Source organism: Mobula birostris, chromosome 9 (genome assembly GCF_030028105.1).
Source record: "Mobula birostris isolate sMobBir1 chromosome 9, sMobBir1.hap1, whole genome shotgun sequence".
NCBI lineage: Eukaryota > Metazoa > Chordata > Chondrichthyes > Myliobatiformes > Myliobatidae > Mobula > Mobula birostris.
The window spans coordinates 51,090,535-51,212,842 of NC_092378.1; the positions used below are offsets into that span (position 1 = coordinate 51,090,535).

Consider the following 122,308-nt stretch of genomic DNA (forward strand, 5'->3'; position numbering starts at 1 on the left):
AAGACCATTTAGAAGTTTGTGCATAGACATCGCAGATGTGATTTATTCTGGACAAATGTGAGACTTAACACTTTGGGAAGGCACACGTATGTCATAAATCAGAGGCCTCTGCTCTGTTCCCTGGGGGATATCACTGGTCACAAGTACCCATCACAGTAACTCCCTTCTGCCTTCTATGGTTTAATCTTCTGATCCGCCTACCATGAGGGACATTGTTGAAAGCTTTACTAAAGACCATGTATACAACCTACACTGCTCTGCACGTTTCAATCATCTTCATCACTTGCTCAAAAAACTAAAGTCTGTAGTATGTAACCTCTCCCCAGACACAACCCTGCCGACTATTCCCAATAAGTCTGGACAAGTGTGAGACTTTTCACTTTGGGAAGGCAAATACAGTAAATACGGGACTCTTAAGAGCATTGATGTACAGAGGGATTTTGAGATGAAAGGCTACAGTTACCTGAAAGTAGAAACACTAGTATACAGGGTGGGAAGGAAGGCATTCAGCATACTTACCTTCATCAGTTGGGGTGTTGACCATAACAGCTGGGAAGTCATGTTGCAGTTGTACATAGTTCTAGTTGCTGCATTGTAGAAAAGATGTGAAAGCGTTTCATAGGGCTAAGAAGTTCACTAAAATGTTGCCTGGATTAGAGAGGACTGGCTACAAGGAGAGGCTGAAAAAAACATGGATTGTTTTCTCTGGAATGCTGGAGGCTGAGAGGTGACCTGGCAGAAGTATATAAAATCGGGTAGTACAATAGTGCAGTGGTTAGCGTAATTCCATTGTAGCACCAGTATTCACCTATTGGGGTTCCATTCCTACTGCTGACTGTAAAGGGATTATAGGTTCTCCCCATAACCACATGGGCTTTCTCCAAGTGCTCCAGTTTCCTCCCTCATTCCACGGATATATGGTGTGTAGGCATGTTATGTTGGTGCTGGAAGCATGGCAATACTTGCCCAGCACAATCCTCGTTGATCTGATTTGATGCAAATGGCACATTTCACTGTATATATCGATGTACATGTAACAAAATAAAGCTAATCTTTACTCTTTAAAACTACAAGGCAGGAATAGAGCCTTAATCTCAGGGCAGAAATGTTAAATAAAGAGCATAGTTCTATGGTAATGGGGGTAATTTTCAAGGCAATTTTTTTTTTCACAGAGAGAGTGATAGGTACCTGTAGCATGCTGCCAGATGAAGTGGGGAAGCAGCTACAGCAACATTTAAGAGGAATTTGTACATACACAAGAATAGGCAGGAAATGGAGGTACATAGACCATGTGCAGCAGATGGGATAAATTTGGATTGGAATTATGTTCAACAGTCATTGAGATCCAAAAGGCTTGTTCCTGTGCTGTACTGTTCTATGTAGTTATACAGCTCCAAACAAAGACAGTGAATTAAAATGAATTGCAGTGAGAGGGATATCAGATTGGTTTTAGTGAGTAAAATTAATCAATTTTTAAAACAACTGTATTAATTTGAATTCTTTTTCAGTTTTGATTGATTCCTTGAACATAAAACAGGAGCACAACAAAGCAGAGATAATATTAAAGGATCAGACTACTGCATTGCCCTCAGGTGAAGAATAACAGGATCTGCTAGTAGAATTATAGTGTGATCTGCTGCTCAATGCAATCAGGAAGAGTATTATTAACAAGCTAATAAATCAAAGGTCATTATCAAATTGACTGGTGACAGAACTCTGTAAAATCATATCATATCATTTCTGTTCAGAACCAATGGTGGATTACCATTATTGTGAGGCAAATAAGGATTTGCTTTACTCTAATGTCCTCAAATATCCTTTTTAATTTAAGTTATATTTTAATCAAACTTATCCTACTCTTATGAAGTGATTGTCAATTGATTGGTACTGAAATTCTGGGAAGAAAATGGAAAAAGGCAAGTGGGATAGAAGATTAAGACATGGTTTGAAAGCTGAAATCTAGATACACAAATTGGAACAATTTATGTGAGACCATTTAACTATTGAAATGATTCTATGATACCAAGGCAATGTCATTTTAATTAGGATGAATTGAATTGTATTAAAAATTATTATTCATGGGGAAAATGAGCTCTAAAAATGACCTTGAAATAAACAGTATGGGTTTACCTTAAGGCTATAAGACCATAAGACATAGGAGCAGAATTAGGTCTTTCGGCCCATCAAGTCTGTTCCGCCATTCCATCCTGACTTATTTATTATCCCTCTCAACCCCAGTGTGAGAAGTAATCTGTTTATAAACATAACTTTTTCACTCTTCACAGGGTTATTTCAGGATTATTACTAACTACACAATTCCTGAAATTATGGTCAATCTAACCACTGTAGAAGCAAGTACAAAAAATATTGGCCAGCTAGCATCTGTGGAGGAAGGAACTTTAAAGTCATCAGTCTTTCATAAGAAGTGGAAAAGTTAGGGATAAACAAATTTTAAATACAGGGAAATGTCATGGAAAAGGAAAAAAAGAAAGAGAAATGCCTGGCACAGGGTGGAAAGCAGGAAGTTTAATAATAAAGAGGTGATTATGCAAGGGAAGATAGGGTGGCAATGAGAACAACTAAAGTTATAAGGAATGCCCAAATATAATGGTAAGTTCACATAGAAGAAACAGAATCATTCTCTGAAATTACAGTGAATGCAGGAAATTTGACATAAGAGCAAAATTTATTGAATGCTTATCTAAATTTGGGCTCAATGTTGAGTCAGGAAACACTACACCTTGTCAGTAGGTGGGATACTATTCCTGAAACTTACGTTAAACTTCACTGGAAGAGGACTAAAAGAATGACTGAAATGGGATGGAGAATTGAAGCACCAAGCTCAGGGTTACCCTTGTAGAATGTATCATGCTAGCAGTTGCTCAATCTCCATCACATATAGGAATGTGCTTTAGGAAGAGTGATCACAGAATACTAATGTTATACAAATAAGTTACTGGTTAGGGATGACATAGTGGCATAGCTGTTAGTGCAGTCACATTACAGAGCCAACGATCACCAGCCAGGGTTTGATTCCTGCCGCTGTCTGTAAAGAGCTTGTACATTCTCCCTGTGACCTTCGGGCGCTCTGGTTCCTCTAACATCTTCTAAAGATGTACGGTTTGGGTTAGTGATTTGTGGGCATACACTGTTGGTGCCAGAAGTGTAGCAATACTTGCAGGCTGCCCTTCTGATTTGATTTGATGCAAATGATGCAATTCACTGTATGTTTCAATGTATGTATGACAAATAAAGTGAACCTTTAATCTAGATAGGAGTTTAGATTGTCATAAGAACCTCTGCCCTTCAAGACTACTTTGCAATTCAATATGATGAAGGCTGATCTTGGACTCAGTTGCACTTTTTGGCCATTCATTATTACCTTTCGCTTCACTACAGCCCAAAGAATTGTCAGCTTCAATCTAGAATACATTCAGTGATTTTGCCTCCACAGTCTGGGGCAGAGAATTCAAAAGATTCATGACTCTCTGGAAAAAGAAATTTCTCCTCATCGTCTCTATCTTAATATACGTGCCCACTTATTCTGAAACCATGGTCTGTGGCTTTAGATTTCCCCCCAAGGAGAAAAATATTCCCTCAGCATTTAACCTGTAAAAAAGCCCTTCAAAATCTTGTGCTTCAACAATATCACATCTTATTCTTCTAAACGCCAAAGAGTATTTGCCCAAATCGTTCAATTAATCCTCTTAGAATAATCCTTTCACCCCAGGAATCCATGCAATGTACTTCCTTGAAATTGCTTCCAAGGTAATTACATATATTCCTCCTTAAATAAGAAAACTGAAACTATATGCAGTTCAAAATATTCACTGCAATTACAGCAAAACTCCTTTGGTTTAAACTCTACACCTTTGCAATAACTTTCTTTGGGGAAAATCTAAAGCCACAGGCCGAGGTTTCAGAATAAGCGGTCACTTATATTAAGATAGGGACAATGAGAAGAAATTTCTTTTTACTTTATACTTTATTGTCACCAAACAATTGATGCTAGAGCATACAATCATCACAGCAATATTTGATTCTGCTCTTCGTGCTCCCTGGAGTACAAATCGATAGTAAATATTGAAAATTTAAATTATAAATCATAAATAGAAAATAGAAAAGGGAAAGTAAGGTAGTGCAAAAAAACCGAGAGGCAGGTCCAGATATTTGGAGGGTACGGCCCAGATCCAAGTCAGGATCCGTTCAGCAGTCTTATCACAGTTGGAAAGAAGCCGTTCCCAAATCTGGCCGTACGGGTCTTCAAGCTCCTGAGCCTTCTCTCGGAGGGAAGAGGGACGAAAAGAGTGTTGGCTGGGTGGGTCATGTCCTTGATTATCCTGGCAGCACTGCTCCGACAGCGTCTGGTGTAAAGTGAATCCAAGGATGGAAGATTCGTTTGTGTGATGTGCTTCACGATCTTCTGCAGCTTCTTCTGGTCTTGGACAGGACAACTTCCATACCAGGTTGTGATGCACCCCAGAAGAATGCTTTCTATGGTATATCTATAAAAATTAGTGAGGGTTTTAGGGGACAGGCCAAATTTCCTCAGCTTCCTCAGGAAGTAAAGGTGCTGGTGGGCCTTCTTGGCAGTGGACTCTGCTTGGTTGGTCCAAGTCAGGTCATTTGTGATATTGACCCCAAGGAACTTAAAGCTTTTGACCTGTTCCACTTGCGCATCACCGATGTAAATGGGGTTGTGCGGTCCGCTACTCCTTCTGAAGTCAACAACCAATTCCTTCATCTTGCTGACATTGAGGGATAGGTTATTGTCTTCGCACCATGCCGCCAGGTTCTTAATTTCCTGTCTGTACTCAAACTCATCATTACCCGAGATACAGCCTACAATTGTTGTGTCATCAGCAAACTTATATGTTGAGTTTGATGGAAACTTGGCTGCACAATCATGGGTGTACAGTGAGTACAGCAGGGGGCTGAGTACACAGCCTTGTGGGGCACCGGTGCTCAGAGTGACTGTGGAGGAGAGCTTGTCCCTTATTTTTACAGCCTGGGTCCTGTCTGTGAGGAAGTTGAAAATCCAGCTGCAGATCTGAGTGCTAAGGCCCAAGTTCCGGAGCTTAGGAATCAGTTTATTTGGAATGATGGTATTAAAGGCAGAGCTGCAGTCAATGAAAATGAGCCTTACGTATGTGTCTTTATTCTACAGGTGTTCTAAGGAGGAATGTAGGATGAGAGAGTCATGAATCTTTTGAATTCTCTACCCTAGATTCTAGGGAGGCAAAATTCACTGAATGTATTCCAGACTTAAGGGGCAGAGTGGCCCACTGCTCAAAATCTTCCTAATGCACTCTCTTATATGTAAGGAAAATTGGGCAACTGCTGGTGTAATACATTCTACAAGGGTAACCCTAAGCTTGATGCTTCAATTCCTTGTCCCATTTCCAGTCACTCTTTTAGTCCTGTTCCACTGAAGTTCAACACATGTTTCAGGAATAGTATCCCACTTACTAACGAGTAGTAGTGTTTCCTGTCTTAACATTGAGCCCAAGTTCAGATGAGCATTCAATAAATTTTGCTCTTATTTCAAATTTCCTGCATTCACTATAATTTCAGAGAATGTAAACATACTGTAAACTTAATTTAATCCACTTTTTATAACGCTACGTGCGTTATAAATGCATGCTGGTATTTATGTATTTATGCACATTTTATTCCACATCTGTAGTTTAACCTCTAACTTTATTTTCTATCATTGTTGAATGTTGTTTCTTGTTGCATGTCACACCAACAAAGTACTGCATATTCCTAAAACATGTAAACTACATAGTTAATAAAATTGATCCTTGATAAAGGCCAAAATTGAATTTGCCTTCCTTAGTGTGCAGCATAAAATGAGCCACTGCCTTTGTTTCATCAGAAAGGAATGCATGCAAATGTTGATTGTACACTGTCCTTCCTGAAATGGTATTTAGTCCATTTCTGTTTTGCCCTGCTTTCTGCAGCAGCCTGAAAAGCTGCAGTGCAGAAAGAGAGTGGGTGCTTATGATCATCGCTCATTTCATTCCTGAAAAAGACGACACACAAACCTCTGCAGAATTCCTAGTATCAATAATGTTATCTACTTGTCTCAGGAAATATGTTTGTAGGTTCAAGGAAGGTATTTGCTTTCTGCATTAAAGAAATGGGTTTACCGCTTCTGTTCTTCTCCAAAATATTGTTCATGATTTAAGAGATGATTTTAAATGCTGTCATCTATCCAGATGTTTTGAAGAAAGCTGAGAGGCCAATGACCAGGAGGACCCTCCACAGTTGCCAGTTACCCTATATATCATGAGGCACAAATACCTATTTCCTTTAATGCAGATTAGTAACCATCCTGCTGTCTAACTATGTCATCTGGAATTAGGAGAGTTGCAGTTTCTATCCAGCACTCTTATTCTTGTAATTTCATTTTCAATATGCATCTATGATATCGGTATTCTTCCATTTGGTGTTCCCTGGCACAATACTGCCACCAGCTGAGCAACTTTCTCCAAACCTGACTAAAGATTTCAGATTGCTGCTGTGCAAGCCATCGTGTCCTTCTGCTTTGCATGTACAGTTACAACATACTGTAACCGCACATACACAACAATAGGTGTTGCTATCCTAGAAAAATGGAAGCCTGGTGATTTTTTTTCCCCAGTACCAATTGATTTGAGAACTGGTGGTGGACCAAATAGAAAGGAGAGGCAGCATTGTGTTACAGACTTTCACCTCTGTAATTGCTATGTTGTGTTAGAGACTTTTACCTCTGTCATTGCTAAGTTAAGTTTGGGCTGTTGCCAATTCAACAGATTCTGCATGGATTTAAATACAAGAGAAATATTGAAGATTTTCTTGGAAGAATTAGCAAATTGGTAAATTGGCTTATTATCGTCAAATGTACTGAGGTAAAATAAAAACCTCATTTTCCATACCATCCATACAGTTCATTGCATTACAACAGTGCGTATTGGCAGTACAAGGGAAATGAATAATAGAATGGAGCCTTATAGAAATTAAGAAATAGAGTGCAAGGCCAGAGCAAGGTAGATTGTGAGGTCAAGAGTCCATCTATCGTAATAGGGGTCAGTGCAATAGCCTCATAATAGCAGTCTAGAAGCTGTCCTTGAGCACGGTAGTAAGTGCTTTCAGCCTTTTGTATGTTTGCCTGATGGAAGGGGGAAGAAGATAAAATGTCTGGTTTGAGAGGGGTCTGGTTATGCTGACTTTGGTTAGACTGAGTCAATGAGAAGTGTAGACAGAGTCCATGGAGGGAAGGGCAGCTTTTGCGATGTGCTGAGCTTGTTCCATACTCTGCTGCAGTTTCTTATGGACTTGAGCAGAATAATTGAAATACCAAGCTATACTGCCAGCAGATAGAATGATTTCCATGGTACATCGATAGAAAAAGATTGGTGATGGTCAAAGAGATTGTGCAAAATTACTTTAAGTCTCCCGAAGAAGTAAAAGCACTGGTAAGCTTTCTTGGTCATGGTGTTTATGTAGTTGAACCGGGACAGGCTATTGGTAATATTAACTCCCGGGAACTTGAAGCTTTCAACCCTCTCCACTTCAGCACTGTTGTTGTAAGCAGGAGTATGTATACTGTTTTGTTGATGCTGAGTAAAAGGTAGTTGTCATGACTCCATCTCTATCTCTATCTCCTTTCTGTACTCCAACATCATTATATGAGATTCAGCCCACTAAGGTGGTATAACATGCAAACAAGCAGATGAAGTTAGAGCAGAACCTGGCCATGCAGTCATGTGTATAAGGATTAGAGTAGGGGGCTGTAAGGAAAAATTTAAATGTGATTCCTCCTTAGTAAAGGCTAAAATGAAATGGAAGTCTATAATGAAAAAGTGCTGTTAGCTTGGAGAGGAATTGTTGAGAAAGTATAAGAGAATGAGTCCACAGCAATGTTTTGAGAAAGTTAAGGGAGTACAAGTGTACTGCCATAATAGTGGAAGATGGTGAAAAACATGTTTTTCACAAGAAGGTGAGGTCATTGTGGAACTACAGGCACCAAATGTATGGGAAAGTACCAGTGTAAGGAGTTTAGAAGGGTATAAAAGGGGCACCTTCTTGGTGCAAGGAGAGAATTTCGTCCTAGGCTGGTCACGGCTGGTGATGAGTGCTAAGGTAGGGAACAGTATGTTGAAGAGAGTCAGAATATGTCGAATCAGAATTAAACAGAGACAGAGTGAGAGAGGAGAGGGGAGAGGCATTCTGTAGGTCAGCTCAATTACAGGATGATAGGTATTTTTTTGATTTCTATACTGCTACTAACTGCTACAGAGATTTGTTTTTTCTTTTGTATTGCATTTGTGCTAGCTCTAATAAAGAGTTTTCTTATGGCCTTGAACATGTGTGTCATCTCTTTTGTTTGTGAATACCCTAAGCTGAATCAGGAAAGAACACATAACAAATTTTAAAATATTTTTTTGTTTACAGGGGCTGAGGACAGAGCCTTGTGGAGGTGTTGAGGATAAGCAAGACAGAGTTGTTAATGTCTATCCTTACTGAGTGCAGTGTGTTGTCAGGAAGTCAAAAACCTATTGCAAAGGGCAGGTGTGGAGTCCTGAGTCTAGGAGTTTGGAAAATAGTTTGCTTAGAATTATATTATTGAAGCCAGAGATGAACTCAATAAACAATAAAGTAGAGTCAGTGATAAGAGAGAGTCAGTGGATATGGTGTATTTAGATCTTCAAACAAGATCCCATTCAGGAGGTTAATCAACCAAGTTAGAGCACCTGGAATTAGCTAGAACTGAGAATTAGTTGATAGAGAAAGAAAAGAGTGGGGGTACACACTGGGGTGCCATTAAGATTGGGGTTTGAGCCTTTACTGTTTATGATCTATATCTACATATTGACTGAGGGTACCAAATTCTATTTCTGGATATCAAGGGAATAGTCCAGGAAAATGAAACTAAGACAAAGTTTCTAAATATACTTCTTCTGAATTGCTATTGCTGCAATCTACAACCTATAATTTCCCTTTAAGTAACATACTTTTGAGCCATCTCAATAAACTAGTGATCTCACAATCTCCTGAAGGACTTGGCAGACTTACCGCAACTCTAAAGCAAGCAGGTATGACACCTTTAAGCAGATGAAGGTACATCACCATGGCCAGAAGAGAGAGAAGGGGGAGGTCTCCAAGGTAGGCTGAGATGCAGAAGAATGAAACTCCCTCCACCCAACATCTTGATAGCAAATGTACAGTTGCTGGAGTGCAATTCTGAGGAGTTAAGGGCAAGATTGCTGTATCAGAGGGAAATGAGGAATTGTTGAGCTCTGTGGCTCACACTGGACATACCAGAGTGTAAGACCTGGAGGCTTTGCAATACACAGGATGGACTTAACTGTTGATTCAGAGAAGGCAAAAGGTGGAGGTCTGTGTTTCATGATTAAGTCTGTGGTGCTCAGATGTGGCAGTTTTATCACAGACTTGCTCCCCCAACCTAGAACATCTAACGATTAAAAGCCGACTGTTCTACTTACCAAGGGAGTTCTCCTCAGTGATCATGACCACAGTTTACATACCACCGAAGGTCGATATCAATCAGGCACTCAAGATATTGAATGCAACCATCACCAAACAAACTGCCCACCCCGACGCATTTTAAATCATAGTCATGGACTTCAATCAGGCTTGTTTGAAGAAATCTCTGCCCAATTATTATCAGCATATAACCTGTAGCACCAGGGTCACAACACACTCCACCACTGCTATACTACAAAAGGAATGCCTACCATTCCATGTCTAGAGTGCATTTCCGGAAATCTGATCACTTGGCCGTTCTTCTCCTACCTGCATATGGGCAGAGGCTAAAGAACAAGGCTCCAGAGCTAAGGATAACAGAGAGGTGGTCACAGGCGGCTACGAGATTGCTTCAAGTCAGTGGACTGGGCCATGTTCAAGGACTCATCAGAGGACCTGAATGAATACACCACACTTGTCACGGATGTTATAAGATCAACCGTAGATGCGTGTGTCCCCACAAGATCATTCAAAGTCTTCCCCAACCAGAATCCTTGAATGAAACATGAGATCCACAATCTGCTGAGGGCCAGATCAGTAACATTTGGGTCTGGCAACCAGGTAAGATACAAGGGGTCCAGGTACAATCTCCGAAAAGCCACTTCTTCCAGATTCCAGATCAAACTTAAATCACTGAAGTATGCTCAACAGTTGTGACAGGGCTTGAATGCTATTACCTCTTACAAAGTGAAACCAAGCTACATAGGTGACAACACACACACACACACACACAAAATGCTGGTGGAACTCAGTAGGCCAGATAGCATCTATGGAAAAAAGCAGTCAACGTTTTGGGTCGAAACCTTTCTACAGGACTGGAGAAAAAAAGATGCTCACAAGAAAAGAAATCTCAGGATTGTATATGGTGACATATATGTACTTTGATAATAAATTTACTTTGAACAGAAGACCAGAAAGGATTTTGACTAACAGCAAAGTAGACTGCAATATCCAGGTGAACAAGCCTAACTCCATATTCTTATATCTTTAATGAAACGTTAAATTTTGCTAAGAGCTATCAGAAGCGCCATCAAACAGAAAGCATAATTTTCATAGAGGTACAGGGACAGTGAGTTATGGAGATAAGATTGCATAAAGCACTGAAGCTGCCAGGACATTGAAAAGGCAGTTATAAATGCACACATGATAGTGGATTTCATAAGCAGGGGCAATATGTACAAAACATAGAAACATAGAAAACATACAGCACAATACAGGCCCTTGAGCCCACAAAGCTGTGTCGAACATGTCCCTACCTTAGAACTACCTAGGCTTTACCCGTAGCCCTCTATTTGTCTAAGCTCCATGTAGCCATCCAGGAGCCTCTTAAAAGACCCTATCATTTCCGCCTCTACCACCACCACCGGCAGCCCATTCCACGCACTCACCACTCTCTGCATAAAAAACTTACCCCTGACATCTTCTCTGTACCTACTTCCAAGGGCCTTAAAACCATGCCCTCTCGTGCTAGCCAATTCAGCCCTGGGGAAAAGCCTCTGGCTATCCACATGATCAATGTCTCTCATTATCTTGTACACCTCTATGAAGTCACCTCTCATCCTCCATCGCTCCAAGGAGAAAAGGCCGAGTTCACTCAATCTATTCACGTAAGGCATGCTCCCCAATCCAGGCAACATCCTTGTAAATCTCCTCTGCACCCTTTCTATGGTTTCCACGTCCTTCCTATAGTGAGGCAACCGGAACTGAGCACAGTACTCCAAGTGGGGTCTGACCAGGGTCCTATATAGCTGCGACATTACCTCTCTGCTCTAAAACTCAATCCCAGGATTGATGAAACCCATAGCACCGTATGCTTTCTTAACCACAGAGTCAACCTGCGTAGCAGCTTGTGTGTCCTAAGGACTCATACGCCAAGATCCCTCTGATCCTGCACACTGCCAAGAGTCTTACCATTAATACTATATTCTGCCATCATATCTGACCTACCAAAATGAACCACCTCACACTTATCTGGGTTGAACTCCATCTGCCACTTCTCAGCCCAGTTTTGCATCCTATCAATGTCCCGTTGTAACCTCTGACAGCTCTCCACACTATCCACAACACACCCAATCTTTGTGGCATCAGCAAATTTACTAAACCAACTCTCCACTTCCTCATACAGGTCATTTATAAAAATCACAAAGAGTAGAGGTCCCAGAACAGATCCCTGAGGCACACCACTGGTTACTGGCCTCCATGCAGAATATGACCCGTCCACAACCATTCTTTGCCTTCTGTGGGCAAGCCAGTTCTGGATCCACAAAGCAATGTCCCCTTGGATCCCATGCCTCCTTACTTTCTCAATAAGCCTTGCATGAGGTACCTTATCAAGTGCCTTGTTAAAATCCGTACACACTACATCTACTGCTCTTCCTTCATCAATGTGTTCAGTCATATCCTCAAAAAATTCAATCAGGCTCGTAAGGCATGACCTGCCTTTGACAAAGCCATGCTGACTATTCCCAATCATATTATGCCATTCCAGATGTTCATAAATCCTACCTCTCAGGATCTTCTCCATCAACTTACCAACCACTGAAGTAAGACTCAGTGGCCTACAATTTCCTGGGATATCTCTACTCCCTTTCTTAGATAAGGGAACAATATCCGCAACCCTCCAATCCTCCGGAACCTCTCCTGTCCTCATTGATGATGCAAAGATCATTACCAGAGGCTCAGCAATCTCCTCCCCCACTTCCTACAGTAGCCTGGGGTACATCCTATCCAGTTCCAGTGACTCACCCAACTTGATGTTTTCCAAAACCTCCAGCACATCTTCTTCCTTAATATCTACATTCTCAAGCTTTTCAGTCCACTGCAAGTCATCCCTACATTCACCAAGATCCTTTTCTGTAGTGAATACTGAAGCAAAGTATTCATTAAGTATCTCCGCTATTTCCTCTGGTTCCATTCACACTTTTCCATTGTCACATTTGATTGGTCATATTCTCTCATGTCTTATCCTCTTGCTCTTCACATACTTGTAGAATGCCTTGGGGTTTTCCTTAATCCTGTCCGCCAAGGCCTTCTCATGGCCTCTTCTGGCTCTCCTAATTTCATTCTTAAGCTCCTTCCTATAATCTTCTTGATTCATATCATCACCTAGTTTTTTGAACCTTTCATAAGCTCTTCTTTTCTTCTTGACTAGATTTACAACAGCCTTTGTGCACCACGGTTCTTGTACCGTATCCCCTGAACATTTGCTACATTTCTTCAGTACGTTTCCCTGAGTACATCTGTTTCCAATTTATGCTTCCAAGTTCCTGCTTGATACCCTCATAGTTTCCCTTACTACAATTAAACGTTTCCCTAACTTATCTGTTCCTATCCCTCTCCAATGTTATGGTAAAGGATATAGAATTCTGATCACTATCTCCAAAATGCTCTCCCACTGAGAGACCTGACACCTGACCAGGTTCATTTCCCAATACCAGATCAAGTACAGCCTCTCCTCTTGTAGGCTTATCTACATATTGTGTCAAGAAACTTTCCTGAACACACCCAACAAACTCTACCCCATCTAAACCGCTCACTCTAGAGAGATGCCAATCAATATTTGGGAAATTAAAATCTCCCACCACAACAACCCTGTTATTATTACTCCTTTCCAGAATCTGTCTCCCTATCTGCTCCTTGATGTCCCTGTTACTATTGGGTGGTCTATAAAAAACAAGAACAGGAAGTCATGATGGATCTTCATAGGATATTAATCAGCCACAACTGGAAGACTGAGTTCAATTCTAGGTACAACATTTAGCAAAGGCAAAGGCCTTAGAGAGGGTGAATAAACAATTTAGTTTGAATTTTATGCAGATACGTATTTGTTAACATGAGGATGAGCCAAGGAATAATGGTCTTTTAAATTATTCAGTTAGATCACATCTGATCTGTAACTTAACTTCATTTACTTGCTTTCATTCCACAACTTTTAAATACTTGCTTACTGCCTGTTACACTGCTGGCGTTTAGGGCAGCAATGAAGATCCTCTATCTCTGTCTGAACTTTTAACATCCTTGTTTACAAATCTAACAGGGTCAGTTTTGAATTATTTAAATTGATCTTGGTAAAGAGTGGAGGGAGTTTCAGATGTCCACTAGCTTTATTATGAGATACTGAAGCATCATTTTGTGGCAACACAATCATGCTTTAATTTCAAGGTCATGCTCACTTGTTCTGGATTTTCCCCAACGAGGCCAGATGGTAGCGTAGCAGCTGGCACAGCCACTTTAGAGCACCAGCAATTCACCAACTAGGGCTTGATTCTCCTCCCTGGCAGCACTGGTTTCCTTTGGGTTCTCCGGTTTCCTCCCACATTCCTAAGATGTACAACTAGGATTAGTATGCTGTGGGCATGTTATGTTGGTGCTGTAAGTGTGGCAACACTTACAGGCTTCTCCCAGCACAATTCTCACTGAAAATTATGTCCTTCACTGTATGTTTAGATGTACATGTGACAAGTAAAGCTAATCTTTTAATCTTCCAAAGAAAACAGGATGAATTAAGGATATCTACCTTTTATACATTTGCACAATTTTAACTACCAATTAGATCATCCATAAATCATTAAAAGATTGGAATACAATTCTATTAATGCAACTCTAGCATAATTTAACTCTCAAGATCTGGGAGATCATGTTGCTACAGTAAATAGCATGGAGTTTTGCAATCAGGAAAACCTTGTAAAATGAATGATCAATGCAGTTCATATATGCTGCAACAATGAAACTTTTCATGCAGTTTAAATTAAAAGTATTATGGTTTTGAGTCAATTATTATTGGGTCAAGCTTCAGTGCAAGACAAATACACATTAAGGCTATGGATACAAGTGTATAGTCTAAGCTTCCCACATTGTAGTGAACAAACTTCCTCTACTCCTTCACACACATTGCCACCACCTGCCAGCTGATCATCCCCCCCACTCCCTTCCCAAGGACATGCAACTTTGTAGGGTTATAGTGCAAGTCCATGGTTCCTTCTGTGGAGGTTTACCACATCCTTCCAGGGTAGCTGGTATTGCCGCTAGCTCTCAGTGCTAGGCCTAGGCACAAGAGTTTGATGGTGGTGAGTTTGGCCATCACAGTGTCTGAATCTCAAAAAGTCCATACAGATCTAACTGGACTAGTAGGATTGATAAAAGTGGATCTCCCAGCCCCACCCACTTACTCTTGCATTTGGACAATTCACAGCTGACCCATGAGTCTGAATGATAAACAGTCACTGGATCAGACATTGGTCAAGAACCCTGCAGCAGCCCTGCAGGACCATTCTTCTAGATAATCACTCTTTATGAGGCAGTGACATGGAATCACTTCCACCTCAGATGTTATAGAATGAGGTGACTGTGTTTCTTCCTGCTTGCCACATTCTTTTGTCTTTTGACTGCCACTTCCTATGGTCTGGCAAGGCTGATCCTGGATACCATTATTGCTAACCTATGGCTCTTAATGTGTGTAGGTCATCAGCCTTCCCTCAACAACCTCACCAAAACAATATCAACATTTCACTATAGTTTATGGGATATTTCTGAATAGTTTTGAGCACTTAATAATAAAACTTAAAACAATTCACAGAATTGGGTATATAACTCATCAGAAAAACAAGCATAACTATGCACTCACTTATTAAAAGAATTCAAACTGTAAAATAGCATATTACAGAAATGTTGAGCCCTTAGATACATTCTGTAAATTTGTAGTCAGCCCTTGTGGAAAAGTAAGAATATTGTAATTCTATAAAAATGTTAACAAGATTGGGACATAAAATTAGGTTGACTGCGCATGACAATTTGATATAATTTTAACATGTGACTCTCTGTTATGGATTAAACTTTTTCCTCCAACAACTTTGTTCTTGATAGTTTGGAAATAGCAGTTTCTAGCATTATTCTGAATACTCATAGCCTGAACTATGCACCTTTCCAAGAGTTAATCATAACTTTCCTAGTTATGATTAACTTAACTAGATTTACTAACTAATCTGTAACAATGGAATAACACCCTCTGATAAATGCATGGAATGCTAAGAACATTTTTGTTTCACCTGAGAAGGTACAGAAGACTGGACTACTAGAAAAATGCATAAACAGTACATTTCCTTACTTAAATTGTGCAGTTAAAAAAAAATCTAACATCTAAAATCTTTGCAGTTCTTTTCAGTAAGTTATCTTTTGACAATGTCAGATGATGGTCATGTGAAATGTACTGGATTACCTTCTTGCAACATACAAAACTATACACCTAAAACAGTTAGGGTTGTACGACTTCTTTTGATGATCATGTAAATTCGGCTCATGATTAAAGTAATCAAAATATTACTTTTAAAAGAAAGATAAGGCAGCAATTCAGATACTGATATAATTTCATAGTCTACTTACTTTGAAATGCTTTACAACCACAAAAACCTAATCTATATCTGCGTGTCTGGAATCAAGTTAATACAGAAGTCTTGTAAAGAAAATACAATTGAGTTAAGTGGACTTCAAGGACATAATTTGATTTTAGCTTACAACTTAAATAACTTATCCTCCAAAAATAATGGGTGGAATATGGTAATACTAAAAATGCAGAAACATGAAACGTAATAAAATATTTCAGGGTTAATATTCAATTGGAAAAGTAATCAAGTTATATCTTCTCTAAACTATATTATAACCCAACAGCTACGCAAGTTTCTCTATGGCAATTGCTACTAATTTGTAATTTACAGCAAAATAAGTTTGTATCAGCATTTATTTTCCTATAATCACAGAGAAAGTAATGTATTATGTAAAACTGTCATATTGTATGATCTGAACTGTGGAAATGAATTATGCCTGGTCCAACTGTCTGACCCAAACTGACCCTCTCAGATCTATTTGCTGCCCAATTTACATTGCCTCTTTGTTGATAGATGATTTTTTTACTTAAAGAAGAAAAATCTATCCAGACCAGTTTTGCTAATACCATTGGGCAGGAGGTACAGTAGGAGCCTTCGGTCCCACACCACCAGGTTCGGGCTCCTGAACCAGAATGGATAACTCCACTCACCACAACTCTGAACTGATCCACAACCTATACTCACTTTCAAGGAATTTACAACACATGTTCTCAGTATGTTTTTAATTTGCACAATTTGTCTTCTTTTGCACATTGATTGTTTGTCAGTCTTTGTTTATGTATAACTTCTCATAAATTCTATTGAATCTCAAGGTAGTATATAGTAACATACAGTACGCGCACTTTGATAATAAATTTACTTTGTCTTTGAATTGAGAATTGGATGCTAGTTGAGAGATGACCTCAAGATGAAGAAAAATAGATTTCCACCTCCAATTGATATAGACTTTCTTGCAACAAAGCCACTTTTATCATTTGCTGTGATGGCAGTTAGATGGAAGGAAGGTACTGTAAAATAGCTCAATGACAGTGCTTCTCCTAGGATACAGTATGACATTGATGGGATATTGGTGGGTAGGGATTGGTTCAATATAGGATTCAATGACATAGACATTGATCAACCAGTCTATCCTGAACTGCTCAATCTTTCTGACAGTGGTTTTGGCCTTACACACTTAAACAAATAATATACATTCATACTACATGCACTTAAAGTATTATAGATGGTGGAGGGGCTCCTAAGGATCTAGGAGATAAGCCACTTGACTTCTAATAGTATGACAGAAGAAAATCAGCCAGTGATGAAAGCTTGTGCATCTTAACTGTCAGTCACCAGTCAGGCACTACATATTACAAAACAAAAATCCATACATTCAAATTAATTGCCAGTAACTAATCTAGGTGGATTCAGGAGGGACGGGGAGAGAGGCAGCAGAGGAAGGGTAGAGAGGGAATGACGTAAGAAGCTGGAAAGTGACCAGTAGAATTGACAATGGGCTGTAGAAGAATGAATCTGATAGGAGAGGACAGTGGACAATGGTATAAAGAGGAGGTGACAAGGGAAACCAGAGGGAGGAATGTGTAGGTAATGGACAGATTGAGAAACTGGGGAAAGCAAAAAGATGATAGGGACAGTGGGATAAAGGGGACAGAGGGGAGAAGTTACCAGAAATTAGAGAGACTGGTGCTGATACCATCAGGTTGGAAGCTACCAAGACAGAATATGAGGAGCTGTTCCTCCAATCTGCATCTTGTCTCAACTTTTCAATAGATGAAGCTGGGAACAGACAAGTCAGTGTAGTAATGGGGAGTGGAATTAAAATGGCTGACAACAAAGATATCACTGGACAACAACTTTTTTCGAAAGTGTTGCTTCCTCAGAATTTTTTTTTTGTTTATAATAGAGTGCTTGAAGATGAACACAAATATAATTTCAGACTACTTGTATCACGTAGGAATTTGGAGAAACAACAAATTAACTTTTATTGAATATAATGTGTTTAATTGCATAATGGTGCTGATGCTTTGCAATAGTTCAACTAAGTTCAAAATATTTTGTTAATGATTTTCATTTGTACTCAGTGTCTGAGGCTTCTTGCTTAAGTGTCCAACAATAATTCACCAGCATTGATGGATTCCAGTTGCCCTGGTATTTTTTCTCCATGACCACAATGTCCTGGTGAAACCTTTCACCATCATCCTCACTAGCAGCACCAAGACTTGCAGGGAAGAAGTCTAAATGGGAATGCAGAAAATGAATCTTTAGTGACATGTTGCATTTCATGGTTCTATATGCTTGAAGCATGCTTTCAACCAGCTGCATGTAGATTAGTGCTCTGTAGATGCTGAGAAAAATTTCAACAACTTCCTTGAATGTCTTCCATGTGATTTTCTCTGGTCCCACTAGAAATTCTTCAGATTGCCTGTCATTAATGACCTGTTTGATTTGTGGACCAACAAAAATGCTTTCCTTAATCTTGCCATCAGTTATTCTGGGAAGCATCTGTCTCAAATATCAAAATCCTTCATAGAAATCTTTGTGCCTGGTGATAGCAAATTCCATCCTTACAGTCCTGAACCAAATAATTATTACTAAAACCTGTCCTGCCATGCAGCAGCCGCACCGCCTAAACATGCCTGGACAAGATAGGAAACTTTCCAGCTTACATTGTAGGCAACATTTTAATTGACTTGAATTATGAATTGAAATAATAATCATAAGTTTATTTTAAAAAATGGTGCGTGATAGGGAAATTTCATAGTGATTTTCATGATCAGTAGCCCAAAATTCATTAGGTACACCTAAAGGTATTCAGGAAGCAAAATCTTTGTTGTCCAGTGTATCCTGCATACAGAGCAAAGGTGCTTGATGACGTGATTCCCCTGATCTGTATTATGTTTCACCGATGTTGAGGAGGCCACATTCGTAGCAAAAGATACAATAAGTGAGACTGATGGAACCCTTCCATCACCAACTGCATGCAAGTGAAAAGTAAAATTTATTCCTCAAAAGTGGCAAGCAATAACCACCTTCCACAAGAGCAAGTCTAACCAGATACTTTTGACACTCAATGACCTTACCATTGCCAGGTTGCCTACCATCAACATCTTCAAGATCATAAATAATAATGTCAACTGGTTTTGCCTCATAAATAGAGTAACTAGAAGACCTGGTCAGAGGCTGGATAGTCAGAGATGAATGACTGAACTCCAGTTGCCCAGAGCCATTACACCACCTACAAGATATGATTGCCAATGTCATATTCCCCGTTTATCTGGATGAGTAAAGCTTAAACATCAATCATGTAACTCAACACCATCTATGACAAAGCAATCCACTTTGATTAGTGCCCCACCAACGAACCGAAATGTTCATTCCATCCACCTCTGGTACAGCAACCAATGTAATTAATCTACAAGATATACTACAATTACCAGCCCAAAGTACTCTAACGAGACCTCTCAAAATCACATCTTCCATCAAGTTATGATATTGTACTTTATCATTTACATACTCTGCACTTTTTTGGTATCTTTTAAGCTTTATTCTGCATTGGCATCGTTTTACCTTATTCTAGATCAATACACTGTGTAATGATTTGATTTGTATGAACAGTATAAAACATAGAAACACAGAATAGTACAGCACAGTACAGGCTCTTCAGCCCACAATGTGATGCCAATGCTTTAACCAGATTAATCTAACCCTTCTCTGCCACATGGCCCTCCATTTTTCCTTCATCTAGATGCCTTTCTAAGAGTATGTTAAATACCACTAATGTATCTGTTTTTACCACCATCCCTAAAGGGCTTTCTAAAAACCAACCACTCTCTGTGTAAATCACTTATCTCTAACATCCCCCTATACTTCTCCCATCCACCTTAAAAATATGCCCCTTGTATTAGCCATTTCCACCCTAGGAAAAAGTCTCCAAATAACCTCTTGATCTACAGTGTGCCTCTTATCGTCTGGTACACCTCTATCAATTCACCTCTTATCTTCCTTTGCTCCAAAGAAAAAAGCCCTAGCTCACGCAACCTATCCTCATAAGGTATGCTTTCTAATCCAAGCAGCATCCTGGTAAATCTCCTCTGCATCTTCTCTAAAGCCTCCACATCCTTCCTATAATGTGGCAACCAGAAATGAACACAATATCCCATGTGTGGTCTAACCCGAGTTTTACAGAGCTGCAACATCACCTCGTGCCTCTTGAAGTTAACAAGCTTTTCACTTTATTGGTTTATTATTGTCACAGGTACCAAAATACAATACCAATGATAAGGGCAGTATATCTATAGGAATACTACCACTTGCAGATTCCTTCCAAGTATTTTAACCTTTCTCTACTCCGATCGGATGTTCCCACCTACTTTAAGAAGCCCACCACCACCATCGAGAAGCCGGTCATAGTATGCACTAACTCCAGCCTTCCAGCCAACCTTGATCCCTTGCTATTTGCCTGACCCTGAAACATGTCCATGGCAGATGCTATCTCCCTAACACTACACATCTCTGGAGCATCTGAATAACAAAGACACTTTGTCAGACTCTTAATTTTCTACAGATCAACCTTCAATATAATAATTACAAACAAACTCATCTCCAAATTCCTAGACCTAGGATCATCAACTCCTTTTGCAACTGGATCCTTGACTTCCTGGCCAACAAACCACTCTATAAGGACAGGCAGAAACACCTCTGCCATGATCATCTTCAATGCTGGTATCCTGCAAGACTGTGGTCCTCAGCCCTCTACTTTACTCCCTATACACTCACAAGTGTGTAATCAGATTCCACAGCTCACAGGTAACACCACCATACTGGGGCAGATCTCAAATAACAAGACAGAATACAGGAAAGAAATAGAGTAGGGTGGCATGGTGTCACTACAAAAGCCTTTCTGTTATTGTCAGTAAAACAAAAGAGCTGTTTATTGATTTCAGGAAGCAGATTGGAACATATGACCTCTATAAGTATCAATGATGCTAAGATGGAGATGGTTGATGTTTCAAGTTCCTGGGTATCAATATCACTAATAGCTTAGCCTCGTTTAAATTATGGCCATGCAAGCACAGCACCTCTACTTCACAGAAGGTTCAAAGGTACAATTAATGTCAGAGAAATGTATACAATATACATCCTGAAATGCTTTTTCTTCACAACCATCCACGAAAACAGAGTTTCCCAAAGAATGAACAACAGTTAAACGTTAGAACCCCAAAGTCCCCCCCAGCTCCCCCTACCCGCACGTAAGCGGAAGTGAGCAACAATTCCCCCCTCCCCCCACCAGCAAAAAAAAGCATTGGCACTGCCAACAAGCACTCAAGCGTGAGCAAAGACACAGACTTGCAGTTACCCCAAAGACTTTGCCTTTCACCCAGTATTCAACATACCGCAGGTTCTCTCTCTCCCTAATAAGGGAGAAAGAGGTGTCTCCATTTTCCCAGTGAGCAGAGAAAATGGAGTTACCTCTTTTGCCCTTATTAGGACCTTTGAACTTTCTATACCACTGTATGAGACTCTTAAGGGAACTCTTGAACTCACAGTCTACTTTATCATGGCCTTTGCAGAGTACAGTCTACCTGTGCTACATTTTTATGTACAATGCTGTAAGCCAATATGCAAAATCTTTTTCTTAGGATTGGCAAATCTAGAACTAAAGGACATAGGTTTAGAGTGATAGGGGAGAGATTTAACAGGAACCTGAGGAACAACTTTTCCACCAGAGAGTGGCCAGTATAAGGAATAAACTGGCAGAGGAAGTAGTTGACATGGGTACATAATCAACATTTAAAAGATATCTGGATAGGTATAAGAATAGGAAAGGTTTAAAGAAATGTAGACCAAATGCAGACAAATGGGACTAGCTTAGATGGGAATCTTGGCCAACATGGACCAGTTGGACCCAAAGGCCTGCCTACATGCTGTATAGCTCAATGACTCTGTGTGACAATAAGAAACCAATAATACCAAGTTAAACACCATCCTGTTTGTAAATACATTACCAATCCTTTCTTGGCCCTGTTGCTAAACCCTCGAACTCCTTCTCAACCAACCAGAATGACCATAGCCAATCATTGTGGTCTGAAGGGATTGCTCTGTACTGTTCCATGTCCTAAAGCAGCTCCTCACCACTTTCCCATGGATAATCCAGCCACAGAAAATGACCCAAAACTTAATTACCAAAATAATCTATAAAATGCAGATAATACCAATAATACACACGTTCCTTTTAAAATGAATTATGTAAAAATTGAAGATACTATAAATATGAAAAAAAACAGACAATGCTGGAAATAGAATCGGAATCAGGTTTATTATCAAACTATGTCATGAAATTTGTTGTGTTGCAGCAGCAGTACAGTGCAATACTGAAAAATACTAAATTCCAATAAGAAATATTCTGACAGGCTGCATCAGTGCCTGGTATGGGAAAGACACTACTGCACAGGATCAAAGGAAGCTGCAGAAGGTTGTTAAATTAGTCACCTCCATCATGAGTACTTGGCTTCGTAGTATCCAAGACATCTTCAAGAAGCGGTGCCTCAGAAAGGTGGTATCTATCATGAAGGAGCCCCATCACCAAGGACATGGCCTCTTCTCATTGTTACTATCAGGAAGGAGGTACAGAAGCCTGAAGGCACACACTCAGCAATTCAGAAGCAGCTTCTTCCCCTCTGCTATCTGATTCCTAAATGGACATTGAACCCATGGACACTTTTTTATACCCTGCAGCAGATAGTGAGGTCAGCTGAGAAGATCATCAAGGTCTCTCTTCCCGCCATTAGAGACATTTACACCACACGCTGCATCCGTAAAGCAAACAGCATTATGAAGGATCCCACGCACCCCTCATACGAACTCTTCTCCCTCCTGCTATCTGGCAAAAGGCCCCGAAGTATTCGGGCTCTCATGACCAGACTATATAACAGTTTCTTCTCCCAAGTCATCAGACTCCTCAATACCCAGAGCATGGACTGACACCAACCTACTGCCCTCTACTTTGCATATTGTCTTATTATTTATTGTAATGCCTGCACTGTTTTGTGCACTTTATGCAGTCCTGGGTAGGTCTGTAGTCTAGTGTAGTTTTGTGTTGTTTTTTACGTAGTTCAGTGTAGTTTTTGTATTGTTCAAGTAGCACCATGGTCCTGAAAAACGTTGTCTCGTTTTTACTGTGTACTGTACCAGCAATTACGGTCAAAATGACAATAAAAAGTGACCACCTGATCTCTATTTTTGCACTATTTTTCATTAAATTATTTAATACACACACACACACACACACACACACACACACACACACACACACGGTGATTGATAACTTTGTGGCCTACAGTAGAAGGAGTAAATTTTTAAAAACCTAGCACATTTATTTTTCAACATAGTTCCCTCCTACATTTACACACTTAGTCCAGCGGTTGTGGAGCATACGGATCCCTTCTTTGTAGAAGTGGTCCACGGCAGGGGTGATTGATAAGTTCATGGCCTAAGGTAGAAGGAGATGAGTTATTAACTTCAAACTTTCTGCATTATCACTCAAAGAGTTGAACGACACATGCATGCAACAACAGCACCTTGGACCTCCAGGTGGTCCACAGCAGGGGTGATTGATAAGTTCGTGTCCTAAGGTAGAAGGCGATGAGTTATACAGCTCTCGTTACATGCACATGCAGTTCAACTCTGAGTGATTATGCAGAAAGTTTGAGGTTAATAACTCATCAGGGGTGATTGATAAGTTTGTGGCCTAAGGTAGAAGGAGATGAGTTATTAACTTCAAACTTTCTGCATTATCACTCAAAGAGTTGAACTGCATGTGCATGAAACAAGAGCTATATAACTCATCTCCTTCTACCTTAGGCCACGAACTTGTCAATCACCCATGCTGTGGACTTTCTGGAGGTTCAAGATCCGTATGCTCCACGACTGCTGGACTAAGTGTGTAAATGTAGGAGGGGACTATGTTGAAAAATAAATGTGCTAGGTTTTCTAAAATTGACTCCTTCTACCTTAGGCCACAAACTTATCAATCAGCCCTCCTATATGCACACTAATGTAACTGATATACTTATTTATTTTTTCTATATTATCATGTATTGCATTGTACTGCTACCACTAAGTTAACAAAATTTCACAACATATGCCAGTGCTATTAAACCTGATTCTAATGTTTAACTGAAAGATATTAAATTAAATAAGTAGTGCAAAAAGAAAGCAAAAATACTGAGGTAGTGTTCATGGGTTAACTCCTTATCCATTCTTTAATCTGATAGCAGAGGGTAAGAAGCTATCTCTAAAATGTTGAATGTGTCACTTCTTGCTCGTGCACCTCTTCCCTGACAGCAGAAATGTGAAAAGTAATGTCCTGGGTAATGGGGATCCTTAATGATGGATGCTGCCTTTTTGAGGCATCACCTTTTGAAGATGTCAATGCTGAGGAGGCTAGTAGGCATGATGGAGCTGGGTGAGTTTGCAATCCTCTGCAGCTTTTTCTGATCCCCTGCAGTGGCGCCTCCAGAACATATGCCAATGCAACCCATTGTTCTCCATAATGCATCTGTAAAAATATGCTAGATTCCTTGGTGACATACCAAATCTCCTCAAACTCCTAATGAAATATAGGTGCCTTCTTCATAACTGCATCAATATGTTGGGCCCAGGATAGATGTTCAAAGATGTTGACATGCAGGATCTTGAAGCCGCTCACCCTTTTCACTGCTGACTCCTTGGTGAGGACAGGTGAGTTTTCCCTCAACTTTCCCTTCCTGAAGTCCACAATCAGTTCTTTGGTCTTACTGACAATGAGTACATGATTGTTGTTGCAACATCAGTCAACCAGCAGATCTCTCTCACTCCTGTATACCTCCTCAGCACCATCTGAGATTCTGCCACCAAGTTGTGTCATCAGCAAATTTATAGATGGCATTTGAGCTGTGCCGAGCCACATGATCACATGTGTAAAGAGTGTAGAGCAGTGGGCTAAGCATGCATCTCTGAGGTGCGCCAGAGCTGATTGCTAACCAGGTGTATTTTCCAATTCGCACTGCTGATGATCTCCTGATGACAAAGTAAAGGATCCAGTTGCAGAGAGAGATGGTTTTAAAGCTTGTTGATTAGTACTGAGGGTATGATGGTGTTTAACACTGAGCTGTAATCAATAAACAGCAGCCTCACATAAGCTGTTGTCCAGGTGATCCAAGGCCGAGCGGAGAGCCAGTGAGACTGCATCCACTGCAGTAGGCCTTTTGTGGTGGTAGGCAAATTGCAGCAGGTCCAGGTCCTTTTTTAGGCAGGAGTTGATTCTGGCCATGACAAACCTCTCAAAGCACTTCATCACAGTAGATGAGAGTGCAACTGGGTGGCCATTGAGGCAGTTCATTCTGCTCTTTTTGGGCACTGGAATGATTGACGCCCTCTTGAAGTAGGTGGGAACCTCCGGCTGCACCAGAGATGAACGTGTGCTTGAACACTCCCACTAACTGCTGGCACAAGTTTTCAGTACACCATCGGAGCTTCATACCTCAGCAGATCAGGCAGCATTAGTGGATGCTCAATGTTTTAGCAACAACTTCTTGACTTCTGCTATCAGATTTTACAAGTGTCTCTATTCCTCTTTTGCAATAGTTAGCTATGTGTTTATTTATTTAGTCAGTTTTATGAATTGCACTACACTACTGCCACAAAAAGAACAAATTTTACGGCATATGTCAGTTATAATAAACCTGATTGTGATTCTGGAGAGAGAAATAGAGTTAACATTCCAGGTCAGTGACTCTTCATCTACTTGGTCTACTGTGCCCTGCAATTTCATTTTTTGTTTAAAAATATGTATATCTATGTATGACTTTAAGTCATTCAGCTTCCAACCAAGTAATTAGTTGGGTAAAAACAACCTGCTGGAGGAACTCAAGATTCAAGATTCAAGTACATTTATTATCAAATTATACAACCTTGAGATTTGCTTGCTCACAGGTAACGAAGAAGCAAAAAACCCAAAAGAGTCCAATTTAAAGAAAAAAAAATAAAAGACCACCACTCAATGCACAAGAAAAAAATAGAAGTCATGTGAACAATTGAAGCAAACAACAGCATTCAAAACCAAAAATGAGTCCTCAGATTTGAACCATGGAGTAGGCCCAGAGCCTTGCTTATCAGTTCATCATATTAGCAGGTACAGAGCACAGCAGCCAGGGCAGTCTTCACGGCCTCGGCGCCATGGAAATGACCATCGTGGAAAACAAGTGAAATTGGGTCTCGTCCCGACCATCATGTTTTTTCAGTTTATCTGCACTGGCATTTAAATTGACCCAACAACGGAACAGTAAAAGGTCTAGCGCCCTGGAGTGAGGAACGAAGATTGCAGAGAGCAAGTGAAATTGGCTCTCACCTCAGATATGGGCCAGCATTTAAATTGTCTAAACAGCATAAGGTAACTCACACTAAGACCCAGGCACTGCTGCTGCAAAGGGCCCCAAGCCTAGACCACCCAGCGGCTCCCTCTGGGACCAGATTTTGTTGCCCAGCCTGAAGACACTTTCAAGCTCTTCAGATCAGCTCAGCGCCCAGAGCAATCCAGCCTCACATGCAGGCCAGTTGAACGAGCATTGTAATTGAATCTTCTCTGCCTGGGCCCTGTCTTCTCTTTATTGTGCTCAGATCAATCCAACCTCACAGCTGCGCCAGCTGTACGGGCATCCTAACTCCATCTGCAACATTTCATCCCCCGAACTCCCCTCACCATTGCTCACCCCTTCACTGTTTGCAGCAATAATTAACATAATTTACCTCAGAAAAGCTATTTTTGGCAATGTTTTAGTGATGTTGGATTTCTTAGATTTTTTTGACTACCAGGAAGCTGTTGCACAGGTTCAGTAGCACCATTGAATTAACTCAGTGAACCCAGTGGAGCGAAATGGATAGATTCACCGTCTGAAGACCTTTAATCTGGGGCATAAGGTTACTTAACAACCATCTTTCACTGGAGATAGTGAAAGTTCAACTGACAACAATGTTGATACACAAGATTCATCTGCTAAGTAGTGGCACAGTTTTAGCTGTTAGAAAGTAAGTCACCCCATATCCAGCTCTTCTAGTTGTCCTCTTTATTTGGCTAGTTACTTTAATTAGTTGGTTATTCAATTTATTGTCCCCAGGAAAGTGTTTGGTCTTCACTCGAGTTACTCAGCTCCAATCTCCATGAAGCACTGCAATTCCCTATGGAGAGATTCAGCTCGCTGAGCTTGGTCCAACCTCAAACTCTTTGCCCATTGAAGTTCTGCCTTTCCAACTTCTCCTTCACCTTCCTCAGTTCTCATTTGCACCACATAGCACTTCAAAGTTCAAAATAAATTTATTATCAAAGTATATATGTGTTACCATGTACTACCTTGAGATCCATTTTCTTGCAAGCCTTTCAAGAATATATAAAAAATACAAAAGAATTTTACAAACAAAAATCATGAAAGACTGACAAACAACCAATGTGCAAATGGAAACACTGCACAAATAAAAATAATACTTAGATTGTAAAAGTTATAAGGAGTCCTTCGAAAGTGAGACTGTGGGTAATAGAATCAGTTCAGGGTAGTGGTGAATGAAGTTATCAATGCTGGTTCAGGAGCCTGATGGTTGTAGGATAATAACTGTTCCTGAAGGTGTGCGGAGGGAACTAAGACTCCTGAACCGCCTGCCCAATGGCTGTACCGAGACGAGCACATGGACTGGATGGTGACAGTCTTTGAAGATAAGAGGCTGCTTTCTTGTGGCTGAACTCCATCTAAATATACTCACTGGTAGGAAGAGCTTTCCCTATGATGGACTGGAATGTGTCCACCAGTTTCTGTAATCTTTTCCGTAAATGGACATTGGCATTGCCATACCAGACCGCGTTGCTATAAATGTGCAGCTATAGAAGTTTGTCAAATTATTTGGTGTCATGACGAATCAACGCAAATCTGGTAGTCACCGTCGTGCCTTCTTTGCGCTTTGCTTTCATCCTGTGCAATCAATTTATGAAGGAATCACCCTCAAGCTTTCTCTAAACTGCTGATCAGATTCACTGGAAAACGCTTCTGAGGGTGTAAGCCCTGTCGTCGATCGCGCGTTCACCTGCCCCCCGTCCAGCGAGCGCCATTGCGGACAGGCGGGGGGACGCGGTGGCGGGAACCGAGCCAAGATGTGAGCAACCGATAGAAGGCGGGCCAAAGCTGAAGGCGAAGTGTCTCAATGCCATTGGTAGAACCATTTGCCAATAGCAAAGGGGGACTTCGGCGGCTTGCTGTCGACCCATTGGTCGAGGCGGCCGTCTGTCAGAGTTAGCTGCGTGCTTCCGGCCGAGGTGGGTGAAAACACAGGGCGAAGTGACAGGCCGAGCGGCGCGATGGAAGCGTTAGACAGTGAGAACATGGACCCCCTTCAGTGGGACACCAAGCTCAGCGAGCTGAATCTCTCCACGGGGAATTGCGATGCTTTCTGCGCGACGGTAGGAGCTCTCGACTGTTGCCTTTGTGTTGAGATACAGCAGAATTTCCAGTCCCCGTGTATGGTTTGGCTCGGCTCGGAGAGCGACTCCTACTGCTGTCTGCAGCCATTTAAAAATATGTCAATCAGATCCAAAGTTAGTTTCTCAGCCCCTGTCTGGTTCTCGGGGGCTTGTGTTGAGAACAGTTCTGGGTAAAGAAGCAACAGACAAAGTGCTGGGGAAACTGAGCGAGTCAGGCAGCATCTGTGGACAATCGACGTTTCCCTTTAACTCGGCTGTCAACTCTCCATAGATGCTGCCTGACCTGTTGAGCTCATCCTGCGCTTTGTGTGTTGCTCCAGATTCCAGCATCCGCAGTCTGTTGTATGATAGAGGCGACTGACTTAGCCCTTGGCATGAATTGGCACCGACAACACCTGGAACTAAAACTTGCTGTCTAAGAGTCCAGGCTGAAGAAATATATTGTTCAGTCCCAAGTTAAAAATTCCCTTGTTAACACCATCCTTCCTTAATTCTGTATTTCAGCTCCATTGATATACTGCTTGTGTTTATCATTGCCTGCTGATTATTTTGTTTGCCTTGATGAAATAGTTTTTTTTAATGTAACTGATGCAAAATAATTGCATTGTTTCATGCTAAAAATTGTTGCTTGGAATTTGAATATTTTTGTTGCTTGGAATTTGAATATTTTTGAACATACTTGTGTGATGGAGGTAGACTAACTGCATATTTCAAAATCCTAAAAGGTGAGGCTGGAATTTGCTATTACCTGTAATTGAAGTAAATACTATAATTGCATTTAAAAGATCTTACAGATCAGCTTTATTTGTCACATGTACATCAAGACATACAGTGAAATTCATTGTATGTGTCAACGACTAACTCAAGCCAAGGCAGTCCACAAGTGTCACCATGCTTCCGGCACCAACAAAGCATGCCTACAACTTACTAACTCTAACCTGTACATCTTTGGAATGTGGAAGGAAACCAGAGCACCTGGGAGGGAAACCCACACAGTCTCAGACAGGCGTAGGAATTAAATCTCTGTCTTCTGATCACCGGCACTGTAAAGTGTTACACCTACCGCTAACCTGCTGTGCTTCTTGTTAGATGGATAGAAAGGTATGCAGAAGTAAACTCTCCTCTTGAGTTGTGATTGTAGTTTCAAGTATCTTTCAGGGAGTCTTGAGCACAAAATCCAGACTGATACTAAACCCTCGTGAATCTAGACCATTGCACTCAGTCACCCTTCATAGGTTAACCCACTTCATCCCAGGATTCAATATAATAAATCTAAATTATTCTTACAACACAGGAGTAAGGAGTAGATGATTTGGCCCATCAAGTCTGCTCATCTATGGTAAGATTATGGCTGATCAGACTGTAATTTCAGCTATTTTCACCTATTTCCGGAAAGCTTTTATCCCCTTGATAATCGAGAACCTATCCACGTTTTTGCTTTTAAACATATTCAAAGCTTCCCTTATTCAAAAGGAGATGGATTCTGAGCTCCAAAGATTCATGACCACTTAAGAGAAAAAGCTTTGTATCTTGTTTGTCTTAAATGGGCGATCTCTTACTTTTTAAATTAGATTCTTGATTCTCTCACACGAAGTAATGGCATTTCCACATCTATCCTCTCAAGACCTCTTGAGATCTTTTATATTTCTACCATGTCCTGTTTCCTTTTGAACTCCAGTGGATAAAAACCTAGTCTGTCAAACCATTCCTCATTGAACACCCATCCCAATCCAGGTTTCAGGAGGTTACATAGACTGTACAGAGTATTCCAGATGTGGTTCTGCCAATGCCATATATAACTAAAGCCTAACTTCCCTTTATGTGTATTCAATTTCCTTTATGATAACTGAGAACATTTTAGTTTCAGAAAAATCAAATTTTTGCATTAATGAACAAAAATACTCTGTACAGAAATATCCATGATGCATTTTATCCAGTCTTTATGATTTACAAAACTTTGCTTAACAAGATGCTTTCCAGGCATGCATCTTTATGTAATTTCAAAATAACCATGCAGAATATCCACTAGTTCCCCTTCATCTGCAGCATGTTACTGTATTCCTCAGTTCATCTAACTTTGTTTTGAATGCTTGGAGCATTTATGGAGCCATCAGTCTTGTCTATTTATAACTCTTATCCATTCATTGTGTGGCCAAGTGGTTAAGGCATTGGACTAGCGACCTGAAGATCGTGAGTTCGAGCCCCTGCCGAGGCAACGTGTTGTGTCCTTGAGCAAGGCACTTAATCACACATTGCTCTGCAACGACACTGGTGCCAAGCTGTATGGGTCCTAATGCCCTTCCCTTGGACAACATTGGTGTCGTGGAGAGGGGAGACTTGCAACATGGGCAACTACTGGTCTTCCATACAACCTTGCCCAGGCCTGTGCCTTGGAGAGTGAAGACTTTCTAGGCGCAGATCCATGGTCTTGCAAGACTAATGGATGCCTTTATTTATTCTTGCCACAGTATGTTTATCATTTCACACATTAACACATTTCTCTCTATCCTCATCTTAGATCATCTTTCAAACTTTGAAAACCTGCTCCTAACATTCTCTCTACTTGCTTCTCTAGTTCTTTAAATCCTTGGTTTACAGCAGTCCAGCTTCCATTTACTCCAGTACTAGTGCATTGGAATCCACTTCTATTACACCAGCTTTTGACTGTACATTAATCACATATCTTATTTGTATGTGCTTGGTAAGGCTCCTGTACCATACTGATGGAATACTGCACTATTGGAGATGCTGACTTTTGAGAAGAGATTTTAAAGTGAGGTTTGTATGTTTTCTCAGTGGAAGTAGAGGGTTCCATGGCACTTTTTAAGAGCATTGAGTTCTTTATGGTGTCCTAGAAAGCAGTTATCACTCAATCACTGTGCAGATTGTCTCATCTTTATCACATTACCAGTTGCATTTGGTTGCAACATACACACACAAAATGCTGGTTAGGGAGCATCCATGGAAAAAAAAAAGTGTCAATGTTTCAGGCTGAGACCCTTCGGCATTTTGTGACTGTTGCTTTGGATTTCCAGCATGTGCAGAATTTCTCGTGTTTGTAATTGGATTTGGTTGCTAGGTTTCCACCATTATAACAGTAGCAATAATTGTCCAACCTGATGGCATGAATATCAATTTTTTTTGTGGTTTAAAAAAAAATCCTTCCCCCTCCCCTCTTCTTCTGTTCCCCACTCTGGCTCCTTACCTCTTCTCACCTGTCTATCATCTCCCCCTGGGTCCCTCCTCCTTTCTTCTCTCCTCTTGTCTCCTATCAGATTCCTCTCTCTCCAGCCCTTTACCTTTCTTGCCCACCTGGCTTCACCTATCACCTTCTAGCTATCCTCCTTCTCCTTCCCCTCCCCCACCTTTTATTCTGGTGTCTTCCTCTTTCCTTTCCACTCCTGAGGAAGGGTCTCGGCCAGAAGCATCGTCTGCTTATTCATTTCTATAGGTGCTGCCTGACCTGCTAAGTTCCTCCGGTATTTTGTGGATGTAACTTTGGATTTCCAGCATCTGCAGAATTTCTTATGTTTAATATCTCTAGTGTGCTTCATTAGGGTTTACAAACTACTTTGAGGCAATTATGTCTGCCACATAAGCTGGGAGATGAGAACAGAGAGGAGTGCATCATTTCTGTGTTGTAAATTCAGTTTAGTTCAGCTTTTGAAGTTGTGAAAATGCCATTGAATTCAGTGGCTCAGAAGAAGCAATAACATTAATGGGGGCAACTTGTAGTTGATTACTTGATGGAGTTGTATATCTTCCCCTTACAAAGGTTACTGGATGTATGTACAGCAAAATAACTTCTGTATTTACATTGGGATGTTATTACTGAGAACCTCTAAACACTGGAATTGCTTTATGTCAAGATTGAAGGAAATTATATTATTGGATGCTGCAATAAGAAGAGACACAATTTGTAGTAAAACGCAGGTTTAGTGTTGTTAGTTATCGTGGAGGATTCAGCCAAATGTGCATGTACAAAGTTATCCAGAGATTATTAGTGACTCTCTGTTGCTCCTCACAGTACCTATTTTACAGACTTCTCCACTAATCAGCAGAAATCTGTGAAGTGCTAACAAACTAATTTCCCTGTTAAAAAAAAAAGTAATTTTTATTGTTCCATAAGAAATTTTTAAAGATGTACTAATCTATAATTACAATTTAAGCATTTCTCTGGCACAGATATAAATGTGATAAATTGTGTTTGCCAGAATTGCTGTTAGAAGTCTGGATGCAGAGGTCATTTCTGCCCCTTGAATTCAGGAGTGAGGTCCAGTTGATGAGTACTCAGTACTGGAATTTCAAGCTAGCCTTTTATGCTTAAATTGCAGTTGAGGGTTTTTTTTGATCCTGGAATCTTTTGCCAAGTTTGTTGTCTATTCATTCCCTGTTAAAGAGAATCATACTTTTGTTTTCGGGGGGAAAAAATGGAATTGGTTCATGTGAACCCTAAAGTCAGTGTGCCCTATGATAAGTCAAATTATAATTGTGTAATTGCTAACCCGCAAATTGTTATATGTTTATTGTGCTTAAACTTTGGCCTTACTCGTTTAATGAATTGGAATTTGGATTTGTTGCTTGTATTTTTATTTGATGACTAATTTGCCTGCAAAGTTATTCCATGTAAATAAGCAGGGCTTTAAAGAACTAATCACAGTTCAGCTTGTATGTATGTGCTCACATGTGTGGAATATGTGTGTATATATACTACTTAACTCCTCGCACTAAAGATATCAAGGGACTGTACAGGTCAGAAGTCAAAGTATTACTGATAATCAGAGCTGCTACCAAATATTGATCGAGTTAGTCTATCACCGGTTGTCATTAAAATCTGATGAAAGGTCAATTTTGATGACAAGTCACCCACTTGAAATGTCAACTCTTTTTCTCATTAGCCCATAATCTTTTTGGTTATTTTTAGCATTTTTGATTTACTTCTGATGTCCAACATGTAAAACATTATACTTAAATTTCATTGTGTAAAATTCTTTAAGTTTCATGGATATTTTGGTCAGAAAATCTGTGGAAACATTTTTATATGTTTTAAATAAACCTAAAAAATACTAAAAATATTCATATTGTCTCAGCTAAAACATACTGTAAATTATTTCTCCATTTTAGTCAGCTGTTCTTCTGTATTCAAATTAATGGCAACCTTTTCCTGTGTCAGGTCCTACATGGCGTAGGAACAGCAAGCTGGCCAATTTCCTAGCATGAACGCTGAGATGCTGTGAAAATCACAAGCAGTCCAAAGTTAGTGTGAATTGGGCTGTGTTCCAATGCATGGAAGTACTTCAGTCTTTTTCAAAATGTGTTCCAACATCTGCATGATCACAAGACTAAATGTACAGGACTGCTAGCATTTCTGCAGAAGATTCAAGGCTTCTTTTTCAGATTTACAACGGAATAGGCTTAGATCATTCTTCCACATCATAATACTTAAATATTTATACTGCCACAAGAAAGCGGCATCCATCATCAAGGGCCCCCACCATCTTGCTGCTGCAATCAGGAAGGAGGCCTTGCGTCTAAAAACACTGGATTAGGGAACAGTTCCTTCAACAATCAGGCTCCTGAACCAGCGTGGATAACTTCACTCGCCTTGGCACTGAACAGATTCCACAACCTATGGACTCACTTTCAAGGAGTCTGCAACTCGTGTTCTCAGTATCAGTTATTTACTATTTATTTATTAGTTATTTTTTATTTACACGATTTTGTCTTTTGCACATTGGTTGCTGTTTTTGTGTGTAGTTTTTTCGTTGCTTTTATTGTTGTTCTTCTGCTGTGCATGCTCACATGAAAAAAAAATCTCAGAATGGTGAATGGTAACATATATGTACTTTGATAATAAATTTACTTTGAACTTTGAATTTATATAACATGACTTTAAAGTGAAATAATAATCCATGCCTGGTTTGTTTCACTTCTTAAGATGACTTTAAGACAAGACATAAAATCACCGATCCATGAACTGCTAACTTCTGTAACAAAGCAAACTTTTGTTCTAGACCTCCAATGATGGTATATAGCTTCTAATATGTGCTGACCATGGTAATTCACTGAGGGGTGGTGATATTTTTGTTTTCATCACAGGTCACAGATTTTGCTTCCCCCCCTCCCCCCCCCACCCCCAATCCCACTCCTTACTTTTCATCATGTATTAAAATTATTCCCTCAGCATAGGAATTGTATCAAACTCTTATTTTTCTATGTCTTATAATATTTTGCCTTCTGCCCTCTTCTATCATTGTAAGTGTACAAAAAGTATTTAATTGCGTTGAGCTCCCGTTGTAAAATGCATTTTTAAAAACATACAGAATGGGATAGTTTTCAATGTTCTTTTGCACGAATGATCGTGGAAAGATTCATTGCAAGTATGAATCCTGACAACCTCATTTGTACAGTTGCAGATTCTTTGTTACTTGAACAAGGTGAATTCATGTTTGTGTTCATAAATGCATTAGAGATACATATGCTTAAGCTGTAACTTTGAGTGATGGAGAAACAAAATTGAACTAATTTTCATTGGAACAATAAATGGGCATTTTTTATAATTAATGGCTGATCAGTAACTCTTAATTTTCTACAGTTGCTGCTCTGGTGAGCTTTGAGTGTCATTAATGGTCAAGCAGCTGAATGAAAGTGGGATGAAAGAGGTTTCAAGTAATGATGTTCTTCAAGTTGGAATAATCCATGAATTCATGGGGCAATACCATGTCTGAACAATGAAAGATAAATCAAATAACTGGTTAGAAGTATTGAATGCATCTTTGTTATGGACTTAACTGTTTAGTTAAGCTCAGCAGTTTATAGGTTTTTCCAATATTTGGTGAAGTGTTTGCACTGTAGATATAAAATGTGTTATTCTGCCAGAAGTATTTTAGGTGGTACACAGGGATCATTCATCACCAGGGTGTAGAAGGCTTCAAATTGCACACACAGACTCCCTTTTGTTCATAATAAGTTACAATGAGCCCGATTGTGCCACTCTTCAGCCGATGGTACTGTGACGTGAGTACAACAGATCGTATCAAGCACAATCTTGCCCCATGGCAGCCCATATTCTGCACTTTAAATGTGATCTGGAATCATTGTATTTAAATGATGGAGATATTGTGGATGAACAGTATTAATAACATACTGGATTCCATAGCAGACATTAAAAGCTTCCAATACTAGCAGAAAATCACTGAAAGAAAGATGAGGAGCAAAGACTGCTACAGGACTGCTTTGTCCCAAAACGTTGACTGTTTATTCTTTTCCATAGATGCTGCCTGGCCTGCTGAGTTCCTCCAGCATTTTGTATGTGTTACTTTGATTTTCAGCATCTGCAAATTTTCTGTTCTTTATGAGCAAAGATCCCTATCAGTGGGGTCCATCATCAAGGACCCCCACCATTCAGGCTATGCTCTGTTTTCACTGCTGCCCCAAGGAAGGAGGTACAGGAACATTGTACATCAACGATTTGGATTATGGAATAGATGGCTTTGTGGCTAAGTTTGCTGATGATACGAAGATAGGTGGAGGGGCCAGTAGTGCTGAGGAAACAGAGTGTCTGCAGAGAGACTTGGATAGATTGGAAGAATGGGCAAAGAAGTGGCAAAGGAAATACAATGTTGGAAAGTGTATGGTTATACACTTTGGCAGAAGAAATAAACGGGCAGACTATTATTTAAATGGGGAGAATATTCAAAGTTCTGAGATGCAACGGGACTTGGGAGTCCTCGTACAGGATATCCTTAAGGTTAACCTCCAGGTTGAGTCGGTGGTGAAGAAGGCAAATGTAATGTTGGCATTCATTTCTAGAGGAATAGAGTATAGGAGCAGGGATGTGATGTTGAGGCTCTATGAGGCACTGGTGAGACCTCACTTGGAGTACTGTGGGTAGTTTTGGTCTCCTTATTTAAGAAAGGATGTGCTGACGTTGGAGAAGGTACAGAGAAGATTCACTAGAATGATTCCAGGAATGAGAGGGTTAACATATGAGGAACCTTTGTCTGCTCTTAGACTGTATTCCTTGGAGTTTAGAAGAATGAGGGGAGACCTCATAGAAACATTTCGAATGTTGAAAGGCATGGACAGAGTGGATGTGGCAAAGTTGTTTCCCATGATGGGGGGAGTCTAGTACGAGAGGGCATGACTTAAGGATTGAAGGGCGCCCATTCAGAACAGAGATGCAAAGAATTTTTTTTAGCCAGGGACTGGTGAATCTATGGAACTTGTTGCCACGGGCGGCAGTGGAGGCCAAGTCATTGGGTGTATTTAAGGCAGAGATTGATAGGTATCTGAGTAGCCAGGGCATCAAAGGTTATGGTGAGAAGATGGGGGAGTGGGACTAAATGGGAGAATGGATCAGCTCATGATGAAATGGCGGAGCAGACTCGATGGGCCGAATGGCCGACTTCTGCTCCTTTGTCTTATGGTCTTATGGTCCCACACTACCAGGTCCAGGAATAGTTATTAACCTTCAGCCATCAGGCTCCTGAACTAAGTGAATAACTTCACTCACCCCAACACTGAACTGATTCCACACCCCACAGACTCCCATTCAAGGACTCTCCAACTCACGTTCCCAATATCTACTACTTAATATTGTTACTTTTATTATTTATTTTGTTTTATTCATTTTTATATTTGCACTGTTGTTTTCTGCACATTGGTTGTTTGTCCATCTTTGTCTTACATTTTATTGATTCTATTGTGTTTCTTTGTATATACTGTGAATGCCTACAAGAAAATGAAATTATATAAATGTACTTTGAACCGTTATCACCTAGAAGAAATGAACAAAGTCAACTAATGAGATTTAAGGCTAGTAAGTCCCTGTACCTAATTTTGAAAATTCCCTAGTTTCTTGATTGATTGACTAAAAGTGGACCACACAAAAGCTGCAACTGGGGAAACATAAAAGTCTTTCTTCACACAGCAACTCTCCAGGAGAGACTCCAGGAGGATCTAAGAGAACCTCACTCTCCTGACAATGTTTTGTACATCTTCACCACAAAGGTAACAATAAAAAATTAACTACAGTTTCAATTGCTATAAACACCTACTTAATTTTAACATTTGGAAAATAGGTAAATTTACAGAAAATTACAGAGCAACGTGCAGAAAATACTGGAGGAACTCAGCAAGTCAGGCACCATCTATGGAAATGAGTAAGCAGTTGATGTTTTGGGCCAAGACCCTTCATCAGGACAGACCTGCATATTGCATTGGCAGCACATCCCAAATAGCAAAACCTCTTTAAAAATTCAATACCAGTGTCTGTTCCAAAAGCCTCTGAATACAAACTACAGACACCCAAAATATCAAAGTTTAAAGTAAATTTATTATACAAGTACATATCTCCATATACAACCCTGAGATTCATTTTCTTGGGGACATACTCAATACATCCAATGACCATAATAGAATCAATGAAAGACTGCACTGGCAGGGCAGACAATTAGTGTGCAAAAAGCAACAAAATGCAAATCCAAAAAGAAAGAAAAAATAATAAATAAATGATAAATATTGAGAACTTGAGATGGAAGAGATATATCCCTTTTGTTACAATGTTGAACAATGGCTGTGAATATACGACTAAGCAGAAGGTTAAGTGATAAAACAGACCTGTCCTGAACTGTGCATTAAGTAGCTGTGATTCACCGTTAGCTGATGGAAGGAACATTCATTTATTGACTTCCATTATGTAGTTTCAAAATCAGATCGTCTCACACCCATGATTGGATTCACTAACCACAAAGTATCAGTTGAAAATTAAATTCTAAAGAGGTTTTTATTTCTGGAGACTGAGTTAATCCATAATTGTGCTGTGCATAATTTCAAAGCCCCAAAATGATCTCTAACAGCTTCTGCGAAGGACTCATTTAGAAAATGGCAAATTTATTATCCATATTCAAGAGACAGTAAAGAGCAAATAGCTTAACATCAGTTGGTGAGGGGTGTGGGAAATTTTGGGATCCGTTATTAAGGAAATATAGCAGCAAGATATCTACTGTAGAAGCTCATAATTTGAAAGAGTTGGCATGTTTTATGAAGGAGAACTCGTCTTTTAACATACGTTCTGGAATTTCAGAGTATGTACATAATGAGAAGCTGTAGATGTAGTACATTTGGATTTCTTAAAGCTCCTTGATAATGTTCCATGTAAAAGATTTCTGTTCTGAGTAGCATAAGAGTTTACAGAGAGAGTGTAGCACCTGGTGCCATTGTACATGAAAGACAAAGTGTTATTATGCAGTCGCAGCATGTGGTTGTGAACCAGAGAATGTTGGCCTTTATTGTAAGGAGGTTTTGGTACAAAGGTAGGGAAGTCTTTCTGCAACTGTGAGTGAGTCCACACCTGAAGGACAGCACACAGCTTCAGCATCCTCATTTAGAAAGGAATATTTGTGTATTAGATGCAGTTAATAGAAGATTCATTTGGTTTACTCCTGAGATGAAAAGTTATCTTCTGAGGAAAGACTGAGCTCATTAGAGTTGAGAAGAATGACAGGTTGTTTCCCTTTGAGGTATCTGGAACATGGGTAAGTTTTCAGCTTTTGGAAATGTCCATTTAAGACTGTGATATAAAAGGTTATTCTCTCTAGGGATGTTGATGGTGGCAAAACTATTGGATACATTAAAGAAAAATTTTAGAGTAGAGGGAAGTCTAGAATTATAGGGATCTGGCAGAAATGTGGAGTTGAAGCAGAAATAAAATCAATTGTGCTCATTCTGTTGTCAGTGAGAACTCCAGGTCGGTGTTTCTGGGTTTGGAGTTCCGTCTGGGCAGGAACCCCCCTAGGTAAGTGACCCCCTAGGTATGCAAGTCGCCTGGCATTCAAGGCCTAGTGTTCGAGATCTCATTGTCAGTGTGTCTGGAATTTGAGACCTGAAGTTCAGGGTCCTCATTCGTCATAATCGGAATTCGATGGCCGAAGCCCTGGGTCTATGAGTGTACAAGCCTACTTGGGAAGTCAGAGGCCCAATATCTGAGTCTACAAATCCACTTGAAGCTGCAGGTCCAGAGGTGGACTGTCCTGGGGTTAGAGGGTCGTATACATGTTGGGAGGAAAGGTATTTTTGTTGTTCTGTTGAATATTGTGGGCATGCTGTGTTGGCACCAGAATGTGTGGGCAAAACCCAGCATATCCTTGGATTGTGTTGGTTGTTAACGTAAACGACGCATTGCATTGTATGTTTCGATGTAAGTGTGATGAGTAAATAAATCTGAACCTTGTGTCTGTTCGGAAAGCATTTCAGGTAGCTTGTTCTAAATCATAACTATCTATGGCTGTGAAGCTCTGCACTGTGAAGCAACCACCATTTCCCACCCACCCCCCACATCGATGCACATACACCAATGCATCTTCTAGTCCCATACTCTCAGTATATCATTGTATTTATATATTAAATGTTTTTTAAAAAAAAACAGATGAGATATCATGATGGATGTCTGAAAAACTGTGTGAAAGAGGAAGGCTTTTAAGAGTATTGTAAAAGAAATTTAACAAGGGGGAGGTTTGGGCTGGGAAATCCAGAGCATATAGTCAAAACAGTTCAAGTTGCCATCACCAATGGTGAAGCAATTACATTTGCAAGTTCCCAAGAGCCCAGAAATGGAGGAGCATAAGTGAGGCTGGAGGAGATTATGTTGAAAGATATTACACTGGAGGGAATTACTTACTACAAAGCGAAACCCAATAGCATGAATGGCAGCAATGCTTCACTACCAGATGAACTCAATGCCTTCTATGCCTGCTTTGAAAAGAAGAATATAACTACAGCTGTGAAGATCCCTGCAGCATCATTCCCACAATCCTGATTGAGAAGTTACAGGAGAGTGTGAGCCGTTTCAAGTTCTTGGGTGTCAAGATCTCTGAGGATCTAACCTGGTCCCAACATATTGATGCAGTTATAAAGGAGGCAAGACAGGGACTACTTCATTAGGAGTTTGAAGAGATTTTGGTATGTCAACAAATACTCACAAAAACTTCTATAGATGTACTGTGGGGAGGATTCTGACAGGCTGCATCACTGTCTGGTATGGGGGGTGGGGGGCTACTGCACAGGACCGAAAGAAGCTGCAGGGGGTTGTAAATTTAGTCGGCTCCATCTTGGGTACTAGCCTACAAAGTACCCAGGATGTCTTCAAGGAGCGGTGTCTCAGAACGGCAGTGTTCATTATTAAGGACCTCCAGCACCCAGGGCATGCCCTTTTCTCACTGTTACCATCAGGTAGGAGGTACAGAAGCCTGAAGGCACACATTCAGTGATTCAGGAACAGCTTCTTCCTCTCTGCCATCTGATTCCTAAATGGACATTGAACCATTGAACTCTACCTCACTTTTTTAATATATATTTCTGTTTTTTGCATGATTTTAATGTTTAATATACATATACTGTAATGATTTACTTTTTTTTCTATATTATGTATTGCATTGAACTGCTGCTGCTAAGTTAACAGATATCCACAACACATGCTGGTGATAATAAACGGATTCTGATTCTGAATTGAGGTCAAAGATGAGAAATATTAAGTATAAGCATTGCTTATTCAGTAGCCACTGTTACTTGCCAAGCTCCATGGGTAATGGGTGAAAGGAACTTGGTACATGTTCTGCTAGTCAGCAGTGTTTTGAAGGATCCTTGATTTACAGAGGGTGGAGTGACAAATGCTGGCCAGAAGTGTCTTAGAAAATTTCAAGGCTAGAAATGACAAAGGTATGGATGAGGATTTTAGTTACAGATGAACTGACACACTGGTGGAGTATCTCTATACTGGAAATAGGCAATATTAGCAATGTAACAGATATACAGTGTGATTGGAAGTGCATCTGGGATTATATGACATCAAGACTGAAAATATTTTGGTTCCATTTTAAACAATTTCCTATGAGAAGACTAAAGTCTATGGTATAAAGTGTGCCTTAGACTGACCCAAATGACTCTGGGCTTCCTAATATGTTGCTACAGGATATTGTAAATCATTCATTGCTGGATATTGGTCTGTCACCTTCCACTTTTGGAGTTCCTGAGTTACAAAACATTCCAATTATCTGTGTTCAAGTCACAGAATTTTGCACAAGTTCAGTTAATTCAGGACTTAATAGTTTTCTGCAATAAAGTTGGAGTTCATCCTTTTTCGATGTCACAGATATGCTGCATATAGTATTATTAACCACATCGATATCCCAGAATGCGATAAGAGTAATTTGTGTCTGTCACCCTGTTGTGGGAATTTGCTCAACTGAAGAGCTGATGATTGACCACAGAGGGAGGAAACCAGAGGTCCTTGAGCCAGGATTCGTTAGAGGTGGAGAGGGGCCATTACTTTAAATTCCTCAGTGTTATTAATTCCAAGGACCTGTCCTTTGACCAGCACATAAGTGCCACTATAAAGAAGGCACAGCAGCACCAGAACTTCCTTAAAAGTCTATGAAGATTCAGCATATCGTCTAAAACTTCTGTTAGATGCACAGTGGAAAGTACATTGGTTGCACCAATGTTCTTGAACAGAAAAGCTACAAAAGGTAGTAGATACGGCCCAGTCCATCACACATAAAGCTCCCTACACCATTGAGCATGTCTACAAGAAGCAATGTTGCAGGAAAGCAACATCCATCATTAGTGACTCACACCAGACAGGCCATGCTCTATTCTCACGCTGCCATTAGGAAGGAGGTACAGGGCCCTTAGCAGCCACACCACAAGGTTTAAGAACGGTTATTACCCTCAACCATCAGGCTCCTGTAGCAGAGTGGTTAACTTCACTCACCCCAACAATGAACTGATTCCACAACCTATGGACTCACTTTCAAGGACTCTATAGCTCCTGTTGTCAATATCATTTACTACTTTTTTATCTTTTATTGTTGTTTTGTTTTTCTTTTCATAATTGCACAATTTTTTTTGTCTTTTTCACATTTGTTGTTTGTCTTTGTACGTAGTTTTTCATTGATTCTATTGTGTTCCTATGTATATGTTGTGAATGCCCATATGAAAATACATCTCAGGGTAGTATATGGTGACATATATGTACTTTGGTAATACATTTACTTTGAACTTAGATTTAGTCATAGTCATACTTATTGATCCTGAGGGAAATTGGCTTTCGTTACAGTTGCACCATAAATAAATAGTAATAAAACCATAAATAATTAAATAGTAATATGTAAATTATGCCAGGAAATAAGTCCAGGACCAGCCTATTGGCTCAGGGTGTCTGACCCTCCAAGGGAGGAGTTGTAAAGTTTGATGGCCACAGGCAGGAATGACATCCTGTGACGCTCAGTGTTGCACCTCGGTGGAATGAGTCTCTGGCTGAATGTACTCCTGTGCCCAACCAGTCCATTATGTAGTGGATGGGAGACATTGTCCAAGATGGTATGCAACTTGGACAGTTTCTACTAAACTGCAATTTCTACTAAAACTGGGCTTGTGTGGTTGCTTTTGAGAGCTTTTTGAAATGCTTGCAGTTGATATCAGTTGTGCTAAGGTGAATCCTGCATGGCAGCGGCCAGGTCAAATTCCCAATAGATCCTACCAAACCATAGTGGATCACTAATGCATTTTAACCCTGGAACAACTATTTAATCCCTGAATTGAATATTGAACAATGAGTATAAATGAGTATGGTTTCTAGGATAAGATCTTTTAGTCGATGGAGTATCTCCGAATATTTGGACATTCCTGTTTCTCATGGCCAATTGAGGATATAGAAATGATTGGGATTTGTTTCTTTACCAGTGTATTTGGTTTACCACAACTTCCCATTCTATTTTAATCTTGGCTCTCCATATATCAAACTGATTTTAAAATAAATAATTTATTCAGTTACTATTTTGCATGCAGCATTTTTATTCTTAAGTTGCAGGGATCCTATGCCACTTCAATTTCAGTGAATTGCTTCCTTGGTTCTACTGATCCTAACAGTAGATGCACTGATCGTGGTTAGATCAAAAATTTGGAGAAGTGGAAGAGTAATTGGCTTATTAATGGAAAATAGCTGCTTTTATCTACATCTAGGTGTTTTCCTTGTGAACTTTGTGAAATTCCTATGCATGGATATTTGGGAGATTAGGTTGGCACAGTTGTGATGTACCAGTTGGATTGGCACTAGTTTGAGATACCTAGAACACTTCAAGAAATAGGATGAGTTTGACTGTAGTAAATTCAGAAGGTCATCATAAGAGTCCTTTTCAACTGTGGCTGAATTACAGCCCCCTGAATTGCATTTTGGATCTGCATGAGGACCTAGTGCACACGATCTTCCATTATGACATCACTAAAAGAGATAAAGGGAGCAGTCATAGCCATCATGCACATCCTTTTTCCAAGCAGAATCACAGTTGAAAAGACCTTAGAAATGCCCCTCTCTGCCCTTTGGTTTGGGAGGACAGGTTGGGGAAGCAACTCTCCATAGATAACTGAGGGCAGAAGTCCAGCAAGAAACCTGAGACCAAAACAATAAATAGTGGGTGCAAAGAGTGCAGGCAAGTTAGCAACTCCATAACAGGCATGCTTTAAAAGCTGTTGTGGCCCAAATACCCATAGCCACAAGTGACTCATTTCCAAGGATGACAGTGAACTGGCACTTATTGCCCTATCTGTAGCTGATTCCAAGATCCCAAATTGACTTCATTAGTCATCTTGGAACCCACATAACAGGAGTAGAAACGGGTCTTTGATTCCATGGAACTCCCGAAGAAGAAGAAGACGACTATATTTTAAGGCCAATAGTTGTTTCCTTTAGTGGGAGAGTCTAGGAACGTAAGGGTGCAGCTTCAGAATACAAGGACGTCCCTTTGGGACAGAGATGAGGAGGGATTTCTTTAGCCAGAGAGTGAATCTGGGGAATTCATTGCCACAAATGGCTTGGAGGCCAAGTCATTGCATATATTTAAAGCAGAGGTTGATAGGTTCTTGATTAGTAAGGGCATCAAAGGTTACAGGAAGAAGGCATAAGAATTGGGTTGAAAGAAATAATAAATGATGAAATGGTGGAGCAGACTCACTGGGCCAAATGGCCTAATTCTGCTTCTAAGTCTTACGGTCTAGTGGTTTTATGGAATGAGTGTCTTTGGTATCTGTCATTCTCCACAGTATTGCAGCCATAATGAACCATTGTTTTCAAGAAGGGATGCTAGGCTGTTTGCTGTGAATGAAGATGGAAAGACTGTATAAAACCTGATACTTTGTGTTTCTGTTAGTAGATTTTATTTTACATTAGAGTGTGATTAAATTGCTAAAGTAAACCTGCGTAAAATGGGAGCTTCGATTGGTTTACAAATTTTCCAACAATTGTATATGTGAATTCTGATAACATTCAGAGCTAGCTGATTGTAATACATGCTGTACTGAAAGTGATTGCAGCATAAGTCTAGTGCACACGATCTCCTTTATTAAATTGTATGAAGGAAAACCATTCTACATTTGATGATATGGCAATCATTTCTGCTTCAGATTGCACCAGAATACATCTAATATCTTCTGAGAGCAGTATCATATTTGTTTTGCCCTATTTTAAATTGCACTAGCAGTGTTGGGCTCTTGCAGAGACGCTGCAGAATACACACATCAGATTTGTTAAAGCTGGATCAGTGATGTTATTGGCTAATGGCCCAGATATATCTGGCAAGCTTACTTTGACATAGATTTATAGTTTTGAGACAAGTGTGCAGGAACTGATGCTGCTGGTCCTTATGAGTGATAAATCTTTGTATCTAGAGCTTGCATTATTTTTACTCACTGATTGCTTTTTTTCATACTGAATCCGGTACTGTAATTCATTTACTCCAATAATATTCAGAAGTCTGAGTGAATTACAGAATAGTACATTTGAGGTATAGAAAGGCACAGAAAATAATGCTGAACAACACACACATAATGCTGGAGGAGCTCAGCAAGTCAGGTAGCATCTATGGAGGGAATACATAGTCGCTGTTTCAAACTGAGACCCTTCATCAAGACAGAGAAGGAAGGAGGCTGAAGCTAGAATAAAAAGGTGGGGGGAAGGGGAGGAGTACAAGCTGGCAGGTAATGAGTGAAACCAGGTGAGGAGAAGGTGTGTAGGTGGGGAATAATGCTTGAGGTTCTGGTGAATAATTGTCTCAAGGTAGTTCCTGATAAATCCTCAGTTTTAAATTGCTAGTTAACTACATCCTTTTGATGGACATCTTGCTATTATATGATAGCGATGTGAGTTTATACAAAAAGTTGTGATCTTAATCACAAGGATGACCATCACATGGTGTATTGTAGAAAATCTACAACCACAAATCTAATAGTATGCAGTGTGTCCTGATAGACTTCCTGTCTGAAATAAAAGCAGAAACTACTAGAGATACTTAACAAGTCAGGTAGCATCTCTGGAGAGAAGAAAACCATGTTGCAGGCTAGATGACCTTTCATCAGAATGGGAAAAAGTGAAAAATCTAGCACAGCTTACATTGCAGAAAGAGAGAGAGCTGGATAGAACAAAGGGAATATCTGTCATGGTGTGGACACCAAGATTTACTAATAGAAAGTGCTGTCAAATCCACCTAAGGGAGGGTGATTGATACTGATTTTTCTAGTGTTTCGATAGGGGGCAATTGTGAACAGTAGAGCAAAAGGGAGAAAATTAAAATGCTGGCTCAAGTAAATGGAAATCATAGTAGTTGCTGGATTCTGAAATGTACGCAGCAGTTAAGCAGCATCTGTAGTGAGGGATGGGGAAAGTGAATTAATGTTACAAGAGGACAAGGTTCCATCTGAGTTGTAGTTTTTCTTTTTGAATGGTTCACACAAACAGATTTTCTTCCTTCAATCAGTGGGGATGAGTAAATAACACAGCTGCTTTCTAGTGATTTGTATGATGAGAGTGGTTATTAGCAAAGTCTGACTGCGTGCCATAATTCCTGCAGATGTGAAGTTAACATCTGACAGTAGTTACACTTGCCTATTCATGTTTGGGTTTTTGAATTTTGTTTTATGGCAAGTTGTTGAATATCTTAAGCTGCTGCTTTTGCCTCAAGCAAACTGCACCTGGGATTTGAGTGATTGGGATAAGAGTTTCTGTAATCATTCTAATTGAAGGATTGTAAAATAACAGGCTGAGGAGGAAGTATAAATTGGTATATATATTTACTGATATGGAGAAAAGAAAAAGATCAGATTAAAAAAAACAAAGCTCTACAATTTAAAATATATATATAATATAAAGTGAAAGAGTAAGATTTCAGGTTGGTAATTCAGTACCAGTGAAGTTAATGAGCAAGAGTTAGCTTTCATCACATCTGAAGGATATAGATGAAAAGAGAAAAAATGTTGAGTTTCTTTGAGCTTATTTGATATCCACTGGATATATTCAGCAACTTGATTAAGTGTGTGCTGAACATTGTAACCTATCTCAGGCATAAGCTTTCCAGTTTTCTTGGGTAACACCCCATCTTTCGTCACCTGAATTTCCTGTGATGTATGTAACCAAGAATGCTGTTAGCCATGTTGTTTTGTAGATAAGTAAATGACCTCTTTTTTTCTCCCCCGCTACCTCAAATGCTCGCCCTACATCTTTTCACTATAATTTCTCTCCCTGCATTCCAGAATGTATGTATCCCCAATTCCCTTTGTCTTCTTTCATCTTCAAAAACTCATACAATTTTTTTCCTTGTGTCCTGCTGAATTTCTTTGTCAATGCCTGGTACATTAGGGACTTGTATATTTTGCTAAAACTCTTGTGGTTAAGTGTAGTTTTTTTTATGCTGACTATACTGCTTGAAGTAAACCACTTGACTTGCCAGAAATAAGTTGGAGCTCTTGTATTTAATTTTGTGTTTTGCAAATATAGCACTCATTAATCAGATGCTATTTATTTTCAGAAGGCAAGCAAATCTTTTTCCAAGGTAACATCAGTAGTAAATGCAAATTGGAAAAATAAATGAATACTTCTCAGCACTATCCTTAAAAAAACAAATTACATTTTGGGGACTGATTTGTAGGAAAACAGCCTTCTGGTGCTATCAGCAACAAACAGAATGAAAATGAATGATGCACAAAGTGTTGGAGGAACTTGGTAGGTCAGGCAGCAACTGTGCAGTGAATGGACAGTTGAGATTTCATTAAGACACTTCATTCTGTTTTGTTCCTTTAATGTTGCTCCAGATTCCAGCATCTGCAGTATCTTGTCTCCTTTAAATTGAATGATGTGAGTTTATTCCTTTTATAATAAAGTGGGAGTATCAACTTTGCTTTGCTTTAGCAACCCCTGATTTTTGAAAAATCAAGTTGGTCTTTAGTGTTCTCTTGAATACTGAAACAAAAATCCTTTAATCACATCTCTATACAGCAGTCCTCACTTCTGCGCTTCTATTTTGCTATAGAGCAATTGACTGAGCTGGTTTCTCAGTTCACTTTATTTAGACCTACAGTGTAATATTGATTTTTGACATGATTCCCAGCAACATTTGCTCCTTTTGCCCCCCAAAATGATAAAACCAATTTGCTTTTGTAATTTGAATCACATTGCTTACAAGATAATAAATAAACATAAATGGAGTATGAGTTCTTGGTGCTACGGATTTAATTTCTAATTTGGATACTGTGTGGTTACGAGTATGGATGGAATTCCTGTGTATGGTTGTTTGTAAAGGTCAATATGTAAATGAAAGCCTTGTGTGTGCACAGGAGTGTGGCAAGCTAAGGATTTTGTTAATAAGGGTTCTTTTGAGAGAAGAAACTTTATCCACAGATGGCATCCAGATGTGTGACTATCCTTTTTTTATTCATGCTCATACCCAGGAGATATTTAGGCAGACTGATGTCTCAAGTGAACAAATAAGTAGTAGTTAATGTTAAGAATGTTAGACTTTGTTCTATGCTGATTGGTTTGTACCTCTTATACAGGATGCGTCGTTGTTCTGGGTTTCACACAGGATTGTCTTGCAGCTGCAATGCAGCATTTCCTTGAGAACACTCGGATTCCTAATCTGCAGCCCTCCAACCGTTCACCTTTTTGTTAATTTCGAGGAGATGTTTGAGTGAAAGCTCTCAAGAACGAATGTAATTGTATAAATTGTGGCAGGATTACAGTGTTCACTCTCTCCTATGTCAGACAGTCTTAGGCTTGCTTAGAACTACTGTGTCTGAGATGGCCTGAGTATTGGATGCTGATATATCCATTGCTCTGCTGTATTGCTGAGTTCAGTGGTACAGCTGCAAGTGCTAGGATTCTCAAAATTTTTTACTGAAGAATTTACTTTTATAATCTTAGCCTAGTCATATCAGGCAAAGGATCATAAACCCTTTTCAAATGACTTGGAGATTAAGTGGGAAATGGTTAAGTTGTTTTTATTAACATCATTTGTTTGTGTTTTTGATAATTTTGTGATTGCATGTTTTTAATTTAACTTTTTAATAATGAATTTTCACTATCTTATTTACAAATATCTTAAGGGTCAAAGTCTGGGACGTTCTGAGTGCTGACCTCAGATAGTTCACACGTTAAGACTTGGTCACCACTGAGGCTTCATCAGACTTCACCACTTTTGTTATAGGACAGATGTTATCAAACTGAATACAGTTTAAGATCTGTGAGGATGCCGATGTCATTTTACAAGATGTTGCCTGAATTAGAGGGCCTGAGTTCATTGGAGAGGTTGGCCATGCTGGATCTTTTTCCTTGGAGTGCAAGAGAATGAGGGGTGCCTTCATAGAAATTTATAAAATCATGAAATGTATGGATAAGGTAAATGATCATTCCCAAATTTAGGTAGTTGGGACACATAATTAAGGTGAGAGTGAAAGCTAATCAGAGGGTACTGAGTTCCTGGAATGAGCTGCCAGAGGAAGTGGCCAAGACAGATTCAATTGCAACATTTAAGAGGCACTTGGATAGGTACATGGAGGGGAAAGGGCTTGGATGGTTATGAGCTGAAATGCAGGGAGGATACTGTCATTAGCATGGACCAGTTGGGCTGAATGGCATGTTTCTGTGCTACATGACTCCACGAACTAGGGCTAAAGACACGACCAACTTTCTCTAATCAAGTATGGGTGGATGAGGAGCTTGTGCACAGCCTCAGCTGACAAGCCAAATCCAGCCCAGTTTGGCCCATCATTCGTGTATTGGGCTTTGTATGGAACTGTTCCTCTGTACCATTGGTCTACAGAGGTGAAGATGGGACCTGTGTGCTGGGGATTTCTTACTTGCCTCAGCTATGGTTTTGGGTCTGCGGCTGCTCAGATTGAATCTTTGAATATTTTTAAAGCAAAGGTGGATAGATACTTGATGGGCGACTGGGTGAATGCTTACTGGGGAGAGATGGGATTATAAGGTTAAGAACTTCCATGATCTTACTAAATAGTGGAGTAAGCTTGAAGGGTTTTATTGTCCTATTCCTGATCCCAACTGCTATTCCCATAGGTGATTCTGCAATGTGCAGACAAACTATTCTGCCTATTCAAACTGAGGTTGTTGTATACTAGTAATTATAGCACAATATATATTTTTCAGACTCAGAGAAACTGCATTATCCGGCAGATTTTTTTTGGCAAATGTGTCAAACAACCTTGTATTAATAATTCTTGGAAAGTATTGTGCTACGAGCATTTTCCATTTCTCTTCCCTTTTTTTTTTCTCCCACTGTAGAAGGTAACTATTTACTGCATTTCTGTAGCTTTGATCCATTGCAAGAAAACTTAGAGTCAGAGTCGGAGTATTAAATGAGCAGTTGAGGAGAAATATGAGGGTCCAAATTTCTAATCAAGTCTACTCACTGCCTTGAAAGTAGTCTTTACTTGTAATTCTCCATGTCATTTTCATAAAACTTTTAAACCCGTACCCCTGGTTCTTGAGTCAAAAGGAACAATCTTTGTCCGCCCTATCAAATCCAGTAATTATCTTTTACATCCTTTATCAAGTGTCCCCTGTTTTTTTTTTTGTTCCAGGCTTCTGTTGTCTAACCTTGTAATTTCCTGCACCTTCTCTGAGGCCTTCACTGAACTGATCAGAATTGGATGCATTACTGACATTGCAACCTAATCAATTTGTTACACAAGTTCAACGTAATCTTCCTGCTTTTGTGTTCTGTACGTCCTTTTTATGATCTGTAGGATCCTGTCTGATTTTTACTAATTTTTTTAAGGCATCCGTTAGTCTTGCGAGACCATGGATCTGCGCCTGGAAAGTCTTCACTCTCCAGGGCGCAGGCCTTGGGCAAGGTTGTATGGAAGACCAGCAGTTGCCCATGCTGCAAGTCTCCCCTCTCCATGACACCAATGTTGTCCAAGGGAAGGGCACTAGGACCCATGCAGTTTGGCACCAGTGTCATCACAGAGTAATGTGTGATTAAGTGCCTTGCTGAAGGACACAACACGTTCCCTCAGCTGGGGCTCAAACTCACAACCTTCAGATCGCTAGTCCAATGCCTTAACCACTTGGCCACGTGCCCACTTTTACTAATTACTGTTTCAACATACCCCATCATTCTTAAAGGCTTTTGCGCACACACACTCACACCCACACCCCTCTCTTGCACCCTTTAAAACTTTGCTTTTTACCTTCCACCCTCATCTAGGGCCATAGATGGCACTTGCATTTGCACATGTTTGGAAGCTATGCTTCAACTCTTCATAAATTTGTTCACTGACATATTCAAGAGAGTAGGCTTTATACTCACATCCACAAAGATTATCTATCAACCTGTTCCTGACCCAACACCTCCCTCTAACAATAATGATACTGGAAAAAGTTGATCTCTTCTCATATCTCAGGGACCAACTCTTAGCAGTGATGAAGAAAATGTATATAAGTATCATGCATTACATTTCCACTATCAGCTAATTCTGTTAGCTCATTGGAATTTTTTAGTTCACAATCCTCAGAGAGTCATACTCAGATTGGAATCTTAAAGCGTGAAAAAAGCTCATCTTTAGCTAGCCAGTTTTTATTCTAATTTCACAAATGTCTGGCAATTCAATATATTTGGGTAAAATATACATTTGATCCTCTTTGGTTACCTGAAATTCAGGAGTACTGGACGTCATGGAAGGGAAAGTCAACTCCATTCTTGCAGGCATTGGGATTCTGTTGAATCCAACAATTTCAGATGGCTGGCCTTTCCTATTTATGTCAGACGTGTTGTTGCAGGATCATATACAGGCAACATCAACTCTGTTCTCTCTCATAGATGCCGCTTGATTCCTGCTATTTCCAGCTTATTTTTTGTACAGATTTCCAGTGTTGTGTATCCGACAGTTCCAGGATGATCTCTAGCCGTTTTTTTAAAACCCCTATATCTCTAACTCCCCTTGTATATCTACTAACTTGCTGATGCAAAACACATTGCGTCTCCTTGATAACGTTGCTTTCTGAGCTATGACAGTCATTGAAAATCACAACCTGTCAATGCTGGAAATCTGCAATAAAGGCACAAAATTCTTAAACACACACAGCTAGTGAGGTAGCATCTATGGAAACAGCAAAAGAATAGTTCGGATTGAAGACTCTATCAACAGGGGGAACGTGAGACACTAATTTTTTAGGTTACATAATTGATGGAGGGGTAATGGATAGGATAAAGGGATTATCTTTGTGAGGGTGATATCTGTGTTGCCCTGGTAATTCTGATTTGATGTGGTCTGGTTAATAATGGGGGCATTTAGAGGACATTAATCTCTTAACAAGCCAAGGCTTTAAGTAGTGGGAGTCTTTCTCTGAGTATTTCCAGTATGCTTTGTTTGTGTTCCAAATTAAAATGGGTCATCCGTCCTTTGAGATTAAGAGTAACTTGCTTATATTCCATGAGTTCTGAGCTGGCTGCAGAGCCCTTTGTGGGATCAGTTGATTTGAGGCCAAGAGAAAAGTTCTATTTCACCTGGATTTCCCTGTACTCCCAAAGAAGAGAATCGAGTATCTCAATCCCTTTCTGAATGCATTTGCTTCATTTTAATCAGTAGTGGGGTGGAGAGACCTATATGTTGATGACATTGCGCCTTTGAGAACTCATTCTGTTTTCTCTGCCCTTCTGACCATAATTTGTCACCACATAGTTCAGAATTGGGAGTCAGGTATGTGAACTATGTGTCACACCCTCTGCAGCTGGCTGAGTGTAATCTGAACCTTGATGCTGTGGATTATGGTTTGGAATGGGTTGTTGACACTGGTGGACTTGGAATTGTTTAGGAAATAGTGTTTCTGTCCCTTCTGAATGCTTTTCTTCAATGTTTGAGGCCAAAATATGGTTGGAAATTGTATCTAACAAAACTCGATTTTTATTATGGATCATTTGTTTTGTACTACTGAGCTCATTGGGAAAGCTTTAGATATTTATGTATTGTGTGGAATGCTCTACATTTTAAAATCTGATCTCACCTTGCCATTTCGGGTAAGTCTGAGTAACACTACAGTACTGGAGAAGAAGCAAAGCTATGATTCTCGAAGCTTTCTTTATATTAAGTGCAAGAAATATTTTGGATCAAGCTCAAGCATTGCAGACATTACGTATTCTGAACAGATGTTCCAAAAATTCTTTTAACCTGTTGTGACAAGATTTACAATTTTCTTAAGTTGTTTTCAATGGACATTCTTAATTTTATTTAACCTATGTTTAAACTAATTGTTTCTACATGTCTGAATTAGTTGACTTTTTGAAGCATTTTATTATAGACCTTTTTGTAAATTACTTCTCTGCTATATTAGCTGAAGAGCAACTTAACAGTTAGAACATGTGTAACACAAATTTAAAATGCTGCAATTATCCAGTGTAGTAGACCTGTTTTTATTTAAATCTGAAATGTGCTGTGTATACTGCATTTTCAAATAATACTAATTGCTGTTGCAGGTTTGTCATTACTGTTTTAAAACAAAATGTACCACCTCCAATATAAAAGTTTTTCAAACTACTGGATTTGAAATATTTCAATGACATTTAGGTTGTCATTTGAAACCTAAATGGGCTGGGTTTTTTTGTAAAAGAGCAGTTTGGGTATCATGGCTAATGGAAAAATTTACTTAGGATAGTGTGAATCCAATGCTTTTAAACTTGATATCAACCACTTTACACCCCCCACTCCAGCCTTTGCTTTCTTCCCCTCCTCCCACACTTGGATGTCTATAGAACAGCTTCAGGACTGATTTAGAACAGGGAATGGAAATTGTCATTTATTTTCTCAAAATAGTTATACAGTCATAGAAGTGCAGCTCAGAAATTAGCCCTTCAATTCATCAAGTATGCACCTAACTGCATCTTCAAACAGACTTTCTTCATAACTCAGCACACATTTTAACCCATTTGCCAATATCAATCACAGTCTGTATCAACAATCTACACAAGTTGCTGGTCTCAAGTAATGCACAATGGAAAATACCTTTATTAGATTCTATGTATAGGAGATGCATTGGAATTGTTTAGAAGACTTGTTTCCTGCTGGGATGAAAATTGTGTAGTGTAAGGTGCTCCTGGGCACAATAACTGTATTTCTCTAGCAAGATTTGATGTCTGATTTAAGTGTATTGTTTATGGTGAGTGACTCTAAGGATCATTGGGTTAGTAAAGATAAGCGCTGCTGAGTTACAAGATCAGCTATGATCTTATTAAAAAGCAGGGCACGTGCTGTGACCAGTAGTAAATCCTATTTCTATTTGTCATTTTAAATAAAGTAAAAATGGTAAACAGAAATAAAGTAGAATTATCTTTCTTTATCAGCAAGAAAGACGTGACTGTTTTAAAGACGCTCTGTTGATATGAATGTATTTTTCTTCTTCATTTGATGATTGCTTGGATATTCCACTGCAAAAGAATCCATTTTTTGGGGGGTAGAGCTCTGTTGGACTTCGAAGGCCCACAGATGAGTATGAGATTCCTTTGGTGCTATAGACAATGTCAATATCCATCATTCTGGTGACAGACAAAGACCTTGTCATTCTAAAAGTGGCAATTTCTATTGCCCTACCTGCAATATCCAGATTGCAAGTACACTTCTTGTGATTCCATTGCTCAGCTCCCTCTAGTGGCTGCTGATAACAAAAATAAAAATGCTTTGCACTAAGAGATATTTAACACAGTCAGTTTTGGTATCAATAAACCAGTAATAACCAAGCTCTGACTACATTTTTCAATGAATGTTGAGGTGGAATTTGAGTATAATAAGCATCAGATTTATTTTCACAGATTGACAAAATTTGGTGTTTTGCACCAATAGTACAATTCCATGACATAAAATTATTATCTATTACAAAATAATGCGATAAAGAAGGAATAATGAGTAGTGTTATGGACTGTTCGGAAATCTGATGGCAGAGAGGTATAAGCTGTGCCAGAATCATTGAATGTGGGTATTCAGGCTCCTGTACTTGCTCCACAATGGTAGTAACAAGATGGTGAGGATCCTTATGATGGATGCTGCCACCTTAATGTACACCTCAAGTTGTCCTCGATAGTGGAGTGCTTGTGCGCATGATGGAGATGACTGAGTTTACGATCTTTTGCATTGGAGCCTCCATACCAGGCTATGATGCAACTAGTCAGAATGCTCTGCACAATACATCTAAAGAAAATTTGATGGCATACCAAATCTCCTCAAATTCTTAATGAAGTAGAACCATTGGTGTGCCGCCTTTGTTTTGCCCAGGATAGATACTCCAAGATACTGACACCCAGGAATTTGAAACTACTCACCCTTTTCACCACTGACTTCAATGAGGACTGATATGTGAGCTCTTGACTTCCTCTTCCTGAACTCAATCAATCCCTTGATTTTGCAGATGTTGATAGATCCAAAATGAGTCACATTTATCAGTCTGTTATCAGCTAATTATATAACTCGCCAAGTTCGTGGCATGTGCAGTTACTGCCTACTATCAGCACTTTCTAACTAAAAATCCTGAAGGTTCACCTTTGGAATAAGATCAGAAAGCCATGTACCCTCAATAGTTGACTTCCTTGGAGTGTCCTTCCTCTTATCATTTGTAGTGATATCAGTGAGCATACCTGGTAAAGTACTAAGGAAACTTGCCTACACTGGTGATATGGCTTTTGCTATGCAGATTAAAAACTCAGACGTGGAGGACCCTTGAACACCAGAGTCAACTACAAGGGCTTAATACTTCCAGAAGTGGAGGCTGTGAAGAAACCCACAGAAGTTCATGCTTACTGAATTCTATCATGCAAACTGCCTGAGAATTGCAATAATCAACAGTGTATTCTGTCAACAGGTAATACCAAAGCGCAACTCCAATATATCCTAAAGTGACTTTTGATAGATTACTGAGACTGCAATCAAGATCAAAGCACAAGTTAATATTACACAGAAAATTTCAGGCACTACATGGGGACCCAGTACAAGAATACTTAGGATACCACTTCTAGCAAACTGACACATAAAGCTTACTGATGAATCAGAATCAGGAGTACAGCTAGGTGTACTCCAGCTGTACAGGCAGTCACCAGGTCCTTCAGATTGGCTCCTGCTGAGCAGTTCGCAGTGTTGTCAAATATTGCCATTCTATACCACCCATCAAGAAGCTCCAATAGACTGTCAGCAACTCACACATTTATTGAAAAACTTTATTAATTTACAAACAAATGCATATCTCCTCAAGACCTTGAAGACTCAGTCTGCCTTACAACTTTAAGAAATCCTTCCTTGTCCTGCTATTCATTGTCAACTTCAACAGTGACATCGATTGAAATAAAACTAGAAAGAAACCAGTCCAACAAAAAGAACTGGCAAGACCAAATATCAAGATCCCTGGAGCACAAATAACTGCTAGAAACGCACAGCAGTTCAGTTGACATCTATAGAAAGAAAAACTTCATTGCATCTGATACAGTGAGAATAAAAGTATGTTTAAAGTTGGAAAGGAAATGTCTGTGGTAAGACTGAATCCACTGTTGTTCCAGAAACAAGCTTACTTTCAGTGCCAGTGGATGAATCGAGGGGGGAAAAGAAACGAAGGAACTCATTGGCTAGAGATCTGAAACAAGAAAATCCTGGAAATACCCAGCAGATCATGCAGCATTTGTGGAGAGGAAACAAAACTAAGTTAATACTACAGGTTTGTCAATTGAAATTCCAAACTGCATCCAAGCAAAACATGACATTTTAATACATATGTAGCAAATGAAACCTTCCTTCATCCTTGAGTACTATAAGCCTGATTAAGCAATGGACTATTTTTAATATTCTGCACACAACTCAAATCCAATGGAAATGGAGGTATTTTTGAGGCAAAATCCCTCTCCAAACGAAGGCCATGAACCTTCAAAGCAAATTTTCAAAGTTTGCTCCAACTATATACAAGAGCAAGACTTGAATTTATATAGCATCTTGTTCCTTAACAGAATGTCCCTAAAGATTGGACCACATTTCAGAAAAGAATCATTTGCTATAATGTAGAAAGCATTACATATAAAATTGAAGATTGGGCCAATCTGTGATCCCAATCAGCAAAATTTCCAATATAGTTTTGCCTGTTTATGAATGTGCTACCATTCATATTTTTTTCCCTTTTATGCTTGCATTTGGAATGAAGCCTTAATACTCTTCTGGGAGTTGAGAGAAAATCCCTGAACCTTACCTGCATTCTCAACACAAGTGAATTTTGGTATTCACATCTTTAAATTTCTGGGTGAACTTGCATTGTGCTGAGCAGTTCAAGCAACTTGGCGTATTCCATTTTTGGATTATACATGTATTCTATATCATTTAATTAGTAATCCCACAAAACTAAAGGGAGACCATTTCTCATATTCTTCTACTTCTTGTAGGTTGGCAAGTCATCTGAGAGCATGTTTTATAATTTAGTGGTAGAGACATGCAGCCCACCAAATTAACTCCGACCACAGGTATCTACTTATTGAGCTGTATCAGAGACATTTGATGGCATTTAAAAATGTTACATTCAATCTCTGTACACAGTTATCTAACTTCTTGAATCATATTTAATCACTAAAAAAAGTAATCAGAAAATCTCACTTCTAGGTTCAAGGCAAGAAAGAACTTTCTGGATTCTGCTGTTAGAATGCACATGCAAGTGTATAGTACCTGAACTAATGGTCAGTTCTCATATTAAACCAATAGCTGCACAAACATTGATTAAATTGACTGGAATTTTTCTCAATGAATATTTTATTCTCTCCATTGGTAATCTATTGACAGCAAAGCTGCAACAGTGGCTTGTAATTAGCACACTCATTAATTTGAAATAAAAACACACTGAGCAGGTCAGGCAGCATCTGTGAAAGTAGAAACTGTTAATATTTCGGGTTGATTTACCATTCATCATTAGAACTGCTAATGAAGGAAAATATGTTAGTTTTAATTTGTGCAGAGAGAAGGAAGGAAAGTCAAAGGGAATATCTCTAAGGGTGAGACCATGGTGATAAGCTGTTAATGGAGCTATGCGGATGATAGTTTAGCAGGATTCCAGAGAGAAAACAATTAGAGGGACACATTGAAGCAGTGAAGTGCATGTCAAGACTGTAGAAATGGCCTAGTAGATTAGGCATTCTTGGAAGAAGGAAAATCTGAGCTACTAACATGGGCCTTTGGCTGCTTCTGTACAACAAACTATATTTCCTGAAAATGTCATCATGACAAAGTTTAAAGATTTGTTTAAGTATACATAACGATTTTAAATTTTTCATCTGCATTTTTCCTCAGCACTTCACAGAGATGTTGGATGAATTTTCCAAGGACATGCTGGGCCATCTTTTCAACGATCCTTTCCTTTCTGATAAAAATGAACTGATGGATGCAGAGCTCTCACCTGCTCCTCATATTCAGGCTGAACATAGCTATTCCTTAGCTGGTGACTCCAGACCACAGTCTCCACTCACACAGCTTTCAACTGAAGATGATTTTAGTGAAGGTATTTATATTTTGCTTGCTTTAGGTTTGAAATTGAGTTAAAATAGGTTTCGAATGTTTTAAAATTTTTAAAAAATGATATGCTTACTTTAATTAGTATCTTTCTTGGATCAGAAATCATTTTGAATGGGAATATTATGATTTGATTCTATTTTGTGGTGAATATTTCTGCAAATGAACATAACTAAATCCATTCAGATGTTCCCTAATAATTCTGGGTTTTAGAAGTAATTCCCAACATTGATGTTGGCAATAGATCAAGCAAAAAAATTGTCATAATGAAGTTTAATAGGATTACTGTATAGATGAGCTAGGTGTGAAGATGGCAAATGGAAGATTTAATTTGGCAAAATCTGAGGTGTATGAGACAGAAAAGCAGAGTATTATGTAATTGTGACCATTTTTGAGAAAGCAACCTAGGTTTCCTTCTACCCATGTAAACATGCAGCAAGGCAATAAGGAAGACAAGTGATATGTAAGTCTTTATACAAGAAGATCTGAGTGATGGATATCAAACTGTGATTGCATGGGGTATAGTGGTATTGTACAGTCATGGTTTCCTTATGTAAAAGGTGATATGCTTGCTATGGAGTAAGTACATCAAAGATTCACCAGATTGGTTCCTAGGATGGCAGTTTTGCATTTGAGAGGAGAGGAAATTAAGTAGGCTAGGCATTTAATCTCAATGGTTTTGAAGGATGAAGGGTGAACGCATTAAAACTTCCAAAATTCCCTGGGGGTATGACAGGAAAGATATTTTGCATGGCTGATAAGTGTAGGACCAATGGTCATGGTCAACAGGTAGGCTACTTAGGACTGAAATGCAGAGAAATTTCTTCACTCAAGGTGATGATTCTTTGGAATTCTATGTCCTGGAGAGCTGTGTTGGAACAGTTATTGAATTATTGAGTTTGATATTTCTGCATATTAAGGGAATCGAGGGATATGGAGATGGGGCAGGATAACTTAAGTTGAAATAGATCAGCCAAGATTTTGACTAATGGGAAAGCATACTTGAAGACGCAGGTGGACTGTTTCTCTAATTCTTAATTGTAGTGAGCTTGGTAGCTCTTACGGCACTACTTTACCTTGCATCCAGATAATGTAACTTTACCTTAAACCTCTCCTACTTAAACTAATCTGGGTTGTGATCCTCTAAACCTTATAGTTAAAAGGAACCCTGAAATTGACTTAAGGGTCAATTTAAGGAAGTGAAAAGCAGGTGGGTCCAGCTTTGAAATAATCCATGGGCACAACATAGGTCCCTTGGAAGACAAGAAGGGGAAATTGATATTGGATGATAAGGAAATGGCTGAGGCATTGAATGACTATCTTGTGTCAATCTGCATGGTGGAGGACACATCTAGTGAGTGGTAAAAGCGAGATCATCCACTTTGGAAGAAATAGTAGAAGAGCAGATTACTATTTAAATGGTGAAAGATTGCAACATGCTGTTGTGCAGAGGGACTTGGGAGTGCTTGTGCATGAATTGCAAAAAGTTGGCTTACAGGTACAACAGGTTATTAAGAAAGCAAACGGAATGTTGGCCTTCATTGCTAGAGGGATTGAATTCAAGAGCAGGGAGGTTATGCTGCAACTATACAGGGTACTGGTGAGGCCGCACCTGGAGTACTGTGTGTAGTTCTGGTCTCCATATTTGAGGAAGGGTATACTGGCTTTGGAGGCAGTGCAGATGAGGTTCACCAGGTTGTTTCCAGAGATGAAGGGGTTAACCTATGAGAGATTAAGTCACCTGAGACTATACTCTGGAATTCAGAAGAATGAGAGGGTATCTTATAGAAACATACAACATTTTGAAAGGGATAGATAAGATAGAAGTAGGAAAGTTGTTTCCATTGGTCGGTGAGATTAGAACTAGGGGACATTGCTTCGAGATTCAGGGGAGAAGATTTAGAACGGGGATGAGGAGAAACTGTTTTTACCAGAGAGTGGTGAATCTGTGGAATTCTCTGCCCAAGGAAGCAGTTGAGGCTTCTTCACTAAATATATTTAAGATACAGTTGGATAGATTTTTACATAGTAGGGGAATTAAAGGTTATGGGGAAAAGGCAGGTAGATGGAGCTGAGTTTATGGACAGATCAGCCATGATCTTATTGAATGGCAGGTCAGGCTTGATGGGCCAGATGGCCTACTCCTGCTCCTATTTCTTATGTTCTTTGCTGTAGTCACATCATTCTTGCATGAAGACCAGATTAGAGTAAACTATTATGAACCACATATAGAATGTAAAATAGGACAGCAGCAGGCCATTCAGCCTACAGTGTTTGTGCTGACCATGATGCCAAATTGAACATCTTATCTGCTTGCCCAAGATCAATATCCCTATATTCCCTGTGGATTCATTTGCCTAAAGTAGCTAAATACCTCTTAAACATCACTATCATATATGTTCTACCACCATCCCAGCTGTATATTTCAAGCGTCCACCATACTCTGTGCTCTTTCTGGAAAAAACAAAATTGCCTTGCACATCTCCTTTAAGCTATCACACTCTCACGTTGAAGCTGTGTCCTCTAGTATTTGACATCTCTGTCTCAGGGAAAAATTCCCTAGCTATACTTCTAGTGATATTATAAACTTCTATTAAGTTTCCCCTCAGCCTCTGATACTGCAGAGAAAGCAACCTAAGTTTGTCCACGCTGTCATAATTAATACTCTCTAATCCAGGCAATTTCCCGGTGGACCTCTTCTTCACTCTTTCCAAAGCCTCCATATCCTTTCAGCAAAGTGCTGACCAAAACTGTGAATAGTACTAGAAATGTGGCATAACGAAAAATTTTATGTAGTTGAAACTTCACTTCCTAACTTCTGTAGTCAGTGCCTTGGCCAATGAAGGCAAGCATAGAGTAATCCTTTACCAGCCTCTCTACTTGTGGTGCCACTTTCAGGAAGCTAGGACTTGCGCACCAAGATCTTTTTGTATATATGTACTCCAAAGGATCCTGCCATTTGACGTGCCAAAGAATCTCACATTTGTCTGGATTAAATTCTCAACTGCCGTATCTCCAACAAATCCATATCCTGTTATATCCTTTGACAACCGTCTTCACTATCCATAACCACATAATTTTTGTGTCATCTGTAAATTTACTAATCGTCTATCTATATTTTCATCCAAATCATTTGTGTATATACTACAAATAAAAAGTTTGTGTAGAATAACATGGTCACAGACCTCCAGTCAGAGAAACACCCCTTTACCACTACCTTTTATTTCCTATGGCCAAGCTACTCTTGAATCCATTTTACAAAGTCACCATGGATCTTCTGTGTCTCAATCTTCTGGATTAATTTACCATGAGGGACTGTATCAGATGAAAATATGAATAACTGGTCTGACTCCTGTCCCAAATTAGCATTTTACAGTGTTAATCTTTTGCAAGGGTCGGATGCTTTTATTTTTGCAGTCTTAGATTACATCCAATCTGAGAGAGCAATCAGCAAGGATGTTGACAACAACAGGAATTCTGCAGATGCTGGAAATTCAAGCAACACACATCAAAGTTGCTGGTGAATGCAGCAGGCCAGGCAGCATCTCTAGGAAGAGGTACAGTCGACGTTTCAGGCCGAGACCCTTCGTCAGGACTAACTGAAGGAACAGTTAGTAAGAGATTGGAAAGTGGGAGGGGGAGGGGGAGATCCAAAATGATAGGAGAAGACAGGAGGGGGAGGGATGGAGCCAAGAGCTGGACAGGTGATTGGCAAAGGGGATACGAGAGGATCATGGGACAGGAGGTCCGGGAAGAAAGACAAGGTGGGGGGGTGGGATCCCAGAGGATGGGCAAGGGGTATAGTCAGAGGGACAGAGGGAGAAAAAGGAGAGTGAGAGAAAGAATCTGTGTATAAAAATAAATAACAGATGGGGTACGAGGGGGAGGTGGGGCATTAGCGGAAGTTAGAGAAGTCGATGTTCAGGTGATGGCATGAACATCGACTTCTCTAACTTCCGCTAACGTGCATTAATGGCCAAGAATATTTCATTATTCCCTAATGTTGGAGTCATAGAGCACTGCAGCATAGAACCAGGCCCTACAGCCCATCTAGTCCTTGCCAAACTGTTAGTTGTCTGGTCCCACCAAACCACATTTGGATCATAGCTATCCATTCCCCTCCCATCCATTGTTTATTTTAAAAAACCTCCCAAATAGATAAAGGGCTTCTTTTGGAAGATTCTGCACTGAGAAATAAATATAAAATTGAAATATTTCGCCTCAAACAGTTGTAAGAACTCCAAGATAATTAATTCAATGCCAAGACAGCCATATGCATTGTAAATCTCTGTGTGTCTAGAATATAATTTAGATGGTTCTATCATAATATAATTAGAACTCCAGTTACTTGATGCCCGTTTTGAAGGAAGAAGTTTGTAGGCCTTGCATTGATAATAGGGAACCTCTATTTCCTACATTTTTCAACTATTAATAACTACATCTCCTTTCCATAACATTTCTGAAGATGTCAAACATATTAGCAGTGCTTGAAGAGTACTATGATTTAACAAATGCTGTACCTAATATTCAAAAGACACCTATAGACCACTGAACAATCTCGATTACTATTTATTTTTGTGTTTTATGTGTGAAGTCTTTGTCTTTCTTCCCCCTGGTTGAGCTGATTTTGTTTTTTGGAAAATAACAATCTTTACAGGTTCCTCTTAAGTTTGCAATATTTTTTGTTTGCAGTGTAAACAAGTATGTGATAAATGACAATAAATCCAAACCTTAAACCTTCTCACAATTTGTAGCTGGTTAATTATTTTGAAGAAGTCACGTAGATTTGTTGATGAGATGTCAGAAGGAATAGGAAAGGTAGCTTTGTGCATTTCTTCGAATTCTAAATTTGTGCCTATTTGTCAGTTTTGTTTTCAACTATCACTCTAACCCAAAGGTGCATATAGATGTATTAAAAGCACAATGTGTATGAATACCAATAATATTAAGAGAAATCATTGACATGAATCTAGAAGCTAGTGTTCTTATCGTGTTTATTTTGTGCCTGGGCAAGTAGCTGATGGCAATCATTGATGTTTGCAAGTATCAATGCAGCCAAATATATTCAGAAAGTTTAGATAGTAAACCTGTGACTCAATGGACTGGTACTAACAGAAAAGAAATATCTGCTGCATGAGCAATCACTTTAATGGTACTGGATGTCACTATTGACACTACTTTAGGAAATCATGCCAGGAGGAAGATTATTATATATTTTCATAGCAATCAAATTTAAAATCTGAAAGTTTAACTACTTTAAATTCTTCCCTGCAGAAATGGAGTGTGAATCCTGGTCTGTGAGCTCTGATCTAAAGCCAATCACAATGAAACATGAAGCTCTCCTCTCTGATAACTGCCTTGCTCCTTCAGTCACCTTAACAAATGCAGCGACATCTACAGTCCCGGATGTTACACTAAACACATATAAGTTGGGCGTATCCTCGGTGAATGAGTCTGGCCTTGATTCAGTTCCCACTTTTCAGGTGAGGCTTACTTTGTGTCTTTATATTAGCTTTTCTGGGTCTCCTAGGCTCTTTTGTGGAATTAAAAAAAACACTGTAATTCAATTAGAATTGATAAAGTCAAAATAATTGCTAATTTCTGGTCCTATTGCAATGTTGGTCCCTGCTGGAAAGTGAATGCTTTGTAGAGTAAGTAAAAAAAATTCACTATATGCTACATTGTCACCCTAAACAAATTCTCTTCCCATTTCACTCACTTTCAAAGGTAATATGACACCCAAATGATCCCAAGCTGTGGACGGAATATTCTTGTTTTAGCCCTACCTTCAACCCATTTTTTCCATTGTATTCATACTGTTTTCTCCACTTGTATAGAACTCAAATGTTGCTACTATAACTGAAAATTCCTCCTTGGTCTTAACTTCATATAGTCCATTTCTGACTTTTCTTTCTCTTCTATTTCTCTGTCTGCATCTCAAAAAATAGGTCAGTGATTAATATTCATTACGAGTTCACAGATTCCCATGACTACCATTTTCCTAGTGTTTTCTTGTCTGCTTTACCTTTATTGATGACAAGACATTTTGGACAGGTGCCTCTGAGGAATTTTGTTTTTCACTAACCTTGGCATTCCCTCATCATTTATTTTGATAGAGCCTTTGACTATGTCCCATCTATTTTTGCAGACTTTTACTCTCAACCCCTTTCCTCCCAGACAGAACAAAAATAGAGTTGCTTAATTCTCACATACCACTCCATCAGCAAAGGACAATGACAGGGTCATCCTTTTAAATTTTCCACTACATTCTTTACAATTTCATCAAATCTCCTCTCCTGCTCTCATTCCATTTACTCCTTTCAGCATTTCAAAAGCACCATTTCTGACTCTTGGGTCCACTCTTCATCTCCACCAATGAGTCTCCTTTTTCGTAGTACTTTCCAGTGCAACCACAGAAGATGCAGTGCGTGGTAAATTACCTAAATCCTTTTCTACCATCCAGGGACCCAACTGGTTCCTTGAAGTGAAGCACAATTCACTTGCACTTCATCCAGTTAGATTATTCTATTCAATACTTGTACTGTGTTCTTCTTTGCATTGAAGAAAACAAAAGCAAATTAGGTGACTCACCGATCTTAGCTCCGCTCCATCAGAGATTTCCCTTTGTTCTATCCATGGTTTCACCTTCTCCAGCCCTATTCCTACCACTCTGCAACTTAAAACTAATTTACTTTCTCTCCCATGTCTGAAGAACAGCTTTAAACCTGAAATTTTAGCTCTGCTTCTCTTTTGATGCCTACTGACAGATCTGAGTCTTTCCAGTCCTTTACGGTTTATTTCAGACATATCCAGTATCTGCACTTCCTTGATTATCATTAGCTAAATAGTGATTATCATTTACAGTCACTCATGCTTGTTACACTTGCTCTTTCGCTTTGTGCCATGTCTTGAAGATCATTTTAATTCTCAATGTCTATCAAAGATCAGAGACCTATTACAAGTTTGCCTTCAAGTTAATTATGCGGAGTAATTATCATTCACATGGTTAGCCAAATCCTATTGAGGAGAGAAATATAAATGTAACAAAATAATTTCAATGAATCAGAATAATTAATGTAGAAACTCGGCAGAACACTTTCTTTGATTGTTTTTACTTTTGGGTTCAATGTTAATTAAAATATTATCCAAAGTGCAAATTTCTGTATGACTTGACTAGTAAGCTCCTCTGCCCGAATCTAAGAGGTATCATACTGGTTGGATATTTAATAAGGTCTAACAGTGTTATGAATTAGACCAAAAGGGGGCAGGATGTATCCTTAGAGTCGTGAGCTAGATGCTTGATATGGAGTTGTACGTGGATCATATTTTGCTTCTGAAATTGGAACCTAGTGTTTTCAATTGAACTAAATTTTGGAAGGAAAATTTAACTATAATGTCTTGGCTTTTCCTTCAAAGGATAGAAAAATTCTATTAAATTAATACGAGCCCGCACCTTTCCAATTTGAATTGTTTGTAGAAATGCTTCCTGAATAAACAATTGCTCACTTCCTCAAAAGACTCTAATTAAAACTAACCCATGGGAAATTGTTTGCATCTGTGTTAGTCAAGAGAGCTATGTAGCCTAATCCCTATAGGTGATAGCTTTGGTGATCATAATTTCATGCATCCGTGTTGTGTTCTTTCAGACTAACAGCAGCGCTCAGAAGGTTGTTCCAAAGATCAAGTTGGAGCCCCATGAGGTGGATCAGTTCCTCAACCTGTCTCCAAAAGAAGGTGAAATAGATTACTGATAAATTAGAGGCATTGCTGGAACCAGCATTAAAGTCATGCTAAATGCCTACATGGCTAAATTTTGAAGGCAGAAATTAAAAATTAAAAGTGGAGGAATTTATGCAAGATAAATTGATTTCACATCAGACAGATGTGGTGACAGTCCTCTGCAAATTCTACCTGGGACAAATAAATAAAATGAAATGTGCAAATTATAATCTTTTGGGACACAAAACAGCAACTATGCAGGTATTAACCAAAAGAAAACCGAGTAGTTATTCTAATAGAGCCTGGAGTAAGATACCATTGATCAGTATGAGTAGGAATATTTACAAGCGACCATTTGAATTCCCTTTAAAAAGTTGTTCCACCTTTCCAAGAATTATTGCAACACAGTTAGTTATAGAATCAAAGAACACTACAGAACAGAAACAGCCCTTTGACCCATTTAATCTGTGCCAACCCATTAACCTGCTTAGTCTCATTGACCTGCACCCGGGCCAGAGCGCTCCATAACCCTTTCAACTATATACGTTCCAAATTTCTCTTAAATTTTGAAATTGACTCCACATCCACCAGTTGTGCTGGCAGTTCGTTCCACATTCTCATCCTCTGAGTGAAGTTCCCCGTCATGTTCCCCTTAAACACTTCACCTTTCATCCTTAACCTGTGACCTTTAGTTGTAGTTTCACCTAATCTCAATGGAAAAAGCGTGCTTGTATTTACCTTATCTATATCCCTTATAATTTTTGTATACTTCTATTAAATCTCTCCTCAATCTTCTACATTCTAGGGAATAAAGTCCTAACCAATTGAGCCTTTCCTTATAACTCGGGTCCTCAAATCCCAGTAACATCTTTGTAAACTTTCTCCACACTTTTTCAATCATATTTACATCTTTCCAATAGGTATATGACCAAACCTCACATAATATTCCAAATTAGGCCTCGCCAACCCTGTTTGGTCCTCTCAAAGTGCAACACCTCACATGTGTATGCAGTAAATCCCATCTGTCATTTTTTATATATAACAAACAACAACAGACCCAGCACTGGCCTCTGCGGCATACCACTAGTTGCAGGCCTCCAGTCAGAGAGGCAACCATCTAACACCACTATCTGGCTTCTTCCGAGAAGCCAGTGTCCTTAATTCAATTTACTACCTCATTTTGAATGCCAAGCGCCTGAATCTTCTTAACCAACCTCACATGTGGAAACTTGTCAAAGATCTTGCTAAAGGCCATGTAGGCAACAATGACTGCCTTGCCTTCATCAGCTTTCCTGGTAACTTCCTCAAAGCTCTGTAAGATTGGTTAGACACGACTTGCCATGAACAAAGCCTTGTTGACTCTCCTTAATCAGCCTGTATCTGTCCAAATACTTGTTTATCTGGTCCCTTAGAATACCTTCCAATAACTTTTCCACTACTGATGTCAGACTCACCTGCCTATAATTTCCTGGTTTATTCTTAGAGCCTTTCTTAAACAATGGAACAACATTAGCTATCCTCCAGTTTTCTGGGACCTCACTCATAGCTAAGAATGCTTTAAATATCTCTGCTTGGGCCCCTGGAATTTCTGTATTAGCCTCCCACAGAGTCCAAGGGAACACCTTGTCAGGGCTAGGGGGTTTATCCACCCTAATTTACCTCAAGACAGCAAGTACATCCTCTTCTGTAATCTATATAGGGGACATTACCTTGCTGGTGCATTTTCTCACATCTATAAACTCTTTATCCATCTCCCAAGTAAATACAATGCAAAAAAAATCCATTTAGATCTTCTCCCATCTCTTTCAGCCCCACACATAGATTACCACTCTGATCTTCCAGAGGACTAATTTTGTCCCTTGGGATCCTTTTACTCTTAATATATCTGTAGAAACCCTTAGGATTCTCCTTCACTTTGTCTGCTAGAACAACCTCACATTTTTTTTTTCAGCACCCCCCCCCCCCCATTTCCTTCTTGAGTGTTCTCTTACATTTCTTTTGCTCAAGCTGCTTTCCTGAAGAAGGAATTAGAACTATCAGCAAAATTCGGAGGAATACAATCTGTGCAATTATTCTCTAGCCACTAAGGAGTACCCCAAACAAAAATCCTAGCCTTTTTTTGGTCTTTTATCTATCTAGATATTAGCCCACATTTAACAATACATTCCATTGTTTCATCAACCTTCTATACTTGCTAATCAAGAAATTCAGTTGGTTCAATGAGACATAATTTTCCTTAAAAATGTGCTAGCTCTCCATTAACGGCAATTGAAGAAGTCCGAGTTGGTAATCTTTCGCTAATTATTATTTCTTAAAGTTTCTCCATCACCAAGATAAAATTGACTATTGTGCAATTGCCTGGTTTATAAAAATCTTTGGAGCAAGGAAATTATATTTGCCATTTTCCATTTCACTGGCATCTCCAAACAATTTCTAGGAAATACAATATAAGATTATATTGAGGCCTTTCACAATCTCCATTCCCATTTCTCTTGGCGATTTAGCTTCTATCCCTCCTGGGCAAGGTATAGTTTTCTTTTAGCATAGAGAGGTTTCTTAATATTTCCCCCTTTTTTTAAAAAAAAAATCATTTATAACTACTGCCATGGAAATATTAGCATCATTCTTTCCTTTGTAAAGACTGATTGTAAATACTTACTTTGTATTCCAGCCTTGGCATCGGCCTTTGTACTGGTTACCTTGGTCCCAATTAAGCCCAGCCTCCTCCTACTGACAGCTTGCAATTTTCACACCTATAAGATTTTTAGAATTGGTTATTCTTGTGTTTTTTTTTGGGTTATTTTGCATTTCTTTTCCCCTCCTGTCACCTTATATTCAGTTTGGTTGTAGCTTGAATTATTCACTACATCAACTTCATTTGTTGAATCACATTTTTCAGATAGCTAGCTTTGTTTACTCCTATCTTTTTCACCTATAGCTGGCCTATAGTTGAAATATCTTCCCTTTAAAAGTATTTAAATGTTCTGATATCTGCCATTCATGAGTTCCACTTTACTATGGTTAGATCCTCTTTCATCCTTTTAAACTGAGCCTTCTTCCAAAGAACTGTTTCTACTTCACATTGCTCCTTGCCCTTCTCCTTTACCAAACTAAGCCTTGTGATCGAATCGTTGCTATTCTCCACGTGTTCTTGCACTGACACTTACCAACTCAATTCCCCACAACCGAATCTTCTAACACCTCCATGCCGGTTGTGACAAGGGCACACTGAATGTTCTAAACACATTTCAGATCTTTCTTCCTATGTTTGCTATTTCCTCTAGTGTTCCCAGTTAATGTTTTTAAAAATTAATGTTTCCTGACATTACTCTACAGATCTTGCATATCTCTGTATATTTCCTGCAATTTTTGGACCATATTTGAATTATCATCACTACTTTCTAAGTCTGTACCTTTGCATTCAAAATCCAACTCTGATTTCCTCATAGGTCTTGTAATCAGCTCCAGCATAAAATTTCCTACTCTAGTGTTATCTGCCATTATGCACCTTGCTCATCTCTACTACTACATGCCAAGGTCATCCCCTTTCCAATTTAATTTAAACCCCTCCCTGTGGATTCCTATTACTCTCACTTACTTCAAGACCCAAAATACAGGAACTCTTCATCTTTTTCAATTCGTCCTTGTAGTGTATAGGGCTTTTAAATCTTTATCATTTTTATCACACAATCATTGATTCTGGTCTTCTGCAAGCTCTTGCAATAAGGATCATAGCATTTAATTGATTTCTCAATAAATAGAAAGTCTCCTACTCAAAGCTGTTTATTTTCAGCTCCCAGTGGCTTGTTAAATCTTTTGAATTAAAAGATCCTTGCATCCTTCTTTCAAGAGCACATTAATGACTCAAGTTATAAGAAATTGATAGTCATTTAAGGCTTGATGTCAAAGCAATTTATGTAATCATTGTCAAGTAACCTTGTGAAATGTAAAGAGCATAAAAAGATGAAGAAATTGTTAATTTTCTTGGGCACAATATTATTCCCATAAATGAATTGTAAATTTATTGTACAAGGTTAAATCTATTGGTGAAAGTACAAGTTTTTAATCTTTTGCGTGTCTGTACAATTGGTTCATTCTGTCCTGAAGACAGTCTACTTAAGATATAAGATGAACACTTAGCTTAATGTTTTTCTTCTTTGCCTTTCTTTGCATTAGGAACAGATATTGTGCAACTACCACCAACTCCACCAAGTAGTCATGGCAGCGACTGTGAGGGTGGACAAAGCCCAACACGTTCTATTCAGTCACCAGACCCTGTTGAGCCACAGTCCACAGGAAAAGTTATAACACGTGCACCATCTGCTTTGTCCAGCTCCCCTCTTCTCACTGCACCACATGTAAGTCACAAATTATTACTAATAAGTGAACCTGGACCCCATTCTATATCATGTCTTGTAGGAACTACGTGCAAAGCCTGGCATTGAGTACAGGGCACTACCTGTTTGTTAGGTTGAAAACTGAAACTTGAGAAATTTTAATACACCTGTTGATAAATTTACTGAATTATTTTGTCTAAATTTTGGTTTAATTTTACTTCCATTGAAGTCATAAAAAGAGGGCTTCAAAACGGGTTCCTGACCAACAGACCACAATTAGTAAGATAGGCAGCAACACCTCCATCATGATTATACTAAGCATTGATGCTTCATAAAGTTGCATTCACAGCCCCCTATACTCTGTATAGTACACACATAACTGCATGGCCAGATTCTGCTCTACCTCCATTTACAGGTTGGCAAGCAATGCCACCAGAATGGGTGCATCTCAAATATGATGAAGTACAGGAACGAGATAGAAAGCTTAGTGACATGGTATCATGACAACAACTTTTCTCTGATGTCAACTAAAGCTGTTCATTGACTAGAAAAGGAGGTGGTGCATATGCTTCTGTCTACATCAATGGTATTGAAGTTGAGAATGTTGAGGGCTTCAAGTTCCTTGGTGTGAATGTTACCAGTGGCCTGTCCAGGTACAATCATATTGATACCATTGCCAAGAAAGCTCACAAATACCTCGGCTTCCTCAGTAAGCTAAAGAAATTCAGCATGTCCCTATCAACTCTGACCAATTTTTATCAATGCACCGTAGAAAGCATTCTGTCTGGGTGCATAACAGCTTGGTATGGCATCAGCTCTACACATGACTGAGAAATTGCAGAGATTTGTGGACACTGCTCAGCACATCATGGAAACCAGGCTCCCCTCCATAGTTTATGTCCATACTTCTCAGCGCCTCAGCATAATCGAAGACTTCACCCACGCCTTCCTCTCTTCTCCCTTCTGCCATTGGGCAGAAGATACAAAAGTCTGAATGCACATACTATCAGAATCAAAGATGGTTTCTATCTAACTGTTATCAGATTCTTGAATAGACCTGTTGTGTTTTAAGATGGGCTCTTGGCTTCACAATCTACCTTGTTTTGATCCTGCACTGCACTTTTTTGGTAGCTTTTACACTTTATTCTGTATTGCTGTTGGTTCTATGTTATTCTAGCTTAATGCCCTATGTAATGATTTGATCTGTATGAACAGTATGCAAGACAAGCTTTTCACTGTCTGTTGGTACATGTGACAATAATAAACCAAGGACAATACTTGTACTATTACATTAAGACTGAAATTATTTTTGAAAGAGCTTAGGCCTTCCTGTGATACTGTTAAGCAGCCCAAGTGGCAATCTCTGAAGAGTATCCATCCTACATCGATGTGCTTCTGCATCAGATTCCAAAAAATAAAACAAACCACACTCACAACCGGTAATTGTTAATATATTATACAAATAAGTTGGATTTGAATAAAATTCTTTAAAACTAAATCTAACTGAATCATTCTTCGCTCTAGAAGTTGCAAGGTTCATCAGGACCTTTGATTCTGACAGAGGAGGAGAAACGCACACTGATTGCTGAAGGATACCCAGTTCCTGTCAAACTGCCACTTACAAAAGCAGAAGAGAAAGCACTCAAGAAAATACGAAGAAAAATTAAGAACAAAGTAATGAGATGTTTCTTTCTTTATCAAGCTTATGTCTTCCTGGTTCTAACTATAGGAACATTTTGTTTACTATTAGGGATTTATAAACAGACCCTTTCATTTATCTCAGTAAACTATTAAACTTTGCATGCAAAATAAGCTGAAATACAGAAATAGCAATGTTTGTGACAGCACAAATTCATCCTAGTAGATCAATTACTGTAGATAAACCTTAAGAAATCTCATTCTGTCTGTCTCATCTTGTCCACCTCTGATTCCTTTAACTCATTCCTACAGAATTGACTGTCCAGCTTCCCTTAGGCTCTCTTAAATGCTTGTCCCTAATCTCTTCCACCCAGCCTCCAGAAATAATGGCCAGCTTTTGAGTTATCCTGATGGCACCCCAAAGCTGGCATTGGTAATCAGGTTATTGGTAAATGCCACTTAATGGCATTCTCACATATAAATGAAATTATCAATAAGAAAAAAAATTAAGTTCAAGATAATGATTATAATTCATCATCTATTCTCCATCCTAAATATAGTATTCTAAAGATAGCAAATGAGTAACAATAATTTTCCAAAGTCTTGCGGGCCTGAGTTATATATGTAGAGGTTTGACAGGCTAGGATTTTATTCCTTGGAAAGTAGGAGACCTTAGGTTTTTGATTAGTAAGGGTACATAGGTTATGGAGAGAAGGCAGAAGAATGAAGAATAAATCAACCATGATCGAATGCTGGAGCAGGGCTGGTGGGCTGAATGGCTTAATTTTGTTCCTATGTCTTGTGGTCTTCAGAGATCTGTGTACGATCATGAGGAGCCTGGAAAGGATGACAGCACATAGCCTTTTTCCCAGGGAAAGGGAACAAACAAAACTAGAAAGCTTAGGTTAACTGAGTAGGAAAGATTTAAGTGGGACCTGAGGGACAACTTGTTCCTGCACACGGTGGGAGTATGTGAACAAGCTGCCAGAGAAAGTAGTTGAAGCAGGTACAATATCAAGATTTAAAATACATTTGGACAGATACATGGAAAGAAAAGGCTTGAAGGGATATGGGCCTAATACTGGCACGTGGGACAAGTATAGTCATAGTCATACTTTATTGATCCCGGGGGAAATTGGTTTTCATTACAGTTGCACCATAAATAATAAATAGTAATAGAACCATAAATAGTTAAATAGTAATATGTAAATTTATGCCAGTAAATTATGAAATAAGTCCAGGACCAGCCTATCGGCTCAGGGTGTCTGACCCTCCAAGGGAGGAGTTGTAAAGTTTGATGGCCACAGGCAGGAATGACTTCCTATGACGCTCTGTGCTGCATCTCGGTGGAATGAGTCTCTGACTGAATGTACTCCTGTGCCCACCCAATATATTATGTGGTGGATGGGAGACATTGACCAAGGTGGCATGCAACTTAGACAGCATCCTCTTTTCAGACACCACTGTGAGAGAGTCCAGTTCCATCCCCACAACATCACTGGCCTTACGAATGAGTCTGTTGATTCTGTTGGTGTCTGCTACCCTCAGCCTGCTGCCCCAGCACACAAAGCAAACATGATAGCACTGGCCACCACAGACTCGTAGAACATCCTCAGCATTGTCCGGCAGATGTTAAAGGACCTCAGTGTCCTCAGGAAATAGAGACGGCTCTGACCCTTCTTGTAGACAGCCTCAGTGTTCTTAGACCTGTCCAGTTTATTGTCAATTCGTATCCCCAGGTATTTGTAATCCTCCATCATGTCCACACTGACCCCCTGGATAGAAACAGGGGTCACCGGTACCTTAGCTCTCCTCAGGTGTGTGAGCACCTTGGTTGGTGTGGACATTAGGCTGAAGGGCCTATTTCTATGCTTTATGTTGCTAATATTCTGTTTTTCTAATACTTGTTTTCTGCAGATCTCTGCTCAAGAGAGCAGAAGGAAGAAGAAAGAATACATGGATACACTGGAGAAAAAGTACGTCTGAAACATATACTTAAGCTTGTTTGATTGTATTGCTCCTCTCCCTCTGCTATAGATTTGCTTACTTGATATCACTTTCAACTCTTTGTGTTTATAAAAAAAAAAATATTGTTGGATCTCGGGGATGCTGTCTCTTGGAGGTTTATCATCCTGATTAATAGATGAGTTTAAAAAATCTCATGGCATTATTTGAAGAGGGCTATTTGTATATTCCATGAAGATACACTAAAAATAAGTAATTTGTTGTACAGAAAAGGCTCAACCATTTCATGCACAGCAGGAAAATACAACTATGAAGGTGGGAACACATTTTCTTGGTGGGACATAATAGCTTCACTTTGAAAATAATATATTGGCCATGATGAAGTTTTGATGAAAAAGTCTTGTGAAAAACCTAGATATTGTTTTACATAGTGTTGCTCACTTTACTTTTAGTACTGCATATAGGAAGATAGATTTTCTTGGAATGGAACAAAATTGCCATTCATTCATGAAAATTATGGTGATCTCCACTTTTCCAGACATTCAACTGAGCACAGTGTCACAATTCATGTGGCCACCCTAAAACAGATATAATACTGCTTGGTCTTCAGTGGCCAGTTTTAACAGGGTGTCCCTGAGCAGGTTCTCTGGGAACCTGCATCAGAAGGGGGCTTTCCTTACTTACTGAAGATTAGCTACTTCACTTACTACACCACCACCCTCATCCATAATATTTATCTGCCAAGCACATGGCCTTCACTTGAACCCACCCAGCACCATGCGGAGGTCACAGTGGCTCCATGTGGAGTGCCCCTTACCCTTAGCTATTACCAGACTTTTCCAATACTGATGGTTGAGCAATAATAACTTGAACCTGATAGAATAGGTCCTGAGGCTCCTGTACCACCTTCCTGTTGGATCAGTGAGAAGAGAGCATTGCCTGGATCGGAGGGAGGGGGGCACGTCCTTGATGGTGGGGAGAGCTTTACCCATGATGGACTGGACTGCATCCATCACCTTTTGTAGGATTTTCCGTACAAGGGTATGGGTATTTCCATACCAGGCTGTGATGCAACTAGTCAATAAACTCCCCTCAACATATCTGTAGAGGATTGTCAGAGTTTTAGATGACATGCTGAATGTTCACAATCTTCTGAAATGTTAACTCCACCTCTGATCCCCGATGAGAACTGGCTCATGAACCTCCAGTTTCCTCTTCCTTGAGGCACTGATTGGCTTCTTGGTCTTGTTGATATTGGGTGAGGGGTTTTGTTCTGGAACCACTCAGCTGAACTTTCAACTTCTCTCCTATATGCTGATTCATCACTAACTTTGATTTGGCCAGCAACCGATACTCCAGCCACATATCACAGTGACTCACCAAATACTACCATAGCCCTGAATTGAGTAGAATTCCTCCACATGCAGCATCCAGAGTATAGGCCAAGATACTTGTTCAAAACCAGGACACTAGCACTGTTGTTCCTTCCAAGTTTTCAAGCACCAATTCCTGGAGAAAACAGTCATTACTGTATTGTACAACAATTGATTTTCACTGAATTTCTGGGCCAGTTTGTTCTTAATAACTTGGATCCTTGGCATCCCTATACTGTTCTTCATTAAAATTTTGGCAGCTCATTTGATTGCTTATTTCAAAAAAGTTGAAATAAAAATTGGTTACTGATTTTTTTTTAAGGGTAAGATCGTATAAATTTCCTCTTGTGTCAGTAAGCCCAGAATAGTTATAGTGACTTCTCTGTGTTGAAGACAGCTCTTTCTGATCATGTTATGAATATTTCTGAAAATTTGCATGGAGATGTTGGAAAATTCTGCCTCATCACCATCCAAGTAGCATTTGTGTTCCTGCCAGAATCATTCCTGACTACTCCTTCATTGTGCACTATGTGTATGTGATGGTGGGAACATGTGACCTTGGACCATTTTTACTTTTTAAGCACCGAAAGCTGCCACTGCTTGGAATCACCTTATCAGATTGGTGGTGTATTTCAAGCTAGCATAGATAAATGATTTTAAATGACCACTAGTTTTGTCTCATTTTTAAGTCAGCTTCATAGATACTTACCTGGTGAGTCTCACCTCTGATTTAAGGCCTTCAGTTAAATGTTCCTGCTAGTTCTTGATGTTTCCGGCTTTGGTAGCCCTTTGCCATGATTTCTGGACTCATGGCAACTGCCTTAAGACAGGAGTGGTTGCAAGAATCAAGGGATTTGAACTCTGTCCAGGCAATTCCATTCCACAACTCTTTCCCAATTGCCTTGCACACTTTTTCTTCATTCTAGTTGTCAATTCTCCTTTAAAAACCACGATTGAAACTTTATCATCCACTGGAGTTAAGCTTTTCTATATTCTCTCTTTAGCCTTCAGGTCCTTTATGAAGTGCAGTGGCAAGAATTTGTATTATACAGTCTGACCAGTAATTTGTAAAGACTCTTTCTGTTTAGACTCTCGCTTCGCTTTATGAAACCCAGGATCCCCTTGGTTTTTAACTGCTTTCGCAACATACTCTTGCCAAAAAAACCTGTGTACATGTGCACCCATGTTCCTCTGTTCCCTATGTAATTGTACTTTTTAGTCAGTATCACTTCTCCTAATTCTTCCAGCCAAAATGTGTCATTCTCTATTTCTTTGCATTGGAAATTTGTGAAGTATGATGATAACATTTTTCCTTTACTTCATAAAATATTCTCTGAAAAGCCATATCTTTGAATGTGTTGAAAACCTAAATGGCAAACAAGTTTTGTTAACACATGAATCTGTGATGGCTTCCCTTTATTAATTCATGACAATTTTGTGTACTGGAGAAAATATCCAGTAGAGTGAAGGTGTTCAATTGCTTCTTAACTCTATCCAAACTGATCCAATTCATGAGCTCGTCAAGGAAATCCACCTCTCGCTCCAGTTCTATGAAGTCTACTGCAAATCTTTTCCCTATTTCTCTTTCCTAAACACTTTGTTACCATCAATAATGTTAATGTAGAATTGTGCCAATATTTGCATCATCTTTCAGTTATTTCTAATGCATTCACAAAATTTTCATTTTATTGGCAGCACACCACTCTTCTTTACTATACCAATGCTTTGTACACACACTGTAGGCTAGCAGCTAGCGTAATGCTATTACTGTGCCCCTGAACCAGGTTCAATTCTGTGCTCTCTGTAAGGAATTTGTACATTCTCCCCTTGACCACTTGGGATTCTTTTATTAGGTTTTATTAGGTTTATTAGGTTAATTGGTCACATGATCGTTGAGCCAGAAGGGCCTGATACCATGTTGTATCTCTAACTAAAACTAAATAAATAAACATGTATGCACTCACACACAATCTGTCTTTGAATTGAATATTGCAATAGAGATTTAACTTTACCTACGATTCAAAGACCTTTGAATTATCAAAAATCTCAGATTTAAAAATAACCACGTTATAAACAGCATATTAGGAAGTGCTAAATTACAAATGTAAGAAATTGAAGGAATGGATAGAACTGCAATAAATTATAAAAAGAGGAATGAATTTAGAAAATAGAATGGTAATCAAATGTTGGGTTTTATGTCTGAGGAATGTGGTACAAAGGGATAGAAGTTGTGCTGCAGTTGTGCAGAGGCCCAGTTGGATCACGTCTGAACTAACTTGAACAATTCTAGGCACTGCATTTTAGGAAGGATATATTGACCAAGGAGGGAGCGCAGCAAAACTTTACCAGAATAAATCTTGGGTACAAGGATTACATTATAGTAAAAAGCTGCAGATTCGATTGTTGTATTCCCTGGTACTTTTTTTTAAAAAAAAATGAGTTGATTGAAATTTTATTGATAAAGGTAAATTAACTAAATTTCTTTAGTTATGTAATCCAGGACAATGGATCATAGTCTTTAAGAAAATGTTATTAAGATTTAAGAATTTTTTTAAAAAATTTTCTCACTTGGTCAATTAGAATTTTTATTTGCAAATGGCAAATAATACTCAGCCAGTGGTTAATTTTAAATCTGAGATTTTTGATAACTGAAAGGTTTTAACAAATTAGAGCTGTGTCACGTATCAGGCATGATCAAATTGAATGACAGAACATCTTAAGAGATAACACAACCTACCATTGTCCCTGCGTTCTCAAATGTATAAAGTGCGAGTATAATCCAAAGGAGGTTTATAGTAAACCACTTCCTAATTCAGATTCAAATTCACTTATCACCTGTACATCAAAACATACAATGAAATGCATCATTTACATTAACAACAAGAGCACACCCAAGAATTTGTTGAGGGCAGCCCACAAGTGTCGCCAGACTTTCCAGGGTCTGCATAGAATATTCTTGGAGCACAAATGATAGAAGTTTTAGATTAACATAGTCCAGCTGTCGTATCAGTGAACAAAAGGAAAAAAGCTAAACAGTGTGCTGTTTTCTATTTATAAACAGGTTTGCTGAAAAGTCACTTGGCAAATAATAATTTACTTAGAGAAAGCACTTTCTTCCTGGATAATGCAAATAAGCTGGATATAATGTTCATTCCTTTTCAGAATAACAAAATTGCTTTTTTGAATGTGTCTTTCCAGGGTAGAATCCTGTTCAAATGAAAACAGTGAACTCCGTAAAAAGGTAGAAAATCTGGAAAAAGCAAACAGGTAATAATGTACCATGTTTTTCTGTGTTACTTAATATTAATTTGCCCCTTTTACAGGATAATTAACAATTAATCTGGAACATTTATAGTGTCAAATCAGTTTTGAATAAAATTCATTGAAATTAACCATGTAAATTTTATTAAACAATTAATCATTTAATGAGTTAATTTGGATGAGGTACTATTCAGAAAGGAGCAAGGAGATGTGATCAGTCCAGTTCAGGTTTCTATCTGATGATTATTGGAGACTGAGCCAGACTGAAATGAACTGAAGTCAGTTTTGGGCTGACGTAGACAGTGCAATCCATATCCTCTTGGGTCCAGATCCTGCAGATACGATGATGGCTGAATGAGGGCTTCCAGCTTTGAAACTATTGTTATCACTTTTGAATGTGATTTAATAGGCCAGATGTTTGCTTGCCCAAAAAACACTGGCTACCTGCTCAAGGGCACACTATTCACTCCAATGTGTTCCAAAACTGCCTTCATGAAGTAGCCTGAATACCTGTACTACCAATGCAGCATATTTCTCACTGCTTAACTGACAATCAGATAATCCTTGCACCCACATCAGTCATAAGTAACCTACTGCACTTAAACAAAAATGATTAGTATGTCAGAAATTATGACCGACATAGTTATATGCTTAAGAAACTTTGAAATTTTTAAACACACATTTTAAAAAATAATGTAGGTGTTCACCTTGCCATGTCCTATGTCAAAGAATTCTTGTGCCACTTTAAAAAATGATGAAAGAAATAAATTATGTTAACTTGAATGAAGTTCTGATTATCAGCTTCTGTTAAGATTCGGTAGGAAATAAATTGAGGTACTTTAATTCAACTCTGTGTATGGTGCATTTTCTGAAGGGGTAGTGGATACAGATACTCCGACAATATTTTGGGCAGTACCTAGATGAGAACTTTAGTTACTATGGCATACCAGCTTGTGGCTAAATACAAGAGAATGGGATGTATAGAGGTAGTTATATGACGGCTGGCAAGTGTACAGTGGGGTAAAGTGCCTGAATGACTCAATGATGCAACCGCTACATAAAATAAATGTAATGCATTCTTGCTGCTAATTTCTTCTTGTACATTATTAGCAGTTCTGCAGATGAAAACTGAGCATGCCTTTAAAACCTGAAGCCTAGAGAAAAGGGTACATAAAGTTGGGTTTCTGAATCTAGGAGGGGAAAGGGTCTCAAGTAAATTGAGTTTGTCTTCACTGATATTTCCAGATCTCTGTAAACCTCCAGCAGTATTTTGCAGGCAAGCCATAACTCAACGTTTCTGGCTATTTCTGTTTACAAAAAAAAAGTCTTCCCAAAGGACAAGCTGGCTGATAATACACAGTTATGAACACTAGTGATAAGCATTGGTTGATTTAAATGGAACTAGGTGTTTATTATGAACTGGGACAAGGGCATTATCGGCAATGGGCATAAAGGCACTCAGCTCACGCTGTTAAGTCTACCATGTTTGTGCAACAATGCTAACACCGATGGAAATGGTAACACCGTTAGACTGGGGCAGTGTGCTCTTCGTATGTTAGGATCTGCTGCTTACATTTCTCTGATAACCACACTGTTAATTATTTTGACTGATTTTCAGCTAAAATCCCACCAAGCTAAGCTTAGTAGTTGGGCTTCCCAATATGGAATTTTTACCTGAAACAAAAAAGGCTCTCAATGACCTAGGGGTGAAATAGTGAAATTGCACCAGGCACTCTCTTATAATTTGTGTTGCCTTTCAGCTAGACTCATGCCAATGCTGGAAACTGGAATTTCTGAGGAGAGATGCAGGTGTCCTACTATTAGCACTAGTAACAATGGAGGCCCTGGCTGCTAGCCTTCTAATTTTGATTAACAAATTATTAATAGTTGACACATTATTGATGCAGGTTGATACTAATTGTCAGAGTTGTGTTATGTATTCTGTTGTTTACTCCTTTCTGACACCCAGATTAGTATCCATGTTCCTAATATTACATGACTTTCTGACCTACACATCTTGTATTGTGAAGGCATGTATCATACAGACTTGAAATAGTGGACTCTTTTAAAGAAAGCAATCACTTTTAACCTGAACATGAAGTTATTTCAGATCAGTATAAAATATCAGGCATAGTCTGAGAGCAATCTTAATTACTTAATCTTAACTACAGAATGTTGACTGGCCATTAACTTCAAAACTAACTTCAAGCAAAGACCTTTGCCCAGTGAGCTTCCTAGAACCACTGGGGTAAATCTTACAGAGCAGGGCTCAAGAAGTCCTACTGAAAACAGAACTCATCCACAACATCCAGCTGAACCTTGCTCCTGATATAGCCAAGAGAGAGAAGAAAGGTGAGGAAGGAGCGAGGGATGTTAGAGGGAGGAAGGAAGAGCAGAGATGTGAGTGAGGAATAGAGAGGAGGAGATTGATAAGAATGGAGGAGTTAGGTTATCAGCAGACCCAAATTAGAAATGCTGGCTTGTGCAGAGATGTAGCCCAACACGAACCAACTGAGAATGAACCTTCAGTGGTACCGACCAATTTCTTGGCAATAAATGTTCTCCAGTTGCAGCAATTGTGGCAATCTTAAATTGTGCCATTGCTGGTTATCATCTCTCAGACAAATGGTTTAAATACACTCAGTGGCCACTTTATTTGGCACACCTGTTTGTTAATGCAAATATCTAATCAGCCAATTGTGTGGCAGCAACTCAATGTATAAAAGCATGCAGACATGGTGAAGAGGTTTAGTTGCTGTTTGGACCAAACATCAGAATGGGGAAGAAATGTGATCTGAGTGACTTTGACTGTGGAATGATTGTTGATGCCAAACAGGGTAGTTTGAGTACCTCAGAAACTGCTAATCTCCTGGGATTTTCACGCACAACAGCCTCTAGAGTCTACAGAGGATGGTGCGAGAAACAAAAAGTATCCAGTGAGCAGCAGTTCTGTGGGTGAAAATGTCTTGTTAATGGGAAAGGTCAGAAGAGAATGGCCAAACTGGTTCAAGCTGACAGGAAGGTGACAGTAACTCAAATAAGCACACATTACAACAGTGGTGTATCTCTGAACAAACAACACATTGAACCTTGAAGTGGATGGGCTACAGCAGCAGAAGGTCAGGAACATACAGATCTCTTAGTGGCCACTTTATTAGGTACCCCCTCAACCTAATAAAGAGGCCACTGAGTGTATCTTATTAGTCTTGGATCTGCCAGGAATTTATTTTGCATTCATGTGATGTGGATATAATTGAGAAAGCTAGAATTTATTGCACATCTCTAATTGCCGCTGAGCTAAGTAGCTTGCTGGTCTATTTAGAATCAGCTATATCACTGTTGACCTTCGGTCTGGAGTCACAGGCTAAACCAGGAAATGACAGAGCAATACACATGAGTAATGACTCGGGTAGTGACAGCACGTTCCTTTGTCTGAAGGATATTAATTTTTATGCTAATCCAGTTTTGCAATCACCATTACTGATACCAGGTTTTCAGTTCATCTGTATTTAGTTGGGTAAATTTAAATTATTCTGCTATGGTAGTTTTTCGATCTTGTGCCTCTAGATGAATAATGTAGCTATCTGGATGCTAGTGCATCCATCACAGGCAAGCCCTCCCCACCACTGAGCAGATCTACACCGTGTGCTGCCACAAGAGAGTACCATCTATCACCAAGGACCTCCATTATCCTGGCCGTGCTCTCTTCTTGCTACTACAGTCAGGCAAGAGGTAGAGAAGCCTTGGGTCCCATGCCACCAGATTCAGGAACAGTTACTACCCTACAACCAGCAGACTCCTGAACTGTTATGGATAACTTCACTCACCTCAACTCTGAACTAATTCTATGACCTACAGACTAACTTTCAAGGACTCTTTGCAACTCAAGTTCTCAGTATTATTTTGTTTCATTTGTGCAATTTTCTTCCTTTGCACACTGGTTGTTTGCCAACCTTTGTTTATGTGTAGCTTTTCATAAGTGTTTTTGTATTTCTTTATTTATCTGCAAGAAAATGAATCTCAGGGTAGTCTGTGGTAACATAGAAGTACTTTGATAATAACCTTAAGGCTATGGCATTGAATCAAGTAATTTAATGCCATTGTCTCACATTTTAATAATTCTATTAAAAATGAATTTTAACGGTGAATACAAATTAATTATTTAATCTTTTGAATGATCTGCAAGTAGGTTTGTTTTCAACCTTCAGACAGCATTTTCCTGTAATTAATATTAATGCTGTTTGAAAGGTTATCTTTTGGCCTTTCTGTCATTTTGGATTTTGGATTTTCCAGGTTTTAAATAACCAAGCGATGCATACTGAATTGCTTTTCCACACAAAGTAAGACCTGCTATATAATGATAATTTCACAAATTTACAAATGTAAAACAGTGTAAATGATGCAAATCTGGAAGTTAGGGAAAAGGAAAGGATTCATTGTGTTCTCCCAACTCCAGCCAAATAGGTGGGCACAGATCTCATTAACAACCAGTATCAAAGGTTTTAAATTGTTTCGTTTATTTTCTTAGCCTGAATGGCAACACATAATTTACTTTCAGTTTTACTTTTAGATTAAAGTTTGAATATCAACATGCTTAGCTTTTAATTGGTCTCATTTTCCAGAACTGTCATTTGCAAAATTACTAATGTAGTGTCTGTGTAACTAGTATTGATTACCTCCAACTAAGAAGAAAGCGACCAGTCATTCTAACATAGCAGTGTTACTGCACATGACTGTATTTTATTTTTCTGTATTCCAAGGTTAATCTTGAAAACTAAACTAGGAAAATAACTGTTCTTAAGTTATAATACTTGTCTTAACATTATCTGATTACGGTAAATATTTTGTTTTTTAGGTCCTTGCTCCAGCAGCTGCAGGGGCTTCAGGTTCTGGTGGCTGGGAAAGTGCCCAGATCCTGCAAAATGGCCAGCACTCAAACCAGCACTTGTTTGATGGTATGCACCAATATTGTTTTGTTGAAGGTTTCTCAATATGTGTGAGTAAGGTCAGGTTGTGGGTGTAATTATAGCAGGGATACATTTTAGGATATTTTATTCAGCATATTGCTGATCTTTTCTTTCCCTGATCTGTAGCGTATCCATTGAAATACTGTTGTTTGTTTCCCTACCAATTGAATGTTAACTTATCACATTTAACTAATAATCATTTCGCGCATTCTATGGAAAAATAGGTTGTCATTTGGTTTTCTGTAGACCTCTAAGAATCAGAGCACTTTCTTCTACTTGGCATTTATTACTGTATCTGCTTTGCTTTGTCCAAAAGCAGAAGATGGCTATGACTCATTGTTGTTTCTTTACTTGAGCCAATATGGAATCGGGAGTTGCCTGTGGGAAAACAAAACCAAGTCAATCTTTTGTGTCAGTGATCTTGCATCATAAGCAAAGACTCCACAGTGGTGCAGCTGCTGCTTCAGAGTCCCGGCAGCCCAGGTTCAATCCTGACCTCTGGTGCTGTCTGTGTGGAGTTTACATGCTCTCCCTGTAACCATATGGGTTGCCCTGGGGTGCTCCAGTTTACTCCTAAATCCCAAAAAAATATGCAGGTTGTTAGATTACCTAACCATTTTAAATTGTTTCTAGTGGGTAGGTGGTAGACTTTATGGGCAAGTTAATGGAAGTTGGGAGAATAAATGGGTTTTGCGTAGGAGTCCTCTTTTTTTTTTAAAACAAAAATAATGGGTGTAGATAGTCGTCATGGCCTCCGTGGGTTGAAGCACCTCTTTCTCTGCTGTATCTCTCTGATTCTGTGACAATACATTATTCATCAGGGTGTTTTACTAGATTTAACATACTATTTAAGCAAAGCTGAGTATCTAGCTGTTCTGGGCCTTTTGATGGACCAATTGTACTACATGTGGCATAGCGTTAGCAATATTTCAATAACATCTTGTATATACTATCAATGTAATTAAAGAAAACACTAATAAACAGCAATACTAAACAAGATGGCAAGTGTTTTATTGATTTATCTATTGTAATACCAGATCTCTTTACTAATTGGAATAATGGTTCACTGTTCTGTTAACATCTTTATTTTATGACTTCTACATTTATAAAAACATTTCAGTCCAAAGTTTTCCCATTACCTAATGTAGTGGCATAGCATTTTTCTTAGTAATCTATGTTGTCATCCATTCATTGGCATTTGCAATATCTAGACACTGAATAGGAGAAAATTTTCCACTGTTTATAAATGAGAAGGCAAACTATCATTGGCAGCCATGCTGTGACTGAGATTAGTTGGTTGGCCTGCGCTACAAGTTGGCTAGCTTCACCACCATTTTGCTTTTCAACCAGTTATTCACATGTTTTTAAAGCATTTTTATCTATTCAGGGTGCCCAGCATACCATTACCATACATACCATTACCTCATATTCCTTTAGCCCTGCTTCCTAATCTTGTGAATGGGTCAACTCAACCTCATTATTAAATAACAAGCTACAGTTTTCTTTTAATATCTATTTCCATTAAGATGTATCTAATAGATTGGATAAGCAATATTACTAATAGTGAGAATCTAGTTCTCAAGATTGCTGAATTGTATATTGGAATAACTTTGAATTAATATCATAAATTGCACTACCACATCACCAACAATAGTAAGACTAAAGTTGCTCTGTGTTGTGAACTGTGCTTTAGTAAAATCAGTGTTTTTTATGTAGTCTCTGTAATCATTCTAGACTTCTGATTTTCTTGCTGTTCCAGATTGTGGTGCTGTGCTTTGCCATTGCGTTGGGGGGAATAAGTAACAAATTCGACCCATTCTCATCTTCTGTGACGAAAACAGTTGTACCTGTTCAAGATTCCACACAAGAATCATATGCAGCCACTGGTAAGTAAAAGGCTGCAATCTATAAAAGGAAGGTAGGAGACTGGAATGCACTGACATTTGCTGTTTAATTTCTGATGGAGTTGAATGATATTGGTAGCAGCCATATTACTGGTACACTTGACTCGATACAGCACAAAAAGAAGTCATTCAGCCAGTCAAGTTCATGTAAGCACTTGGTAAGAGCAATCCAGTTGGTCCCAATTAACACCCTTTTCCAAACACCTGAAAGTTCTTTCTTCCCATTCATTCAGCTCCATTTTAAATGCTGCAATTGAGTTTGCCTCCACAAATCTCCCAGCAACATATTCTGCTCATTGTGTTTAAACTAAAAATCTTAGAGTCACTCAAGATTCATTTACCAATCATCTTCTTTTCATATCCTGCAATTCTTCATCACTTAGCCAGTGAAAAGTTTCCCTCCTGTATATTCTATTTATGATTTTAAAAAAAAATAACTATCAGATCACACCTCAACCTCTTCAGGTCCAAAAAAAAAGAACCCTACCTATCATCTTGACAGTAATTAAGGTCCCTTATCCTTGGAATCATTTTAATGAATTTCTTCACCTGCCCTGAAATCTTTCATTTTTTTGATGACAAATAAAAAGGGGAGAGTTAATTGGGAACATCTGCTTTTGGGTAAGTCTGCATCTGACATGGAGGATGTGTAAAGGCTAACTGCATTGAGTAGAGGACAGGTATGTTCCAGTAAGACAGAAGGACAGAATAGCAATGTAAGGGAGCCTTGGATGTCAAGACAGATGGTGAATTTAGCCAAGGAAAAAAAAAATGGAAACTTCTGTAAGCTTTAGGAAGCTAAAGTCAAACTGAACCCTTGAGAGTTATAAAAAAGACATAAAAGAACTTGAGAAGGGAATTAGAAGAGTTAGGAGGGGTCATGAAAAGTCCTTGGCAGGTAAGATTAAAGAGAATCCCAAGGCATTCTATGCATACATCAAGAACAAGAAGATAACTAGTGAGCAGGTAGGACCACTAAAGCAGGGGAACATGTGCTTGGAGGCAGAGGATGTGTGTGAGATCCTAAAATGAGTACTTTGCATCAGTATTTGCCAAGGAGAAGGACATGGAGGATACAGGGAACCGTATGGAACTTGCTGATTTGCTAGCACATTTTGAGATAAATAAGAAGGTTGTGTTGGATCTCTCCAAGAACAGTGAGGTGGGCAAGTTCCCAGGGCATATGTCTTATTTCTCTCAATAATCCATGGGATACACCCCAGATTATTAAGAGAGTCAAGAGATTAGCTTTCTGGGGTCTTGACCAATGTATTCATATCCTCTTTAGCTGCAGGTGAGAAGTCAGATGACTGGTGAGTTGTTAATATTGTTCCATTATTCAAGAAGGGAAAAAGGGATAATCTTGGAAACAATAGTCTGGTGAGTCTCACATGAGTGGTACGGAAGTTACTGAAGAGAATTTTTAGGAATAGGATTTATGAACTTTTGGAAAACGTGGCTTAATTAGGATAAGAGTGGATTTGTGCAGGGCAAGTTGTGTCTTACTAACTTGATTGAGTTTATTGAGGAGTCCACTCCAGGAGCAAACTGAAAGATCACATGGAGTTGGTGTTCAAAATACCCAGTGCAGCGCAGGAGACCAGTCAAAGCTGATCTAGTTGAACATAAAGTTGGTACAGATTTTACTTTCTCAGTTGATGTAATTTTACTGATAATGTCATTTTTGATAACAGTGGTGGCTACAGGAAAACTTAATTAAGGAACAGACTAGGTCCTGGTTACAGAATAAATGATTATCCGCACACCTAACAATAAATCCAGTTTTCTATTACAACAAATGATGCACACTATAACATAATTGGTGAAGTTCCTGAAACTTGGGTGTCGCAGCAGCTGCACCTCATGTCTCTACTTCTAAGCTTTGTCTGTGCTTCCCTGTTACCACATTAGCACAATCTACATCCCTATTTTATAGTTATTAGCCCTCACTTTTTTTAATCCTTTACAACAATGAAGGTGATTGATGAAGGTAGAGATGTGTTGGTTATCTACATGGATTTTTGTAAGGCATTTGCCAAGCTCCCTCATAGAAGGCTTATCCAGACTGATTAAGATGAATAAGATCTACAGTGAATTGGCTGTTTGGAATAAGAATTGGCTTGCCCATGGAAGACAGAAGGTAGTGGTTGATGGGACTTAATCTGGTTGGAGGTCTGTGACTAGTGTTCCACTGGGATCTCTGCTGTTTGTAATATACATAAAAGAATCATCTGAAAAGTATCAAAGAACTGGATGAAAAAGTAAGTGGGTGGATTAGTTAGTAAGTTTGCAGATGATACAAAGATTGGTGGTATTATGGATAGCGTAGAAGATTGGCAAAGAATACAGCGGAATATAGATCAGTTGCAGATGTAGGCAGAGAAATGGCAGATATTCTTTAATTTGGCCAAATGTGAAGTTGCCCATGGGAGATCACATGTAAAGTAAGTACACTATTAATTGCATTACCCTTAACAGTGTTGATATGTATGTAGCCCTCCCGGCCACCCTCAGGGTCGCTTGGCTTGCTGTCGTCTAGGGAAACAGCATCGGCCCCGGCAAACTGGGTAATTCGTTTGTGTGGATGCTGTGTGATGTACCCCACGCCGCCCAAATAACAGACAATACACCAGATACGATTAAATGATTTACAGTTTATAGATATTACTGGAACTATATAATTAAGAGAGAATAAAATATAAAAGGAAAATAAAAGGCGCCACACTTATCAAAGTCCAAGTTCTTCGCGCTCTACCGTTGGAGCTCAAGGACCTTCTTCACCCTGCAACCCCTCGGACCACCTCGACCGGCCGCCTGGGACCAACAACAGTGGTCGACCAGACGCTCCACACGAGTCCGTGTCCGTCTCCGTCTCCTCACCGAACGCCCTCCTCGGGGTCCGACCCCGTTAGCGGACATCACAGCACATCGTCCATCCTCTGTCTCACTCTCCCACCTTCTGCCCCAAAACCCCGCATATACAGTATCTTCAAATACATCAAAACCATAACAACTATCCCAATTAGTTAATAGTACTCTCTTATCACCCTCTAAACCAAAGCAAGCTGCTAGCTCAAACTTTCTCAGCGTTTAACACAACAAAGCCGCATTCCCCAGAATAACATAACAAAGACGCCATTTTAATTAGCCTCCGCAGTAATATAAAAGTCGAAACCCCCTTACATGTAGAATGACCTTGTGGTCCAAGTCCATAGCTCCCTGAAAGTGGCTACGCAGGTTGATGAGGTGATAAAGAAGGTGTATAGCATGCTTACCTTTATTAATTGAAGAATTGCATCAATCAAGAAGTAATGTTACAGCTGCAGAAATCTCTAGGTAGCCGCATCTGGAGTATTGCATTTAGTCCGGGTTGCTCTACTATAGGGAGGCTGTTTTGTAGACATTTACCAGAATGCTACCTGGATTAGAGAACATATGCTATAAGGAAAGCTTGGACAAATTTAGATTATTTTCTCTGGAGTGGCAGAGGCTGAGGGGAAATAAGATTTTTTAAAAAAATTAAGGAATATGAGAGGCAAGGACGGGGTAAAGAGCCAGTATCATTTTGGTGATGAGAGGTAAGTTCAAAGGAGATGTGTGGTGCAATTTTTTTTTGCATAGTGATGGATGACTGGAATGTGTTACCTCGGGTGGTGGGTTGGGAGTTGGAGGGCAGATATGATAGAGGCATTCAAGAGGTTCTTAAATAGGCACAAGAGTCTGCAGAAAATAGAAGGATATAGACATTGTGTCGGCAGAAAGGATTAGTTTAGTTGGGCATATGCTTACTATTTCAATAAGTTTAGTACACCATTGTGGGCCAAAGGGCCTGTTGCTGCATTGTACTATTCAATGTTCTATATGGAATCGACTTCCATCAGAAATAATAAGCACCCAATCTTTTTTCCCCCAAAACTATGTGTCTGTTACGTGGTTAAAAATTATTTATAAGTCATACTGTAAATATTAACACATTCCATAGAAAATTGATTCTGTTGTAACTAAGAGCAGTAGAATAAAATGGGAGCTCGCAGCATCAAAGGTGAATATTGTGACACCATCTTAACTCTGTTTCCCCCAGTTCTGTTTCTGATGACTGAAGAGGAATATTAGCAATTTATTTTTAAGAAATAAAACTCCTGTATAAAGTTTTCCTCAAGGTTAAAAGATTTAGCAATGCAAGTGAACATGGCATTTCAGAAAAGACAGCTCTGACATGCAAAGTCATTTTTATTTTCAATTTTGCTTTTTTTAATCTTTCTGTTTAACCCATTTTCAAAGCTATTGTGATCTCTGAACTCCTGCACTTGTCCTGTGGCATCCTTATTGAATAGACTGTCAAGATCCATTTCATTGTCTCTGAATGGCTGGTCTTGTAATTGATCTGCACTTCAACCCTTCTGAACTACCAGTCTCACCGAGTTTCCCCTCCTTCCTTTCTTCTTAAATGTTGCAACAATTCATTTCTCCTCACTCCATCCTTCCCCTTCCAGCTTTCAGAGTTCAGAGTTTTACATCATTCATGGGCTCGTTACAGGTCAAATTAAGCCTACAACCCCTGCCATCACACTCACCCGTACCTTTCAATGGAGGTAAAAAGTGGATGTTATGATGCCCATTATTCTCTGAGAAAGTCTGCCACCCTCCATAAGGTTCATTTCATCAAATCTAATGCATTTCTCCTATCATACACCTGTCCCAATGTCAATCGGCTGTGCATTGTTGTTCTACATTGGGTCCTGGTTCCCCCATGCCTCACATTTATGGTATTTCCTCTCAAAGTAAAAATTTCTAGCCCTACAACCTTCAGAATGTTTTATATATATGAAACTGTTACTGGTACATTGTGTTTTAAAGGAATGTATTTTTATTGTATTCTTTATGCTTATTATTTTTTTTATGCTGCATCACATCAGGAGTAACCATTTTGTTCTCCTTTACACTCGTGTACTGAAGAATGACAATAAACAATCTAGAATGTTAAATTTAGCCTGGTAATATGTACACTTTGAATTTCTGTCCCCAAACTATTGCACATTTACACTGCCTTCTCTTTTTTCAAGATCTCATTTTAAAATCCATGTTCATTATCATTTGCTTGGTCTTTGCTCTTTCTCTAATTTTGCCTCCTTGAGGTTTTTTGAGACAGTTTTCTTTTAAAGGTCGACTTGTGCTTACGATAGTATTGATCCTAAATGAGGTTTGAGGATGATGAAGGGAATTGCCAGCCCTTAATAAAAGCCCTTGTATCATAAGTGGCTCAAATAGCAAGGGGAGGTAAGGTCATAACTAGGAAGCAAAAAGAGCACTATTTTAGATTTGGCTACATTTGTCTTTCCCTGTGCTCATCATTCTTGCTAGTTAGAACATAAAACTGTACAGTACAGGAACAGGCCCTTTAGCATACAATGTCTGCAATGAACTAATCAAGCTCCTCATTTGTGCTTTTTACAAAACCAGCTGGATAGGCTGACCTTAAAAGCATCATTCTACATCTCATTAACCTTATCTACCTGCAGGTGCATTTCCATTCTGTCAATATTGGCAGTATTGCAATCACTAATGTTCATTCAGTTCATCAATGCCTATAAATATTCCAGAAACTGTTTAGCTTCTTTCTGTATTTCCTCCGTATTCCCATTCCTCTTTCCTCTCAACATAATTTCCAATTTGTGTGGTGCATAACATTAACCAATGCTTACCTGTTTGTTAATTGTCTGATGAAGAAAAATAAAGAAATAGAAAACGCGGTGGCACAGCTAGCAGAACCGCTGCCTCTCAGCTTCAGAGACCTTGAATGCTGGCTGTGTAGATTTTGGGTACTTTCCATTTGACCACATGAGGTTGCTCCAGTTTCCTTCCACATCCCAAAAATATGCAGGTTGGAAGGTTAATTGGCCACTGCAAATTGTCCCTAGTTTGTCAGTGAGTGGTAGAACCTGGGGGGAATTGCTGAGAATGTGAAGTAGAATAAAAAATGCAGTTAATGTAGGATGAGTGTAAATGGTTGACTGATGGTCAGCACAGACCAAAGGCTTATTTCTGTGCTGAATCACTTAGTATCCATGTGGATCCAGATTAACAGCAGAGACTGGTTTAATGTTTTGAAGCAATTTTTATTTGCCCCCATGTTTTAGTAATCGGGGAGGTTTTGTGCATATAAACTCAATATTTAACAGAAAATAAATTTCTTCTTGTAAATATGATTTTGCCCACCATTTATGATTATTTTATCCTTATCTATTGATCTTACAAAGGCCACTTGTTAGAGGAAGATGAAGGCATTCTGAATGGCAAGGTCCTACACCACTGAAATTTCTGTGGATCACTTGGTGGGAAGTGGGAGGACGTGAAAGCGAGAACTAGAACAAAACTGTTGACAGGCAGCTAAGACATACACTTTGGCATAGACATCTGCAAAACTTCAGAATATTTCTTGATTTTTGACATTCATTAAATTAACATATTAAACGTTATTCAAACTGTACACAACAGGAATTCTGCAGATGCTGGAAATTCAAGCAACACACATAAAAGTTGCTGGTGAACGCAGCAGGCCAGGCAGCACTACAGAACAATTTTAAGTATCCATATAAATTGAATCAATTCAAAAATATATATGTTAACTAATCTTTAATGTATAATGCCATTCCACTCCACAAGAACTACATCATTGGACAATTTATGAGATTTCCCGTCAGATGTCAGGAAATTTGAGAACATACATATTTGCACACATATACTTGGTAATCCATGTCCCAATACTATTTTACTGGAAATTCAATAGTATTGCCAGCAATTCCCTGCAAAATCCCAACCAGTATTTTGATTACAACAGTCATACCCAGCATCAGTAAACGAAACCAGCTCAACAGTGTTGCATTCAGTGCTCTGCTGACGGTGCTTACCATTAAATTTCCAGTAGCTCCTTCAGGACTCTGGGTGAACTTGCTGATAGTTGTGTTTCACTTTGAAATTTAAATTGGCTAGCTTCTGTAAAACAAATTATTCCAGCAAAAAGCTTTAATTCCCAGAAACCATAATCCTAAGCAATGCTTTTAAATTTGTAATTGCAAAAATAATTATCTGGCACATGCATCCCTTGAAAATTTCAATGGACTCCATTACTGTACTTAATTTTCAAAAGATAATGCACATTTTGAATTGTGATTTTATCAAGGCCTGTGACACACAATGATGCAGACTGACTAGAGAACTGGGACTCATTTCAGCTTAAGGGACAAAAACTAAAAGGTTAGACTGTATGGCTGACTGTTGTGCCATGTTAGCGTAGCAGTTAGTGCGACACTATTACAGCACGGTTCAACAGGGTTCAGAGTTCAATCCCCACACCCTCTGTAAGAAGTCTGTACATCCTCCCCATGAGCATGTGGGTTTTTTCTGGGTGCTCTGATTTCCTCACACTGTCAATAGGCATACCAGGTAGATTAATCGGTCATTGTAAATTGTCCTGTGATTAGTGTAGGGTTAAATCGGGGTTCTTGTAAGTTGCTAGGCAGCATGCTTCAAAGGGCCAGAAGGGCCTATTCCACACTGCATCCCTGAGTAAATAGAACTAATCTAAATGACTGTTGGTCCAGCTTATTGAAGTTGATTGTTCTGTTCCCAAGATCCCCTCCATCTTTTATCAAGAGAAGCTAAATGGTTTGGGTCTGTATTCTTTGGAGTTTAGAATAATTAAAACACATCTTATTGAGGCTTCACAGGATAGATGTTGAGATGTTTTCACTCATAAGAGAGACTGAACAAGGGGAAATGGTTGCATGATAAGCTGTTACAAGTTGTTCCTATGTTGTACTGCTCTGTGTCCTGTATATGGATCAAGTAAAGGCAGATGGGATTAGTTTAATTTGGCATTGTGGTCAGCACAGGCATCATCAGCTGAAGGACCATGGACATCATTCTATGCTCTGTAAGAGGCTGATCATTTAAAACAAAAGTATACATAAAATATCTTTTTGCAAAGGGATTGAATCTTCAGAATTCTGTGCTTCAGGGAGTTATGGAAGCTAAATCGTTAGAAGTATTTAAGTTGGAGGTAGATGCATTTTTGAAAAATCAAAGAATTAAGGTTTATGGGGATCTGGCACAGAAGAGTTCAAGCCAGTGTAGATGAGCCATGATCATATTGATTGGTAGGGCCGGTTTGAGGGACCTCGTGACCTATTCTTGCTCTGATTTTCTTGTGTTGTGCTGAGGAATTAGTCCCATACCAATTACATAAAGGAATGTAGCTGTCATTTCAAATGTGTATTTACTTTATGCAGAAGTCTAATATGCATTATTGTAATTGCCACTTTGTGTGCTTAAACCCACAGATCCAAAAATATAACACATTTAGAGACCTTTGTACATATAAAAAATCTGCAACAGTAGTATTCTATTGTCAGCATTTGATATGTTGCCAGTATAATAAATGAAATAAGTTGTTATGTAACAGTGGCTACTGATTTAGAAAGAATAGCGTTTACTGAATAGTGACGATAAAAATGTAACTTTACGTTCTGATAACTTCATTTTCCACAGTTCGCTCAAGACATTTATTATTTTATGAGGAGCGCCTTGGCTTTGAAGATGAGTTCAGTTCAGTGATGTCGACAGATGCCTGGGAGAAATTAGCTGAATCTGTCAGAGAAAGAACGCGACTGGCACAGTTCCTCACAGTCAGGGGCTCAGCACAGAAGCAGCAGGCACAGGAAGCAGTTGTACACACGCAACCACCAGCAGAAGAATATATAATAGCTAACGAAACGGGAACAGAAAATTCAGTCCTGATAGAGCTCCAGTCACAACGGTATGACTCATAATTCTGACTCTATTAAAAATGACTTGTTCTTTTTAACATGGTTGACGATAGTGGAAGGAGCAATCCGCAAAATATTTTAGCGGGTAGATACTGCATGATGAACTGATAAGTAAACCTGATTGCTCCAGAAACAGTACATCCACTTGATCATATTATTTTTAATACTTGTTTCCTTCTGGATCACATTCTTCTGGCAAAAGTTAAAATGCTTCTCATTTCATGGGCTTTTCAGAGATCTTGTTGTGCGCACAGTAGTTCATGTTGAACTGGACTGTTGTTAGCCAGTACAATTTGGCACAGTTGTGGTTTGTCCAACTTCTGGAACTGTTCTGTTCAGAATTGGTTTACACCTCAGTTCCTTGACACAAAACAACTAAATTTGTGCATAGCCAGTGCCAGCGTAGACAAAAACATCATGAGGACTGATGACCCTTCCAAGAACAGTGTGATGGTAGAGTACGGTCACATCATTTTTCAGAGATGTGATTGCAAAATAAATTTCAATAAATTCTTTCTGCCTTGCGAACTGGAAGTTCTTTGTTCATGATAATTCATTGACTTCATGTAACTTTTATCTGATAATACTTTTTCTTTTCCCATGTTTGTGTGTTAATTTATTATTTTACATCATTTTAGGGGCCTTCCCAGTGTAGGGATTAATGGAACTGCTGTGGAAATTGACAGAAGAGTCAACACAACATCATAAGGACTATAACATGGCTTCAATCCTGATGTCCAATGGAAGCAATCCCTTTTTATAATACCCAACTCAGACTACCCATCAACCTTCCAGGAGAAGATCAGAATCTTAGTGCATTATTTTCTGTTCTACTTGATGCAAGCTTGTTTATTAATTTATATAAATTAATATCTGTATGTGTCAGAAATCTTGAGTCACAACATACATCTTTCTTGCATTGATAGCTCTTTATATCACAGGCTGAGTGCAGCAAACCATTTACTAAAAGGTACTTAAGATATCAACATTAGAACCCGCAGAAGAGATTAGGTAGAGTTTCAATTAATTGATAAGTGCACTGTCAATTTGTCTTGATTTGTTCTTTCTAAGGAGAAAGGGAGTTAACTTATCAGTAACCTCTTATAAGGACTGAAAATGCAATAAACAAGTTTTATCTCCTAAAACTTGTTTATTTTCCAACAGTTTTTGGTTCTTTTGTTTGATGATTTTTTTTGTCCTCTCTATGGGTGCTAGCTGACCTGCTGTTCATTTTTTTTAAGGATTTCCAGCATCCACAGTGTTCTTTTAATTTTTGTTCTCTTATTTGCTTTATTTATTCTTTTATGTAAGTGAAAATTTTTGTCATTATCAAAAAGTGAAGTCAATTTGGATATTAGCCCTGCAACAGGCTCCAATTGAATTCCCCTACCATTTCTCACCTGTCAGGCACCACCACCTTCCAAGTCTTGCTTTACCCCTTCACAAGAAGATCAACAACCTTATCATCAAATTACTGAACTTAGTGTGATTAGTTGTTTCCTGCCTCTTGCATAAATTCGACAGCGGGGATAGAAAAGTCCCTACCAATTTCATCCCTAAAATGAGAACTATCGGCATATCTTCTAAATTATTCCCCTCATCAGGAGAAACATTTGATCTCACTAATCACGATATTCTCCACTAATGAGCCCTTTGGAGGTTGGTTCAGCTTCACTACCTTTCGTGATCTCAAAGTATTGATTCTACATCGCCTTTCTCTACTGCCGGGCAGTAAGTGTAACCCGTTGTCTTCTACAGCTGGCAGAATTTAAATAACCTTTGGTAGTTCGGTTGCTATTTAGCTTTAATCTCCTTTTGGGTTTTAGCAATTTTTTTTACCGTGACTTGCATTTTATATTTTTATAAGTAAAGATCTGGAAACAAGTTTGTATTTTTTTTTTTTATTCAGATCTAGTCTTTTCTGAAAGATCTGATGTTAAGTTTTGTTGTCCAGATTTCCTGGAGCTTTACTATTGTGTGCCTCGCTGTTCCTTTAAAGTAACCTGTCGCTACCAGGCAAAGACTTGACCTGTAATTCAGTAAAGCATTGGAAAACCTCTGATACTTGTGATTTTTTTTGCTGGAGGAATGGTCTCCCTGCCTATGGTTTGAGCATAGATAGTGCCAGTGCTTGACCAAAGAGAACATATCTCACACACAATGGGCCCAAATAGCTTCTGTACTGTAACGTTCTGCAAATCATTCCTGCCATTCAAAGATACCAGTGAGTTATGACACACTTGAAGCACTATCAGTGACAACTTTTCCTCCTATCCGTAACACTATGGAAATATTCTGACCTCCCATCCGTTCAAAATTATGAACCCAACTTTTATTTAATTATACCTATTTATTTAGTTAGTTGTTACTAAGTGGTAAACTTGCTTTTTTATTAATGAATGATATTTGGCAAAATGGAAGTGAGCGATTTAAAAAGCAGAATTTAGTGGTGGTCTTAATCTTCCACCTAAAATGCTTTGGCTGATAAATGAGTTCATCAGCTATACTAGCTAAATGAACTTCAAGTAAAAGAGTGAACATGAAGATTTTCAATCAGTCCATGTACAAACGTTTGTACATTAGCAACCAAAAGTCCCCAATAATATCATACTTTACTCTTCCAAAATTATATTAGTATGGTCAATTTATCCCCTATTCTCAATGTAGGAAAGCACAATAAGTGAATTTTAACCAGATCAATTATTTTCTTGCCCACATAACCTCTGGTGACTGGTCAGCACTGTAAGATGTTGAGAAATTAGAATTGTGTTTTGTCTGTTATGGTGCACTGACTTTCCATAAAGGCAAAGTGTACTCAACGATGTAACAAACTTAGCAGCAGCCTGACTGGAACCAAGACTTAGGAATCATCATATGTGCGTTGGGATGCTGCAGAAGTTTAATCAATGAATGCCATGCGTAGATAATTGCTGATCTTCCCACTGTGTGCCTGTCCCTGGCTTTGTTACTGCATTGCCAAGGTGGTTGTTGATGGTTGATTTGATTCACTCTTCCAATAGCATTTAAATCCTGCCATGAGTATCATCATAAAGCCGTCTTGATTCCAAAGAGATTTTTTTTTCAAGTTTTAATGATTTTACGTCAGTAGCATTAGATGAAATTTACCGATTTTAATCTCTGTAGTTAGCCAGAATGGTCAAAGAGATTTTGTTTTGTTCTTTATATCCATGTCAATGCATATATAAAAAAAAACAAAAAAAACAAGTGCTGAAGAAATCCGCTCCAAGTTTGATAGCCAGTTTTCAGAAATATGCTCATTTGCACATATTTTCATGGACCATTTTATGTTTGCAATTATATTTTCCCTGTTTAAAAAATCAGAGTTAGTAGAAATTGGAAAAAGCTGGTTATACACCAAATCAACTTCTGGCTTCTTTCATTCGAATATCAGGACCTTGCTTTGGTCAGTTGCTTCTTTCTACTGCTTTTACCTTGCCTGTAGTTGAGTTGAACCAACACAAAATGAATGATATTTTAGTCCTTAATTGGTGATCTTCAGTAAATTAAAACAAAAACATTTGAATGAAAACATTATTAGTTTCTCCTGAAGAGTTCACCTAATTCTGATTCTGATAAGCATCAATTCGGATTGAATGGTACTGACCAGGAAAATCTTATTTATAAACTCCAATAATCTGGCACCCTTGGAACATTGGTGCCAGACAAGCAGAATTTCAGACTATTGGATGTTATAGCACAACATTTTGTTTCTGTTACATGTTAAATGTGTAGTATTTTCCAGTGAATCCGTTGAATGTAAAGGGAGCAGGAGATATAAAGACACTCTGGACCCTGCTCCACTGTCAAACCTACCCTAGTTCCAGATCTGGTTCCAGCTGCACAACTGTTCATAGTCCAGACCCCAACACTGCCATGCATCCTATGTACACTCCAAACTAATGAATGAGTCAGGTGCTGAACTATTAGGATTTAGTGATATTACAGTTTTATCTTCTGTATTATGATGGGGTGACATATCTATTCTTTGTATTCTATTGTTTAATATTTTGGCCACCTTGTCCTCTCTAACCTTGACTCTAAGCTCTCCCAGACAGTTAGTCTTGGTTATTGGGGAAAAGTGAATTGCTGGTACTGTTTCTATTTCTGAAATGACTCAGTGCACCTCTCTCATGCTCCATGACAACGTACAAGAAAAATCTGATCATTTCACCCCATTACAAGTTTGCTTATTTTTATCTACACTGCTGTGGTCTTTGATTTTAATATTTCTCTTTTTCTTTAAGGCATTCAGAACTGGTAGCTAAAAGCTGCCTCTCTCACCTCACTGCTTCTTTTCACACACACTTTTACCGTACTATGTTGGTCCCTTTGAGGATCTCGTACTTGTTGAGCTATTCATCTAATCCATGACGTGGAAGGCTTGAAAGGATCTAACCTTTGTCTTTTTCTGGGTCTCCTATTCCTTACAACTTTAATGTTGTCTGGGCACTGTGTCAAATCGAATCAGTAAATCTTGTACCTCTGTGGTGCCTAATGTACTACATGGTTTTTGAATCAGTTACCCTCCCTGTTCCGCTTAAAATGGTCTAATAAACTTGCTAACAAAGATAAATTCTGGAATGCTCATCTGCTGAAGCTGGTTCTACAGATTTTAAAGTGTCAGAGTTGGGTAAAAGGCTCATTCAGCTGCTTTTTTTTAGGACTGTTAATAACAGAAGTCACAGTATCTTACAATTTTTAATGGATTTTAAATTATGAAATGTATACTGTACACAGTGAAATGTTTTTAGTACTTCTCTGCCAGGTAGATTTAAGAAAAAGAAAATCCCAAATTTATTGATGAATTGTGCAGATCTTGTGAGAAGAATGAAGCCCTCAAAGAAATATCATTGAAAGTTATGCCTTAAAAGGAATGTCTAGAATTATTTACTGAAATATTACTATACTTTAAGCAGAGCCTCTCCTGAAAGAGTTTGAAAGATGTTTTTTTTTATTCTGGAGTGCATGGAACTGTTTACTATGTTAAACTCATCTAAAATTACATGTGTAGGTCTCCACCTTGGATATCTAATTTTTTTAGATTAGTTCTTGATACCTTTACTACTCATTTTCTTTGTAAATGCTCCAAACCACCAAATGTATCTTAACCCTAAGTGCATTAGCCAAAAAATTAGTACATCAGCAGTTTACTTCAGTAGTCAAATAGATAAAGCAAAAACATAACACATGCACCATTGATCACCAGCAGATAAATATGATTGTTCAACCATTGTCTTCTGCTTTTATTTATAGTTCCCTTGCGTTTGTTCTTTGTAACCCATGAATACACACTGCTGCCATTAACATACACTACAGTCTTCATGTGTTAGGATGGAAGAAATTATTTCTTCACAATGACTTCAACACGATCAAACATTTCACAATAATACATGTTTAAAAAGCACAAAAGTTTTAATCATTTTTTTCACAAGAATGTTCTGAGCATGCACTGAGTCACTACATTATAACCAAAATACTAAATATTGATAGGATTAAAATGGAAATGTTTGTTTAATTTGAGAGCTTGCCGTTCCCTTTCTCAGCTGCTCGTGTGTTCTACAAAGCTGCAACTCCTTGAAATTTCATTCATACTTTCCAGGCATCTCAATGATTTGACAATTTTTGGTGTTCATCCATAAGCATGCAAGGAGTGCAATTTGTTCACAACTGATAATCTGCACATTCAAGTGGATTATGTGCTACGACACCATGCTAACTCAGTACTGAGACTTTAGTCTATACCCAAAACTATAGTTCAATTATATGCAAAGACATTATTAGCTATGATCCTGCTCTAACATTTGATTATATTTAAACTGTAAATCCTCAATTTATTTAAATGAATACTGGCAACATAAGTCAAATAAACAGTGGAACAGCAGTGTAAGTGTATTGGGTCGACAGTTACTGGTAATCCAAGATGGGACCAGCCTGTTGTGATGGTTTAGAATTTCAGAGGAAGAGATGAACCAGTATTGAACTCCACCACATTGCCTGACTAGCTGAACATGTATAATTTTTTAATATCCATTTTTTATGTCTCTTGATATGATGTATGTGGAGTGCTTATCAGAATGCATCAAGTATTATTCCTGACTTTCTGGAGTAGAAAAGTTTATATTTTATTCTATACAGAAACTTTTTTTCCATTAATAATGACTGTCTTTATACATATAAATTGTATGGTATGCTTCTGTCCATTGCAAATAAATATTTTCAGTAGTAAAATAAACTTTATAAGACTATCACTTACCTTGATTTTTTTTTCTGTAACTTACCAAAGTGCTACAGCTAATATGGAGTCGTACAACACAAAAAATAGTTTACTGCCCATTACCTACCTACATTAACACCATTTACCCATGTTAGGGCTGTTGCCTAATCTGGGTGATTGAGAGACTTTGCCTCCACCTCCTCCAAACAGCTTGTTCTAAATTCCTATTGCCCTCTCTGTTGGAGTTGGCAGAGGGGATGGTGGGAGCCAGTGATCATAATATGATAGAATTCACCCTGCAGTTTGAGAGGTAGAAGATAAAGTCAGAGGTATCTGTATTACAGTGGTGTAAAGGGAATTACAGAGGCATGAGAGGGGAAGTGGCCAAAGTTGATTGGAAGGAGAATCTATCAGGGATGACAGCAGAACTGCAATGGCTGGAGTTTTTTGGGGGGCAATTCGGGAGGGACAGGATAGATACATCTCAATGATGAAGATGGGAGGATGAGGCAACTGTGAGTGACAAGGGGAAGTCAAAGACAGCATAAAATCAAAGGAGAGGGTATGTAATATAACAATGATTAGAGTTAGGAATGGGAAGTTTTTAAGAACCAACAGAAGGCAATTAAAAGCTATAAGGAAAGAAAAGAAAATATGAAGGTAAGTTAGCCACTAATATAAAAGAGGATACCAAAAGTTTTTTCCCCCAGATATATAAAGAGTAAAAGAGTCAAGAATAGATATTGGACTCCTGAAAGAAATGGCAGCCAATCTTAATATTTTGTGTAAGTCTTCACGGTGGAAGATACTAGCAGTATGCCAGAAATTCAGGAGTGTCAGGTCAGAAGTGAGTGTAGTTATTACTAAGGAGAAGGTGCTTGGGAAGCTGAAAGGCCTGATGGTAGATAATTCAGCTGGACCAGATGGTGTACACCCCGAGATACTGAAAGAGGTAGCTAATGAGATTGTGGAGGCATTAGTAATGATCTTTCAAGAACCACTAGAATCTTGATGCTGCAGGACAGGAAAATTGCAAATATCCTTTAAAAAGGGAGGAAGGCAGAAGAAAGTAAGTTATAGGCCAGTTTGCCTGACTTCAGTAGTTGGGAAGATGTTGGAGCCCATTATTAAGGATGAAGTTCTGGGGTACTTGGAGATGCATGATAAAGTAGGCCAATGTCAGCAAGGTTTCCTTAAGGAGAAATCTTGCCTAATAAATATATTGGAATTCTGTAAGGAAATAACAGGCAGGATAGATAAAGGAGAGTCACTGAATGTAGTTCACTTGGATTTTTAAGAAGGTCTTTGACAAGATGCCGCACATTAGGCTGCTTCACAAGATAAGAGCCCATGGTATTACAGGAAAGATACTAGCACGGATAGAACATTAGCTGACTGGCAGGAGGCAAAGAGTGGGGGAAAAAAAGGGAGCCTTTTCTGGTTGGTTGCTGGTAATTAGTGGTCTGGCGCAGGTGTTGATGTTGCTTCTTTTCATGTTGTGTGTCAGTGATTTGGATAGCCATAGTGATGGCTTTGTGGCCAAGTTTGCGGGCGATATGAGGATAGATGGAGAGGCAGATAGTTTTGAGGAAGCAGAGAGTCTGCTGAAGGACTTAGATTGGGAGAATAGGCAAAGAAGTAGCAAATGGAATATAATGTAGGGAAATGTATGGTCATGCACTTTGGTAGAAAGAAAAAAGGTGCAGACTGTTTTCTAAATGGGCAGGAAATTCAAAATAAAAAGTGCAGAGGGACTTGGGAGTCCTTGTGCAAGTTTCTCTAAAGGTTAACTTTAGGAAAACCTTAAGGAAAGCAAATGCTGTGTTTAGCATTTATTTCAGACAAACTAAAATATAAGAGCAAGGATGTAATACTGAGGGTTTATAAGGCATTGGTCAGACTGCAACTGGAGTATTATGAGCAGTTTTTGGTCCCTTATCTAAGAAAAGATATGCTGGCATTGGAAAGGGTCCAGAGGAGGTTCATTCAAGGGTTGATGTGTGAGGAGCATTTTATGGCTCTGGGCCTGTACTCACTGGAATTTAGAAGAATGAGGGGAGATCTCAGAGAAACCTATTGAATATTGAAAGGCCTAGATAGAGTGTGGAGAGGGTGTTTCCAATAGTGGGTGAGTCTAGGACCAGAGGACACAGCTTCAGGATAGAAGGTCATCCATTTAGAATCAAGATGAGGAAAAACTTGTTTAGCCAGGGGGTGGCTGTAGAGTTATTGAGTATATATAAAACGGAGGTTGATAGGTTCTAGTTTAGTCAGGGATCAAAGGTTAATGGGAGAAAGCAAAAGAATGGGGTTGAGAGGGATAATAAATCAGCCATGATGGAATGGTGAAGGAGACTCAATTGGTCTAACTCTGCTCCTGTGTCCTATGGTCTTCTCGGATCCTTCCTAAACCTCCTAATTCTCACCCTTAACCTGTACCCATTGATGCCTCTAATATGGAAAAATTATTTTTATCATCTACTTTGTCTACACCATTCATAATTTTGTATTCCTGTATGCGAAGGGCAGGGTTTCCCATTGGCTACCCATTTCAATTCAACTTCCCACTCATTCTGACCTATCTTCCCATGCCACGGTGAGGCCAAACACAGGCTGGAGGAGCAACACCTTATATTGCATCTGGGTAGCTCCAACTAAAGGCATAAACATCGATTTCTCTAACTTCCGATAATTACTCCCCCCTCCACCTCTCTCATTCTGGTTGGATGGCAGATGGAGATACATCTCTTCTGAAGGAGGTGTAAGGTCTTTTCCTCCTTCCGCAGGTCGCCCTTGGGCAAGGTGTAGAAGCTGCTTAGCCCCCATATGGGTTATGTGAAGCCACGGGAGCAGGTAGTGGATGGTCATATGAGCAGCTGGTGCATATCACAAGTCCTGGTTATGCAACCACTGATGCCAGGCAGACAATCTCTGAACAGTATTGATAATGGCAGGCGTCACCTGTCTTGTAAAGATATTGCCCAGAAGAAGGCAAAGGCAAACCTCTTCTGTAGAAAAGAACAATCATGGTCAAGGAAGGACCATGATTGCCCATGCCATATGACACAGCACATAACGAATGAATGATTCCTGGTTACCTTCTCGCCCCCTATCCTCACTTTCTCATCTTCTTCCGCTGGTTCCCCTCCTCCTTCCCTTTCTTCCATGGTCCACTCTCCTCTCCTGTTAGGTTCTTTTTTCTTTAGTCCTTTAATTTTCCTCCTATCATCTTCCAGCTTACTTCATCCACCCGCCCCCGTCCACCTACCCACCTTCCCCCTCACCTGGTCTCATGTATCATCTGTCACATTGTACTCCTTCCCTTCCCCCACCTTCTTACTCAGTCTTCTGCCCCCTTCCTTTCCAGTCCCGATGAAGAGTTTAGGCCTGAAATGTTGACTCCTCTACACCCCCTCCGTCGCTAAAGCATCCTGCTATAATGTATCAGTCAGAACTGCACACAATGCTCTGGATGTGGCTAACCAAGGTTTTATAAAGTTTTCACAGGACAGCCGAACCAGATATGAAGCCAGTAGTACAGTAGGGAAGATGGAAATTTAGAGGAACAAGAAGCATCCCAGTTCAAAATAATAATAAAAGAGGTTGATAAAAGAGAATGATATATCTTAGTGAATGGGGGAAAACAAATCTAATTTTAGAATCCTAGATCTAATGTGAGTTACTTAAGGAAAGAAGCTATTTGGACCACTGTAACACAAGGGTTGCAGTGAGCTCAATTCCCCCATCTTCTGCAAGCCCCAGTCAGGTGTATTCCTTTGATTCAATCAAATGCTTTTTAGAAAAACCCAATTGTCTCTCTTTAGAGGCAAGGAGAAGAGTGAGGAATTTGTTTTCTGCCTTCTTTAAGACATCGAGTAATGAAAATTGTGGAGCTGTGACGTTATCGTCTGGAAAGTATGCATCAGAAGTTAAGAATTGAATTGACTTTATTACTTACGTCCTTCATATACATGAGGAGTAAAAATCTTTACGTTACGTCTCCGTCTAAATGTGCAATGTGCAATTTATAGTAATTTATAATAAATAGTATGTACAACAGGACAGTCAATATAACATAGAAATACAATCATATCAACATGAATTATGCAGTCTGGTGGCCTGGTGGAAGATCTGTCCCAGAGCCTGTTGGTCCTGGCTTTCATGCTGTGGTACCATTTCTTGGATGGTAGCAGTTGGAACAGATTGTGATTGGGATGACTCGGGTCCCCAATGATCCTTCGGGCCCTTTTTACACACCTGTCTTTGTAAATGTCCTGAATAGTGGGAAGTTCTCATCTACAGATGCTCTGGTCTGTCCACACCACTCTCTGCAGAATCCTGCGATTGAGGGAGGTACAGTTCCCATACCAGGCAGTGATGCAGCCAGTCAGGATGCTCGCAATTGTATCCATGTAGAAAGTTCTTAGGATCTGGGGACCCATACCAAACTTCTTCAACCATCTGAGGTGAAAGAGGCACTGTTGTACAGACCATGTGAGATCCTCAATGATGTGTATGCTGAGGAACTTAAGCCCTCTTAACCCCCGATCCATTGATGTCAATAGGAGTTAGCCTGTCTCCATTCCTCCTGTAGTCCACAACCAGCTCCTTTGTTTTTAAAAACATGCCTAACTGGTTACTTTAACATTAGTTAGTTGTGGACAAGAATTTTTAAATAATCTTGAGAGATCTGGAGGATGATTATCTTCAGAATTTTGAATTGATGCAGAATAGAGAAAAGGTTTAAAGTTAAATTCAAACAAACTGATTGGAACATTTTTATCTTACACAGAAATATTAGGTACTTGAATATTGAGAAACATTTAACATGATTTCAGATGGGAAATTAATAAATAAGGTAGAATTATAGAAGTGGAGTTAAATAACAATTGATTAAGACAGTTTGAAAAAGGTTAAATGGCTGTGCAAAACTGCAGAGAGGGATACTTAGAGACAGCTAGAAAATGAATCGCATGTGACAAGCCTGATGTCCCTGCCTACCATCAATCTCTTTTATTCTGATGAATCTCTGAGAAAAAAGACTTTTAGTGGGGCCCATGGGGACCTCTGAACTATTTTCATAAAATAAATTGAATCCTGTCTATTTTTAATAAAATTAGGCCAAAACGAAATTGCCAGAGAAAAGCTTCTTAATTGGAGGACAATTACTTGTGAACTGGAATCTAAACTCCTTGAATTTAAAATATCCTCTGTCTTTCTAGTCTGGACAGAGCACCCTGTACTTGCTGCTGTCCTTAACAGGCAAATGTGGGGTATGTTCTGGAAGTAACTGAGGTGGGACCTAACTTGCAGTCAGTATTGCTCTGCCAGACTGAATCACCTTTTAGAGTGAAAAGTGGATAACATGTTTCTGTATGGATCATCTCTATGGCTGCTGTAGGCTTCTGCATTTCGGATTCACTAACCTTGTAGAATAAACATTGAGTGGGCTTGAGGCTATTCAACAAATGAAGAATACATGACCAACCACAACTTACCATTCTCTGCTTTTCAGTTTGTTGAGGTCAGTGGGATAATGCAGTGTGTAAACACTGTATAAGTACATTCTCATCAGCTGAAGAACAGTGACACTGGAGATGAATAGAATTGGTCCTGCTGTTAGCAGGGAAACAAGACTTCTCTTCAAGTCCCAAACTCCGCACTCTCCTGAAGCTGGTTAAGTCAGTCGGGTATCAAGATATATATCTAATCAGCAAGAAAGAAGCTCTATTAGCAAAGGGCAATTTAAAGATCACTAAAGTTTCAAAATGGCTTTTTGATCTTAGACCATAAGACAAAGGAACCAAATTAGGCTATTCAGCCCATCAAGTCTGCCCACCATTCCACCATGGCTGATTCATTATCCCTCTCAACCCCATTCTCCTGCCTTCTCTCCGTAACCTTCGAGAACCTGTCAACCCCTGCTTTAAATACTCAATGGCTTGGCCCCACAGACGGTTCCCAGAAACCCTCACACACGTTTCATGTTGTACAATTCTTGCAGTTACCGTTAACCATGGAAACTCGCTCTTTCACTTGCCAAATTGCTCACTTCACCCATCCTCAGTTTTCAGGAACTCAATAAGTTCCAGAATTTTCCCATCCCCCCCATTGCCCCTCAACTCCAACAAGCAAAACCTCCTAACCAGCATTGTGCTGTTCTGTCTCCTTTTCCCCACAGGAGGAACACATCAATACCTTCTTACATTATACAGCCACAGGACATGACCATCACTAACCCTGTGGATGAGGGTAGACATGGCCTCAGTGGGGAGGGTGGACCCACAGACAGGTAAGGTGAAAGAGGTTTGATATCCATTCCAAACGGGCAAAATTAGACTCTCAGGTTAATGTTATAGTGTTGTCCCCAGAATTACTGGTGTCCACCTTTTAGGTTTAGCTGCCACCTCATTTTGATTACTTCAGAATCAGGTGTATTATCACTGGCATGTATTGTGAAAATTGTTAATTTAGCAGCAGCAGTTCAATGCAACACAGTATATGTATATTGAATAGATTAAAAATAATTCAACATCAGAAATAATATATATTAAAATAGTGGGGTAGTTTTCAAGGGTAAAGTGTTCATTTAGGAATCAGATGGCAGAGGGGAAGAGCTGTTCCTGAGTCACTGGGTATGTGCCTTCAGGCTTCTGTACCTCCTACCTAATGGTAACAATGAGAAAAAGGCATACCCTGGGTGCTGGAGGTCCTTAATAATGGACGCTGCCTTTCTGAGACACTGCTCTTTGAGGATCTCCTGGCTACTTTGCAGGCTAGTATCCAAGATGGAGCTGACTAAATTTACAATCCTCTGCAGCTAATTTTGGTCCTGTGCAGTAGTCCCTCCCCCCCCGTACCAGACAGTAATGAAGCCTGTAAGAATGCTCTCCATGGTACATCTATCAAAGTTTTTGAGTATCTTTGTTGACATACCAAATCTTTTCAAACTTCTAATGAAGTACAGTTGCTGTCTTGCCTTCTTTATAACTGCATGGATATGTTGGGACCAGGTTAGATCCTCAGAGATCTTGCCACCCAGGAACTTGAAACTGCTCACTCTCTCCACTTCTGATCCCTCTATGAGGATTGGTATGCGTTCCTTCGTCGTGCTCTCCTTAAGTCCACAATCAGCTCTTTTGTCTTACTGAGGTTGTTGCTACGACTCCACTCCACTAGTTAGTATATCTCGCTCCTGTACTCCCTCTCATCTTCATATGAGACTCTACCAGCAATGGTTGTATCATCAGTAAATTTATAGATGGTATTTGAGCTATACCTAGCCACACAGTCATGAATATAGAGAGAGTAGAGCAGAGGGCTAAGCACACAACTGAGGTGCACCAGTGTTGATCGTCAGCGAGGAGGAGATATTATCACCAACCCGCACGGATTGTGGTCTTCCGGTTAGGAAGTCGAGGATCCAATTGCAGAGGGAAATACAGAGGTCCAGGTTTTGTAACTTCTCAATCAGGACTGTGGGAACGATGGTATTAAATGCTGAGCTATAGTTGATGAACGGCATCCTGACATAGGTGTTTGTGTTGTCCACATGGTCTAAGGCTGTGTGAAGAGCCATTGAGATTGCATCTGCCCTTAACCTATTGTGGCGATAGGCAAATTGTAATGGGTCCAGGTCCTTGCTGAGGCAGGAATTCAGTCTAGTCATGACCAACCTCTCAAAGCATTTCATCACTGTTGATGTGAGTGTTACTGGGCGAAAGTCCTTAAGGCAGCTCACATTATTCTTCTTGGGCACTGGTATAATTGTTGCCTTTTTGAAGCAAGTGGGAACTTCTTCCCGTGGCAGTGAGAGATTGAAAATGCCCTTGAATACTCCCGCTAGTTGGTTGGCACAAGTTTTCAGGGCCTTTAAGTAATACTTGACTTTAAGTATTTCAACTGGCCTGACTAGAAGAACTATTATTGAGTTTTGCTACTGCAGGTGCCTGGACACCCTCTCTAAAATAACTATTTTATCACCATAAGCTATTTACTTCAAACCATTGCATTCCGCTCCACATTGAAATCCACTACATTTGCCCCATTGACCAACCTTCTTGTCGCCCATGTTACTAAACACAGAGAGATTAGCTTCGATTTGTCACATGCACAAAGAGCCATGCAGTGAATGCGTTGCTTGCATCAAATCAAGTCAGTGAGGACTGTGCTGGGTAGCCTGCAAGTGTCACCACACTTCCGTCGCAAACATACTAACCCTTTGGAATGTGGGAGGAAAAAGGAGCACCCCAAGGAAATCCACCTCGTCACGGTCACAATATCCAAACCCGTTGCAAAATTAAATCCTGGTTTTACATTATAATAGCATTATGCTAACTGCTAAACTACCATGCCATCCCACTTCTGTTTCCACCTGGGGCCAGAAATCAGATTTCTGTTGGCAATATTTTATTGAAGTTTCTGAGGAAGTGCAGTAACTGTCTGAGAGATTCCGGTTACAGGAACAGCTCGGTCTCCCAAATCTCTGCAGTAACCTTTGTGTTACCGCATCACACCTCTTTCACAACTCTGCATCCTTCTCCACATTGAAACCAACCACATTCACTCCACTAACCAACAGTCTTGTCCCCAGAGTGATTACCCCCCTTTGGGGCCAGAAGTCAGATTTCTGTTTGCAACACTCTGTGGGGCTTCTGTGCCTTTTCCCACTAATGTTCTTCTCTTTAAGGTTAAAGGTGTGGTCACAGTAAGACCCATTATTACACCTGACTTTCCTTCAGTACTACATCTTTGTCTCCAGTGTTGAAACCTGGACCATTTTTCTGTGAGTCTGACAGACTCTGGGCTCCATCCCATGGACATGGGATCACATTTCTCCTGCCTCCTCATATCCAAACATCCCTGGAGTGGTTTTTGGAATCATATCTCAGGATACAGCAGAGGAAAGGACTTGCAATCCTTCAGACCTGCTGCTACTTCCAATGAGGACTACTTTCCCTCCCACTTGAACCTCAGAGGCAGCTCCACCTGTTGCAGTCTCCTCTGTCTCATGAGTTATGGCATTTCCACTCAGGACCTCCCCACCGCACCCCACCCCAGAGAAGTTTCTGTGTATGCCAGTGATAGTGAAAACCCAATTTCCATCACTATCTTAACAGCGTATCTGACCTGCCCATCACCTCCATTCCTGCTCCCTAGATCATCCCATTCCCCAGATCATCTGTTGCTCAGGAAGTTCCTCTCCTTAATCACTTTCAGCACATGAGAATCTCCTTCTGTCAGAGAGTTACTCCCAACCTGTGCATAACACTGCGGTCCCTGCAGACGTTAAACTCTCACCCCTGTCCATGCCTGCACTATTCCATTCTGAAATATGTGATAAGTTTGGGTTTGCTGACTGCGAAGTTCGAAACTCAAATGAAGATCTTAAGCCCTATCCAAGATAAATAGCCACGGGCACCCTCGCTAAGGGGGTGACTACCTAATCCAGAAAGGCTAGTTGATTTCCTTGTTTATCCTCCACGTCGAGTGGAGCGGTCTATTTGACTGGTGGGTCCTCCACACCCTACCAAGGAGGAGCTACTTCCAGCTAACAAAGTTCATTTTTAAAGTTTAAACACAGTGCATTTATTTTTAGTGATACACATTTAAATCACATTTAAAACTCACAGAGCATTTCTATCTTATAAAAGACTTCAAAATTACAAACACAAAGGATTTCCAAAGCACAAGTAAAATTCCTATAAGAACATACTAACAAATTGCAGATGAACAAATCATCTATGGCAGAAAATGAAGGTAGAGGAACAGATTCTAGTTCATTCCGTATTTTTGAAATCCTTCTTGATGTTCTTAGGCCATTCTTAAAAAGCATGACTGCTCTCTCATATCTATATTGCGTTACTGCCCTGTCAGTGGGTGACCACAGACGTGGTAATTTTTCAGATACTTTTTCATACAGGTGGTTTCAAAGCTTCTGGAGACAGTTTCCACATTCTCACAATTAACGCTGTGAAGCTGACTCTTTGTGCCTACAAACCTTCCCACTATTAACAGCTCGGCTATTTGATGTGCCAAGTGATAGTATCAATCTTGTCTGCAAGCTTCCTTGAACTAAATAGCTTAGCCAGGGTTGTCTAGTTTGAAACAAATCAATTAATACAACACCACTGTATTACACTGCATCTCCTGAGCAGGAAGCCTCATGATATGGGCCAGCATCCTGTGTTCTATAGAGAGTGCTGTTGAATTACTCGACTCCACGGCTCTCATGACCCTCAGAGCGAAGAAATTCCTCCTTCTCTCTGCCTTAAATGGGCTGCCTATTTCTGAAACCAGCAGAAACATCCCCCTCACATTCCGGTAAATAATATAATCAGACATAGGAGCAGAATTAGGCCATTTAGCCCATTGTGTCTGCTCATCACTGATTTATTATCCCACTCATCCCCATTCTCCTCCTTTCTACCCGTAACCTTGACATCTTTACTAATCAAGAACCTATCAACCTCCGCTGAAGTAGGTGGTGATGAATCATCACATAGGAGGGAGATTAAAAATCTGGCTGAGTGGTGTCATAACAACAACCTCTTAGTCAATGTCAGCAAGACCAAAGAGCTGATTGTAGACTTCAGGAGAAGGAAACTGGAGCACCATGGGCCAGTCTTCATTGCAGGACCAGAGATGGAGAGAGTTAATAACTTTAAATTCCTACGTGTTACTACTTCAGAGGACCTGTCATGGGCCCAGCATGTAAGACCAATTATGAAGAAAGCATGGCAGCGCCTCTACTTCCTTAGGAATTTGCAGAGATTTGGCATGACATCTAAAACTTTGACAAACTTCAACAGATGTGCAGTGGAGAGTAACTGACTGGCTGCATCCCAGCCTGGTATGGAAAGACCAGTGTCCTTGAATGGAAGATCCTACAAAGAATAGTGGAAATGGCCCAGTCGATCATGGGTAACGCCCTCCCGACCATTAAGTACCTCTCCATGAATCACTGTCACAGGGAGCAGCATCCATCATAAGGGTCTCCACCCAGGATGTCCTCTCTTCTCACTTCTGCCATCAGGAAGAAGGTGCATGAGGCTCAGAACTCATGCCATCAGGTTCAGCATCTGCTACTACCCCTCAACCATCAGACCCTTGAACCGGGGGGATAACTTCATCCAACTTCACTTGCCCCATCTCTGATCTGTTCCCACAACCTATGAACTCACTCCCAAGGACTCTTCATGTCATGTTTTTGATAGTTATTGATTATTTATTTATATTATTGTTCCTTCTTTTTGTATTTGCACAGTTTGATGTCTTCTGCACTTTGGTTGAACGCCCTAGTTGGGCAGTCTTTCACTGGTTCTGTTATAGCTATTATTCTATAAATTTGTTGAGTATGCCCACAAAAAATGGTAACATATATGTACTGTGATAATAAAATTTACTTTGAACTTTACTTCAAATATACCCAAAGACTTGGCCTCCACTGCCATCCACGACAATAAATTCCACGGACTCACCACCCTTGGTCAAAAGAAAACCCTGTTCATCACTGTTCTAAAGGGATATTATTGTATTCTAAGGCTGTACCCTTTGGTCCTAGACTCCCCCAATACAGGAAACATCCTCTCCATATCCACTCTATTTAGGCTTTTCAATATTTGATAGGTTTCGATGAGATCCCCCTCATTCTTCTAAACTCCAGCAAGTACAGGCCCAGAGCCATTAAATGTTCCTCGTGTGTTAATCCTTTTATTCCAGGGTCATCTCTCTTTCCTCTTTACTCCATTCTGCATAACCTTTCTTTATTAGTCAACTCCTTCATCCCCAGTTATCTCCAATGCAGGCGTATCATCCTTTCTTAAACACGGAAAACTGAACTGTAAGCAGTACTCAAGGTGTCTTCTCATCGGCACCCTGCTAAGTTACATCAAAGATTCCTTTACACTCTATATCCCTTGTAATGAAGGCCAGCTTACCTTCCTAATTACTTACAATACCTCTCTGCTAACCATTTTGTACTTCATATATTAACACTCCCAGATCCACACCATATTTGCACTATATTTAAGTAACAATTTGCATTATTATTGTTTGTTAAAAAGTGGATAACATCATACATTATACACAGTCTTTGTGACTTCTACATCCACGTTAAACCTACTATCTTTGTTTCATCAGTACACTCATTCCCTTAGTTCAAGTCTGCTATATAGTTTGCAAGTAGTTGAGTCAACTACTGAACCCTGGGGGCACCTCACTAACTGCTGATTGCCGATACAAAACTAACATATTATCCTGTTTTGCTCTACATAAAAAATAGGAGCATGAGTAAACCATCTGCCCCCTTAAGTCTGCTCCATCATTCAATAAGATTATGATTGATCTGGCCTTGGACACAGCTCCACCTGCCTGCCCTTTCTCAATGACGTTTAATTGCCCTGACATGCAAAATTCTAACTAACTGTTCCTTAAATGTAAGTATTAAGGTAACCTCCAATGCTTCCATGAGCAGAAAATTCCACAGATTCACTACTCTCTGTAAAAAGCAGTTCCTCTTCATCTCTGTCGTAAATCTATCCCTCCAAATCTTGAGGCTACTTCCTTGAGTTCTAGTCTCACCTACCAGTGGAAACAACATTCCTGCATCTATCTTTTCTGCCCTTTCATAATTTTATATGTTTCTATAAGATCCCCTCTTATTCTTCTGAATTGCTGTGAGTATAGTCACAGGTGACACAATTTCTCCTCATAGACTAACTCCATCATCTCCAGAATCAGGTTTAATTGATACAGTGCAAGAAGCCAACAACTGTGGAGTGGAAGAGTGATGTGACCCTACTTATGCTAATATATTACCCCCAGCCCCATGCACTCTTGTCACGTGCATTAACCTTATCGATGGATATCCAAATATGTTACATCTACTGGTTTCCCTTAATCCACCGTCTGTTATATCCTCAAAGAACCAAAGCAAACTCATTAAATATGATTTTGCTTTCACAAAACAATGTTGAATCTGCTTGATTGTCTTACGATTTTCTTAAATTTCCTGTTTTTCCCAATAATGGATACTAGGTGCCAACCAGCTGACAGGAGTACTCAGGACATTTTCAACTTCTTACTGCTATGGGCAGAAGTTCCCACTTGCTTCAAAGAGGCAAAAATTATACCAGTGCCTAAGAAGAATAATGTGAGCTGCCTTGATGGCTATCGCCCGGTAGCACTCACATCGACAGTGATGAAATGCTTTGAGAGTTTGGTCATGACTAGACTGAACTCCTGCCTCAGCAAGGACCTGGACCCATTGCAATTTGCCTGTTGCCACAATAGTTCAACGGCAGATGCAATTTCAATGGCTCTTCACATTCTTTGGACCACCTGGACAACACAAACACTTATGTCAAGATGCTGTTCATCGCCTATAGCTCAGCATTTAATACCATCATTCCCATAGTCCTGATTGAGAAGTTACAGAGCCTGGTCCTCTGTACCTCCTTCTGCAATTGGATTGTCGACTTCCTAACCGGAAGATCACAATCTGTGCAGATTGGTGATAACATCCCCTCCTCGTTGACGATCAACACTGGTGCACCTCAGGGGTGTGTGCTTAGTCCACTGCTCTACTCTTTCTATACCCATGACTGTGTGGCTAGGCATAGCTCAAATGCCATCTATAAATTTACTGATGATACAACTATTGTTGGTAGAATCTCAGATGGTGATGAGAAGGCATACAGGAGCGAGATGTACCAACTAGTGGAGTGGTGTCGTAGCAACACCTGGCACTCAATATCAGTAAGACGAAAGAGCTGATTGTGGACTTCAGTAAGGGTAAGATGAAGGAACACATACCAATCCTCATAGAGGGATCAGAAGTGGAGAGTGAGCAGTTTCAAGCTCCTGGGTGTCAAGATCTCTGAGGATCTAACCTGGTCCCAACACATTGATGCAGTCATAATGAAGGCGTGACTACACTTCATTAGGAGTTTAAAGAGATTTGGTATGTCAACAAATTCACTCAAAATCTTCTATAGATGTACTGCGCAGACCATTCTGACAGGCTGCATCTCTGTCTGGTATGGGGGCCGGCAGGGGGGCGGGGGGGCTACTGCACAGGACCAACAGAAGCTGCAGAGGGTTGTAAATTTGGTCAGCTCCATTTTGGGTGCTAGCCTACAAAGCACGGTGTCTCAGAAAGGCAGTGTTCATTATTAAGGACCTCCAGCACCCAGGGCATGCCCTTCTTTTACTGTTACCATCAGGTAGGAGGTACAGAAGCCTGAAGGCACACACTCAGTGATTCAGGAACAGCTTCTACCCTCTGCCATCTGATTCCTAAATGGACATTGTACCCTTGAAAACTACCCCACTTTTTAAATATATATTCTTTCTGTTATTTGCACGGTTTTTAATCTATTTAATATACGTCTACTGTAATTGATTTACTTACTTTTTCTTTCTTCTATATTATGTATTGCATTGAACTGCTGCTGCTAAAATAACAAATTTCACAACACATGCCAGTGATAATAAACCTGATTCTGATTCTGATAGAATTTTCCCAATGACACAAGTGGGACGAACTTACCTATAATTTCTGCTATTCTCCCTTTTTCCTGAATAGCGGCATTGGTAGTTTTCCCATCCTTTCCAAAATCCATGGAAATTTGGTAGATTACAACTTATCTTTTGAGTATCTCTGCATCACCTCCTTTCAGACTCGAAAATATGGGCCTTCTGGTCTAGGAGACTTATCAACCTTCATCCCCACTAGCTGCCTGGTTCAGTCAATTGGTAATAAGGTTTGTTGCAGGTTACTCCCTCCTTATAACCTCATGATTGACTATTACTATTGGGGTGTTTTTCGTGTTTTCTACCCTTAGAAAATCTCTGCTATTTCCTAACATTAAAACCCTGCATCTCCTTCTCACAGGGGATTGTCATTTACTTCAATCTCTTTTCATTCCTTTGGGGGGAGGGAGGGAAGGAATTGTCGATGTTCTGGCACCACTTCCTCCAGCAGATTGTTTGTAGCTCCAGATCCTAGCATCTGCAGACTCTTGATTCTCTCTCTCACTTTTCCATGCCTGCTTTATATTATCTTTTACGTTTCTGTGTTACCCTGTTGAGCATCGTGGGCATGCTATGTTGACGCAGGAACTGTGGCAACACTTGCGGGTTGCCTCCATCTCATCCCTGAGTGTGTTGGTTGTTAATGCAAATGATACATTTTATTGCATGTTTTGATATATGTGATAAATAATTCTAAATTGGAACCTGAATCTGAATCCTAGTTTACTATCACATTCTACAAAGGATGTATCGAGAGCATCCTGAGCAGCTGCATCACTGCCTGGTTTGGGAATTGCACCATCTTGGATCGCAAGACCCTGCAGCAGATAGTGAGGTCAGCTGAGAAGATCGTCGGGGTCTCTCTTCCTGCTATTACAGACATTTACACCACACGCTGCACCCGTAAAGCCAACAGCATTGTGAAGGACCCCACACACCCCTCATATGAACTCTTCTCCCTCCTGCCATCTGGCAAAAGGCACCAAAGCATTTGGGCTCTCACGACCAGACTATATAATAGTTTCTTCCCCCAAGTCATCAGGCTCCTTAATACCCAGAGTCTAGACTGACATCTACATCATTTATTATTACATTGTAATTTGTCCTCTACTGTGCCTATCGTCTTGTTTATTATTTATTGTACTGCCCTGCACTGTTTTGTGCACTTTATGTAGTCCTGTGTAAGTCTGTAGTCTAGTGTAGCCTTGTGTTATCCCACTTAGTCTAGTGTAGATTTGTGTTGTTTCATGTAGCACCATGGTCCTGGAGGAACGTTGTTTCGTTTTTACTGTACCAGCAGTTTATGGTCGAAATGACAATAAAAAACGACTTGACTTGATTTTCTATCTTATCTCTCCCTATATAGATATATATATATATAATCTGTTGCTTATTCAGTCTTTGCTGATTCCTACAAATTTCATAGTTTTTCGCCCCAGCTACTTGCAGTGGCAAACTCATGCCCCCTATACCACAAAGGACAGGAGACATCATTGGGGGGGGGGGGTTGTGGAGAGTGGTGGGGGATGCGGAGGGATTTGGCACCACCACCTGCAGGTTCTCCTCCAAACTGCACAATATGCTGACTTGGGAAACTGGTCCTTCATTCTCACTCAGTCTAAACCCTGGAATTCTGTCCCTGTGGGAGCAGTGCACTGAAGGGCAACAGTGGTTAAATGTGACATTTCACCCTCCCCCCCCCCCCCCACATTCACAGGGACACTTAGGGATGAGCAATAATGCTGGCCTTACTAGCATTACCCAGAGCATAGAGTGGACATGGCAAGGACGTTTGCAATAGTGGGAGAGTCCAGGACCAGAGGGCACAACCTCAAAATAGAAGGGTTTCCCTACAGACTAGAAATGAGGAGGAATTTCTTTATCCAGACCATGGTGAATCTGTGGAATCCATTGCCACAGATGGCTGTGGAGACCAATTCATTGGGTATATTTAAAGTGAAGGTGGATAGGTTCTTGATTAGTCAGGAATCAAACATTACACTGGGAAGGCAGGAGAATGGGGTTGAGATGGATAATAAATTAGCCATGATGTAATTGCAGAACAGACATGATGGGCCAAATGGCCTAATCCTGCTCCTATGTATGTCTCGTGTTCTTCAAAGTAAATTTATTATCAAAGTACATATATGTCACCATATACTAGCATGAGACTCATTTTCTTCCCGGCTTTGACAGTAGATTCAAAGAAATTCAATAGGATCAATGAAAAACTACACACAAACAAAAAAATGTGCAAAAGAAGACAAACTGTGCAAATATAAAAAACAATCATAATAAATAAATATATAATACTGAGATCTTGAGTTGTACAATCCTTTAGAGTGAGTCCATAAGTTGTGGAATCTGTTTAGTGTTGAGGCGGGTGAAGTTATCTGCGCTGGTTCGGGAGTCTGGTGGTTGATGGGTAATAACTGATCCTTAATCTGCTGGTGTGGTATCTAAGGCTCCTGTACCTCCTTCCCAGTGAGAAGAGAGCTTGGCCTGGATGGTGGGGGTCCTTGATGATGGATTACAATAGTATATTTTAATGAAATTTTAATACAATGTCTTTTTATTTCAGCCCATCTTCAGCTTCCATTGATATACTCCGTGCTCACTTCAACTTTTTGCAAAATCTGGGTGACTGTGGATGATATCAACGTAACCACTTGTGATTTGTACATGTCAATGCACGGGTCCCCAAGGTTATGAACTCCTGACTTTTGTACAGCCCATACATATAAATGAACTTTGGGAGACCCTCAGGATTGATGTACCGGCTGCTGCAAGCCCTCAGAGGTATTCTGCCATATGGAAACTCAGTTCACAGGAATATCGTTGTGTCTTACAGAAAAGTCTGAATGGTTGAGTTAAATGCCTTGGTTTACTTACACATTTCCCTTATGTGACCAGGCAGTCACATTTCGGACTTGCATACCTTTCTGTTATAGAGAATTCTCAGGAACAGAACCCTAGTCATAACTGGATGAAGACCTGTACTGAGTCAACACAATAACGGTCACATATTTATTTCTTGCCCTCAACATAGCAAATAATGCAAGGAGAATCAGAGAACAAGAGATTCTGTAAATGCTGGAGTAACACACACAAAATGCTGGAGGGACTCAGCAGGTCAGGCAGCATCTATGGAGGGGAATGAACAGTTGATGTTTTGGGCCAAGGCTCTTCATCAGCACTGGAAAGGAAGGAGGCAGAAGCTAGAACAGGAACTTCAGAGATTTGTGTCCTGGCAGCTGAAGGTAGAGTGAATAAATGTAAACATGGTTAAGGGGCCAGAACTAGAGGAGTGTGGATATCTCGTTAACTCTGTAACACTTACCACAGATGCTGTCTGACCTGCTGACTATTTTAATTTCCAGCATTTACAGTTTTTTTTCCATTACCTGGAAGATTGTAGAATGCAGAGATTTGCAGATCTGAAGGCAAAAATAAGAATTTTAAAATAAATGTTTTACTTATCTAAAGCCCAGTGTTGGTAGGTGTGTCGATGGTGATGGACACATAGGTTCTGTTTTTACTAGGATAAGAGTCATACAGCACATAAGTTATACAGCACAGAAATAGGCCCTTCAGCCCAACTCACCCATGCCAACCTTTTCCCTTTACCTCTTCCATCTATCACCTGCCAGCTTCTCACTTCATCCCCCTTCCCAGCCCACCTATCTTCCCCTCACCTGGTCTCACCTATCACCTTCTCACTTGGACTGCTTCCTCTCCATCACCTTTCTCATTCTGGCTTCTTTCCCCCTTCCTTTGCTGTCCGGATGAAAGGTCTCACCCTGAAGCTTTGACTCTTTATTCCTCTTCATAGATGCTGTCTGACCTGCTGTGTTCCTCTAGAATTTTGTGTGTATGTGTGTGTTGCTCTGGGTTCCCAGCATCTGCAGAATCTCTTGTGTTTAAGCATTTTCCTCTAAGTCTTTTCCATCCATGTACCTACCTGAATGTTTTTTAAACGCTGGAATTTAAGCACTGGTAACTCATTCCATACACCCATGAAAAAGTATCCCTTCAGGTCCTTTTTAAATAAGAACATAAGAACGTAAGAAATAAGAGCAGGAGTAGGCCATCTGGCCCATCGAGTCTGACCCGCCATTCAATAAGATCATGGCTGATCAGTCCATAACCTCAGCTCCACCTACCTGCCTTTTCCCCATAACCCTTAATTCCCCTACTATGTAAAAACCTATCCAACTGTATCTTAAATATATTTAGTGAAGAAGCCTCAACTGCTTCGCTGGGCAAAAATTCCACAGATTCACCACTCTCTGGAAAAAACAGTTTCTCCTCATCTCTGTCCTAAATCTTCTCCCCTGAATCTTGAGGCAATGTCCCCCAGTTCTAGTCTCACCTACCAATGGAAACAACTTTTCTACTATCTTTATCTATCCCTTTCAAAATTTTGCATGTTTCGATAAGATCCCCTCTCATTGTAAGGCATGAAAATGCCCGACGCAGGCCTCTCATGGTCTGAGTTGACGCCCCCCCCCCCATTCTTCTGCATTCCAAAGGGTATAGTCCCAGGCAACTCAATCTCTCCTCATAGGTTAACCCCTTCATCTCTGGAAACAACCTGGTGAACCTCCTCTGCACGGCCTCCAAAGCCAGTATATCCTTCCTCAAGTATGGGGATCAGAAATGCACACAGTACTCCAGGTGTGGCCTCACCAGTACCCTGTATAGTTGTAGCATGACCTCCCTGCTCTTGAATTCAATCCCTCTAGCAATAGCAATCTTTCACCCCGGCCTTAAACCTGTGTTGTCTAGTTTTTCTTCTCCCCTAGCCTTGGAGAAAGACTAGCTCTGTCCCTCAGGATTTTATAAACCTCTTAAAGGTAATCCCTCAGCCTTCAACACCACGGCGAAGAGTCCAGCCTATCCAATCTCTCCTTATGGCTTAAGTTCTCCATACGTATAAGAACATAAAAAATTGGAGCGGGAGTAGGCCATCTGCCCTGTCGAGCTTGCTCTGCCTTCGACAAGATCTTGTCTGAATTGGCCACGAACTCAGCTCCACCAAGCTGCCTTTTCCTCTATAGTCTTTAATCCCCCTAGTACACAAAAATCTCATATATTTAATGAGTTAACTTCTACTGCTTCTCTGGGCAGAAGTTTCCACAGAATCACTACTCGCCCAGAAAAGCATTTCCTCCTCATCTTCATCTTAAATTTATTCCCATCAATCTTGAGACTGTGGAAATAAAATCTCCTCCTCGCCAACAATCAGCATCGTTGCACTTCAAAGATGCATGCTCAGCCCACTGCTCTACTCTCTCTACTGTGTGGCTAGACACAGATCAAACACCATCTATAAATTTGCCGATGGCATAATCTCAGCTGGTGACAAAGAGGCGTACAGGATTGAAATAGTTCAACTGGTTGAGTGGTATCACAACAAAAACCTTGCACTCAGTATCAATAAAACCAGGGAAATGATCACAGACTTCGGAAATGGGACGCCAATGGAACACACACCAGTCCTCATCAAGCGGTCAGGAGTGGAAAGGGTGAGCAGTTTCAAACTTCTGGGTGTCAACATCTCTGAAGATCTGTCCTGGGACCAACATATTGATGCAACTATGAAGAAGGTACGCCAGTGGCTTTATTTCCTTCAGAGCTTGAGGAGATTTGATATGTCACCAAAGGCTCTTGCAAGTTTGTACAGGTGTACAGTGGAGAGCATTCTAACTGGTTGTGTCACTGTCTGGTATGGAAGGGTCGCTGCACAGGGTCGGAAAATGCTGCAGCAGGTTGCAAACTCAGCCAGCTCCCAGCATGGGCACTAGCCTCCACAGCATCGAGGACATCTTCAAATGGTGATGCCTCAAAAAGGTGGCATCCATCATTAAGGACCCCCATCGTCCAGGACATGCTCCCTTATTACTGTGATCAGAGAGGAGGTGCAGGAGCCTGAAGACACACACTCAATATTTTAGGAACAACTTCATCCACTCCACCTTCAGATTCCTTACAGACAATGAACCATCCCAGGAAAACTGACCCCCTATTTTTGCTGTTTTTGGACTACATATATAATTAAATTTTTAATATATATTTCTTTTTAGAATTTATAGTATTTTATGTATTGCATTGCACTGCTACTGCAAAACAACTAATTTCACAACATGTCAGTGATAATAAATCTGATTCTGATTATTTATTTGTTATTTTGTTTGTCACAATTTGTCTTCTTTTGCACATTGGTTCTTTGTCAGTCTTTGTGTGTAGTTTTTCATTGATTCTATTGTATTTTTGTTCTTCTGTGAACGCCTGCAAGAAAACAAATCTCTAGATAGTATATTGTGACATATACATGCTTTGATAATGAATTTTCTTTGAACTTTGAACTGATCTTCAAACTAAACCACTGCAGCCCGCCTGGCGAAGATGTTCCCATGGTGATGTTGAGGAGGGAGTTCCAAGGAGGGGATCAGGGCTGTGTGTGTGTGTGTGTGTGTGTGTGTGTGTGTGTGTGTGTGTGTAGGTCTCATTTCTCCCAACACACTCTGGGCCGACCGCCTTTGACGAAATGGTGGGATCTGCAAACACATTTTAGATCTCTGACACTTCCACTCATTGTTCGTTTTAAGATGATGGCTTTAGTCAATAGTGATCTGAAGCCTCCAGCTCAGTTCCAGGAGCCTCCTAGTTGCTCCCGTTTCCTGATACTGTAGTGCCCGCGAGTGGGTTCTAGCTCCTCTGGACCATGTTCCTACTGTTCCATTCTGCAGTTGATAGGCAAAGGCCTTTCCTTGGTACCGGGTTGTGCACTCTTTTTCATATTTGCTGCGAGTATTTGCTCTGATGCTGACTGGAAATGTTTTTTGCTCCAGCTGATTGCGCCCTTTGCTGATGTCTCGCACAGCATTTACTGTCTTCATTGCTTGCTGGATCCAGATCCCAAATGGCGCTCGGTCAGAAACCGGCTCTTGAGCTTTTCTGGTTCTCCTTCCCGCTACTGGATCCCGCTGGCACTCTGTCGCTGGCTTTTGTGCGTGCTAGTGTTTTTTTCTCTCTCTCTCTGAAAGCTTGAGCTGCTTTCCCCGGCTGCTAGTCCGCATACACTTTCCCCGGCTGCTCATGTCCTAAACCGGCTCCCGCCGTCGGTCCTGGTCCCATTTCTGTCCCTGATCCCTGGACTGGTCCGCCCGCCTCCCAGCTGAAGGTCTGCCCCAACAGAGCTGTCGGTTTTGGTCCCATTCTCACTCCGGGCACCTGCTACGGACTCTGCACCAGATCTTGATTGCTGCTCTTGCTCC

General features: G+C 39.6%; 1 protein-coding gene across 1 annotated transcript; it reads left to right on the forward strand.

The window, feature by feature from the left end:
* Positions 1 to 28,086: 28,086 nt before the first annotated feature.
* On the forward strand, positions 28,087 to 100,517 carry creb3l2 (cAMP responsive element binding protein 3-like 2). Its single transcript, XM_072268029.1, is given in 12 exon segments — positions 28,087 to 28,392; positions 58,051 to 58,258; positions 63,544 to 63,752; positions 65,916 to 66,003; positions 70,165 to 70,346; positions 71,850 to 71,999; positions 73,881 to 73,939; positions 78,500 to 78,568; positions 83,418 to 83,517; positions 85,289 to 85,415; positions 93,981 to 94,248; positions 94,897 to 100,517. Coding segments are annotated over 12 exon segments (1,836 nt in total). The 3' UTR covers positions 94,967 to 100,517.
* The last annotated feature ends 21,791 nt before the right edge of the window (positions 100,518 to 122,308 follow it).